We start from the raw sequence: 144,179 nt of genomic DNA, 5'->3' as shown, positions 1-144,179 counted from the left end.
GCAATGGATGGAAACTAATCAAGGAGAGAACCTTGATTAGTTTAGAACAAAGGAACAAAGGAAAAATTTCCTGATAGTTAGAACAATTAATCAGTTAAACAATTAATCAGTGAAACAACCAGAAGTTGTGGGTGTTCCAACACTGGATTTATTCATTCATTCATTCATTCATTCATTCATTCATTCATTCATTCATTCATTCATTCATTCATTCATTCATTCATTCATTGGATTTATATGCCACCCCTCTCCAAGGACTTGGGGTGATTTTAAAACCATTTGTCTGAAATGGTCTCCTACTTCATTATGGGTTGGACTAGAATAACTCCAAGGTCCTTTCCAATTCTGTTATTTTGATTTTATTTAGCTGTTAGCATATTTTGGCATTTGTTTGCTTTTATCTACTCTTGTCTTCCTCTTTCCGATTTTCCTGGTCATCGACTGAACAAATATTATTGATGGACTTAAACAAGCAAACATCGTTCCATGCAGTAATATGCATCCGTATAATTCGATCTACTTTTATAGTCATCCGTCAGACCTCACCTCAATTTTACAGCACGCCATTATAGATGTGATGCAAAATTTTGCCACCTGATAAATGACTTTTGGGTTTCTGTCTGTTAGCTGATAATTTAGGGGGGGGGGGGAATCCATCTGAATGCCCAGGGAAAATTTTAATTAAACGAAGCAGCAGCAGTTGAAACAGTCTGCAGTCTAACAGAACTGCAAAGCCAGCACCTGTTTCTAGCCTGATAAACATCAAATAATTAGGCCACTCAACATGCCCAAAAACTTCTGATGGTGCCTTATTAATTGTTTGCTCTTTGTCAGTAAAAAAACTGATGGGAACGGGGCACCAAGCCTTCTCTATGGTACCCTACAGAATTTGCTCCCAAGTGACCTAATGCTGGCTTGGGCTTTGATAACTTCTGAAAACTATTTCTAACTCTTAATTTTATTAACGATTTCTAACTTTCTTAATGGATTTCTGGAAGGGATTTCTAATCCATTCCAAGTCTTAATTTTACGTTGCATTTTCAGCTCAGGCAGTAACTGTCAAAGAAGTTATAAGCAGCGTGGGCAGGTCTGAGCATATAATAATAATAATAATAATAATAATAATAATAATAATAATAATAATAATAATAATAATAATAATTATTATTATTATTATTATTATTATTATTATTATTAATTAGATTTGTATGCCGCCCCTCTCCGAAGACTCGGGGCGGCTCACAACAATAATAAAAAACAATGTTATAATGGAACAAATCTAATATTAAGAAAAAAAATACATATAAAACCCCATCGTTTAAAACCAAACAACACATGCATACCAAACATAAAATATAAAAGCCTGGGGAAGGTCTCTCAGTTCCTCCATACCTGGCGATATAGGTGGGTCTTGAGTAATTTACGAAAGACAAGGAGGGTGGGGGCAGTTCTAATCTCCAGGGGGCCACCACAGAGAAGGCTCTTCCCCTGGGCCCCGCCAAACAACGTTTAGTCAACGGGACCTGGAGAAGGCCAACTCTGTGGGACCTTATCGGTCGCTGGGATTTGTGCAGTAGCAGGCGGTTCCGGAGATACTCTGGTCCACTGCCGTGTGGGGCTTTAAAGGTCATAACCAAAACTTTGAATTGTCATAGATTTTATTATATTTATTTATTATATGAATCAGGGATGAAATGTTCCAGGTTCGCTCGTGCCTGTCAGTCATCAGAGAACAGGTCGCCAAGGGGGTGCGAAGCTCCACCCACTTGCCGAGATGCCAGGATTTGCGCATGCACAGATGGTAAAAGAATGTTCCAACACTGGAAGTTTTTAAGAAGATGTTGGATAACTATTTGTCTGGAGTGGTTTAGGGGGTTTCCTGCATAAGTAGGGGGGTTGGACTAGAAGACCTCCAAGGTCCCTATTCTATTCTTTTCTTTTCTATTTTATTCTATTCAGTAAAGGGCTGCAAAAATTTTACTATCATACTGTGGGTGTGGCTTATTTTGTCGATGTGGCTTGCCAGCCATGTGACCAGGTGGGAATGGCTTGATGATCATGTGACTGGGCCGGGTGGCTTAAAGGTGGCCAACCTGATGTCACTCCATATCAAAGGTTTGGGTTAGGATGCCTGGCTTCTCCTCGCCTCAAAGAGATACAGTTTCCCTAGCTATTTATTATTACTGAACATCCAAAATATGCTATTTAATTCTATGTATATATGTCATAAATGTACATACATATTACACACAGGCACACAAAAATATACATTATCTACTATATAAACTGTATGTGTACGTACACACACCCACGCACGCACAGCTCTTCTAAAATTATACACATTCAACCTCATTTACTGCGATAGGAAAAACATATCCAGAGCCCAGAAGGGAATTTTTTTTTTTCTACTGGTTCTGCGTGCCTGACCATACCCAGAGGAGCCCATCACTGATCCTATTCTCTTCTGTTCTGTTCATTCTCTTCTGTTCTCTTCTATTCTATTCTGTTCTGTTCTATTCTGTTCATCCTCTTCTGTTCTGTCCTATTCTATACTGTTCTGTTCATTCTCTTCTGTTCTCTTCTGTTCTGTTCATTCTGTTCTGTTCTCTTCTGTTCTGTTCATTCTGTTCTGTTCTATTCTATTCTGTTTATTATCTTCTGTTCTGTTCTATTCTGTTCTGTTCATTCCCTTCTGTTCTATTCTCTTCTGTTCTGTTCATTCTCTTCTGTTCTCTTCTCTTCTGTTCTATTCTGTTCATCCTCTTCTGTTCTGTCCTATTCTATACTGTTCTGTTCATTCTCTTCTGTTCTCTTCTGTTCTGTTCATTCTCTTCTGTTCTGTTCTCTTCTATACTGTTCTGTTCATTCTCTTCTGTTCTCTTCTGTTCTGTTCTATTATGTTTATTATCTTCTGTTCTGTTCTATTCTGTTCTGTTCTGTTCATTCCCCTCTGTTCTATTCTGTTCTGTTCATTCTGTTCTTTTCTGTTCCGTTCCGTTCCGTTCCATTCCGTTCCGTTCCGTTCCATTCTGTTCATTCTCTTCTGTTCTGTTCTGTTCATTCTCTTCCGTTTTGTTCTATTCTGTTCTGTTCTGTTCATTCCCTTCTGTTCTATTCTGTTCTGTTCATCTCTTCTCTCTTTGTCTCTTCTGTTCTTCTCTATTCTGTTCTGTTCATTCTCTTCTGTTCTCTTCTGTTCTGTTCATTCTCTTCTGTTCTATTCTGTTCTGTTCCCCTTCCCTTCCATTCTATTATAATGTGAGCTTCTGTTTCCCTGCAAATGACAAAACAGAAGATCACAAAGGAAAAAGATCTTACCTTGTGCCGTGCTGTCAGTGTTAGGATGCACCCCGTTCTACCAGCCAGCTGGTCTTTGGGTCTCTGCTGCGCATGCGCACATTTCTGCACATGTGCACATTCGCATATGTCCCACACATGCTGTTTGGGGCACTCAGTGTCTAAAAGGTTTGCCATCACCGGTCTAAGCAAAGTTTTCCAGGCTCGGTGTTTTAAACCACCCCCAGGATAAATAATCCTAATCTCTGCATTTTGCAACACCTGTAATTACTTTGCTTGAGGGACCAATTTTTTTTTCCTGTCCACCTGTGACTTTCCTCCCATCACCAAAGGCATGGAAAAACGGCTCGTTTGTTGACGTTCCCAAGGAATAAGCCCTATGTGGCATTGGGCCAAATTACCTGCGGGACTGCCTCCTACCGCATGAGTCCCAGCGACTGATGAAGTCCAACAGAGTTGGCCTTCTCCAGGTCCTGTCAACTAGACAATGTCGCTTGGCGGGGCCTAGGGTAAGAGCCTTCTCTGTGGCAGCCCCAGCCCTCTGGAATCAGCTCCAACTGGAGATTCACACTACCCCCACCCTCCTCGCCTTCCGTAAGAATCTTAAGACTCATTTATGGAGTTGGGGCAATTAGACCTTAGAAACATAGAAACATAGAAGATTGACGGCAGAAAAAGACTCATGGTCCATCTAGTCTGCCCTTATACTATTCCCTGCATTTTATCTTAGGATGGATCTATGTTTATCCCAGGCATGTTTCAATTCAGTTCCTGTGGATTTACCAACCACGTCTGCTGGAAGTTTGTTCCAAGCATCTACTCCTCTTTCAGTCAAATAATATTTTCTCACGTGGCTTCTGACCTTTCCCCCAACTAACCTCAGATTGTGCCCCCTTGTTCTTGGGTTCACTTTCCTATTAAAAACACTTCCCTCCTGAACCTTATTGAACCCTTAGTCCCCTGGCCGACGAGTGTCATGTATGGTTGTCTGAGTGGGTATGATTGATTTTTAATACATTTGGGGATTTTACATTAGTTTATTTAGTTTTAAATTAATTGGATTTAGGCTGTTGTACTCTATTGTTTCTTTTTTATATGTTGTAAGCCATCCTGAGTCCCCGGAGAGGGGTGGCATATAAATCCAATCAATCAATCAATCAATCAATCAATCAATTAATCAATAACGTCAAGGGAAGGAAAATAAGTACTGTCTGCCAATGATATTCTCTAACTCAGTGTTTCCCAACCTTGGCAACTTGAACATATCTGGACTTCAACTCCCAGAATTCCCCAGCCAGCATTCGCTGACTGGGGAATTCTGGGAGTTGAAGTCCAAATATTTTCAAGTTGCCACTGCTCTAACTTACCCTCCCCAAAATGCATCGGGGAAGTCCAGTGGGTCAGCGATGGCCGAGAGCTTGTTATATTTACTACTGGGGTGATTTTGCCAAAAAATGTACCAGAAAGGATTGGCCAAGTCATCGTTCATAATAACAGAATAACAGAGTTGGAAGGGACCTTGGAGGTCTTCTAGTCCAACCCCCTGCTTAGGCAGGAAACCCTACAGCTAGTGATCGGCTGCTGCCCCCACAGGGTGGGGTGGGGGACGCAGTGGGAGTAGTAGGTTTATGCACTATTTGTTGAATACTTAATAGTTTTTTATTGTCCTTCCTTCTCTAGTACCTTAGCACGAGCCTTAATTACTTACTTTTGAAATAGAAAATAATTCTATAGTATGTTTTTACCCATAAATGCTTCAATCATTTTAATCATGATCTAGAACTGAACTTTTAGAGCAATGAAAGAAAATTGAGCTACTTGCCTAATCTGTTATCATACTGAACGTTGTGGGTTCAGTACAAAACTTGAAAATGTTACTGTGATCTTCAACAAATGATGCTATCTATCATTTGTCCTTTTTGTGGCTATTCAAATAATGTGACTTAATCTACTGAAAAAGAGTCCAAGCACCTATTTGAAAAGTTATCTTGGTCGGTAAGCCACTCCCACCCAGTCACATGACCTTTAAGCCATTCCCTGGTCACATGATTATCAAGCCACTCCCACCGGGTCACATGGCCAGCAAGCCACACCCTCAAAATAAGCCACGTCCACAGTGTGGCAGTAACTTTTTGGCAGCCCATCACTTCCTGCACCACTTCAGACAAGTGGTTATAAACCCTCAGCCTTCAGCTCTTTCTTGACTAGGAGAAAGCAACGGAAATGTCATGTTTTATGTCTGTCAATGCGAGTAGCGGGAGAGAAAAGGAGGCGCTTGACCAAAAGGAGCCGCAGAATGGCTCTCCGCCATCCATCTCTCCGAAGGAAAAACAAACAGCGTAGCTAGATCAGGCTGAGGACGAGATTAGAAAGAGCCAAAATGTAGGTCACACGCAAATTTTGCAACACAGTCGGAATTCTTTTGGGGCAGCTTCAAAGCCGAGGCTCCCAAGTCCTGGAAGGGCCGTTCCCAGGGATTGTTCTGGGCTTCTCTTTTATTTCCAAGCTTGATGTCATCTTTTATCAACGGCGAATAGGAAAGGACGATTTATCTGTCGTTTTTCATGCATCTTCATCCTGGGAACGAATTATGTTGGGGAAAGTGCCTGATTCCCCCCCCTCGCAACCAAGGCTGCTCTTGTTCCTCTTCTTTCTCTTTCTCTTCCTCCTCCTCCTCCTCCTCCTCCTCCTCCTCCTCCTCCTCTTCTTCTTCTTCTTCTTCTTCATCTCTTTCCTCTTGTTGTTCTTGTTCTTCTTCCTCCTCCTCTTCTCTTTCTCCCTCCCCTTCTTCTTCCTTCTCTTCTTCTCCTTCTTTCTCCTCCTCCTCTTCACCTTCTCCCTCTCCTTCCTCTTCCACTCTTCTCCTCTTCCTCCCCCCTTCTTCTCCCTCTCCTTCCTCCCCCTCCTCTTTTTCCTCCTTTCCTCCACCTCCCCCACTCCTCCCCCTTTTGCATTTTAAAAATATTTTCCAAGCCAGTTGCATTGCACAAGGGTGGAAAGACGGAAAGTGTCTCCTCTGATGGAGACAGCGGAGAGAGAAGGTCCCACTTGTGCACTTAAATGTTCGAACACTCCGTGAAAATAGCTGGCAGCTTCCATCCTTCATTCTTTTCATTAAAAGAGTTGGAGAATACGCTGGGGAGCAAGGAGAGAAAGAGAGAGGCGGGGAGGGAGGGGAGAAAAGTGGGCCATTGTACTGCAAACACAATCCCTCCTCGGCCATTGAAGCAACTTTCCGGTTGCATTCCAACGTGACATTTTGCTTCCTGATCCAAGAATGACAAGCGGGAAAGACCAGGCGGTAGGGAAAGGTGCCAGATGCGAAACAAAGCAAAATAGGATGCCAAACACCAACTCAGAGAGAAAATTCTTTCTTTCTTTCTTTCTTTCTTTCTTTCTTTCTTTCTTTCTTTCTTTCTTTCTTTCTTTCTTCCTTCCTTCCTTCCTTCTTTCTTTCTCTTTCTCTTTCTTTTTCTTTCTTTCTTTCTTTCTTTCACTTTCTCTCTTTATTTTTTCTTTCCTTCCTTCCTTCCTTCCTTCCTTCCTTCCTTCCTTCCTTTTTTCATAGACCGCCCTTCTCCTATTAAGAAGAAAAGCCGTTCTTGGCTCACGTTCTTGGCAATCTCATACTACTTACCAGAGCTTACAAAACTTTTGACAGACCCATCCTCGAATACAGCTCATCCGTTTGGAACCCATATCGCATCTCAGTCATTAACACCCTTGAAAATGTCCAAAGATACTTCACCAGAAGAGCCCTTCACAGAATACCCTATGAGACTAGACTTTCAATCCTGGGCCTAGAAAGCATAGAACTAAGATGCCTTAAACAAGATCTAAGTATTTCCCACAAGATCATATGCTGCAACGTCCTGCCTGTTGGCGACTACTTCAGCTTCAACCACAACAACACAATAGCACACAACAGATTTAAACTTAATATTAACCGCTCCAAAATTGACTGTAAAAAATATGACTTCAGTAACCGAGTTGTTGAAGCATGGAACTCATTACCGGACTCCATAGTGTCATCCCCAAACCCCCAACACTTTACCCTTAGATTATCTATGGTTGACCTATCCAGATTCCTAAGAGGTCAGTAAGGAGCGAGTACAAGTGCACTAGAGTGCCTTCCGTCCCCTGTCCTATTGCTCTCCTATATCTCCTATACCTTTCTTCTATTCCTATATCTCTTCTTCTATTCTTTCATTGATATGTTCTATTACTTTATCTTCTTTTCTATTCTTTCTCAGATATATTTTACTATGAGTATCTCCTCTATAACCTTCATCATGTATTTTACTATGTGTATATAGATATATATACACCCACTAAAACCCTCATTGTGTATTGGACAAAATAAATGAATGAATGAATGAATGAATGAATGAATAAATGAATAAAAAAAATAAAATAAATTTGAACCCCCAAATTCTGTCACTAAGCAAGACATATCTTTGATTTTGCCCCATTTTACCACCTTTCTTGCCACATTTGTTAAGTCAATCATTGCAGTTGTTAAGTGAGTGATATGGTTGTTAAATGAATCTGGCTTCCCCATTATTAACTTGGTTTGTCATAAGTTTACAGCATAGTTAAGAGCTGAGGTGGCGCAGTGGTTAAGAGGGCAGTACTGCAGGCTTCTTATTTTGCTGACTGGCAGCTGCCTTCAATTTGGCAGCTTGAATCTCACCAGGCTCAAAATTGACTCATTCTTCCAGGTTGTTGGGGGGCAAGAGAATGACTCTGTAAAACTGTGAAAAATCTGTAAAAAATACAGTTTATATAGTAGATAATGTAGATTTTTGTGTGCCTGTGTGTAATATGTATATACACATATGGCATATATACATAGAATTAAATAGTATATTTTGGATGTTCAGTAATAGTAAATACATAAGGAAATTGTATTTCTTTGAGGCGAGGAGAGGCCAGGCACCCTAACCCTAACCCAAACCCTTGATGAGGAGAAGGAGAAGCCGGTGGAATAGGAAATGGAGATGGAAAGGGAGAAGGAGATGGAGAAGGAAAAGGAGGAAGAGGAGGAGGAAGAGGAGGAGAAGAAGAAAAAGAAGAAGAAGAAGAGGAGGAGGAGGAGGAAGAGGAGGAGGAAGAGGAGGAGGACAGAGAAGGAGATGATGATGATTACATTATTTTCACATAATAAATGTTTGCTGTGTTGATGAACAGTCTGAAACTTCATGAAATGGATTGATAAGTAGAAAATAATTCAGGGTACCTAGTTAATGAGCTAGTTAATTTCTTTGTCTGAAAAGTTTTGCCCACAGCAACCACAGTATCTTTCCTTAGCTCAGATTTGGTTCTGGAATTTTCAGTTTTTCAGAGAGTTCTGCTGATGAGGAAGGAAGGAAGGCAAGAATCACAGCTCTCGTTACATATTTTTATTCCAAAATTCCTTTGAGCTGGAAAGGCTAAAAAACAGAATGATGAATGAATAAACAGATTACTACATGCTCCTTAAAGGAGAAATGACTTAAAATCTAAGAATCCCTTAACTAGAGGTCCCTTTACTAATTTAAATCGTCAGTATCTGCCATACATGTAATAGTAAACAAACACAGGGCATCAGAAGAAATTGGATTTAATTCAATGGCCTTTTTAAACTATAAAGATTCTTATACAATTTCAATTTGTTTTCAGAATCAGACTAAATGCAACTATTTTCACTCTGATTCATATGTTCTTTACTACCATGTTTTATATACCTAGCTGTTCTCAAAAAAATCTCAAATTTCCTGCCCCAAAAGTGGCATTTAATCTGACTTCATTATAATACACTGGAAGTAGAGAGAGAGAAAAAAATCTGCAACCGTTTTTCCATTACAACTGACAAAATCCTAAATACGGTAGGTATGCTTGTGTTTGGAAACAGTAATTCTCTCTATAAACAGAAATGAAAGAGCCAGCATTCATTTTAATACTACTCATGTACATATTTATTGAAAAAAAATGTTTCCACAATTAATTTTAACAGCTTTATGCTGGATGGCTTCTTTTACACTATAGCATTATGTACAGTTGATGAAAAGGTCATCGTGATGGAGGAAGGCAGAGAGAGAAAATAGAAAACAAGTAGAAAGTTCTACTTAATTTGCACAGCTATGTGAGAAATTTCCTAGCTGTTAAAATTCTGAAAATGTTGTAACAATAAATTGAAGTAGAGACCTTCAAACTTCTAGGTTCTATCATATCTCAAGACCTAAAATGGTCACTTCACATCAAAAACATCATCAAAAAAGCACAACAAAGAATGTTCTTTCTGCGCCAGCTCAGGAAGCTCAAACTGCCCAAGGAGCTGCTGATACAGTTCTACAGAGGAATCACTGAGTCTGTCATCTGTACCTCTATAACTGTCTGGTTTGGTGCTGCAACCCAACAGGACCGACACAGACTTCAGAGGACAATCAGAACTGCAGAAAAGGCAATTGCTGCCAACCTGCCTTCCATTGAGGACTTGTATACTGCACGAGTCAAAAAGAGGGCGGGGAAAATATTTACTGATCCCTCACATCCTGGACACAAACTGTTTCAACTCCTACCCTCAAAACGTCGCTACAGAGCACTGCACACCAAGACAACTAGACACAAGAACAGTTTTTTTCCGAATGCCATCACTCTACTAAACAAATAATTCACTCAACACTGTCAGACTTTCTACTAAATCTGCAATTCTATTCTACTAGTTTTTCTCATCATTCCTATCACCCATTTCCTCCCGTGTTGACTGTATGGCTGTAACTTGTTGCGTATATCCTAAGATTTTTATTAATATTGCTTCTTCATTGCTTATTTGACCCCTATGACAATCATTAAGTATCGTACCACCTGATTCTTGACGAATGTATATTTTATTTTATGTACGCTGAGGGCATATGCACCAAGACAAATTCCTTGTGTGTCCAATCACACTTGGCCAATAAAATTCTATTCTATTCTATTCTATTCTAAAAGTGGAAAAGTCAGGTCAAAAGTAATGACACATTACCTACCATTTATTAACTATATTTTACATTATGATAGAGAGCCAGCGAGAGATGTTCAGAATCCATTCTATCAATTAAAAATAATAATAGAAACACTCCTTAAGTCCTGGGAAGTGAGATTGTATTCAGAAAAGGCTGATTCCTCCCTAATTCACTGGCATGTAACAGGGAGGGAAGGAAAAGTGCAAGATTTTGCTATGTAGCCTATCTCGATAAAGTATAGTTCTAATCATCTGTTGAGTCAATTTCCTGATCTAATCTACCTTAAAGCTGACAATCGTTTGCCTATTTAGTTTGTTTGCATCTCACATTTATTATTTTTATGAATATGGCATCTAATTCTTCTTCCTCCACCTGCTTCCCCCAAAACATCCATTATTATTATTATTATTATTATTATTATTATTATTATTATTATTATTATTATTATGTCAGTACAACACAGCAAACGAGATCACTATGCTGGATTTCGTATTTCATCACCAGTCGGGCGCTTTCCAAGCACCTAGCACTGCGTGATGTAGCGGCAAATTATGTTTGCCGATCCCAGTAAAGCAGCCTTTTGCAATTGACAGATGGAGATTGTATCAATTCCAATGGTTTTCAAATGTCCACTGAGATCCTTTGGCACTGCGCCCAGCGTGCCAAGTACCACAGGGACCACTTTCAGGGGCTTATGCCAGAGTCGTTGCAGCTCGATTTTTAGATCTTCCTATTTCACTAATTTCTCTAGCTGCTTCTCCTGAATTCTGCTGTCTCCTGGGATTGCGATGTCGATGATCCATACTTTCTCTTTCTCCATGATCACAATGTCTGGTGTGTTATGCTTCAGAATTCGGTCAGTCTGAAGTCCCACAATAGTTTTGCTTGCTCATTTTCGACCACTTTTTCGGGCTTATGATGCCACCAGTTCTTTGCCACTGATAAATGGTAGTTCCGGCACAAGTTCCAGTGGATTATTATTACTATTATTATTATTATTATTATTATTATTATTAATTATTATTATTTATTAGATTTGTATACCGCCCCTCTCCGCAGACTCGGGGTGGCTCACAGCAGTGATAAAACAGTATACAATGGCAAATCTAATATTAAGTCTAAAATAACAATTTTACATTAAAAACCAAAAAAAAACCTTATATAAAAGCATACACACAAACATACCATACATAAAACTGCATAGGCAAGGGGAGATGTCTCCGTTCCCCCATGCCTGATGGCAGAGGTGGGTTTTAAGAAGTTTACGAAAGGCAAGGAGGGTGGGGGCAGTCCTAATCTCCGGGGGGGAGCTGGTCCCAGAGGGTCAGGGCCGTCACAGAGAAGGCTCTTCCCCTGGGTCCCGCCATCCATCCATCTACCCACCCACCCACCCATCCATCCATCTACCCACGCACCCATCCTCCCACTCATCCACCCATCCACCCATCCACCCAATAATCCATTGATCCAATAATTAGATATCTTTATCAGTTAAGACTTAGAAACAGGGATGGTGTGAAACCAATAGAGGACCCTTTAGATATGTTTCAAAAAAGTGTATTAGACAATGTTTCTTTATCCTGCCTTGAAAAAGTGTATAAAAGCTTCTTGAATCTTTTGTTCTGGGTCCTGGCATTTTTACGGCTGGGACCCCTTTTATTGAAATGCTTCAATATCTGTTACATCATAACAGCTACTATTATGGTGTAGCAAACAGATTTTTGTATATATTGCTTAGCAATATTTTCACACAGCCGCAATCCAAACATACAACTTGATAAAAAAAAGAAACAAAATCAACTAAAATAGCAATAATTTTAAAATATCAAGAAACATTACAGGCACTGTTAAGCTAAAGTAAATCAAAGGTTAAAGGCCCACTGGAGCACCTCAAGTGGGCCTTTGAACGGGTCCAAAGATGGGCTACAAGAATGGTGGAAGGTCTTAAGCATAAAACTTATCAGGAAAGACTCCATGAACTCAATCTGTAGAGTCTGGAGGACAGAAGGGAAAGGGGGGACATGATTGAAACATTTAAATATGTTAAAGGGTTAAATAAGGTTCAAGAGGGAAGTGTTTTTAATAGGAAAGTGAACACAAGAACAAGGGGGCACAATCTGAGGTTAGTTTGGGGAAAGATCATAAGCAACATGAGAAAATATTATTGTATTGAAAGATTAGTAGATCCTTGAAACAAACTTCCAGCAGACATGGTTGGTAAATCCACAGTAACTGAATTTAAACATGCCTGGGATAAACATATATCCATCCTAAGATAAAATACAGGAAATAGTATAAGGGAAGACTAGATGGACCATGAGGTCTTTTTCTGCCGTCAATCTTCTATGTTTCTATGTTTCTACCCCTGCTTTGGATTCTGCTGGTAGAATTGTCTATTCCTTAATTTTTTTAATCAGGCCTGTCCTTTTGCACAGAGGAGAGGTAAAAAGAATGCAAAGGTATCGTTTGGCTGGTTCAATCTGGTGTTTGCAAATTGGCTGTTAGATTCTTTGGCTTCCTCCCTGGAGGTCATGGAGGTCTAGATTGAATACATACGATTGCCTGCAACAGATCTGAGCAGCTCCCCCTGGGCACTTGGCACTCACTGCTTGAATTCTCACTATCTGCATCAAATATACCTCTGACCCCTGTTAACACAGATACGTTGTTGTAGTCAGGGGGAAGGTTAGCCCAGTTTCTCACCGGGCGAGATTCAAGAGGAGAGTCAAGGTAAACGGAAGAAGGAACTAATGTTGACACATTGACCCATAAAATTCTTGCTAGACATGCAAAGCTTCTTTCCTTTTTTGTGATTTTGGATTTTGAGGACCTGTATTCTGCACGAGCCAGAAAGAGGACTGTGAAAATATCTACAGACCCCTCACATCCTAGACACGAAAGCTATTCCAACTTCTTCCCTTAAGACGATGCAATAGGGCTGTGATGGGCGAACCTATGGCATGCGTGCAATGAAGGGCTGGGAAAAGTGGGTGGAACTTATTTTGTGGGTGGGGCTTGCTGGCCATGTGACCAGGTGGGGGGTGGCTTGATGATCATGTGACTGGGGGCGGTGCTTAAAGGTCATGTGATTGGCTTAAAGGTGGCCAACTTGACATCACTCATGTCAAGGGTTAGGGTGCCTGGCCTCGCCTCAAAGAGATACAATTTCTCTATCTATTTACTATTACTGAATGTACAAAATATAAAATTTAATTCTATGTATCTATGCCATGTGTACATACATATTACACACAAAAATATACATTATCTACTATATAAACTATATGCGTATGTACACACACACACACACACACACACACACATAGCTCTTCTAAAATTATACACATTCAATCTCCTGTTTGCCTTCCTGACCAGGTAGGTTTGCAACTGACTCGCTGGCCCAGGGATTCACCACTGACAATTCAAGAAGGAATTATGAAATCAAGAAAGACCCCCACCAAACTTTGAATCTTGGTCCCCTTAAACTTCAAGCACAGCACAATTCTACCCAGAACAAACCCTGCTATTGAGCTTTCCAGAAGACCCAAACAACACAAGAGCACACAACAGATTCAAGCTTAATATTAACCGCTCCAAACTTGACTGTAAAAAATATGACTTTAGTAATCAGGTTGTTGAAGCGTGGAACTCATTACCGGACTCCGTAGTATCATTATTATTATTATTATTATTATTATTATTATTATTATTATTATTTATTAGATTTGTATGCCGCCCCTCTCCGTAGACTCGGGGCGGCTCACAACAATAACAAGAACAATGTTAAAAACAAATCTAATAATTTAAAAAACACTAAAAACCCCATTATTAAAAGCAAACACACACACAAACATTCCATGTATAAACTGTATAGGCCCGGGGGAAATGTGTCAATTCCCCCATGCCTGACGGCAGAGATGGGTCTTAAGAACTTTACGAAAGGCAAGGAGGGTGGGGGCAGTTCTAATCTCCGGGGGGAGCTGGTTCCAGAGGGTCGGGGCCGCCACAGAGAAGGCTCTTCTCCTGGGTCCCGCTAAACGACATTGTTTAGTCGACGGGACCCGGAGAAGACCAACTCTGTGGGACCTAACCGGTCGCTGGGATTTGTGCGGCAGAAGGCGGTCCCGGAGGTATTCCCTAACCCCCAACATTTTACCCTTAGATTATCCACAGTTGACCTCTCCAGATTCCTAAGAGGTCAGTAAGGGGCGTACATAAGTGCACTAGAGTGCCTTCCGTCCCCTGTCCTATAGTCTCTCCTATATCTCATACTTCTTCTCTACTATATCCTCTATAATCTTCATTGTGTATTATTGTGCATTGGACAAAATAAATAAATAAAATAAAATAAAATCTGCTGAAAGGAAGCATCTCCTTCTCGCCAAGTTTATTAGTCTGCTCTCATTCCCCCCCCAAAAAAAATCTGGTTCCCTACTCATCAATTCCAAGACTCCCCCACAAGTCGAAGGCATCTGCAGCTCCTCATGAAGTAGCAATGCACAATTAAATATCATCAGCATGCTGATGAAACCTAGTCTCAAACTGTCGGATGACCTCTCAACGGTAGTTTCATATGCATTTGGAATTACATGTGGGAGAGAAATTGGAGAGCACAGGGGCTCAATCATTCCTTCCCCCGTAGCCATTAACTGGAACTGCATACTCAAGGAGGAATGGAACCCCTGCAAAACAGCATCCCCGATTCCCAACTCTATTATAGAAGGTGAACCTCCAAGTAGCTCACGCGTGAGAAGCATAATGGGGAAACCTCAGATACCGTGGACCTTTCCTGCTGCTAAGGTGAGATGCTATCTACCCACCTCTGAGTCTGCAGAAAACTATGTCAGCATGAATCTGCCTGCCCCCCCTTTTCTCCTCCCAAGCATTACTTCCACCAACCTCTATTTTCACTCACTGCCACGAGTTGCTCCTTGGTGGTGGGCATAGTTCCCTCTAAGCTGAGCAGTGAGCAATCACTCACTTAAAAATCATCACCAACTCAGAGTTTTCCAAACCTGCCCAGAAGCCGAGAGGGAAATTTTATTATTATTTCTGTGCCGCCCAGTCCCAAAGGAACTGCCGCTCAGACACTATACTTTTCCGCCCACCCCCCCAAAAAATTAGAGAGAACACTGGTGGTGGGTTTCAAATCCAATAGACTTTGCATATATGGAGACTGTCCGAGGATGGTTCCTGTTGTAGCCCACACCACATCTCAGACATCAACACTCTCGAAAACGTCCAAAGATACTTCACCAGAAGAGCCCTTCACTCCTCCACTCGAAACAGAATATCCTACGAAAATAGACTAACTATCCTGAGTCTTGAAAGCCTAGAACTACGGCGCCTAAAACACGATTTAAGTATTGCCCACAAGATCATATGCTGTAACGTCCTTCCGGTCAACGACTACTTCAGCTTCAACCACAACAACACAAGAGCACACAACAGATTCAAACTTAATATTAACCGCTCCAAACTTGACTGTAAAAAATATGACTTTAACAATCGAGTTGTCGAAGCGTGGAACTCATTACCGGACTCGATAGTGTCAACTCCCAACCCCCAACATTTCTCCCTTAGACTATCCACGATTGACCTCTCCAGGTTCCTAAGAGGCCAGTAAGGGGCGTATATAAGTGCACTGATGTGCCTATCGTCCCCTGTCCAATTGTCTTTCCTTATCTCATATATCATATATATTCTCTCCTTATCTATCTATCTATACATATATATATATATATATATATATATATATATATATATTATATATATATATATATAATATATATTCTCTCTGTATCTCTTATATCATATATATTATCTTCTTTTTTACTTTCTATCTTTATATACTGTATATTACTTAATATCTGTTCTCTTCCATATGTATTGTATATTGAACAAAGAATAAAAAATAAAAAATAAAATAAATAAATAAATAAGTAGTTGGCTCTAGCCCAGCTCCTGCCCCAAGGAATGTGGAGGTGGATGCAGGGGAAACATCAACATGTCATAGGTCTGTTTTATTGCAGACAGAGTCAGGTAGTGCAGTTTCCTCGGACGAAGAAGAAGGTGAGGGCGACTTGGAAGAGGGGGGCTTGGCACACAGCCCAGGAAGCCAATCTCCATTATCTTCGGTCGATTTGGATGAGGAAGTGTTAGACCCATGCAGGCACAGAATTATGCATCAAAGAGACCAATTGAGGAAGTATTACAGGAGATAAGGGAGGCCACCTGTGTTTGGGTGAGGCTCCAGTAATTAGAGCTGCTGATATAAATAGCAGCGTGCTGGTTTGGCCGTTGTGGAAGATTATCTGATCGTTGTTTCTTCAGGACCTTGCCTTGCTGTTTCCAGACTTTGTTTGTTGATTTTTCACGACTTTGAAACCAAAGCAGAGCACAGTGTGTGTGTCTCACTTTGTGGAAGAAGGAAGGCTGTGACGTTTCTTCACAGCTGCTAGCTAAGTACTTAAGGACTGGTTAAGGGGATTGTACAGCCTACAAGGTTGTTTTGGGACGAGTGCTCTTTGCAATACAAAAAGGGTGCTTTGTTTCTTTTGAATTTTGTGATAAAGAACTTTGTTTTTGAATTTTCAAGTGTGTGTGTGTGTCTGAAATTTGTACCCTTGAATTTTCGGGAGATTCATACCATAGAGCCCGGCAGAACAGTTCCCAAGCAAGGGGAAAGATGTACATTGCTCAACAGTAGTAACTGCGAGAGGGATCTTGGAGGCTAGTGGATAACCATTTAAATATGAGCCAGCCTTGTGCAGCAGCTGTCAAAAAAGCCAACACAGTTCTAGGCTGCATTAATAGAGGGATAGAATCAAGATCACACAAAGTGTTAATACCACTTTATAATGACTTGGTAAGGCCACACTGTGAATACTGCATTCACTTTTGGTCACCATGATGCAAAAATAATATTGAGACTCTAGAAAGAATGCAGAGAAGAGCATCAAAGATGATTAGGAAACCAGAGACTAAAACATATGAAGAATGGTTGCAGGAACTGGGCATGGCTAGTTTAATGAAAAGAAGGACCAGGGGGGACATGATAATAGTGTTCCAATATCTTAGGGTTGCCACAAAGAAGAAGGAGCCAACCTATTCTCCAAAGCACCTGAGGGTAGAACAAGAAGCAATGGGTGGAAACTAAACAAGGAGAGAAGTAACTTAGAACTAAGGAGAAATTTCCTGACAGTCAGAACAGTTAATCAGTGGAACAGCTTGCCTCCAGAAGTTGTGAATGTCCCAATACTGGAAGTTTTTAAGAAGATATTGGATAACCATCTGTTTGAAGTAGTGTAGGATTTCCTGCCTAAGTCCCTCAAATGTTGCAACCCTGCTATCATATCACTCCTAGTCCTTCTTTTCATTAAACTTGGTATGCTCAATTTCTGCAATCAGAAATTAGCTGACAGGAGCATGTAAGGTGTAAGTACAAGCTCCAGGTGTAAGAAAGCATTGTAGCAATGGTGTGATCTCTGCTTTGCATATAGGAAGCCTCAGGCTTGGTTCTGCAACATTTTCTAGATTGCAAAAGACACCACCTGCCTGGAGCTGTTAAGAGAGATACAGTCAACATGCATGTTGACCAAGATGCCATAAATAATTGAATAAATGTCCTAAACATCAGAGTAAAGCATTCAGTGGTATACAACAAGTATATATGTGTATATGTTTACGTTTATACAGTACATCTACCTGTTCAGCAGAGGGCTGCCTGCCGCCAGTGCTACCGGTGACATCCCTGCAGCAGGCGTGGGCACTCGTCTGGTGCGCGTTCAAGCAGGCATGGGTGACCTTGAGATTCGGCTTCCTGCACATGTGCTGAAACTAAATCCTGCGCATGTGAGATTTTGGAAATTTTCGCCCATTTTTTTTTGCTTCTGCAAAAATTGCCAAAATCTTGCGCAGGTGAGCATCCTCGCAGGAGATTTGGCTTCCTGTGCATGCACAAAAGCCAAATCTCACATGGGGGCATGCGTGCACATGCCAGTCATGCGCAACTGTGCATGCATCCTTGATTTTACTACCACTCTATAGAGTGGCCCCCTCTGGCAGCAACCCACCACTTTAAACCTGTTAGCCTAGAGGTTAATTCTCTGCCTTACAAGGCAAAGGTTGCAGGTTCAAGTCCCAGTGAGGGTATGGCTAGCTGATGAGGTCAAAATAAGGCCGAAATAGATCTATCCTAGTCTTCCTTAATTTTCAAATTCAGCAAAAACATGTGACATATATATAGTGTGTGTGTGCCTATGTATGTAAATATGTATATGTGTGTATGTATGTATACATATATGTGTGTATGTATATGTATGTTACCATTTGTGGGCAGATTTTAAGTGCCTAATATACCTTAGCTAATTTATGTGACAACTGTGTTTATTCCTTTCCCTAATAGTATCAAACTGAATATAGACTTCATAGGTTATGGATTGTAATTTTAGTAGTACAGTATTCACAATGCATAATTGATAGACTGGGTTTTATTATGGATTTTATCTGTTTTTTATCATTTTATCTTACAATTTTTGATTGTGTATTCACTAAGTGTTTTTATTTGTTTTGGTCTATGACTGTAATAATAAATTTGAAGCTTGAAGATTTTCAAAATACTGTCCTGGTGTCTGAGTATCCAGAGGTCTTCATCAAGAAGATGGTTTACAAGCCAGAAAAAATGGAAAATGTGGTGAAGGAAGTGTTAGGTAGTGGCGGTAGGAGGATGTACTTGATGTTTAACGCCATTCACCAAGTAGTCTTTGATGGATAACTGGAATCTACAGAGATACACACTGGGTGCTTTCATGAATCAGAGTTGGGGTAGGCTGCACTAAATTCTTTCCTTCAGCATGAACAAAAAGCAATAATTATCGGTTGCCCATTTTGGGGAATATAAAAACCAACTCTGTCAATGTGGCTTCTTTGCTTAGCAAAAATATATTTGGTCAGTGAAAAACAGCGGATAGACTACAAGTCAGCAGTACCAAGCTGGATGGTCCATAAGAACTGGACATAACCTTCTAGATTGAAGTAGTCTTTAATTTACAATTATTCATTTAGTGACTGTTCACAGTTATAACCATAGTGAAAAAGTGACCGTTTTTTCACATACAACCATTGTAGCATCTCTGCGGTCACATGATCAAAATTCAGATGCTTGGCAACTGACATGTACTTATGACAGCTGTAATGCTCCAGGATTATATACTGTATTTTTGGAGTATAAGATGCACTTTAGTTTTGGGGGAGGAAAACAAGGGCGGAGGGATTTTTGCCTCTGCCTCCAGCAATTTACCTCCCAGCAAACAGCACAGATTATATAGAATAAATAGAATTATTTATTGGCCAAGTGTGATTGCACACACAAGGAATTTGTCTTTGGTGCATAGGCTTAATGCGCTGTTTATATACACTGTTTGCTCTGTATTGCTGTGCATGTGTGCTGACCCATAGAAATAGCAAATAATTGGAGAAATGTACATTATGGCAGTATATAAATGCCAGAAAGCTTTCTTAAATGTGGTCACCCTATGTCCTCCCAATTATTTAAATAAATCTTCTCCAAACATGACTGTCAGGGTTTAACTTAACCTTATCGTAATACTAAACAAGACACTGTTACATTTCAGATTATACTTGTACAGATGCTGTTAAAATTGATGTGGCTTTTTTGAAGCATACATTATTCTCTTCTGTTTAAAAGAAGATGCAAAAACACGGGGCCTCTTCAGATCAAGCATTTATTTTAAAAAGCTTCTTCATTTTGTTAAGCTGTCTAGAGCAATAATAAAGCGGTCTTTAAAAATAAGTCTAATAATTTGAACATTCTACAGACATTTATAGTTAGCGACTTACCTCCTTGTATCCAGTTTCAGCAACTAATTAGCACAAGAAAATAAAATTCTGCCCCTGCCTCTCCCTCCCAGCAATTTGCCTCCTTGCAGCTTTAGTTTCACTTTCATTTAGCATGTGGACCTATCTGCAGATTCAACCAGCTGGTGGTCCGGAGGCTGATAATCAGTTGCTTGTGCTAATCAGGCTCTTGGCTGTTTGCTGCAAGGAGGTAAATTTCTGGGAGGCAGAGGGTGGGGATGGCTGGCAGGGGCTATATTTGGTGTATAAGTTGCACTCAAGTTTCCACCCTCTTTTGGGGGGGCTAAAAAGGTGCATCTTATACTCTGAAAAATACGGTAATCCCCTTTTGTAACATCCTAAAAAAAACCAAGGAATCAACGGGGAAGCCAGATTCACTTAACAGTTGAATCACTAATTTAAGAACTGCAGTGATTCACTTGACAACTGTGGCAAAAAAAATCTTAAAAGGGGCAAATGCCATTTAACAGCTATCTTGCTGAGCAATTTTGGGCTCAATTGTGGTTTAAGTCGAGGACTTGCACCGGTACTGAAAGATGGGCAGGTTTTTCAAAGCTACAACAGTAATTGCGAATAGACTTTGGCTCCACATATCTTGAGACTTGGGAGTTTAAGCAGTTGCTGGGGGGAAAATTGTGATACCTGTAGCATCCATCTCCAGTGCTCTTTACCCGTGCTGTGTGTTTCAATGTGTTTTTTAGAGTGTTATTAATGTTCCCCAGCAGTTCCCTTCACCCGGCTTCACAACTGCCCCAAATACAACCAGCCACAAACAAGCCAATCTTAGTCCACAAAGCAATAGCCAATAGTCCATAAGACAATAGAAAGTTGCTCCAAGAAGTAAGTCCACCAAACAAGCTCAACGCCACCAGGCAAAACTGAAAGTATATCCATGAGGGCTCACTAGGTAAGAGAAGTTCAGAATCTCAAGGCACAAAGTCAAGCAGGAAGCACGAGGATCAAACACATGGCCATAAACCAAACATGTTTTTTTAAAAATTATTATTATTATTATTATTATTATTATTATTATTATTATTATTATTATTTATTAGATTTGTATGCCACCCCTCTCCGTAAACTCGGGGCGGCTCACAACAATAACAAGAACAATGTAAAAAACAAATCTAATAATTTAAAAAACACTAAAAAACCCCATTATTAAAAGCAAACACACACACAAACATTCCATGTATAAACTGTATAGGCCCGGGGGAGATGTGTCAGTTCCCCCATGCCTGACGGCAGAGATGGGTCTTAAGAACTTTACGAAAGGCAAGGAGGGTGGGGGCAACTCTGATATCTGGGGGGAGTTGGTTCCAAAGGGTCGGGGCCGCCACAGAGAAGGCTCTTCCCCTGGGTCCCGCCAAACGACATTGTTTAGTTGACGGGACCCAGAGAAGGCCAACTCTGTGGGACCTAACTGGTCGCTGGGATTCGTGCGGCAGAAGGCGGTCCCGGAGATATTCTGTTCCCAGCAATGCCTCCCTCTGCCTGCTGTGATAAATAACTTTCCAAAGCATCCCATCAAGATGAGCGGGGCCTTCTCCTGAGTAATCTGGCAGATCTCTTTTGCTCTTGTCTTTTCTCTGCCCTGCATGCTCTCGGATCCACTGTGGAAGGCAGCTCCTCCTCCTCCTCTTCACTGACCTGCAATCTGTCTCCAGGTCTAAGTCCCCTTTTGGTCAGCAGTTCAGAGTCATTAATTAAACCAGTTCCTGATGTGCCAGGAATGAGCTCATCCTCCCTTACTCCGAGGAAGAGTCAGGGGAGTCATCCAAGGAAGACATCACATTGACAAAGAAACAGAAAACCTATAATGGATGTAAAAGCTGAAGATTCCAGAGCAGGAAACAGTGAAAAAGAAATTAACGTTCAATTGGCGGTTTCATGTCTCTGGGTAGTTCTTCAACCATGCTTGCTATTCTGCAAAGTTGGGTGGCTAGAGGGCTGTTGTATTCATGGAAGAATGCGATCGATTCATTGGGCTTCATTAGAAGGCGGGTTGTAGATTTCTGTGCACTTTGGAGGATTCAAGGAACACGCTCAGTTCACAGAATAACACATTTAATCTATTGAGCTGGAGCATTGCTTGGCACTGTGTGAAAACGTGCTAGAGCACTGCAGCTTCTCTGTAGCTCCAAAGCTGGTGTTGTAAGAAATATCCTCCTGGGTTTGGTTCCAAGTGGAGAAAAAGACACTGGAAGCATGGGGCTGCCTGGAAAGATGGTTTATTGGAGGACAGCAGGACCACATGGTCTGAGGTCCGAGGTGTTCTGTCTGACTCAATGACCAGTCAGCAATTAGATTCCAATTAATACTCAGATACAAAGATGGGAAGTATAATAGTCTATTGTTCAAGCAAACTTCTTGAAAATCACAAATTAAAGCAAGGAATGTCAATTGACTGCCAAAATTCAAAGCGAGCGGCAAAACTGATAAGGAATGTTCCAAAACAGAGTTGTAACTTAAAGCCTGTAGCTTGGTTGTGTTGTGATTCAGTCTGAGGATGCTCAGGGACCAGCTGCGTCTCTGCTGGATCCAGGCCCGGAGGAGGAGGACAGTGAACAGGAGTGGGAGGACCAGGCAGACGGGGGAGAGGAAAGTCAGGAAGAGGATGAGGGGGAGCAGCCTGAGAGCCCCGGGGGGGGGGGTGCTCTCCCCAGCCAGTAGCCTGGCCTCATTGCATGAGGAAGCACAGGCTATAATTGACATGAGACAGCGACGTGCAGCTCAGAGACGGGACCAATTAGAAAGGTATTGGCATCACTGAATTGGCAACAGCTGGGTTTGGGTGTGGTTCTCCTCAGCAGGGTTTAAAAGGCAGGCAAGCCTTTTCAGCCATGTGGAGCGTTAACAACTGGAAGTTCTGTGACCCTGCTTTGCTTCTCGGCGTCTCTGATGTTGGCTTGTGGCCTAGAAGACTGGAAGACTTGGGGGAGGCGTATGTTTGTTATCTCCAGCATTGTTTTTGACAGCAAGAATCCTGTTTTACTTCATGGCCTTCGTGAAACATCTTTGAAGTTTCAGCGTGTTCCTGTTTGTAAGGACATTTTCTGTTACCTGTGTTTGCTTTGAATTCTATAAACTGCCTTTGATTTTTACCAGTGTGTCTGGCTTCTCTTTTTGGGTTGGTGTTTGCCTCTGGAGGGACCCAGACAGAACAGGTTGAAGCAGAAATACTCACAGATTTCTCAAAACTATATTTTTTCAAGACTGCAGCAATATTTGAGAGGGGGAAAAAACTCTGAACTGGCTACCTCTTGTAGGTATAAACGTTGATTTCCTGCAAAAGGAACCTCCCAGTCCCCTCCCCTTTTAAACACTCTGTTATTACACACTGCTCACAGCAGTATTCAAGGCCACTCTCTATGTCTGTGTACCTGCTCTTGTCTCCCATGCATTCTTCTCACCTGTGCATCTAAAATGGGGTCCACAATCTCCCCCTCTTCATCAGACCCAGACAGGGCCCTAGCTGGGCATTCTATATTCTCTGAAGGACCCTCAATCTCCATCCCTTCCTCACCCTCACTATCCGACTCCCCTGATAGCGACATGGGCCTATGATGCTCAGACAGACCCAGTTCCTCCTCTTAAAGGAGCTGGCTGTGATCCAACCACAACACCAGGGAAAGGGGGCATCCATGCCTCGAGGATATTGAAGGAGAGAAAAGGAAGTTGCTGAGAGTCCCTGAGTTTTTCATACTCTCTGTTGGGCCCTACCTCAATGTTTCCTGTTCCTCTATAAAAATGCACTTTGATTGGTGGTCAGACTTCCAGGAGGCAGGAGTCTTAGCTAACTCTGTTGTCTGTGTCCCAGGCTTGGCTGATGTAATCTTCCCAGGTGCCATTGCTGAGTTTGTTTGCTAGATGGTGTTGTGATTAGCTCTGGCCCAGCTCCTGCCCCAAGGAATGTGCAGGTGGATGTGGGGGACACATCCAAATGCCGCAGGCCTGTTTTGCTCCCAATGGAATCTGCCGATGAAGCCTCCTCTGACCAAGGAAGCGTGAGTGACAGGGAAGAGGGGAGTTTGGCAGACAGCCCAGGAGGAGATCAATCATCTGTATCATCCCTGGATTCTGAATAAGAATTAATGGCACATCCACGCATACGTAGAGTGATGCATAGGAGACAACAACTGAAGGATTATTACAAGAGAAAATGAGGCCACCAGTGGTTGGGTGGGGCTGCTGTAATTAGTGCTACAGATAAAAGTACAGCCTGGTGTTTTAGCCTCATGGCAGTTTATCTGATTCATTGTTTTGTCAAGATCGTGGTTTTTGTGCTGTTCAAGATTGTGTGTGGACTCTCTGAACTTTAGAATTGGACTCAATTTCCCAGTTATTGGGTGAGCAATTGGACTGCATTTAACCTGTGCCTTATGTGTACCAGAAAATCCCTTTGACATTTAAAAAGGGAGCTGTTTCTGTTTTTCTGTTAAACGTTTGGGTTTTCCTTTTATCGTGTGGTGTGTGTCTTCCTGGACTAATTACCCTGTAATTACGGGCTGTTGAAACATGCAGGCAGAACAGATGGGTCTGCCTGAAGGGATAGATCTTTGTTATGTAGAACAGACTGGTCCAGGCTATTAACAAAGGTAGCTGGGATGAGTGAGCTGGGCCCATTCTTTGATGGCACATTGACAAAGGTGGGATTACTAAAAATGAGTCTTTTTTCTGCCTAAATCCATGTTTCTCCATTTCTCAGCCAGGGATATTCCATATAATATTCTGCCTTTTAAATATTTCCTAGGATATTTCATTTTTTCTAGGAGAGGGTTGGATGCTAACTTCCTACACTGGAAAACGTTATTTTCCATTGAAATTCCCTGAACTGAATTAATTCGCTACTTGGGAGATTCTAAGTAAAGCTCGCAAAAACTGATCAATCACAGCAAACCAAAACACCTCGGATAAGCTTAATTCCTTGGCAAGCCTGCTATATCCAGGCCTTAAACATATCTACAGGGACCTGTCTTTGTGCAACACATTTTAGCCTTCAACCATGATTTATAAATCACAATGGCTGGATTAATAACACACTAGGTCAAAAAACTAAAACCTGCACAAAGTGTGCACCAAACCAGTAAGAAATCTCTACTGGGAAATACTGCTGAATGTGTTACTTTCTCTGGAGGAGGTGCTTGCATGCAATTCCAATTAACACAGAATACAGAATTATTGGGCTACAAGGGATCATAGAGGTCTTCATTTAGAAAGTACCTCCAGAAAAGGGATATTGGGCATAGCCATTTCTACTTGTAGCCTGTTAGCATCTTTTTGATCCAGTAAAGAATCCTAACCAGAGACCTGGCAAAGACTGGATCATGTGGTATCTCACCGTCTCTGAGATTCTCATTAAATTTCCCACCCATCCATCTACGGGAAGAAACAGACTCCGTTTGTTGTTGCCTTGCTTCCTGGAACTTGTCCTTCTATGCTGAGAGACAAAGTGCATGCAAACATCCTACTCAAGGCCCAAGCTGCTCAACCTAGCAAGAACTGGTAGGAACCAGCCAGAAGTGTTGACAGAAGTCCTCACTAAATCAAAATGGCTAAGGAAGGCCTGTTTGCTCTCCTCCTGTTCAAAGGAAGCTGGGAAACACGAGAAAGGTGAAACAGGCAGATGAAATGACTGAAAACGTTCAATCCGAAGTGCAAAACAAAGGGCAACCAAAAATATAAAAGAAAAGAGTTTAAATTTCTTAGCTTGGCTAGTCTGGATGTTTCATCTGTGATTTGTTCAACAAAACGCAAGCAGGCAGGCAGGCAAGCAAGCGATGTCTGCTTAAATAGTAAGCAGTGAAGTTGTATTTCAGTGATGGTGAACCCTTTTTTCCTCGGGTGCCGAAAGAGTGTGGGCATGCACTAACATACATGCGCGAGTGCCCACACCCATAATTCAATGCCTGGGGAGGTCAAAAGCTGCTTCTCCCAGGCTGGAAACGGCCTGTTTTCCAATTTCAATAGGCTTGTGTTTTATTTATTTATTTGATTTTTATGCCGTCCTTCTCCTTAGACACAGGGCGGCTTACAATATGTTAGCAATAGCACTTTCTAACAGAGCCAGCCTATTGCCCCCACAATCCAGGTCCTCATTTTACCCACCTCGGAAGGATGGAAGGTTGAGTCAACCTTGAGCAGGTGATGAGATTTGAACCTCTGACCTACAGATCTACAGTCAGCTTCAGTGGCCTGCAGTACAGCACTCTACCTGCTGTGCCACCCCAGCTCTTCTTTTGCCCTCCCCAGGCTCCAAAGATTTATATGGAACTGGGGAGGGTAAAAACACCCTTCCCCATCCCCCCAGATGTTTTCTGGAAGCCAAAACTGCCCTCCTAGAGCCTCTAGGTGATCCAAAAATCAGCTGGCTGGCACAGACATGCATGTTGGAGCTGAGCTAGGGCAACAGCTTGCATGCCAGCATATATGGCTCTGCATGCCACCTGTGGCACCCATGCCATAGGTTCACCATCACCCTGTATATACCATATTTTTCAGAGTATAAGACACACCTTAAAACTAAGGAGGGAGGGAGGAAAACAAGGGGAAAAAATCTGCCTCTGCCTCCCAGCAATTTGAGAAACAGCAAACAGTACAGATGATATACAGTTTGCTGTGTATTTCTGTGCGTGTGTGCCTGACCCATAAAAATAGGAAAGAAGTGAAGAAATGTACATTATGGCAGTATATTAATGCCAGAAAGTTTTTCTTAAATGCAATCACACTAACTCCTCCCAATTATTTAAATAGATCTACCCCAAACCTGACTAAGTCAGGTTTAACTCAGCTGCCTTATTGTAATACTAAAACAGGACACTGTTACATTTCAGATTATATTTGTACAGATGCTATTAAAATTGATGTGGCTTTTTGGAAGTATACATTATTCTCTGCTATTTAAAAGAAGATAAAATAGCTTTTAAAAGAAGATACAAATGCTCAGAATCACATTCCAATACTCCAACCACTACCTCAACCACATGCACAACCACAACAACCTCTATCTCAACCACATATACAATCTCAAACATCTATTTAATTTATTTATTTGTCAATCAAGTATGGGACAGTAGTTTATATAAACACTACATAGAAATTATTGATTAAAAAAAGACAATAGGACAGGGACGGTAGGCACAGTGATGCGCTTAAGCATGCCCCTTACAGACCTCTTAGAAAAGGGGAGAGGTCAACTTTAGACAATCTAAGGTTAAGATTTTGGGGTTGGAGGAAGAAACAACAGTCAGGTAGTGCATTCCAGGCGTCGATCACTCTATTGCTGAAGTCATATTTTCTGCAGTCTAGTTACCAACCATCCAAGCAATTTATCCTTATTCATCAAAGGAATCCTTGAAAGTGAACAAAATCATAATAATGCTATTCTATTTGGGCCTATTTTATTAAAGGTCCAAATCCAATTTCCCCTTTCCCTTTGGCTTTGACCAGCATCAACTTTGCAGTAGAAAAATGAACAATAGCACCATCAACACAACCACAGTACTGTGTCTGTCTGTCTATCATCCCAGCATGGCAAAGTAATGCAGGCTAACTCACTGATCATTCCAGGAGTTTGGTTTTGAGTGGCTCAAGGTTGACTAGATTGTTGGGGCAAAAGGCCGATTCTGTAAACAGCTTAGAGAGGGCTTTTTAGAGGTATCTAAGTGCTATCTCTATCTTATCAATATCTACTTTATCACTTTCTCTGTCATCTATCTATATTAATATCTTCTCTCTCAATACCTCCTTAATATCTACCTCATCTCTATCATCTATCCATCAATCCATCCAATCATCATCTCTTTCTATCTGTATAAGTATCCCTTCTCTCTCTCAATATCCCTTCTCTCAATACCTCGATATGTACTTCATATCATCTATCTGTCCTATGCAATCTATCATCTACTCATCAATATCTTATCAATATCCCATCTCTTTCTCTGTCATCAATATCTATCTTCCTTAATATCAATAAGAATATCAATCTCATCAATTTGCCCAGGTTCGCCTGGTGCACCAGTTGCGGCCCTATCTGGACCGGGACTCACTGCTCAGTCACTCATTATTATTATTTATTATTATTATTTATTGGATTTGTATGCCGCCCCTCTCCGTAGACTTGGGGCGGCTAACAACAGTAATAAAAAACATCATGCAAATCCAATGCTAAAAACAACTAAAATACCCTTATTATAAAACTAAACATCCATATAACAAACATACCATGCATAAATTATAAAGGCTTAGGGGGAAAGGATGTCTCAATTCCCCCATGCCTGACGACAGAGGTGGGTTTTAAGGAGCTTACGAAAGGCAAGGAGGGTGGGGGCAATTCTAATCTCTGGGGGGAGTTGATTCCAGAGGGTCGGGGCCGCCACAGAGAAGGCTTTTCCCCTGGGCCCTGCCATGCGACATTGTTTTGTTGACGGGACCTGGAGAAGGCCCACTCTGTGGGACCTAACCGGTCACTGGGATTCGTGCGGCAAAAGGCGGTCTCATAGATACCCTGGTCCGGTGCCATGAAGGGCTTTATAGGTAATGACCAACACTTTGAATTGTGCCCTCATCACCTTGAGGCTCGACTACTGTAATGCTCTCTACATGGGGCTACCTCTGAAAAGTGTTCGGAAACTTCAGATCGTGCAGAATGCAGCTGCGAGAGCAATCATGGGCTTTCCCAAGTATGCCCATGTTTCACCAACACTCCGCAGTCTGCATTGGTTGCCGATCAGTTTCTGGTCACAATTCAAAGTGTTGGTTATGACCTATAAAGATCTTCATGGCATCGGACCAGAATATCTCCGGGACCGCCTTCTGCCGCCCGAATCCCAGCGACCGGTTAGGTCCCATAGAGTTGGCCTTCTCCAGGTCCCGTCGACTAAACAATGTCATTTGGCGGGATCCAGGGGAAGAGTCTTCTCTGTGGCGGCCCCGGCCCTCTGGAACCAACTCCCCCCAGAGATCAGAATTGCCCACACCTTCCTTGCCTTTCGTAAACTTCTCAAAACCCACCTCTGCCGTCAGGCATGGGGGAATTGAAATATCTTTCCCAGGCCTATATAATTTATGTATGGTGTGTTGTGTGCATGTTTTTTAAATTATGGTTTTTTAATTTCATATTATTAGATTTGTATTGTACATTGTTTCTATCACTGCTGTGAGCCACCCCGAGTCTACGGAGAGGGACGGCATACAAATTTAATAAATAATAATAATAATGATAATAATAATATCTAAATATCTTTTTACCTTATCTATTACCTATTACAATAGTCATATATCCCTCTTACAGGATCAAGCACCTTAAGAATATAGAAGTTATTACCACTGGGCCACAATCACAAATCACCAAATCTCTCCTAGAGTCATTTTCCACTCTTGCTGCTAGCTCAGTATTTGGCTGAAATCTCACGCTGGAACAACATCAAAATCAAAAGGAGACCTTTCACCTTCATCTTGCCTGAAGGACAAAGACAGCTCTGAATCATCCAAACCCCCTTAAGCGGCTTATACCTTTCATTTGAACTTCAGGAGCGGTATTAAGCTCTAATGACTTTAATGGCACATCTGAAAAGTCCTGGCTGCTGGCATTAATCATTGCTCAAACCTGGGAAGAAATCCAGCGGGTTCTGGAGAACCGGTAGCGGAAATTTTGAGTAGTTTGGAGAACTGGGAACTACCAGCCCTGGAGTGGGGTGGGAAAGGAAATTTTGCAGTATCTTTCCTTTGGAGTGGGAAAGGAAATTTTGCAGTATCCTTCCCCTGGAGCGGGGTGGGAATGGGGATTTTGCAGTATCCTTCCCCCTGGAGTGAGGAGCGAATGGGGATTTTGCAGTATCCTTCCTCCAGGAGTGGGGAGGGAATGGAGGATTTTGCAGTATCCTTCCCCCAGGAGTGAGGAGGGAATGGGGATTTTGCAGTATCCTTCCCCCTAGAATGGGGAGGGCATGGAGATTTTGCAGTATCCTTCCCCTGGAGTGGGGTGGGAATGGGGATTTTGCAGTATCCTTCCCCCTGGAGTGGGGTGGGAATGGAGATTTTGCATTACCCTTCCCCCTGGAGTGGGAATGGGGATTTTGCAGTATCCTTCCCCCTGGAGTGGGGTGGGAATGGAGATTTTGCAGTATCTTTCCCCCAGGAGTGAGGAGCGAATGGGGATTTTGCAGTATCTTTCCCCCAAGAGTGAGGAGCGAATGGGGATTTTGCAGTATCCTTCCTCCAGGAGTGGGAAGGGAATGGAGGATTTTGCAATATCCTTACCCCTGGAGTGGGGAGGGAATGGAGATTTTGCAGTATCCTTCCCCCAGGAGTGAGGAGGGAACGGGGATTTTGCAGTATCCTTCCCCTAGGAGTGGGGAGGGAATGGAGGTTTTGCAATATCCTTCCCACGCCCACCAAGCCCCACCCACCAGGCCACACTACGCTCACCAAGCCACGCCCACAAAACCGATAGCAAAAAAATTGGATTTCACCACTGCGTAACACTTTCATTGGTGTCATAAAGACACCAGAATTTTAAGAGTTTGTCATCATCTGGATTTCAAGAGTTTCTACGCTTTTAAGCACTATATCAATAAGAATTAGTGTAGCAAAAACGGCATTTGCCTCGTTTGATGCCCTGTGGTATTTTTGATTAGCTATATACCAAGCCATTTCCAGGAATTTTTTTTTCTTTTTAACCAATTTGGAGGATAAACTTCAGTTTTAATTTGTTGGACGTGACAGCGGAAAAAGTTTAGCAAATTCCCAAATTAAAGGCTCACCTTCTGCAAAGAAAAAGAGGCTTGTTTCCTAAATTGCACAGCTCTTCTCTAGCCACACATCTACCAGATGATGTGGGCATCAAAAACCACGCTAAGTAGTCCAAGACTTCTGGGTCTGGTTGAAAAAAAATCAATTTACCATTTTTGATTTTTATTTTTTTGCAATGAGCCACCAGAATGTTTCCCAGACTATTTATTCCAGCTAAAGCATATATCCCAGGGCAATATACCAATACCAGTCTGTGACCAGTTAGGAACTGGGCCTCATAGATGGAGTTGAGCATTGGGCAACCAAAGCTTCATCTGTATTTGCAGCCCTTCCCAACTCTAGCGTCACCAACTCAGCTCCAGCTCTGTTCACCAGGCATTAGATTCTCATAGGACAAGAACAGATTATGAATATGGCCAGAAATTGATATAGGGTGAAAGTACAGGTAGTTCTCCACTTACGACCACAAATGAACCCAAAATTATGTTACTAAGTGAGAAATTTATTAAGTGAGTTTTACAAACCCATCTTACAACTTTTCTCGCCACAGTCGTTAAGCAAATCACTGCAGTTAAATTAGTAACATGGTTGTTAAGCGAATCTGGCAAATCCCCGTTGACGTTGTAAAGTTGCCAAAGGGGATCATATGACCCCAGGGACACCGCAGCTGTCATAAATGTGGGTCAGTTGTCAAGCATACGAATGTAAATCACGTGACTGTAGGGATGCTGTAATGGTCCCAAAGTGTGAAAAATGATCATAAATCCCATTTTTTCAGTTGCTGTTGTATCTTCAAATGGTCACAAAACAACCTGTTATAAGTCAAGGACCACCTGTAGTTTGTAGTGACATGGACAGAGCCAAGGTTAAAAATTCCTACAGCCGTTTTTGCTCCTGACACCCTACAAGTGCACATATGATTTAGCATTAAGTACTGTTGTAATTAAGGGCAGCCATAAATCTTCCCATTTGCTTCATCGTTTCTAACAGAAAGAATTTAGATGGACTTGATTTCACCTTTACAGGAAGAGAATTTATTGACCTTGTTGGGCATTTTTTGTGTTTGTTTGTTTGTTTTTAGCGGCCTATCAGGCAGAAAAGGAAAGAACAAAGATTAATAATTCAACGCGCACAAACATAAAACACAACAGGTGATGGATCGGTTTGGTTTTATTCTGGGAAGATCGCAATTACAGAGAGCTGCGATGGCAGCCAAACTAAACATTGGGGCTACTTTATCTTCAAAACGAGGAATGCAGAGATGGATGGAATTGGCAGGAGGGGGGAATGAAACCTTATAGACACTTAGGGCAGGGGTCAGCAACCCGTGGCTCCGGAGCCGCATGTGGCTCTTTCATCCCTCTGTTGAGGCTCTCTGTTGCAGGTTGGTAAAAGGAAAAGACGCCATGCTAGGAGGAGACTCTATGGTGGGGAAACCGGACTACCGATCGGCAGGGGAAAAAGGACGCCATGCTAGGAGGAGATTCTATGGTGGGAGAACCAAGCTTCCAGTTGGCAGGGGAAAAAGGACGCCATGCTGGGAGACTCTATGGTGGGAGAACTGGATTTCCGGTCGGCTGGGGAAAAAGGCCGCCACGCTAGGAGGAGACTCTATGGTGGGGGAACTGGACTTCCGGTCAGCAGGGGAAAAAGGACACCAGGCTAGGAGGACGCTCTATGGTCCAAAGACAGGCTACAAGAATGGGGGAAGGTCTTAAGCATAAAACGTATCAGGAAAGACTTAATGAACTCAATCTGTATAGTCTGGAGGACAGAAGGAAAAGGGGAGACATGATCGAAACATTTAAATAGGTTAAAGGGTTAAATAAGGTTCAGGAGGGAAGTATTTTTAATAGGAAAGTGAACACAAGAACAAGGGGACACAATCTGAAGTTAGTTGGGGGAAAGATCAAAAGCAACGTTAAAAAATATTATTTTACTGAAAGAGTAGTAGATGCTTGGAACAAACTTCCAGCAGACGTGGTTGGTAAATCCACAGTAACTGAATTTAAACATGCCTGGAATAAACATATATCCATTGTAAGATAAAATGCAGGAAATAGTATAAGGGCAGACTAGATGGACCACGAGGTCTTTTTCTGCCGTCAGTCTTCTATGTTTCTATATGCCCAGAACCTGCCCACTTCCTAGGGGAGCAGAAAGATATAAAACAGTCGAGCCAGCCAAGGTTTCACACTATTATGCTTTTCCTGTCTTCAGAGATGTTGATGGCCCCTCTGAAGAAATCTATTGAATTCTTTAGACCACTCCTTGGGAGTAGCTAACACAAGAACTTGACTTGTAACCGATGGTTGAATTTTGAATGGTACCCATTTCAAAGTACAGGCAGATACTTGTATTTTTACTGTACTTTACAAAATTCAGGTGAGAGGGTTCATGCTTCCCTTTAGGTACTGTGTTTAGGTACTGCTTTAATGTGGCACCCATATGCCCTATCTCAGCTAGACTTTGTAGTACCAACCAATTGTTTAAAATATGCGCCTTTTAACCCGAATTTCATGGAATTGAAATTCTTTAAGACAGCTTGAAAGGATGAGTCTTCGGAGAGAGGCGGCATACAAATCCAAATAATAAATGAAATAATAATAATAATAAATAATAATAATAATAATAAATGAAATCATAAAAAGAGGGGGATATTTCTTTCTGGCATCAAAAACACGTATGTTCTTTCATTAACCCTTGTCAGGCAGCTGATACTGTTCTTTTTAAAAAAGGAACTTTTCAAATTACAAGCTATTAAAAAATGAAGAATTTAATAGGTCAAACTTGCAAGCAGGACAGCCACTGATGTGAACAACAAATGTTTTGAAAAATATTTGTAAACCCTTTAGGAGTTGAGCTCCTTCCACCCCTGCCTCCCCCCCCCCCCCCAAGTGTTAAATGGCAGATTTCTGAGTTGTTTAGGTACAAAGATCCCAAGAATGTTTGCAAATTATTGAGTATAACTTAGAATGCCACCCATAAAAATGTAGGAAAAACAAGATTGTTTTCAACCCTTTTGGCGGCTTCTCTGATCTTAGAACATCGGATGGGGAAACAAAAATAAAAGTTATTGAAACAGGGCTCCAAAGAGCACGCAATGTGCAATTTCTACAACACAGTGCTCTCCTGCCATGTTGGACTACAATTCCCACCATGCACTGTCCCCAAAGGCAATGGATATGATGGGAAGGTGATGGAGTTGAATGTGCATGGAGATCCTAGGTTTACAATAAAATATTAATAATACTGTACTCGTAAAATTGTTTATATTTTAAAGTAAAGAGGTGAGGCCAAAGAGAACTTGTAACTTATTCTAAGCCCTACCGGCATTTAAAAAACCTCATTAAGTTCTGCAATATCAAAGGTGAAAAAAATGTTTTATAAAGAGTCACCGACAAAGGTGGAATCTATTTTCTGTGGCTGCCAATGCTGCTTTCTTCGGGATTTCAACCACCTATGAAAAATAACTGAAAACAACATCCAACTGGGTCAAATTAGGTTCAAAAGCAAAGTTTTTTTCTCGAAAGTACATCTTTAAGTCACTATCAAAACATCAGATTTGGAGGGGTGGTGGTGGTGGAGAGAAAGAAAATGCATTAGGTCTTTAATGGAAAGTGGGGGAAAAAACCTTGCTAACATGAATAAATGGTTACCTGAAATGGCTGCTTCTCAAGAGAGCAGTTAACAGGAAACCAAGCAGGGAAATAATTGAAAAAGTTACAAGGACTGCAAAAGTATCATTAAAAAACCCACACTAACTGATATTGCCCAGGCAGCCCACGCGAAGTATTAAAAGACAACTTGAGTCATATGTACAAGTTTTCAAAGGGTCCATCGGGGTCTTCCCACCCATGTTGGCTTGCTTGATCTTCTGCCTGAGGGAGGAATGGGAAGGTGTTAAGACATTTTCTAAAGCCGGGACAATCACAAATGAGTTTCTGCCTTTTATCCAGATTTGATAGGAGCGAGGGCTTGAAGTGGTTCGTCGTGTTCCCAGCTGGGACATGCCCTCCGCTGCTTTGGCACATACACTCACATATTCCAGTCCGATTGGGTAGCCACAGTCTAATGCTGCTTTGAAGCTGGCACCACTCCTGAATGGCTTGAAGTATTTATCAGCTCAAGAGATCAAAGGTCTGCAGACACTGGGTGGAGCAGCAATATGCCACAAAACTGACCCTTGTTCTCCTGGAAGACAAAGAGTTACACGAGTTAAAAAAGGAGAACAAGAGGCAGTGGTTGTCTTCTCAAATTAAAATGCTGGCTTTAAGATACAAGATACAACTTTTACGGGTGGCTAAAAAACACACACAAAGGAATTGGGAGCGAGGATTGAGCCCAGTAAACTAAGTCAGTTAATTATTAGTGCAGATTTGAGACTAGCAAGAAAACATCTGGAAGATTTCCCTAACTTTTTAAAGGAAGAACATACATATATCCATCCATCCATCCATCCATCCATCCATCCATCCATCCATCCATCCATCCATCCATCGGTAGGTAGGTAGGTAGATTAGACAGTCAGACAGATTAGACAGACATATACATACATACTATACATACATATGTACACACACACCTTCCGAAACAGCTGGGGTGCTTCTCGGCATTCTCATGAATGCCGAGCCCGGAGATTCGGCAAAAGTTCAGGTTCGGGAGAACGCCTAGAAGCGCCACCGCCCAGCTGTCACCCTCTGAAACAGCCGGGGAGCTTCTTGGCGTTCTCCAGAATGCCGAACCTGGAGGTTCGCCAAAGTTCGGGTTTGGGTTCAGGTTCGGAGGACGCCGAGAAGCGCCGCCGCCCGGCTGTCACCTTCCCAGAAGAGCCGTGGAGCTTTTGGCCGGTCGGGAGGCTCAAACGGAGGTGGGGAATCCCAATAGGGAATTCCAGGGGCGGAACTTTGACGTCACGGAGACGTCCTTCCTAGCTGGCCAAAATGGGGACTCCAGGAAGGACGTCTCCGTGATGTCAAAGCTCCGCCCCTGGAATTCCCTATTGGCATTCCCCACCTCCGTTTGAGCCTCCCGACCGGCCGAAAGCTCCACGGCTCTTTTGGGAAGGTGACAGTTCTCCTGAACCCCAACCCCAACCCAAACTTTTGCTGACCTTCCGGGTTCGGCGTTCGGGAGAACGCCAAGAAGCCCCCGGCTGTTTTAGAAGGTGACAGCCGGATGGCAGTGCTTCTTGGTGCTTCCCCCGAACCCGAACCTTTGCCTAACTTCCGGGTTCGGCGTTCAGGAGAACGCCAAGAAGCGCCCCGGCTGTTTCAGAAAGTGACAGCTGGGCGGCGGCGCTTCTCAGCGATCTCCTGAACCTGAACTTTTGCCGAGAGGCGCCAGGGCGGCAGCGCCCAGCAGAGCACCCGTTTTTGCGATTTTTCTGGGGGGCGGGCCATGCACGCATTAATCGGTTTTCCATTGTTTCCTATGGGAAACATTGTTTCGTGTTACGAACTTTTCACCTTACGAACCTCCTCCCGTAACCAATTCTGTTCGTAAAACAAGGTATCACTGTACTGTATATTCATCTCTCTCCCTCTCCCTCTCCCTCTCCCAACCCTTTTACAATGCTCCCTCAAATCTTCCATATTTGCTACTAAATAATCTATGCTCTATGTTGTGACTTTCTCCATGTGGTGACGGAAACGGGAACATGAATTTTTAGGCAGAAAATGTTTGCTTAACCAGGGGGGGCGGGGAAAGAGAAAGTTTTGAACCATTTTAACAAGTAATCTAAAATATATATCCACATCAGTAAAAGCAACATCATTGGTAGCTTACAAAAAAAAATGTAAAACCGGAATTACTGAATTAAAAATAACCAGCAATTAATGTCCTATTTACATAGTCATTTATTGGCATATGGAAAGGCCAACAATCACAGTGCACAAAACCGAATCTTAAGAATATAACCACTCTGAAAAGAAAGTTAACACAATTATTTGCATACCAAATAATTTTAAATGCTTGGGCAAATATTGCTTGCACTGGCGCCAAAAGGCAAACATCTAAAGAGGCATTCCTTTTACCTTAATTCCTCCCATCCTTTGACTCATAAACTCGAGTTCTGCTTTTATGGAAAGCTCACGTGTCTGAAATTATTGGAGAATACTGGGTGCTTTTTGATTCAAAGCATTACCTCTCCTAGGAGCATAACCAGGATACATTTTATCATCCAATCCTATGTGCGGAAGTAGGATTCCACATTGTTAGCTAAAATAATATGCAATAATTAGGTGTGTTCCCCATAGTTTATTCAGGATCTGGGGGAAGAAGTTAAATGCAGCCTTTGGTGATTTGTGCAGGGATTTACAAGGCAAATGACCAAGCACACAAGAGGAGAATAGGTATGCATTTGTATATGTGTTTAGGTCAACTAACATTGGAAAAGGCCTTGGAGTTAACCTATGCTGATCTAGATACTGATTACTGGTGGAGTCTTTTTGTTCTACTTTGGGCTGGTTCATACTCTGTAGGTCAATGGTGGGGAACCTAAGGCATGTGTTCCACAGATGGTACACGAAGCTATATTTGAGGGAACGCAAGGCGTTGCCCTATGTTGGCTCCAGTGTGCATTTAGGTACTGGCCAGCTGATTTTCAACCTTCTTTTCAGCCATTTTCTCTCTCCCCAGGCTTCAGGAAAGCCTCCTAAAGCCTGGGGATGATGAAAAACGGCCCAACTGGCCTACCGGGAGTTCATTTCTGAAGTTCCAGTTGACCTGTTGGGCTGTTTTTTGCTTTCCCCAGGTTTCAGGAGGCTTTCCTGAACCCTGAGGATGGCGAAAAACAGCCGAATTGGCCTACCGGAAGTACTAAGGCTTCACTGAGGCCTGGGTACATGCACGGCAGTGGAGGGAGTCAGTGTGGGGAAGGTTGTACACATGTGCAGGGGAGGGCAGGCATTGCGTTACGGGTGTGGGCACGCACACGTGCGCTATCACACACCTGAACACCGTTTTGGCACTCGACTCCAAAAAAGGTTTGCCATCTCTGCTATAGATCCTTTGGAACTACTACTTGTTTCAAGAGTCATGTTTTCCTGAGGAGATAGCTAATGCAGGTCCTTACACCAAGTCTGATCACCAGACAAACAACAGGGACTGCAGCTTTCAGTTTCTCAAAATTTCAACCTTCTTTAAGAAGGCAGTCCGGGTATTTTTTTGTCACTTGGGGATTTGAGGGAGGAGAAAAGCGAATGCAATGTACTCAAAGGGAATTCTGGGAGTAGAAGACCACAAGCCTTCAAGTTGCCAAGTTTGGAGACCCCTGCTCTAGAAATCTGGACAGTTGCATGCTTTGCTTTCTGATTCTCTCCCTATTCTGTAGGAAGAAAGAATCTTTCTCATAGCTCGTTTTCTGCTACTTCAGCTTCCCCGGTAAAGAAAAAATAAACCTTGTTCAATTGAATATTCAGTGTGAAATGCTGCAATTCGGAATATAAGCGGCTTCTTATGGAAAAGCCACCTCCTTATTAAAGAAAATGCTTATGACCTAAGAGAGGATAGGGAAGGGGGCAGGGAAAGAAAATCTTAAATTTGAAGTGTATTAATAGACAAACACATAAAGATAAAAGAAACAGATTAAAGCATGAGTAATGCTTTCATTATAATATTTTCCAATAATGAAATTACTGTACTGTATTACTGGAAAATATTGTACATTACAGATAGGGAACCAATGGGCTCTGGTTGGTTTCTGATTCACAGTGTTACCTCTCCTAGGAGCATAATCAGGATACGTTTTATCATCCAATCCTATGTGCGGAAGTAGAATTCCACATTCTTAGCTAAAGTAATACGCCCATGCCCCACCTAAGCATCTCTAAAATCCTGATATTAATACTTAAACATCAGTATTAATTATTATAATAAAAGCATTATTCATACTGATGTTTCAGTATTAATAATGTTTGTCTTGTTCTCAGGAAGTTGCGGGGCTTACAAATTAAACTAACTAAATAAAATAAATAAATAAATAAAGGGGGGGAAAGTAGGTCTAGAAAGAAAAAGGGAAGGGAAGAAGAAAGAGAAGGAACTAATAAAGCAAAAAGATAAATATAGAATATATGTATAAAGATTCTGTAAAAGAATGCAATGAGAAATGAAATGATAACTATGTGAAAAATCTCGGTACGGGAATAAAAAGAAAAAACTTTTTCAAAAAAGAAAGAAAGAAAAGAAAAGCCACCTCCTAATCGAGTCTTAGTAACACACCGATAACATACGCACGTCTCCATTTGCAGGGAAGATTGTCATCAGACTCACAAAAGCCCAAGCATTTCCCTTTGCAGATGCCTTCTCTCCCAGCCGAAGCCCACGCGTACGGTCTGAAACCACTGTGTAATTTTCTCTGTAATTACCCCTGATGTAATCCAGCCATCGGTGTCTCTCTCAAGGGAAAAAGCTTTGGGTAGACAATAGTGAACATGGGCTGACTGCAACGGTGGCAATGTCCCAGAGGGCAGTGCAGCAAATCCAGGAGGCTTCTGGGTAATGAGATCGGAGTCATGAACTTCAAATCTAGAGAGGGTTGGAAAAAGGGGGGGGGGGAAAGGATGGCGTCAGAAGCGATTCCAAAAACCCTGGAGTGTCCTGTGATCAACTTTTCTGACTTTCTGACTAGCAACTGGGAAGCCAAATCCACTTGACAACTTGTCCCTAATAATAATAATGATGATAATAATGATAATAACAAATCATCATTATCATCATCATCCATGTTTGTGTCCATGCTTTTTAAATAATGGGGCTTTTAGACTTTTAATATTAGATTTGTTACTGTATATTGTTTTATCACTGCTGTGAGCCGCCCTGAGTCTGCGGAGAGGGGCGGCATACAAACATAATAATAATAATAATAATAATAATAATAATAATAATAATAATAATAATAATAATAATAGACATTGTGATCGTGGAGAAAAAGAAAGCATGGATCATCGACATCGCAATCCCAGGAGACAGCAGAATTGAGGAGAAGCAGCTAGAGAAATTAGTGAAATACGAAGATCTAAAAATCGAGCTGCAACGACTCTGGCATAAGCCAGTGAAAGTGGTCCCAGTGGGACTTGGCACGCTGGGCGCAGTACCAAAGGATCTCAGTGGACATTTGAAAACCATCGGAATTGACAAAATCTCCATCTGTCAATTGCAAAAGGCGGCTTTACTGGGATCGGCAAACATAATTCGCCACTACATCATGCAGTCCTAGGTGCTTGGGAAGCGCCCGACTGGTGATGAAATACGAAATCCAGCATAGTGATCTCGTTTGCTGTGTTGTACTGACATAATAATAATAATAATAATAATAATAATAATAATAATAATAATAATAACAACAATAACAACAACAACAACAACTATTATTATTATTATTATTATTATTATTATTGGTAATTATTGGAAAGAAAAAAGTGTAAAAGGAGAGAAGAAAGGAGGGAAGGAGAAAGAGAGGAGAGAAAGAGAGGAAGGGTTACTGTGGAATAAGAAGGGGATATGGAGTCGTAAAACAGCAACATTGACTATATGTGTTAATTTTAGAACAAATTATTATGAATGTAAAAAGATAAGGTAAATTATTATTAATGAGATGATATATTTGTGTATTTGTATGAGAAATAAAATAAAAATAAAAATATTTTAAAAAACCCAACAATGGCGACAAGAAAAGTTGCAAAATGGTGCGGAACTCATTTAAGAACTGTCTCGCTTAGCAATGTGAGCTTTGAATACAATTGTCGTCCTATCTTAAGGACGACCCGTATTGCAGACACTCGATCGTCATCAGGCTACCTTTCAGAGATTGGCAGTAAGTGTTATGCAGGGTCCTCATGGCCGCCTCCTGCAAAGGAAGCACGCGGTCCAATTCCGTCCCTATTAACTTCACCTCCGCTGGGAGGAACACCGTCAGCTGTCCCGATGAAAAGGAAAGAAGCTGCACCTCTGTTTTCTGAGTGGGAGAACCACAGCTGGAGAGACATTTGAAGAAAAGAGGGAGAAATTAGACATAGGGAGCAATGTGAAGTTGGTGTGATCGGTGACCTAAAGCAGTGTTTCCCAACCTTGGCAACTTGAAGATACAATCATGCCTCATCTTACGAACCTAATTGGTTCCAGGGGGAGGTTCGTAAGACGAAACATTGTTTCCCATAGGAAATAATGTAAAGTCAATTAATCCGTGCAACCAAAAAAAAACCCCGCAAAAAAAACCGCTGCCGCCCGGCTGTGACCTTTTAAAACAGCCGCGCGGCTTCCCAGCCGTCTCCTGAAGCTGAACGCCAAACCCAAACTTCCGCGTTTTGCATTCAGAGGCTGCTGGAAAGCCGCGCGGCTGTTTTAAAAGGTGACAGCCGGGCTGGGGGGCTTCCCAGCCGAACGCCAAACCCGAACTTCCGCGTTCGGCGTTCGGAGGCTGCTGGGAAGCCCCCCAGCCCGGCTGTCACCTTTTAAAACAGCCGCGCGGCTTCCCAGCAGCCTCTGAACGCCAAACCCGGAAGTTCGGGTTTGGCGTTCGTAACACGAAAAAACTTCGTAAGAAGAGGCAAATTTTTTCTGAACCCCGGGTTCGTATCTTGAGTTGTTCGTAAAACGAGGGGTTCGTATCTTGAGGTACCACTGTATTTGGACTTCAACTCCCAGAATTCCCCAGCCAGCATTCGCTGGCTGGGGAATTCTGGGAGTTGAAGTCCAAATATCTTCAAGTTGCCACGGTTGGGAAACACTGACCTAAAGCAACATTATGGCATTAATGTCACTGGACTGTGGTGGTGCAGTGGTACTGAAGGCTACTTCTGCTGACTGCTGGCTGCCTGCAATTTGGCAGCTCGAATCTCACCAGACTCAAGGTTGACAGCCTTCCGTCTTAAGTGAAGCCAGATTCATTTAATAAACCCGGGTTACTAATTTCACAACTACAGTGCTCGGCTTAACAAAGGTGAACGAAAAGTCGTAAAATGGGGGCAAAACTTACTTAACAAATTTATCATTTAGCAACATCAATTTTGGGCTCAATTATGGTCGTAAGTGAAGGACCGCCTATATTTGAAGTCAAAATCAAGCCAGTTCCTAAATATGGTTTAATTCAAAATATGCAAAGCTGGCAACCATCTGAAAATGTCTCACATATTTACAGGAGGCGCCCAACATAGTGATTCAGGAATGAAAATTAACGTGCTGACGAGAAACTTGCAAAGTGTGACGTCTCCAACTCGACTTCATCAATTTCAATCAGGCCGGCAGATGTCGAGCAATTACACTTGCAAAAGGCAAGAAGCTTGCTCCAAGGACTGATAGAAGTAAATATGGCAACTGTACACAAGGGCGTTGATCCCAAAGTATTTTAATCCACACAAAGGGGTGATATCTCAACAGAAAACTATCAATAAAGGGGACTATTTCTAGCTCGGGGTAGACATGAATGGTCCTTGGTGCTCCCTGAGCTTGGCTGTTTCCTTGCTAACATTTCATTACCCTACCAGGCAGTGAAGGGCTGCAATTTTTTTTTACTATCACACTGTGGGCGTGGCTTATTTTGTGAGTTTGGCTTGCCAGCCATATGAACAGATGGGAGTGGTTTGGTGATCATGTGACCAGGGGTGGCTTAAGGGTTATGAGACTGGCTTAAAGGTGGCCAACTTGACGTCACTCACGTCAAGGGTTTGGGTTAGGGGGCTTGGCCTCTCCTCACCTTACAGAGACACAATTTCCCTACCTATTTACTATCACTGAACAACCAAAATATACTATTTAATTCTATGTATGTATGCCATATGTGTACATACATATTACACATAGGCACACAAAAATATACATTATCTAGTCTATAAACTGTATGTGTATGTACACCCACCCACGCACGCACAGCTCTTCTAAAATTATACACATTCAACCTCATTTACTGCAATAGGAAAAACATACCCAGAGCCCAGAAGAGAAAAAATAAATTCAATTTTTTTCTACGGGTTCTGCGTACCTGACCGCACCCGTAGTAGCCCATCCCAGCTACCAGATAACACCATCAGTGCTAGAAAGGAGTAGGGTTTGTGAAATGGAGGAGGGGAGGAGAACAACTATGGAGTCCCTTGGTGCTCTCTGAGTTTGGTTGTTTCCGTGCAAACGTTTCATTACCCATCTAGGTAACATCATCAGCGATAGAAGGGAATGGAATGTGCAGAGAGGAGCGGGAGGGTGATTATGGAATCCTTGGTGCTCTCTGAGCTTGGTTGTTTTCTTGCAGATGTTTCATTACTCAAACTACAACTGACTAGCAAATCAGCAGCTAGTTTGGGTTGTCCTCAAGAAGACAACCAAGCTCAGAGAACATCAAGAGAAAATCAGGAAAAAAAACCTAAGTAAAGATAGATTTCAGGAATCTGGTTACATTTAAAGAATTTAAACGACAGACATGAATATATATATATAAATAAATGCTGGTTCTGTAATTTGGTTTTTACACTTGGATCTAGCAACCAACATTTCGTTCATCCAAGGCATATGTTTATTTACTTACGTACTTGGCATTTTAAGTTGCAGATTTCCATGTGCTCCAGGTGGCTAAGAGATATTGCATCACTTTGATCAGCATCTAATGCCAGCACCGTACCTGCAGGCTGCCACGTCTCTCAAAGCCCTTGAGAGGCAACCTGTGTTCTTTGGAAATCCAGACAGATGGGGGAAGGCGGGTTATCTTGTTATAAGCTGTTCTCCACGGGAGTCTTTATTCCCGTGGTCTCCATGGGTGGCATTCACTTAAGGAGGGGACCCTTATGCAATCCAACTGCTTTTATCAAAAAGACTTACAAAACGACACTGAATTTGACACGGTATTTTTTTCCCCTTAGGCCCTTAGGATAACTGCAGCTTGTAAGTAGTAACACAGCACTCGTTTAGCTTATGTTTCTCAATCTTCAAGGTCTGTGTTGAATTGAGAAGCAAGGAAAGGAGAGGAGAGGAGAGGAGAAATGATAGCAGTGTTCCAATATCTCAGAGGTTGCCACAAAGAAGAGGGAGTCAGGCAATTCTCCAAAGCACCTGAGAGTAGACAAGAAGCAGTGGGTGGAAACTAATGAAGGAGCAAAGCAACTTAGAAGTAAGGAGAAATTTCCTGACAGTTAGAACAATTAACCAGTGGAACAACCTGCCACGAGAAGTTGTGAATGCTCCAACACCGGATGTTTTTAAGAAGATGTTGGATAACCATCTGTGTGAAGTGGTGTAGAGTTTCCTGCCCAAGCAGGAGGTTAGACTAGAAGACCTCCAAGGTCCCTTCCAACTCTGTTGTTGTTATTGACGTCAGATAACACAGTGATATAGGCCGTAATTGCGCCTGTTGCCACTACCAGTTTGCCTGAACTGGCTGAATACCATCACCGGTGATCTGCCAAAAACAAAGAGCTGTCCCTTGTTTTGATGTTGCTGTTTCCGCTGGAATGCAATCTTTTTCCATTCAACAATTCCAAGAACATGGAATCTCTCTCAGCTGGCAGAAGCCAGGACCCATTTATCTTTGACGGATCCACTCCTAGTGTGTTTGTCCGAACAGGGCTGAGGATTTAACTTCTGCGGCTGGTGTTTATGAATATTCAACTCCTGGAGATAAAAAAAAATCTCCCTTTGTCCAATGTGAGCAGGCCTCGCGGATCTATTTACAGAATCACCTGACAGAAGGCAATTCAGACCTAAGGGGATTAGACCAACAGTTGCCGTGTCATCTCATGTGCACGCTTTCAAGTTTTGCCAGCAGTGCCTAAAGCATGCAGAAGGATGCTTTGCAAATTATGAATCAATCCAAGTTAAACAGAGGCATGTTATTCTGTTTGCTGAAGGAATACAAAAATTGCCATCTTAATACGGAAAAGCAAGCAAGTGGTATCCAATACACTTTTCAGCGGCAGGAAGAAAACTTTAATCACCCTCCAGATGTGCTAAACTATATTTCCCACTGCAGAATGCTACCAGGAGTGTTGGGAAGTGTATTCTAAAGGACCTGGAAGGTGTGAAGAGCTTAGTGCTGAGCTTGGTTGTTTGCCGTCAGAGTCATCTTAAATGCGCAAATGAAAATAGCAACAGCACTTCGGTTTATATACCTCTTTGTAGCGCTTTACAGCCCTCTCTGAATGGTTTTACAGAGTCAGCATCTTGCCCCCAAAACTCTGGGTCCTTATTTTATCCACGTCCAGGTCCCGGCCAGTAGTCAATGTTGCTTGGCAGGGCCAAGAGGTAGAGCCTTTTCTGTAGAGGCCCCGGCCCTCTGGAATCAGCTTTCCCTGGAGATTCACACTGTCCCCACCCTCCTCGCCTTCCATAAGAGTCTTAAGATTCATTTATGTCACCAGGCCTGGGGCGATTAGACCTTAGCCCCCTGGCCGACGAATGTTATACAGTGGTACCTTTACTTACGAACTTAATTCGTTCCATGACCAGGTTCTTAAGTAGAAAAGTTTGTAAGAAGAAGCAATTTTCCCATAGTAAATAATGTAAATGTAATAGCAAATAATGTGTGCGATTGGGGAAACCACAGGGAGCGTGGAGGTCCTGTTTCCTCCTAGGAGATTCCTAGAGAGGAGCCACGGAGGCTTCTCCCCGCCTTTTCTGGCCCAGTTTCCTTCCAGGAGATTCCTAGAGAGGACCCACGGAGGCTTCTCCCTGTATTTTCTGGTTACAGTTTCAGGTTTGTAAGTGGAAAATGGTTCTTGAGAAGAAGCAAAAAAATCTTGAACACCCTAGAAAACATCTAGAAAAGTTCATAAGTAGAGGCGTTCTTAAGTAGAGGTACCACTGTATTACCATGTGGAAAAAATTCAAGTTTATCTCAACACTTCTATTTTATTCATACCAAGTCTCAAGTTCAACATTTCCCTGTCTCAGAAGATCAAGAAACAGCCCAGGAGGCAGGGCTAAGCTCTACAAAAGCATTTAATAGTGAGAAAATTAATGGAGGGGATTTAATACAACTGAATGGAACAGAAGCTATAGGTGAATTCCTTTAAAGCACAGGACCGTCATTCAACAGATTAAATAATCCAATATAACATTTATGAAAAAGATTTACGAGAAAAAAGGATCCACTGTAGGCGTAATTTAAATTTGAGTACCTACCCATTGCAACCAATGACTTTGTTATACAGGTAGGAAGGGAGACCTTTAAGATGAGCATTGTTATCCACATAAACATACTGCAGCTCCCTGGAACGACCTAAATCTGGATTTAAGAAACATTAAAAAGAAAATAAGCAATTACTTTCCTGACAGACATGTTTAAACAAACACATACATACATACATACATACATACATACATACCGTGTTTCCCTGAAAGTAAGACAGTGTCTTACTTTCTTTTTACCCCCAAAAGCCCCACTACGTCTTACTTTCGGGGTATGTCTTACATTGGAAAAAAATTGAAAGGGTCGCGTTCCTGAAGGCATCTCCCCAGAGTCCAGAAGGGCAGCCGCGGGACAGGAGCCTCGTGAGCCCTTTTCCAAGTTCAACCTCAGGGCTCCAAGTGGCGTGCACGCGTGGAGCCGCAGACGCGTGTCGGGGAAGCGTGTGTCTGGAGGGGAGGAGCCGCTCTGCGCAGTTGGGCAGCCCCACCTGCCTGCCGGAAAGGAGGCGGGCGAAGGAGGGCGCAGCTCCGGCCGCTCGCCTCGGAGCCGGTCGGCCTCGCTGGCCGCTTGCAGCCGAGCCTCGGCAGGACTCGGTTGCTGGGACGAGCCCCTTCGCTGCAAGCCGCCGCCCGCTCGGCTCGCTTCGGACCAGCGCCGTCCTTCACTTTGCCAAGCCGGGGAAGAGGCGGTGGCGCCGCGGCGAGGCGAAGGGCGCGCGGGGAGCTTGGAAGCGACGTCATCAGGCTCCCCCCCCGGCAATACCCCCGTGTTTCCCCGAAAGTAAGACATATGTCTTACTTTCGGGGTACGGTTGAAACCCCCGATACGTCTTACAATCGGGGGTGTCTTACTATCGGGGAAACAGGGTACATACATACACATACACACACACACACACACACACACCTTCCTGGCGTGCCAGTGAACATGCCTACCATCTGAGCATGCTAGACAAAACCCTTTTATTAAATAAATGGAAACCGGGTAATAACCAGACAGGTTCTGCAGTGAAAATTATCCCCTAATTTCCACGTTTCTGTCTGGGAATATATGCAAATAGATTCTTTCACAAGAAACAACAGAGGTCTCGTGAAATGGCTGGAAAAAGAACAATGCAGAGTTCCAATTTTCTTATGTGATTTTTTTTTTTGTTTCAAGAAGGCTGCCAAGACTAAGCAAGGCTGTTTCAATCCAAGAAAAACAACGACATGGCTAAGAATAAAAGAACCCTCCTCTGCATTTCTCTTTGTGTGTGTGTGTGTTTGTGCGTGCAGGAACCTGTGAATGAAATGAAACAATTTGATTTACGGCGTTGTTGTTTTTCTTAGCTCCGGGAGACACAGTTTGCTTCACTGAGAGCAGCCAAAAAGTCCAGACAGTCCTCGACTTACAACCCCATTTCCATGGCTAGGGTGTGAGAATAGTTAATCAATGGCATAGCTTGCCTCCTGGAGTTTGTGGGTGCTCCATCACTATGGGTTTTCAAGAAGACATTGGACAACCATTTGTCTGTGTTATTAAAATGCCTTGAGCAGAGGGTTGACCTCAGGTCCCTTCCAGCCTATGATTCTACGATCATGCGAGAAACATTAAAAAATAAAAATCCCCCTAAACATCAGAACTGCAGGGAAAAATTTTTACTACCAACCTGCCTTCCATTGAGGACCTGTATACTGCATGAGTCAAAGAGGGCTGTGAAAATATTTACTGACCCCTCAGATCCTGGACATAAACTGTTTCAACTCCCACCCTCAAAACGTCGCTACAGAGCACTGGACACCAAGACAACTAGACACAAGGACAGTTTTCCCCCCGAATGCCCTCACTCTGCTAAACAAATAATTCCCTCAACACTGTCAAACTATTTACTAAGTCTGCACTACTATTACTACTAGTTTTTTCCCATCATTCCTATCACCCATCTCCTCCCACTTATGACTATATGACTGTAACTTGTTGCTTGCATCCTTAAGATTTTTATTAGAAGATTGAAGATTTTATTAGAAGATAAGCAATCAGGAAACAATATTATTAATATTGTTTCCTGATTGCTTATTTGACCCCTATGATAATCATTAAATGTTGTACCTTATGATTCTTGACAAATGCATCTTTTCTTTTATATACACTGAGAGCGTATGCACCAAGACAAATTCCTTGTCCAAGAAGGATCACACTTGGCCAAGAAAGAATTCTATTCTATTCTATTCTATTCTATTCTATTCTACTCCACATGTTCCTTTCAGACTTCATGCAAACTGTAGAAAAGGAAGGTAGCATCTGAAGTCACAAAAGGAAGTTTGCATGAAGCTCTTTCTTATTTTATTTTTAAAGCAGTACGCTTTGTTTGAAAATTCTTTCCCCATTTTTCTCCTCCTAGCGTGGGAGAACAAAGACTTTTTCACTTGAACAAGCTCCACGAGTCCTAAACAAACCCCAACTCAACTATACTTTTTAAGAAATTGTCCTCAAGGCACCGGCATCTGCATTCCACATGGCAGAACATGGAACAAAAGGTCTTATATGTCTGCCCTGGTATTTTTTTTAACCCTACTGTGAAAGTATAAAACCTAGTGTGTGTTTTGAGATCATAAAGGAAGCAATAGTTAACAAATAAAGAGATTTGTTTTATGTCTGTGTGATTTTTTTTCTTTTTTAAAAAGGAGGAGAATTAATACACTCATCCTCAAAGCATATGGGCTGGCATAGCATTATCCTAAACTAGGGTGGGCGACTCAAAAAGCTGCAGGTGGTCCTTGGCACATTTGCAGCCGCGTAGTTTTCCAAGAACACACTGCTTAAAATTTGGCAGCAAAGAGGCCAGATTCTTGGTGCTGTGATTTTGGTTTTGGTTTTGCTTTGCTTTTCCTCCAAAATGAGGGTGAAAGAGAGGCATGCTGTAAGGGGGAAAAAAACAACAACCTTGAATTTCCACCCTAAAGTGACCTTTAGGATTGACGGGAATTATGCTGCCAAATTCTGTTATTCCCTGAATTTCAGCACAATTTCTTGAGCTGTCTTGTGTGTGTGTGTGTGTGTGTGTGTGTTATAGAGGTGGGTTTTAACAGGTTCTGACCAGTTCTGGAAAACTGGTAGCGGAAATTTTGAGTAGTCCAGAGAACCAATAAATGCCACCTCTGACTGGCCCCATCTATTCTCTGCCTCCCGAATCCCAGCTGATTGGGAGGGAATGAAGATTTATTTATTTATTTATTTATTTATTTATTCATTCATTCATTCATTCATTCATTCATTCATTCATTCATTCATTCATTCATTCATTGGATTTGTATGCCGCCCCTCTCCGGAGACTCGGAGTGGCTAACAGCAACAATAAAACAGTGTACAATAGTAATCTAATACTAAAAACGATTAAAAACCCATTAATATAAAAACCAGACATACATACATACATACATACATACCATGCATAGAATTGTAAAGGCCTAGGGGGAAAGAGGATCTCAGTTCCCCCATGCCTGACGGCAGAGGTGGGTTTTAAGTAGCTTGCGAAAGGCAAGGAGGGTGGGGGCAATTCTAATCTCTGGGGGGAGTTGGTTCCAGAGGGCCGGGGCCGCCACAGAGAAGGCTCTTCCCCTGGGTCCCGCCAAGCGACATTGTTTAGTTGACGGGACCCGGAGAAGATCCACTCTGTGGGACCTAACTGGTCACTGGGATTCGTGCAGCAGAAGACGGTCCCTGAGATAATCTGGTCCGGTGCCATGAAGGGCTTTATAGGTCATAACCCACACTTTGAATTGTGATCGGAAACTGATCAGCAACCAATGCAGACTGCGGAGTGTTTTTGCAGTATCCTTCCCCTGGAGTGGGGAAGGAATGAGGATTTTGCAGTATCCTTCCCCTGCCATGCCCACCAAGCCGGGACTACAGAACCGCTAGTAAAAAAAATTGAAATCCACCACTAGTGTGTTAAGAGGTGAGAATAGGGACACTTTCTTCATGTATATATTTTCCTCTTCCATAGCACATTTAACTTCTGGGAAATAGGCCACCCAAACTCAGCTCTATTTAACCGAATAAGAGATGGAAGGGACTTTGGAGGTTTTCTAGTCCAACCCCCTGCTCGAGCAGGAGACCCTATACCAGTGACGGTAAACCTTTTTTTCCTCGGGTGCCAAAAGAGTGTGGGCGTGAGCTGTCGCGCATGCGCGAGTGCCCACATTCATAATTCAATGCCTGGGGAGGGCGAAAACAGCTTCTCTCACCTACCAGATGCTCTCTAGAGGCTGGAAATGGCCTGTTTCCCAACTTCTGGTGGTCCCCGTAGGCTCGTGTTTTGCCCTCCACAGGCTCCAAAGGCTTCCCTGGAGCCAGGAGAGGGTAAAAACACCCTCCCCCGTCCCTTTGCAGGCTCTCTGGAAGCCAAAAATGCCCTTTCAGAGCCTCTGTGTGAGCCAAAAATCAGCTGGCTGGCACACACATGCATCTTGGAGCTGAGCTAGGGCAACAGTTCGTGTGCCAGTAGATATGGCTCCACGTGCCACCTGTGGCATTTGTACCATAGGTTCGCCATCACTGCCCTATACCATTTCAGAAAAACCGTTGTCCAATCTCTTCTTTAAAACTTCCAGTGTTGGAGCATTCACAACTTTTGGAGGCAAGCCATTCCAGTGGTTGATTCACTGTTAGGAATTTTCTCCTGAGTTCTAGGTTGGAATTAGGTTGGAATTTCATCCTGTGATTTCAGGTCCTTCAAGTATCATAAAACCACCTGGTTGTTGAGAAAAACTGTTTAGTCCCTACTTTTTAGAAAGTCCCCATCCCTGCTGTTCCTTAAAGGATAAAATAGATTTTTTATCAAATTTGGACTGGATTCATGCAATTTGCTAAACTCTGGTTTGTTAAACCATACTGTATTGAAGGAACTTTGGAAGTGTTCTAGTCTAATGCCTTCTTCAAACAGGAGACCCTACACATTTCAGACTGTCCAGACTCTTCTTAAAAACCTCCAGTTAACTTAAAAACAACTTCTGATGGCAAGCTGTTGTTAACAATCAAATTTAAACTGGATTCATGCCAACATGCTAAACCCTGGTTTGTTAAACTATGCTGTATTGAATAAAGTACTGGCTGGATTCTCACAGCTTGCTATGCCACAAACACCAGTTTATCAACAATACTGGTTGGATTTATTTGCATAAGGTGAGAAGCTAAAAACTGGCATTGTTCATCATTAGTGGAAGGATGTAGTAGCCATCCTGAAAGGCTGAAAACCAAGTCTCAAAAGTGGAATTCTGAGTGAAGTTGACAAACTCTGAACTTGGGTTAAGCTAACAGTCCATCTAAAAAATCAGCTAATAGTGCCTATTTTTGCGCTGCTGGGATTCTCCTCAGGCTCCCCTCCATGGGAAACCCCACCTCTGGACTTCCATGTTTTTGCAATGCTGCAGGGAAATCCCAGCGGGGGAATCCAAGCAGCGCAAAAACAGGCACTTCGCTGGCAACGGAAGTCCAGAGGTGGGGTTTCTCAGCGAGGGGAGCCTCAGCAAAATTGCAGCATCGCAAAAACACGGAAGTCCGGAGGTGGGGTTTCCCAGCGAGGGGAGCCTCAGGGGAATACCAGCAGCGCAAAAACGGGCGCTTCGTTGGCAATGGAAGTTCAGAGGTGGGGTTTCCCAACGAGGGGAGCCTTCGGCTGGCAACGGAAGTCCAGAGACGGGGCATCCCAGCGGCGGCGGCTTGGGTTCGTAAGGTGAAAATAGTTTGGAACAAGAGGCAAAAAAATCTTAAACTCTGGGTTCGTATCTCGAAAGGTTCATATGACGAGGGGTTGGTCAGATGAGGTATCACTGTATAAAAATGATGTCAATGGCCCCCTTTTGTAGCTATCTGCCTGCCCAGATATTTTAGAATTTAATTCTCCAATCGCCAAAGTGGCACTCACCAAGAGGCAAGAATGCAAGTTGGTTTCCCGCCATGGACAACTCATTGAGGCTGGGAAGCTGGCAAAGATGGCGAGGGACGTACCAGAGATGATTTTGGTCAGCAGTGAGGTACTGAAGAGAGAGGCACATGTGCAGTTTTTCAGGCAAGGTTATCAAATGATTGGTTGAGATGTCCAGCGTCTGCAGCTCTTTAAGGTCTCCAAGCTCTGCAAACACAACGGCAGAAGCAACCAAAAGACATTAACATTTCATACTTTACAAGAAACAACTCCAGGAAAATGCAGAATGACAAGAGTTGGAAGGAACGTTGGAGGTCTTCTAGTCCAACCCCGTTCAAAGAGAAGATCCTATGACAGTGATAATGAACCTTTTTGGTTTGTGTGCCAAAAGGGTGCGCGTGCATGTGGTAGTGTGCCCGCACATGCCCACATCCATTCTCTACCCTCCCACGCATGCACACTGCCTAGGCTGCCCCTGTGCATGCACACAAGGCCCCCCCCTGCGCATGGGCACAGGCCTCACTGAAGTCTGGGACGGTGAAAAAAAACGGCCAAATAGGCAAACTAGAAGTTTGGGAAACGGACTTTACCGTAGTGCTGTTTTTCACACTCTGGAGCCTTCAGGGAAGCTTCCTGAAGCCCTTGAGTGCAAAAAACAGCACAACTTTTCCAAACTTCTGGATTGCCCATTGGGTGGTTTTTTGTACTCTGGAGCTTCAGGAAGGGGGGGGGGCAGCTTTCCCCAAGGCCGAAAATCAGCTGGCTGGCATGCATATGCGCACTGAAGCTGACATAGGGCAATGCCTTGCATCCCTCCGGTATAGCCACAGGCGGCATGCATGCATATATGTTTGCCATCACGGCCCTATAACATTCCAGACAAATGGATGTCCAGTCTTTTCTCCAGTGATGAAGCACCCACAACTTCTGAAGGCCACTTCTGTTTCAATGGTTCTATTGGGAAATTTCTCCTTAATTGTAGGTTGGTGGTCACCTTGATTAGTTTTCATCCATTGCTTCTTGCCAGGTGCTTTGGAGAATGGGTTGACCCCTCTTCCTTGTGGCAGCCTCCCCAATATTGTAATTCAAATTCAATTCAAAATCCAATTCAAGTTTTAAAAAGAGCATTTACTGTAGGAATTGCAGCAGCAGCAGCCTTTGAATGTATCACCAAGCACCACAGGAGGATTTGCTGTTGCTGAGGCACAAGTTGTTATTGAACTATGTCAGTGATGGCGAACCTATGGCACGCAGAGCCATATCTGCTGGCACGCAAGCCATTATTATTATTATTATTATTATTATTATTATTATTATTAATTAGATTTGTATGCCGCCCCTCTCCGGAGACTCGGAGTGGCTCACAACAACAAAACAGCACAAATCCAATACTTAATGCAGTTTAAAACCCTTAATATAAAAAGCATTGCCCTAGCAGAGCTCCAGCATGCATTTGTGTGCCGGCCAGCTGATTTTTGGCTCACATAGAGGTTCTGAGAGGGCGGTTTTGGCTTCCAGAGAGCCTCCGGAGGGTGGGGAGTTTTTACCCTTCCCCAATTCCAGGGAAGCCTTTGGAGTCTAGGGAGGGTGAAACATGAGCCTACTGGGCCCACCAGAAGTTGGGAAACAGGCTGTTTCCAGCCTCCAGAGGACATCCGGGGGACAGGGGAAGCTGTTTTCTCCCTCCCCAGGCATTCAGTTATGGGTGTGGGAACTCACACATGTGCGATAGCATGCACACAAGCTCTTTTGGCACCTCAGGAAAAAAAGGTTCGCCATCACTGAACTATGTTATTATTAGCATGGAACTTCTGAATTATTTGACGTGACCTGCATAAATCAGGAATCTGGTAAGACTTTTTGAAGATATCAATTTTTATTAAAAAGGCTAAACTTTTGTAAGCATGAAAAGCTTTGCATTTTAATTAAATTTTATACTACCAGGTTCCTCCTGATTGTTGGATATTGTAGTTTAACATGGCTCTGCTTCTACAGTGTTTCCCCAAAAATAAGACCCTGTCTTATATTTTCTTGAACCCTGAAATAAGCACTTGGCCTTATTGCCATGCACTCAAAAGCCTGATTGGGGCTTATTATTAGGGGATGTCTTATTTGGGGGGAAACAGGGTACAAGGTTCACAAATGCTGGTAAGATTTTTTATTCATGGATAGTCTATATGAAGCTATTTGGATTCTGAGCCAAGGTGGCATAGTGGTTAGAGTGCAGTATTGTAGGCTACTTCGGTTGACTGAATTAAGCAAGGGAATAGAGACATCTCTGAGTAGACATGTGCCCCAAGCCCACCAACTCAGATCTAAGAACAGCTTTATGGCAAGAGCAAACATTCTTGATGGTACATAAGAACAAAATTGAACTAGAAGATGGAGGAAGGAGACCATTGAGCAAGGAATAACATTAAAGGAGGAGATGGCTGAAGGATCTGACTTCCCTTATTCTATTTAGAAGACCAAGAATAGGTTAAGCTGTGGTGGCATAGTGGTTAGAGTGCAGTACTGCAGGCTACTTCTGCTGCCTGCCAACTGACTGCAATTTAGCAGTTCTAATCTCTTTTTTTAAATTCAATTTTTAATTGTTTTTTATAATAACAATAAAACATTCACACAACACGTAATGATGTGCTCAATGCTCAAAGTGCCCACCACCAAACATCATTCATAACCCTCCACCAAGATAGGGGCATATTTTCTATATACCATTTTAACTCAAGAGCAATATATCTATTTTCATATTATAAAGTACTGTAATTCTAAATTATTCTTTGTACTTTGGTCTCGAATTCTACTAACCGCATATCCTCTTACCATGTCCCATCATTCCATCAATTCCTGCAGAATAGTTTCACTGGCCGAATTCATCCTCTTATCCATAACCTCAAACTGAATACGATTTACCATCTAATGATACCAATTTTGTATTGTCCATTTTGTCGCATCCTTCCAGCCTAGGACTATTACCGCCTGAGTGCTTTCTATCACTGCTTCTGTTATTTCTGTAAATTCTCCCATCTCATTCCTTTTGACTAATATCGCCATATAATAATAATAATAATAATAATAATAATAATAATAATAATAATAATAATAATTTATTAGATTTGTATGCCACCCCTCTCCGAATATTCGGGGTGGCTCACAACAATAATAAACAGTATACAGTAAACAAATCTAATATTTAAAAGAGATATCTAAAAAACCCATTATATAAAACCACACAACACAAGCGTAACATACATAAAACTATATAAGCCTGGGGGAAATGTTTCAATTCCCCCATGCCTGGTGGTATATTTCCTTTGTAATTGCTCATCGTATATTTAACATCCTATTAATATCCTCTTGCACTTCTTTCCAAAATTTCTGCACTACTGAACATTCCCAAATCATATGCATAAACACCCCCTTGTCTTAACATCCGTGGCAGTTCGAATCTCAACAGGCTCAAGGGTGACAGCCTTCCATCCTTCTGAGGTGGGTAAAATGAGGACCCAGATTGTTAGGGACAAGAAGCTGACTCTGTAAACCATTTAGAGAGGGCTGTAAAGCAGTATATAAATCCAAGTACTATTGCTATAGCTATCCTTCTGTAGCACAAATGTGGTGCAGCACATCTAACAGAGATTGTTTTCCGACTCCTTTGCAGTAACAACCAGAAGATGCTGTACTCTCAGCCATGCCAACTGATTTTATGATCACTGTCCCTAGCAAAATAAGCAAGCAATTCTCTTAATTTGAAGCCCCATTAGACACAATGGGGGAAAAAAGATAGGCATAGGGAAAAGCCACAGATCCCTAAATGGGAAACACTCGAAAAGCAATATGAAAAAAAAGAAGTTTTCTGCAAGGATTGCCATAAAGATCATAGCCATCACATCTTAATTGAAATTGGATAGTCCGCATTGGCTGTGTTATGGTGAAAGTGAAACTCCAGGACACAAAAGTTCTAAACTGAAATCTCCAGGGAGGGGGGTGGAAATGAGGGACCATTTTAACCAGATGCAATAATATTTCAAGACACAGAAACGATAAAAACACTGGCATTTGTGTTATGATCATTTGAAGATAGGAACAGATCTGGGCCTCTTCTGCAGGTGCTGGAGGAGGAATGGGGAAGGGAGCGGATAGGAAAAATGACAGTTCATTAGCAGGCTGGCACGCCATACTGGATAATTGAAAAGAACCAGGTGGATACAGTTGGAAAGGTTTACATAATAGAAAAGCAGGAGACAGGGGGGAAAAAGGTTTATGTGTAAAGTTTTTAAACAAATTTAAACGAGTGGGGTGGAGAAGATAGCAATAGCACTTAGACTTATATACCACTTTACAGTGCTTCACAGCCCTCTCTTAAGTAGGTTACAGAGTCGGCATATTGCCCCCAACAATCTGGATCTTCATTTTACCCACCTTGGAAGGATGGAAAGCTGAGTCAACTTTGAGCCGATGGTGAGATTTGAATGGCTAAACTACAGCTAGCAGTTAGCTGAAGTAGCCTGCAGTGCTGCACTCTAACAGCTGTGCCACCTCGGCTCATAGTGTCACAGAGATAGTGTCACAACTCATCAATTTCAGTGAAGGCAGCTTCCTGTTTCTGCTTTTTCTATACTTTTTGGACTTAACAAGAGGGGCAAGAGAGGGCTGTAAAACACTATGAAGTGGTATGTAAGACTTAAGTGCCCTTCCTTCCTTCCTTCCTTCCCTCCCAGTGGTTAGAATGCAGTATTGCGGGCTAATTCTGCTGACTGCCAGCAGTTCTATTCTGGATTCTGACCTGCTCAACGTTGACTCAGAACTTCCCTTCTTCTGAGGTGGGTAAAATGATGACCTAGATTGTTGGGGGCAAGATGCTGATTCTTGCAAACTGCTTAGAGGGGGCTGTAAAGCACTGTGAAGTGGTATATAAGTCTAAGTGCTATTGCTATTTTTAGTGCCGTTATAACTTTGAATGGTCACCAAATGAATGATTATAAGTCACTACCTGCATATATTTTCCACCCAAATTGAAACAAAGTTATACAAAATGGGAAACGTGTTTGTTGAGGAACTTAAAGATATACATGTGTGGGAGTTGGGCTATTTTAGTTTCCGTTGAATTCAGAAGAAGCCAAAAATCTCAGGCAAATGGATGAAACTCTCTTTGCATAACATGACATTCAGAATGATGGGATGCTAGAAGAAAAGGCTTTTAATCACTAAAACTATCAAGTTTGGCAACTAGACTAGAAAATATGAGTTTAGGAAAAAATAAACCAGAGAAAACCCATGGAGTGAGCTAAGAAAAAACATGTCTAAAATAGAATAGAAAAATAGGATAGAATAGAAAAGAATAGAATTCTTTATTGGCCAAGTGTGGTTGGACACACAAGGAATTTGTCTTTGATGCAGATGCTCTCAGTGTACATAAAATAAAATACAGGTTCATCAAGAATCATGAGGTACAACCCTTAATGATTATCATAGGGTACACACAATCAATTTTAATATAAACCATAAGGATACAAGCAACAAGTTACAGTTGTTCAGTTCATAAGTGGGAGGAGATAGATTTATTTATTTATTCATTCATTCATTCATCCATTCATTCATTCAATTTTTATGCCGCCCGTCTCTTAGACTCAGGGCGGCTTACAACATGTTAGCAATAGCACTTTTTAAACAGAGCTAGGCTATTGCCCCCACAGTCCGGGTCCTCATTTTACCCACCTTGGAAGGATGGAAGGCTGAGTCAACCCTGAGTCGGTGATGAGATTTGAACAGCTGACCTACAGATCTACAAGTTAGCTTCAGTGGCCTGCAGTACAGCACTCTACCTGCTGCGCCATCCCGGCTCATCATCACCTCAGATGGGTGATAGGAACAATGAGAACACTAATAGTAATAGTAATGCAGCCTTAGTGAATAGTCTATGAAACCTCTCTATCATTCAGGTCAGGGTTGTCCAAAAGGTGCCTTTTTTCAAAGGGCAGCTGAACTTTCTTGCATTTTTTTCCCTTTGAAAACATTTCGCTTCTCATCCGTTTCTTTAGCTCCGACTGAACTGAACTAAAGAAGCTTCTAGGATTTGAGAAGTAAAAAAATTTCAAAGGTGAAAAAAAAAAACCCCTAGAGAAAAAGTCTAGTTGCCTTTTGGAAAAAACACCTTTGAGATCGAAAAAAAGGAGGAAGGAGGCAACAAATTATCTTCTGATTTGAAAGAAGAAAAACAAGACTAATCTTTCCTACCCCACCTCCTAATCAAAAAAACCCAAACAAATTTTTAGAGGAGAAAGTGGGGGGGGGGGAGCATCTCTCCTCTTAGTTGATAAAAAGAAAAATTAAGAAACAGTTGGGTGAATAAAGTCAGATCGGATCTTTATTACGAACATAGATCAGCCTTCTGAGTCATCCCCAAAGCCTTGTCCAGCAGCATAAGACCATGAAGAGCACAGCCTACATAACACCCAAACCTCAGACTGGACAAGCTAAGAGGCCCAGCTATTTTCAGACACAACACTTCGGTGGCAAGGCTATTTTTAGTGTCAGGGACCGCCCAGTTCAAATCCTTCAAAGCTGCCAGTTGGCAAACTGGCAACGATCCAGAAGCAGTGCAGGCCAAGATATACACACATATTTTTCTCCAACTCTTAGGGAGAGGCTGAGATATTCCTCATCTTTGTTGTCTAGCCAGAAGAATCCTCCTTCAAATTATCTCCACTTCTTCTTATCCTTGGAATGCCAAACACTGGACGTACATATATCGAAGGCAGACAGTCAATCCCTCCTCAGATTATTACGCGATTACGTTATTACAAGGGCTGAACGGCTCTTAAACTTACCTGTCCTCTAGGACAACTGGAATTGGGTTACTTCTTATTCTAATACCTGCATGGCAATTGGACGGAATTGGTAGCACAGTTAGAATCCTTGCCCGGTAATCTTTTTGGTGCTATCAAAAAGACTACCAAAAACGTTCCCGAAATCTATCTCCCAAATGTTGTAAATGCAAAAAAAGGAAAACGGAACATTTTACCACCAATGGTGGACCTGTCCAGAAGTTAAAAAATATTGGAACATAATAATAATAATATTAATAATATTAATAATAATAATAATAATAATAATAATAATAATAATAATTTATTAGATTTGTATGCCACCCCTTTCCGAAGACTCGGGGCAGCTCACAACAATAATAAAAGACAAGGTAACAGTGAAACAAATCTAATATTAAAAGAAAAAGATATATAAAACCCCAACAATTAAAACCATGCAACACATACCTACCAAACATAAAATATAAAAGCCTGTTGGAGGTGTCTCAGTTCCCCCATGCCTGGCGATATAGGTGGGTCTTGAGTAATTTGGGAAAGACAAGGAGGGTGGGGGCTGTTCTAATCTCTGGGGGGAGTTGATTCCAGAGGGCCAGGGCCACCACAGAGAAGGCTCTTCCCCTGGGGCCCGCCAAACGACATTGTTTGGTCGACGGGACCCAGAGAAGGCCAACTCTGTGGGACCTTATCAGCCGCTGGGATTCGTGTGGTAGAAGGCGGTTCCGGAGGTATTTTGGTCCACTGCCATGTAGGGCTTTAAAGGTCATTACCAACACTTTGAATTGTGACTGGAAACTGATCGGTAGCCAGTGCAGGCCACAGAGTGTTGTAGAAATGTGGGCAAATCTGGGAAGCCCCACAATAGCTCTCACGGCCGCATTCTGCACGATCTTAAGTTTCCGAACACTTTTTAAAGGTAGCCCCGTGTAGAGAGCGTTGCAGTAAATCGAACATGGTAGGGGAATGGCTGAAAGAAATTACAAAAGAAGAAATTGAGAAAAAAACAGAATTATTTTTATTGGGTATTTTTAAAAAAAGAAGTCCAGTATTTGATTATCCATATTTTGCCAGTGGCAAGGATCATATATGCTCAGCATTGGAAAAGTGAAAAAATACCGGAAGAGGGGATGGCAATTAAAAAGGTGATGAATTGTGCAGAGATGGATATGCTGTCAAGAAAACTAGATGGCAAGGAGGATTAGGGCTACTATAAAATATGGGAGAACATTTATAATTGGTCAAAAGAAAGAAAGGATAAAAGAAAAAAAACTATATAGAAAGGCAGTTCAAAAGATTAGAATCCAAGTTTGAAGAAAAGTAGGCAAATATGTAAATATGCAAAACAATACGTTAACAAAAACAAGATAAAAATGCATATATCTCCAATCGAAATTCTGAATGAGAAGGGGATGTAAATATCCCAAAGATATGTTTTATTTATGTTTGGGGTTTTTTTTCCCCACTGTTTTTGTTTTTTCTTTTTTGATTTGTTTTTCACTTTGCTAGTATCCATTATGATATACAAATTTATTTAATTTATTTAAAGTTTAATGTTGTTGTTGTTTTGTGTTTTGTTTTTAAAATTCAATTAAAATATTTTTTTTTTAAAAAGAATCTTCATCCGGTAGTCCTTGACATTTAGTGACTGTCTGAAGTTAAAAAGGCACTGGAAAAAAGGGGACTTGCGACCATTTTTCACGCTTAATGACAATTGCAGCATCTTCAGGGTCTTGTGATCAAAATTCAGAAAGCTGGCAACTCACCTCATATTTACGACAATTGGAAAGGGATGTTTAAATCTCAAGACTTCCTGCGAGATTAAACTAGCGTTATGCAGTGTCAATACACTGTTATAACAGTGAAGAGAACATATAAAAAACTCACTATCAACCAGACTGACCTTAAGGGGGAGATGTGATAGTCATGGGTGAACTCTGGGATCTCCTCTCAAACTAGGGGTCATTACCATGAAGCATAATATTTTGTGTATGTGTGTGCGCGTGGTGTGTATTGTGTAACTAATGATATTTTTGGAGACCATAAGGGGGTCATTGGGTCAAGTAGTTTATGAACTCCTGTTCCGGAAGATGTCAGATTTGAGGAAATGATATTTGTAGCTGTTCTGAGCAGCAGAAACATAGTATAATCCATCTTGTGGTTAGGAGACTCAAGTCAGATCTTAAGAGGGTTAGACTGATGAAAAATGGCAAGTCAAAAAATAAAATGTGATGTGCATCCTTAGGAAGCTTACAGCAATAAAAAAAGGACCAAATGTTTTCGTTCTGCTTCTAAGATGCTCCCATCATTTGTCTCAGAATGCCTTTTATTGAATGAGGATACCGGATCACTGGAAGCCAACGTGCTTAATAACAAAATAAGCTTTGCCGAGGTCGAGATCAAAGAAAAAAGTTACCAGGGATTAGTGTTGGAGCTTATGTAGAAGGCTCTTCAAAGTGAATATTCTTTCTGTTACAAACACTAACTTTCACTATTGCCTTAGGAAATTATGATTAATCAGGGGGAAGAGATTACGATAACAAAACATGACAATGTCTTTGCTCTTCTGATAATTAGGTTGTCATAATGTGTGTTATTGGTACTACTGGTGATCTGCACTGGTATGCCAAACAGTGCTCTATTAGTCTTACCTTGTTCTTAAAAGGACCATCCCCCTCTTCAGCCACCTGGATTCTCTATATTCATCAATATAACTGGTAATAATTCAGAAGAATCAATTCACAAGAATTAATCCATTTAACTAAGTGGAAAATTCTGGCTAGGTCTTACAAGCCGGGCCATGGCATAATTTGTTTATTGTTATCGAATTTATTTGCCACCCATCTTGCCATGGGATTATTCTCGGCAGCTTAACTCTAGATTAATATGCTTTATATTGTGAAGATTTAATGTATGCTACATTTTTTTCAAGTCAAGTTTCCTCAAGGCACTCTTTATGTGTACAGTGTTCCCTCGATTTTTGCAGGGGATGCGTTCCGAGACCGCCCGCGAAAGTTGAATTTCCGCGAAGTAAAGATGCGGAAGTAAATACACTATTTTTGGCTATGAACAGAATTCCAAGTCTTCCCTTAACACTTTAAACTCCTAAATTTACAATTTCCCATTCCCTTAGCAACCATTTAGATTATAACTCACCATGTTTATTTATTAAAGTTTATTTTAAAAAATGTTTTTTAAAGGCAGATGAAAGTTTGGCAATGACATATGACATCATCGGGCGGGAAAACCCGTGGTATAGGGGGGGGAAACCGTAAATTATTTTTTAATTAATATTTTTGAAAAACCGTGGCATAGACGTTCCACGAAGTTCGAAGCCGCGAAAATCGAGGGAACACTGTATTGCCAGGAGTTGTCAAATCCCACACTTGTAGCATCCATGAAGAAAAATAAATAAATGTCAGGTTTGCTTGTATCTTTTGATACGATAGGGAAGAATTCACACCATTTACTTGTGGGATTAGATTGAGCTGAAAGGCAGAACTATTTTCTTCACTATGGTTGACAACAGTGACGAGGAAGAGAGAAAAGGTTCTCTTGTTATGCAGCATAGCAGAGTGAGTTTGAAAATAGCAAATTTTAAAAAACCTTGTTATTGTGGGTTGCTCCATGAAGTTTCTGAAAGGCACCACTGAATGAATGCTGTACAGAAAAGAAAGTCAGTGGGGTTTTTTGGGAATGATGTCCATCCATCATATTCAAAGAGGACCTTGACATGTAATAGGTTGCAGGCTGTCCACAATGTGTCCGCAAGTGGCTGGTAAGACCTATTCAGGCACAAAATGTTCTGCCACATGTCGGACAGACATGCGTGGGCACCACTGTTACAGCATTTTGGAGCTCTGGCTTTGCAGAGTGCTAGCTTCTCTTGTGCTATGGTTGTTCTTCTGTCCTCAGATGTCTGGCAGCCTTGGTGGTTGGTGTTTTTTTTTTTGAATAATAGGCAAATTGATAACATTACTTAATGGACTGGGTAAAAGCCCCGAGTCTACAGAGAGGGGCAGCATACAAACCTAATAAATAAATAAATAAAATGACCCAACCCATGCAGCTATTGATGTTAGGTGACATAAAATGCTCATCTAACATAAAAAACGTCATCAAAAAAGCACAACAAAGAATGTTCTTTCTGCACCAACTGAGGAAGCTCAAACTGCCCAAGGAGCTGCTGATACAGTTCTACAGGGGAAACACTGAGTCTGTCATCTGCACCACTATAACTGTCTGGTTTGGTTCTGCAACCCAATAAGACCGACCCAGACTTCAGAGGATAATCAGAACTGCAGAAAAACAATTGCTGCCAACCTGACTTCCATTGAGGACCTGTATACTGCACGAGTCAAAAAGAGGGCGGGTAAAATATTTACTGACCCCTCGCATCCTGGACACAAATTGTTTCAACTCCTACCCTCAAAACGTCGCTACAGAGCACTGCACACCAAGACAACTAGACACAAGAACAGTTTTTCCCCGAACGCCACCACTCTACTAAACAAATAATTCCCTCAACACTGTCAGACTTTCTACTAAATCTGCACTTCTATTCTACTAGTTTTTCTCATCATTCCTTTCACCCATTTCCTCCCATGTTGACTGTATGACTGTAACTTGTTGCTTATATCCTAAGATTTTTATTAATATTGCTTCTTCATTGCTTATTTGACCCCTATGACAATCACTAAGTGTTGTACCACATGATTCTTGACAAATGTATATTTTATTTTATGTACGCTGAGAGCATATGCACCAAGACAAATTCCTTGTGTGTCCAATCACACTTGGCCAATAAAAATTCTATTCTATTCTATTCTATCTACACCTCTATAACTGTCTGGTTTGGTTCTGCAACCCAATAAGACCGACCCAGACTTCAGAGGATAATCAGAACTGCAGAAAAACCAATTACTGCCAACCTACTTTCCATTGAGGACCTGTCTACTGCATGAATCAAAAAGAAAACATTTACAGACATCTCAAATCCTGGACATAAACTGCTTCAACTCCTACCTCAAAATGATGCTATAGAGCACTGCACACCAGACATAAGAAAAGTTTTTTTCCCAAACGCCACCACTCTGCTAAACGAATAATTCCTAATACTGTATAACTTTACAGCCCAGCATCTTTCAGTACAACAGAATATGTTATGGATGGGTTGGAACTGAGGTGGCTCCCCTGTTGTTAGCATATGCTGCCCTCCCTTAACCATTGCAATTTGAATTTTTTAAAATTAATAACTGATTTTATATGTTAATTGTTTTATAATATTATTGTGCACTGTTTTGTGTTGTGTGTACTTGTTTATATTATAAAAATCAATAAAATTTATTTTAAAAAAATTATTGTGCACCAGATCATTTTTTTTTTGTGGCTCCTCCAACAAGTTAATCCAATCCAGGCTTATCTTCAGATTTTATGCAAAGCCATCTCTGAAATCTGTGGTTCGCACCCCACGCCCGACCTCAACAAACCACACTGTTTGTCTCGGGTTCCTTATTCCCCACATCAAAAAGTATCCAAAGCAATAATGTCTACGTTTGAACACGACAGTAATTAAGTTTGTAAACAATTATGTTTGCTGGTAAATTACATTTTACAGCTAATCTAGCCATAAAAGCCAACAGCCCATTGATAAAGCTAATGCTTGAAAGGAAAATTGAAAAGGCGCACACAGCTTTACACGTCAGCAAGAGATTAAAAAACTTTATGGCTTCACTTGATTAGCACTTCCCAAGGGATGTTGAGGATGCGACCGACCGATGCAACTTTTCCGGAATTCAAATATTTTTTTGTAAAAGTAAGATCCCATTGGTATGATAAGAGTTCCCAATCTTATTCTACTCAGCATTTTCATCATGTTCATTTCTCCTCTATTATTCTTTCTGACCTCTGGATGAATCCCTCTCCGAAACGGGTTCAACCATTTCATAGATAGAACATACTCTAAACCAGTGTTTCCCAACCTTGGCAACTGGAAGATATCTGGACTTCAACTCCCAGAATTCCCCAGCCAGCATTTGCTGGCTGGGGAATTCTGGGAGTTGAAGTCCAAATATCTTCAAGTTGCCAAGGTTGGGAAACACTACTCTAAACCCAAGATGGTGAACCTGGCACGTGTTCAATAGTCATATGTGAAGGGACACAAGGCGTTGCCCTGTGTCAGCTCCTGAATTTTGGCCTTCTGGAGGGTGGAAGGAGGCTGTTTTCACTATCTCCGGGCTTCAGGAAAGCCTCTAAGTCTGTAGATGGTGAAAAACGGACCCAACAGGCCTACTGGAAGTTCAAAGGAGGGTTTCCTAAAGCCTGGGGAGGGCAAAAAAACCCCGCTCAATGGGCCTACTGGAAGTTTGGAAACGAACCTCCGGTAGGCCTGTAGAGCTGTTTTTCACCCTTCCCAGGCTTCAGGAGGCTTCCCAAAGCCTGGGAAGGGTGAAAAATGTCCCAATGGCCCTACTGGAGGTTCATTTTCAAACTCCAAAACTGTTTTTCGCTATCCAGAGGCTCCAGAGGCTTTCCTGAAGTCCGGGGAGGGTGAAAAACAGTCAAACGGGCCGTGGGCTTCACTGAGGTCTGTGTGCATATGTGAGGGGGAGGCAGTATAGGGAGGGTCGCGTGGCATGCGCAAAGGAAGACATCACATTATGGGTGTTCCTAAGGTTAGGAAACACTGGCTTAGAGCAGTTCCTAAATGACAAGTAGAGAGGAAAACTTTGCTTAATCTGATTTAGTACAAAATCACCATTGCAAAAAAGGCATCGCTATGAACAGCCAAGCCATCAAGCTTTCATGTCTAGGTATAATTAACTGTCATCAACATATCGGTTTTGAGAGACAGCATCAATGGCTTATTTTTGAGCTGCAATATGGAGGTTCTTTTTATCTGAACTCGGTCATGCAATATTTTTAAAAAATCATCAAAGAAACCATGAGAACTTAATATTCTTCCAGGTGAACTGCAACTTTTGTGATGCTCCTTTCGTTGCTAGCCTCTGGCTCACTATCCTACATCAAATGTCCCTATTGTAGAACAGATTGGCAGTTACCAAAAGAGGTAAATTTAGCTAATTGATTGATAGAATCACAAGGAATTTGTCTTTGCTGCATGTGCTCTCAGTGAACGTAAAAAGAAAAGATACATTCATCAAGAATCATAAGGTACAACACTTAATAATAATCATAGGGTACAAATAAGCAATCAAATCATACTAGGAAACAATCAATATCAATATAACTTGTTGCAAAAAAGTTACAGTCATGCAGTCATAAGTGGGAAGAGATGGGGGATAGGAACGAGGAGAAGACTAATAGCAATGCAGCCTTAGTGAATAGTTTGACAGTGTTGAGGGAATTATTATTAATTACTAGTTAATGAGATTATTTAATTGAGCTACTTAATCCTTAATTTTAAATGCAACACATGCCAATTCAAATAAAGTTTTAAAGTGCAGGAGGTAGAATGCTATGTCAAACAAGAAACATTATACTCAAAACCAATCTTCAGAATACAGTGTTCCCTCGATTTTTGCAGTTTCAAACTTCGCGAAAAGTCTATACCACGGTTTTTCAAAAATATTAATTAAAAAAATACTTGACGGGTTTTTTCCCTATACCGCGGTTTTTCCCACCCGATGACATCATATGTCATCGCCAAACTTTTGTCCGCTTTTAATAAATATTTTTTTAAATAAACTTTAATAAACAAACATGGTGAGTAATAATCTAAATGGTTGCTAAGGGAATGGGAAATTGTACTTTAGGGAAGGTTTGTGATACTGTTCATAGCCAAAAATAATGTATTTACTTCTGCATCTCTACTTCGCGGAAATTCAACTTTCGCGGGCGGTCTCGGAATGCATCCCCCGTGAAAATCGAGGGAACACTGTAATTTCAACCACTCATTATTTTTGAAAGCTGCCTGAAATCTGTCAGAAAAACCAATGGATCCTTTTGTAATAAACTTGCATTGGTGCTGAAAAGATTAGCCGCCACTGCCCTATGCCATTGCAGAGAAATGGTTATCCAATCTCACTCCTTTTTCCAACTGTGTTAGTATGCAAAGAGTGAATATGCAGCCAGTAAGAGGTGGTTGTTTGAAAGCAGCCGCTCACATTAAAAACAACCTGCTTTATTTTCATGTTAACAACCACAGGGAAGTGGTGAAAGGTAAGCTACTCATGTAACTGAAGGTTTTCCTCGCACCGCTGCGAATTCATTCACTTTCAAGCCTGGTTCTCCTGGAAATGTGCCTGGCATCCCAAACGTGTCCTATTGCGCATGTTTGTATGTTTGGTTACTAAATTAGGAAAGCGGAATGCAGGGGTGAAAGACAGCAGGTTCTGACAGGTTCTGGACAACCAGTAGTGGAAATTTTGAGTAGTTCGGAAAACCGGCAAATACCATCTCTGGTTGGCCCCAGAGTGGGGTGGGAATGGGAATTTTGCAATATCCTTCCCCCAGAAGTGGGGAGGGAATTATTATTACAGACACAGATTTCAAAGGATAATCAGAACCGCAGAAAAAACAACTGCTGCCAACCCACTGTTCTGTCGGGCTCTCTGGCAGACTCCTCCCAAAAATTCACAGGTACAAATTTCAGACACACATACGTTTGAAAATTCAAAACAATGTTCTTTATAATGAAAATTCACTTAAACCAAGCCCTCTTTTGGTACAGCAAAGAGCACTCGTCTCCAAACAAACTGGTAATTTGTATAAGTCCCTTATCAGTTTTGTGATACTTAGCTTGCAGCTGTGAGGCAATTCACAGTGAAACACACTTTGCCCTGGTTTAGTTTCAAAGCGGGGGAAAAATCAGCACACAAAAGGTCAAAGTCAGTAAAGCAGTCATGAAACACAAGGATCAGATAATCCTCCACAATGGCCAAACCCACAGGCTGCTATTTATAGCAGCCTCACTAATTACCACAGCCCCACCCAACCACAGGTGGCCTCATTTTCTTTGATAATAATCTCTCAGTTGTTGTTGTTGCCTATGCATCGCTCTCCGCATGCGTGGCTGTATCATTAACTCTTGTTCTGAATCCAAGGAGGCGCTAGATAATTGATCTCCTTCTGGGTTGTCTGCCCCACTCTCCTCCTCCCTGTCACTCATGTCTTCTTGATCAGAGGAGCCTTCATCATCAGATTCCACCGGGGGCAAAACAGGCCTGCAGCATGTGGATGTCTCCCCCACATCCACAGTCCTTGGGGCAGGAGCTGGGCCAGAGCGAACCACAACACCCACCTTCCATTGAGGACCATTCATTCATATCACCCATTTCCTCCCACTTATGACTGTATGACTGTAACTTGTTGCTTGCACCCTTAAGATTTTTATTAATATTGTTTCCTGATGGCTTATTTGACCCCTATGACAATCATTAAGTGTTGTACCTCATGACAAATGTATATTTTCTTTTATATACACTGAGAGCATATGCACCAAAGACAAATTCCTTGTATGGCCAATCACACTTGGCCAATAAAGAATTCTATTCTATGTTATTACTATTAAAAAATTCTATCATAATTTCAATATTAACAGCTTTTTGTCATGCGGTCTAGCAAACATCTTTTGAAACCGGAAATAATTCTGCATTTATATAATCTGTGACAACTCCACAAAGGATTCCCAATGAGGCTGCTTACTATCCGTTTCTGCATGCGAAGCAAATCTTGAGATTCTGGCCGGTATAAATTTTAGCTGCAAATTGGTTGCTAACACAAATCCACGTGGATTTATTTTTCATACAAATGAAATGGAGAAATGATAAAGTTGCTTGCTGGGATAGATCGGTGAACCTTTAACACATCTGAATATGCACTATTGGGAAAAAACCAAGTCTGCCCTACAAAGATTAGAACTTTTATTCGGGGATCGTTGCTAAACTCAAAGTTCCAAAATGATCAGAAAAAAAAGCAACTTTAATATTTAATGCGAAAAATATTAAGATATTTTTCTTTCATTGCCCATTAATATTTAATTGGGCCATGAAAGAAAAATATTTTCATGTCCCGCTGAATGATCAAGATACTAAAATGAGACCGAACCAAGTTAGTCTGTAAAATGTTATTAATTTTCCTCACTAACCTCTGTAAAGCACTTCATGTAAATATATTGCAATTTGTTTAAACAAATTATCAATATATATATATATTGTTAGAGACTGCTTTCACAGTAAAAAAAAAAGAAGGAAGCCTAATACATTAGGAGAAATCTGATGTTTAAGCATGGGATGGTAAAAATGATCCTATAGAACCAGGGATGGGTTTCTCCCAGTTCAGACCAGATTTCCCAAACTGTTAGCGACCTACTGGTGACATGACGATGGCATCATGAATCTGGTTCAGTCGGTGCTGGTCTGTGGGCGCCACCATTGGTGAATTTTTCCATTTTGGATGACTTCTCCTCTTTCACTCCCTGAAAAACAGCCCTCCTGCCCGCCCCGATTAATACTGACCTTTATTTCTTCGGCCGAAGCACAGCTGATCAGCTCCTCAGCTGTGTTTCAGGGGGAATCCTGCTACTGAGCAGGCGCGGAAGTGAAATTGCACAAGGGGATGCATGGCAGTAATGGGCTGCTGACCCCATGGGGGAGGAGGGACGCTGTGAGGGTAGTAAGTTTATGCACTATGTATTAAATGCTTAATAGTTTTTTTATTGTCCTTCCTTCTCTAGTACCTTAGTATGATCCTTAATTACTTTTAAAATAGGAAATAATTAAATAGTATGTTTTACTCATAAACGTTTAAATCATTTTAATCATTACCTAGAACTGAACTTTTATAACAATTTAAAAAAATTGAGCTAATTGCCTAATCTGTACAAAACCTTAGAATGTTCCTGTGCTCAACAAATAATGCTGTCTATCATTTGTCCTTTTTGCGGCTATTCAAATAATATGACAATCAAATGAAAAAGAGTCTAAGCACCTATATGAAAACTTATCTTGCTCGGTAAACCACTCCCACCCAGTCGCATGACCTTTAAGCCACCCCAGATCACATGATTGTCAAGCCACTCCCACCTACCCCGGTCATGTGACCATCAAGCCACACCCACAAAAATAAGCTACACCCACAGTACGGCAGTAAAAATTTTGGCAGCCCATCACTGATGCACGCGTGCATGAGTGGAGTGACTACGGTGCATACAAAATATCGTGATGCAAGCTGATAGTGAATTTAAGTGGAACCCACCCCTGTATAGAACATATTAAGGATGCCAGCTATGACTTAGGACATGTTAGAACAGATTGCCCTTCGCTGATTTTTGTCTGACCAAATTAAACTTGGAATGTGAAAAACAACTGATTACGGTTCCTTCATCTAACAAATTCAGAATATCCAAAAGGTATTTATTTATTTATTAGATTTGTATGCCGCCCCTCTCCGTAGACTCGGGGCGGCTAACAACATTAATAAACAGCATGTAACAAATCTAATGTTTAAAATAATTTAAAAACCCTTATTAAAACCATACATACACACAAACATACCATGCATAAATTGTATAGGCCTAGGGGGAAAAAGGGTAGCTCAGTTCCCCCAAGCCTGATGACAGAGGTGGGTTTTAAGGAGCTTACGAAAGGCAAGGAGGGTGGGGGCAATTCTGATCCAGAGGGCCAGGGCCGCCACAGAGAAGGTTTTTCCCCTGGGTCCCACCAGACGACATTGTTTAGTTGACGGGACCCGAAGAAGACTGACTCTGTGGGACCTAACTGGTTGCTGGGATTCATGCGGCCGAAGGTGGACTCAGATGTATTCTGGTCTGATGCCATGAAGGGCTTTATAGGTCATAACCAACACTTTGAATTGTGACCGGAAACTGATCGGCAACCAATGCAGACTGCAGAGTGTTGGTGTAACATGGGCTTACCTGGGGAAGCCCATGATTGTTCTCGCAGCTGCATTCTGCATGATCTGAAGTTTCCATGTAACATGGAAAACCAACTATTAACATCAACACTGTTCTTTGCAGGTTCAGACACTGGGGCCATGACCGGGTATTTTTCGCTAACTTTAGACTGCAATATAAGATGATATTTTGAGAGAAATTTACCGTGGTAGTCATTGCCAAAGCTGTTTAATTCATTTACCATTAATGTTGGCAAAACATGAAGCTTTTCAATTATTAAATCTATAATTAATGCCGATTGCTTGCTGAGTAAACTTAGCTGGCTTTAAATATGACACAGTGCTACAACTTGTACATTTTATAAATCACAAATGTCTAATACACAAAAAATCAAAAACAAAAATCCAGAACCTCCAAATCTTGTCAGATGTTTTAAAAAATGATCTATTAAATATATGTTCATTAAGTTCAAAATACCAAAAGTTAGTTCCAGGCATTTTTATTTTATTTATTTATTTTTTCTCGTAGAAAAATAAAATTTTTGATGGGGCTCCAACTTCTGTAACAAACATCAACAGAAGGCTATAAGATAATCAGCTGCCACTTTTACACATTTTAAAATTCCACTGATTAGAATCCGAGCTTTGACAGAATGATAATACCAGCAATACTACGCTGGCTGTCATTACATTTATCTGAGAGAACATTCATGTTGTAGGCATGCCAAAATGTGGTGGGAGTTCAAAATTAATACACGATTGCTCTCCTAATGAAACAGCTTCTCTTCGAAGAGCTCTTTAATTATCTCTCTTTATTTAATTGCATGATTTATCTGCTGCTTCAGATGATAACATAAAGATCAAGGTTTCCCTGTCCAGTCATGTCAGATTCTAGGGCGCAGTGCAAATCTCAATTTCTTGGCCAAGGGAGGCAATGCTATCTGAAGATGTTTCCGGGGTCATGTGACCAGCATGTCTGTATGCCAAAGGCACATGGAACACTGTTACCTTCCTATCAAAGTGGTACCTATTTGTCTACTTGCATTTGCATATCTTTCGGACGGCTAGATGTGCAAAAGCTGGGACAGGAATGGGAGCTTGCCTAGTTGCATGGCACTTGACTCTCAAACCCAGGCTGTCCACTTTCTGAGAAGCTCAGCATCTTCAACCGCTGAGCCATTGCGCCCGATAATATACCCAATAACACATAATACCCAACTATATTCATAATTACCATATTTTTCAGAGTATAAGACACACCTTAGTTTTGGGGGGAAATCTGCCTACCAGGCATTCATCTGGCTAGCATCCTTAGTCGGATCAGCTTCAGCACATTAGGTTAGGGCTTATAAAAAATTTATTCGGAGCGAGTAGCAATGAAAAAAGCCTGCAAAGACTTAGGGGCTGGAAAAAACTTTTTTCGGAGAGAGTAGCAATGAAAAAGCCTCCAAGCTGGTAAAACTGGGAAGATCGTTAGTGCCTCATTAGGACTGGAAAAACATTCTTTGGAGCAATTAGCAATGGGAAAAAAGCCTGCAATCTACATTCAGAATATAAAATGCACTCAAATTTTCAGCCTCTTAGGGAGGAAAAGGGTGCATCTTATGCTCTGAAAAATACAGTACATGGATGTGGTTATTATCTTCAGTTAAGCCAAAAATCCTTAAAACTTAAAGTGGAGGGTGCTCATCCAGAAGGGAACTTGTTCCATCGGAGAGGAGATATCTCAGCAAAATGTTTGGGAGGTGCTATCCCACTATCTCTTTCTGCGGGACATGTGGTAAGCAGAGACTTATTTGTGAAAGGCAATCTCTTACATATGCTGGCCCTGAGCCTTTGAAGGCATCTTAAACTGCTCTTAGAAATCCTCTGGCAAACAGTCCAGCTCCTGCAGCAATTGTGTACTATGGTAATACCATGTCTGGGAATACCTGGGAAGGTATTTAAAACAGGTGCAATTTAAATTCTAAAAATATACTCCCCCACCACCATAAAATCACAGTCTTGCTCAAGGCAATGGTGACAAAACTGCAGTGATAAGCTGCATCCAGCTCTTTACTAGATTGGAATATGCACTTATTTACTCACAATTACAAGACATTTCCTTAAAAGGGATTTATAAGTTAAGATTTGCAAGCGTGACATCTGATAGGGAACTGCTGGCAAAGCAATACCAGAAAGGGCTCTACGGAAGACACAGGGAAGCAGGTCTAGAGGCCAATTTCCCAAAAGAGATGAATTATTACAAGCAGGAGAGGATGAATACATACATAAGCAACATTTTGGGGAAAGGAAAAGGTAGGGGACCTTAGGCAAGCTGATTTTAAATCAGCAGTTCGACATCAACACATATTTTAATGGTTAAAACCAGAGATCTTTTTTAAGAGTCAGAAATACCACGTACCTAAGGACAGTTTACTTTCTCCCGCGCTGTGGGGCTGCGCCATGTGGGCGTACGCATGCACAATGCAAAAAATCCGCCCCCACCCTCCAAAAGAGGCAAAAATGAAATGGCAACACAGTGCTAGAAAATCAGCTTTTGTGCATGCACAGAAGGAAAAAAAAAACCCAGAAGAAAAATAAACTAAAATAATAATTAAAAACGATGGTGGCACCCATGGACCGGCACTGATCAATACGGTTCCATGACGTCATTGTGACATCAGCAGTGGTTTGCTACTGGTTCGGGCAAACTGGTCTGAACCCACCTCTGATTAAAGATTTCAACATATAAGAAGAAAAGGTTTAATGTTCCATATTTTATCTAAATGGAGGATAAAATAAGCAAGCATCTTTTATACCGAAGAGGCCATTTCCTAAGTACAGCATAACAGAGAAAAAGTAATGTTGCAATATAACATTTTTGAATGGTCCCACTTTGGAATCTGTAAAAACAATGCGCTACCTTCTTTTTAAAAAGAGTTTTTGCTTGAAAAACATCTTAATATATACTGCAGGAATCCAGCATGAATTGTAAGAAACTTAATGATATCCAGGTACCTTCTTTGAAATTAAAATATTTTGAAAACATTTTGGACAATTTTCAGTCAGAAGAAATTTCCAACTTTATGAAATGCCCACCATTTGACATTTTCAATTGCAGTTACTGTCCATTTGACTTTCTACATTTGGAAAACTGTTAGTAGAAGTAATATATTAGGATTCAACATTCACCATAAAATTCTTGCTATGTTACAAAAAAACCCTTTGTGCTTAAGAATGCACTGTATTCTAAAATAAAAATGACTAAGAATGATTCCAAGTAATCATTACTATATGCTGCTTTTATTTTATTCTCACCTAAACAACGTTAATGAGTGGTGATTAAATTATACCATCCCAAATTAATACCTTAAAATGTAGTACTCGTGGCACAATATATCAGATTATCTGATACATGGGAAAGGAGGTAGAAGGCAATAAAGGTTTCAGTAATTCTTCTGTTAAAACAATCTGCCTGCAGCAAACTTAATGCATTTTAATACTGTAAGCATTTAATTTTAAGTCAGCAATAATGAATGCAATTAGTGGAAGGAGTACGCCAAGAAGAGTTGACTAATATTATTTAACATAATTCAAATATTATATAACAGGTAAGAACTGTATTCAGGAGCCATAAAGCTTCGTGTGCCTTACCTGCTGGCAAATATTTTAGCTGATTATTAGCTAATCGAAGGTGGCGTAGAGATCGCAAACGTCCAATCTCTGGGCAAACAATTTCAAGGGCATTGTCACTCAAGTCCAGAAACTGCAGTTTAACCAAAGAACCAATTGCTTTAAGAAAAAAAAAGATAATATATTTAACTTAAAATCAGACATCTGTTAATAATAGCTTATTCCTAAAACACAAGACATCTTGCTGTACAGATTAACATGTTTATTTTTCACACAGTCTTTCATGCAAAAGTCTATTTCAGCTGTTACAGTACATGAAAAGAATATCGAGGGAACAAAATTATATTCTCTCTAGAATATGGTATCACTGGACATTAGGAAGTTATGTGAGCCCAGGTATAGTGGTGGCTGATATTCTCAGTTGCCATAATACATTATTTCTACCTTTAGCATCTAGATTTAGATTTATATACTGCTTCAGTGTTTACAGCCCTCTCTACGGCATTTACAGAGAGTCAGCCTATTGCCCCCAACAATCTGGGTCCTCATTTCACTGACCTTGGAAGGATGGAAGGCTGAGTCAAACATGAGCCTACTGAGATTCGATCTGCCAGACTGCTGGCAGCTGGCGACCAGCAGAAGTAGCTTGCAGTAATGCACTCTAACCACTGCACCGCCGAGGCTCTTATGAAATTATATTAAAGCTACCTTGCAACTTTAAGATGTGTGGGAGGGCTGGTTGGGGAATTCTGGGAGATGAAGTTCACAGATCTTAATGTTGCTAAGGCTGAGAAACACTGCTATAGTATGTTGTCTGTCCTTGTCTTTAGTAATGTTTTTTATTGGTAGTATGGTTTTAAAGATAGAAACATAGAAACATAAAAGATTGACGGGAGAAAAAGACCTCATGGTCCATCTAGTCTGCCCTTATACTATTTCCTGTATTTTATCTTAGGATGGATATGTTTATACGAGGCATGTTTAAATTCAGTTACTTTGGATTTACCAACCACATCTGCTGGAAGTTTGCTCCAAGCATCTACTACTCAGCATCAGATTTGTAAGATGGGCAAACATATAAATTGATTATGCAAATGTCTATGGAGATTCTCAGTCATCCAGATCCTGGCTGTCCCAAAGGTACTTTTTCAAGAGGCAACTAGACTTTTTGGTTTTTATTTGAAGAGGTTTCACTGCTCATCCAAGCTTTTCCAGCTCTGACTGGAACCAACCATCCAGTCAGAGCTGAAGAAGCTTCCTGAATTAGAAGCAAAATGTCCTCAAAGAAAAACCAGAAAGTTCGGTTGCTTCTTGAAAAACCACCTTTGGGATGATTAAACAATTGAAAAAAAAATTACTATAGTCATTTGGGTTTTCATAAATGCATAGAGGTTGAATTAATGTCTAGAGTGTAAGAAGTCTTCAGCCATAATTCTTAGCAGCTTTCTGCAATTAAATTTATTTATTTATTGGATTTGTATGTTGCCCCTCTCCAAGGACTCGGGACAGCTCACAACATACATAAAAAAAACCCATAGCAATACATCTAATACAATCAATATAATTAAAAAAACCTTAAAAATACTAAAACACTTTAAAACATTCATTATCATTCACTTGATCAAACACAACAAAAACACTCACTGGTCAGGGGGAAGATCTAATGACCCCAGGCCTGGCGGCAAAGATGAGTCTTTAAACTTTTTCGGAAGGCAAGGAGGGTGGGGGCAGTGCGAATCTCTGGGGGTGCTGATTCCGAAGGCCGGGCCCTCCACAGAGAAGGCTCTTCCCCTAGGTCCCGCCAGCCGGCATTGTCTGGCTGATGGAACCCTGGTGAGACCAACTCTGTGGGAACTGAGTAGACGCTGGGATTCGTGTGGCAAAAGGTGGTCTCGGAGGTAATCTGGGTAAATCTATTTGCATGAATGGTCCTGCACTCTGTATAATCCTACACACCGGAAGCAGCAAAAGAAGAAGTAAAGAAGAACTCAAAGAACATTTTGGCTGGGATGCAGTAGTTTTGATTTTCTAGCATAGCTTCTGCATAACTACTGCACCCCAGCCAAAATGTTTCCTTGATATTACTGGCATATTTCCTTCTCTAAATGGCGAATAATTTTTTTTAATCTCCCAGGGTTTATATTTATAAAAGGCGATTTCAAGGCATACAACTGTTGAATGAATAAATTAAAAAGAAATGCTTTATAAATGATGAATAAGATTAAACATCATGGGTTGAGTTGAAGCTGAATAGTACTTAATGGCATTTTGGCTGCCCAAGTTACTTAGCTATAAGCAAAGTCAAAGGAACAAAGAATATATCTGAAAATCCAGACATTATTAGGGCACTCACCTTCAGGTACAATAACAATATTATTTGAATGCAGATATCTGAGGAAGAAAGAGAATATATTGTTATTTTCAGGAGTGGGCAAATAAAGCTTTATTCATTTAAGGAATTTAAATAGCTGTTTATCTCACATAATCATCCTACGTGGCACGCTATAACCAAAAATCTTTCTTTCTTTCTTTCTTTCTTTCTTTCTTTCTTTCTTTCTTTCTTTCATTCATTCATTGCATTTATATGTCACCCTTCTCCAAAGACTCGAGGCGGCTTACAACATACAATAAAAACAATAAAATACAATAGCAAATCCAATTAATTAAACTAGACAACTACTCATACTCCGGGGCATCTTATATTCTGAAAAATATGGTATTTCTCTTAGGCTTATTTGTTTTGATTTATTTCAACTGTATCCAGGTATTCAAGTTGAACACCACTTTAAAATGAGATTGTACAACAGTGGAAGCGTGCATGTTACTTGCTACTTTTATTCCCTCATTGTCAATAAAGGAAGTAGGTTACAATTAGTCAGTCATGTCAAATAGCTATTGCACCTCAAAATGAGATAATCTTAAGTACACACAACTGTGGCTTACTCTCTGACTGAAACCAGGCCAAGGTCAACAGATTTCCTATCTGAGCTAAGACCTCTTTCTTGTGACTAATTCAGAATTAGACAGGTTGAAATTGCGATAGAGCACTTCCTGCAGAGAAAATAACTACTGGAATTCTCTTTCAGAAATCATGGAGAAAGTATTACTGTGGTCTGCATTTGAAAAGTAACATTAACCCTCACCCCAGCCAGGAAATCAGAAACATATTTTTTTGGGAGTCAAAATTCTTCTAATTTTTATATGCTGATTTCAATCTTCACAGTTTCAGTTTCAATAGCAATATGAAAACAATTGCAAGTGGAAATTTTAATTAAACAAAAATTGAGAAACCGATACAATTTTTATTTTAAATGCTTACTGATAGTTAAAAAAAACATTTTTACTTTGTTTACTGACAAGCCCAAGCACATTTAGACTAAGAATTACTTTAAGTACCACCAAAGGCCAGGGCGTGTTCAATTCCATCATGCAATCTGGTTTTTAAAAACTCATCTTTTTTAAAATTTATTTTTATTTAGTGTATTTCAAGAATTTATATCATATTCAAAATCTTTAGAGTGCTCCAGAATTGCTAATACTCATACATAACAATTACATTATTATTCTTCCCTTAATTATATACATTGTCATTAAATTTTAGTATATCTCTTAAGTTACCTGTACATTTAATCTTTACTTCTATCCACTATCCATTTGTACCGTGCATCCCAGACCAAATAATATTCCATTTCCCCTCTATCTTTTAATCGCAATGTTAGCCTGTCCATCTCAGCATAACCTAACAACTCTTTGATCACCGTTCCCTCAGAGGGCATGCTATACCGTTTCCAGTTTTGTGCATACGTGATTCTGGCCGCAGTTGTTATATACAATATAATATATTGAATTTCCTTAGTGTAATTTCCCTTTATTATCCCTAATAAAAATAATTCTGGTTTTAATTCAATTCGTTGACTTGTGATTTCTTCTAACAATTTTCTTATTTTAATCCAATACTTCCTGGCTTCTGGACACAACCACACTTTATGGAAGAATGTAAAAAGTTTAAAAAGTTTAATTTAAAAAGTCTTATTGCTTCTAGGCCCCCCCCCCCCCATTAGCATAAAAATTACTCTGGTGTCTGGAACGATTTGTGAGGTGCTTTGGATCCTAACCTATATTTATGATCAAGAAGCCACCTTCTTTCACGCAACATTAGCTAGAATTGTTTAAGGACCATCCGACATAAACAATTTTATTAAGGCTCCACTAATTTGACATTTGGATTTTCTTATGGCATTCGTTTCAATGCCCGGAGAAATGAAGATACACAGGCACCATTATGGTTGCATTGTTTGAGCTAGAAATGATCTATTAATTATGCATGCAAAGTTGACAAGATTGTTATGCAGCATTAAAAAAAGTAGGAAGAACTGTCACTCAAATATGGACAGCTTTATTAGTGTTTCCATGTTGGAGAGGGTTTCAATGTCATGGTTTTTAAGGCTTGGATAAAATATAACTGGGAGAAACAATCTCCTAAAGAAAATTGAAGTGGCGGGTTGAACATTTTTGAGTCCACCGCATCACGTAGTCATAGCCAGAATAATTTTTTTATCTTATTAGCAGCTTCCGTAACTTTTGCTCCACTGCACCTCAACTTACGTTTTACAATCTGATAAATCATTAACAAGATTAAAATATACCCAAATTGAAATCCCAACCTTCTAACGACAGAGTAAATTAGACAGGGGGAAAAGGGGATTAAAGAACATAATATAATTTGGACGAGAAAACATTAGTTTGCGCTCAACAAGCTTGCTGACTTTTCAGAGCTTCTGGAAATAACCTCTTTCAAATATTAAGAAGATTCTTGTGGCTTAATCAGATTATGTTTGAAACTGCATGGTGCCAAAAACATGCAACTCTCATGAAAGCTGTACTTTAAGTTCATTAAAAGAGAATTCCCACTAGATAAGATGAGGCGAGATTATTCCTTAAAGAAGCTGCAGACTGCAATGACCTTCAAAAATTAATAACTGCACTGCTGACACTCAAATTTTAAATAAAGGACAGCTTGCTGTGGGTTGCTATGATAATGATGGTAGTGGTAGTGGTGATTTAAGTAGATTTGGACCATATTTCTTAGTTATATAGGATCAGCCTGTATAGAACAGAGTCTCTATATAATATACATAAATAATTTAGCTCACATCTTTTGACCATGGAGAGGCTATAAAATGTGACCTGGTTACAGAGGTGCTTCTCTAAGCAACTAATGCTTACTGTTGTCATGACACTGTAGCTGAAAACGATTCCAGGGTTGTGACAGCTGTGAAATCTACCTACCTTCCCTAACAGTTTGGAAGCGTCGCACATGCCTTTTCACCCTCTGCGCATGCACAGAAGGCTTTGCACATGCATGCACAGAGGGTTAAAAAAAAAAAGAAAACAGCAACATCTGGGTGAAGCATCATGCTGCCACCGTTACTGGTTCTCCAAACCAATGGTGGCCACTGCTACACTTGAACTGGGCCGAACCAGTAGCATTTCACCTCTGGGTTGTGAGAACAATGCAAACCTTTTCAAAATGGCTGTTTGGAAAATGAAGCATCCTTCTCTTAACAACTGAAGTAGCTCAATTTCCCAGGGAGTTTTGGCACTATTGCTAATGAGGGCTTTTTCTTGTCCATGTATGTGTGTCCAGACAACATTCCCACAGGACTGCTGGTGAATTATATTAGCACGGATGAAAGCAAATAGGTGTGTCCCTGGATAATGTTACAGGATCCAATCTGGGTCAGTCAGGCTAGAGAGAAATTCCCCGGGGATGAGCTCCAACACAAGTCTGAAAGCTTGGAGGATCCTGCAAATATATTAACTGTCAGGTTTTTAAAAATGGAATTATATTGCTCCGTACAAGATACAAGGTTCTTGCACTCCTAACCAAAGCATACGATGTCACATTCTTGATCAAATGAACAGAAGATGAAATAGTTATTAAAGGTATTAGAATGTACGCTCTAAGAGGGACAGGAAACTCCATTACAAGGTAAAATGACACTCTAAATCCTTACAGAAGAATGAGATTGTTACAAACTGTATTATTGTTAGGAAGTATATTCACAAGTTTCCAGAGTAAATAATCAGGCTGCTGTGGATAAAATGTAGCCACTCAGCAAGAACAGAGTATGATGATGTTTTCTCTCAATTTTTCACAGAATAATATTGCTAGGTTCGCAGGCATTACCCTACAGCAGTGATGGCGAACCTTTTGTTCCTTGGGTGCCAAAAGTGCATGCATGCGCTATCGCCTGCGCGTGCCCACACCCATAATTCAATGCCCCCTCCGCCCCACCCCCCATTCATGCACACATGACCACCTGTGCTCCCCCACTCTGTTTCCCAACTTTTAGTAAGGTCGGTAGGGCCATTTTCACCCATGAAACCTGGGGAGGGCAAAAACGCCTTCCCCAACGCCCCTGGAGGCTCTCTAGAGGCTGAAAACACCCTCCCAGAGCCTCGGTGTGAGCTGAAAATCAACTGGCTGGCACACACATGCATGCTGGAGCTGAGCTAGGGCAATGGCTCACCTGCTGGCAGATATGGCTCCGCTTGCCACCTGTGGCATGCATGCCATAGGTTCACCATCATGGCCCTGAACTATAAGAACAACCTTAGATCACCTCTAATTTTGATCAGGAAAAAAGATCTCATAAGATATTGTTTCTACCCACTTAATATATTTTCCTTTAAAAAAAAGCCACTTTTATATATCTCAGCATAATCACTAACAAAAATAATATACTTACAATTCCACAAGATTTGGAAGTTTCTGGGCAAGATTTTCTGGCTAAAATAAAAACAAAAATATAGACAAAGTTATAGTTTCATCTTTATAAACACAACCTCAATTTGTTTCTTCTTTCAAGCTAGAACCAGGACGAAGCTTTGGTACTAGAATCTGAAAGCAGCTACACACCGAACTATTATACCTGTTCCTCTACCTGATCTGGCAATTATTATATTTAGCCTTGTCTAACCAGTAACTACAGACTTGTGACAGAGTGTGTCAAGTCAATAAGGAGTGTTAATATCAGACATTAAATAACCTAATGTAAAACTGGGAATTGTAGAACAGTGGAATTGGTTCATATTAATAAAATATCCAAAATCCTAACACAGCCAAATTCAATAACTAGTGATAACTTTTTCAAGCTACCCTTAACACTATGAAACAACAGAATTAAATTATATTTATAATGTCAATCATGGTATTTTAATTACTTTATCAAAAACGCAAGCTCAGGATGAATTTGTTTTGAAATAAACTTTTTACAGTTTAGGCTGCTGTATCTTTATTGGTGTATATAAAATAATTTGACTTTGCCACAATAAACAATGTAACCACCGATCTTAATGTATATGCAATATAAATTGGAAGTCTCCTAAACTTGAAAGATTGCTAAAATAATGTTTAAACCAACAGCCATTCTTACAGCAGCCACACCACACCACAATACTCTAAATAATATATTCAGAAACTGATTACCTAGTCCAGTGGTTCTCAGCCTTTTATTCTCCACGTCCCCCCTAAATACCTTTTGTGGCCATGAACCATGGCCACAGACCCCCACCCCCAAGACTTAACTCAAGATTTAAACCATAACATTTTTTTCAAGCCTTTGCAGACTCTGTGAGATAACCCCAGGGATCCATGGACCATAGGTTAATAACCACTAATTTTGAAGAATTTATGAGGTAAAGATTCAAGAGTATATTTTATAGTAGCCGTCACCAACTGATGGTCCGTGGACCACTGGTGATCCGCAAGAAAATTTTGGTGGTTGGCAGAAAATTTATTTGCATTTTTTATATTGCACTAAGTCAGGGGTCCTCCAACTATGGCCCCTGGGCTGGATATGCAGCAATGAACACTTGTATTGCTGCAGAGAATCTCCCCATTCGGGGTCTTTTTGTGCAGGTCAGATGGGGGCAGAAAGTCTGACTTGGGGTCTGCTTCAGCCTCCTGGTGTGGGGCTTTGGCCGAAGGCTAGAGGGAAATGATGCTGGTGGCGAAGAGCCAGAGGGCCTTGTTCTAGTGGGACTATATCATGGTCTGGAACTGGCTGACCATCTCAACCTGTTGAGCCTCCAGACGCCAGTATCTGGCCTTGCACTCCTGCAGGTCTTTCCTTTGCTTGAAAAGCCGATAGTCCTCAGTGAGGTGCTCCTGCTGAGCCTCCTTATCAGTCAGATCCAATTTGAACTGTGCCAGCTGTTTTATCAACTCTTTCTCGTGGTGGCTGCTTAGCTCCAACAACTGCTTCCTGTTGGGGCCCCAAGGAGCCCCAGGCGGGGAGGCGAGAAATGGCTGAGAGGGGAGGGGCAAGTAGAGGCCGGTGAGGTGCCCTCAATGTCTCTGACATCAAGTTGGCCATGCCCACCCAGTCACATGACCACTTAGCCAAGCTCACAAGCCCGAACATTAGGCAGATCATATTAATGGTCCATGGGATTTAAAATTATGAATTAATGGTCCCTGAAGTCCAAAAGGTTGGAGAGCCCTGGTTTAAAGCATATGTTAGAATTTTTTATTCACTGCTGTAGTGTTTACAGGAGATGGGGAGGTGCTCCTCTAAAAATGGGTTGCTGAAAGAAGCTTATAAAATATAAAAAGTGTGAAATCTAGTCAGTTACATAGTCATGTGTAACTGTACAAAGTAAAAAAACAAAACAACAACAACAAATAAACCATAGCCAACAACTACAGATGGCCAAATAACTTGCAAGGGTAGGATACTACTGGCAAATTATTTCAATTCGTAATGCAAGCAATCCCCTTAGAATTGTCTCTTTCAGCTAAGCACATATGCAGAAGAGTTCATAGCATCAGCTCTTTTTTTCTAGTTAAGAAATTCAGGAATTCTGAGTTTGGCTTCCACCTACTGGGCAATTCATGCTCAACACCCTGAAGCTAATTCAGCTAGAATTCCAACTGAATTCTAACCAACGACCAAGTTTTCACTGATTTGGTAAAGCAGGTAGTATAGCTACTGTTTTTCTTTATTAAAAAAGGCTGACATTTCTCTCCTTTTTTTCCATTCTCAAATTAAAATGCCATCCTCAAAAATCTTTTGATAAAAACCACCTACATCCCGTAAGACCTGCTTGACAGATCCAATCTTGCAGAGCTGGGGATCTCCTGGACTATGGAAGCTCACCATACTCTAGAACAGCGATGGTGAACCTTTCTTGGTCTGTGTGCCAAAAGGGAGGATGTGGTGTGCTAGCATGCATGCATGTGCCCACCCACCCCATGTATGCCCACCCCCTGCTGCCACTGCGCATGCGCACAGCCCTTTCTGAAGCCTGGTAGGCAGTGAAGGGCTACCAAAATTTTTACTGTGGCCGTGGCTTATGCAGGATGCCCTGCATTTTCTTTTAACATCTTTCAGTGCAAATTGGGTGCTTTGGGGTGGAGCTCCATTTTTGCTACCCCACTGCGTTTCCCTCTATCCGGGCAGTAGCCCACCCCTGCTGGTAGGCCATGGTGGATTCATACGGTGTGGTGCGGAGAGCCGTACCGGTATGAACCCAGAGACTTTTGTTGGCGATTTTTCTTTTCTGACGTCTCCGTGTCAGAAGAAGCCCTCCTGCCTTCCTCTTGTCTTAATGCTGACCTTTAATTTTCATCCGAAGCACAGCTGAGGACTTCTACCACACAGAGACGCCAGGAAAAAAATTGCCAAAAATCAGTGGGTTCATCCAGTATGGCTCTACCCTCCCATCACTGCTGTTAGGTAAATAAAAAGCCCAAACGGACAAACTGGAAGACGTTTTTTCGAACTTCCGGTTTCTTCATTAGGGGATTATTTTTTGCCTCCAGAGTTTCAGGGAACAGCCTTTCCAAACAGTGCGTGCATGTCGCTGGAGCTGAAACATAGGAAAGTCTTGTGTGCCCTCTCATATGCCATAGGTTCGCCATCACAACTCTAGAACAAGGCTCGCCTCAAAATCTGGATGGACCTCACTCTGCAGTGACTGTATTTGGAAGAGCTGTGAAGTTCTGCTCTTAACCTTTGGCGAGGTAGAGACCCATTGCTTCATTGTACTTATATTCTTTTATTTTTTCTCTCTCTCATGCTGTAGCAGGGGGTGTCTGACCTGCAGACTGCATGCAGTCCCGGACAGTGAGTAATATGGCTGTCCAAAATTGTAATGCTATTTTTATATATTTTTTTTATTAATTTATAATATAACATACATAGAGAATAGAAAAGCAAATATTAGGGAAATTAGGAAGAAATTAGAAATTTCCTGAAGCCTGGAGAAGGCAAGGCCAAAAAGTAGCTGGCCAGCATGAACATAGGGGATAGTGGGGGAAAGGAAGGGGGGAAAAAAAGGCATTGACTTCTGACTCCTTTGGTGCAGTAAAATGAGGCATTAAGATCTATCCTCAACTTTTTACTTTTTCATAATACAGTGTTCCCTCGATTTTCGCGGGTTCAAACTTCGCGAATAGCCTATACCACGGTTTTTCAAAACATATTAATTAAAAAATACGTTTTTTTCTATACCATGGTTTTTCCCACCCGATGATGTAATACGTCATCGCCAAACTAATAATTTTTGCAAATAAATAACAACAAAAAACTATTGTTAATAAATAATTATGTTTATAAATATCAGGATCACTAAGTGTCTTATTCAATGGTGAGTACCAGTAATAATGGTGAATAAATGGTTGCTAAGGGAATGGGAAATGGTAATTTAGGGGTTTAAAGTGTTACGGGATGGCTTGTGATACTGTTCATAGCCAAAAATGATGTATTTACTTCCGCATCTCTACTTCGTGGAAATTCAACTTTTGCGGGAGGTCTCGGAACGCATCCCCAGCGAAAATTGAGGGAACACTGTAATAGAAACTAGCCATTTCTGTAACAACAAATCTATCTAATCTGTAAAACCCAAGGTCAAAGTTTCATCTTTTCCCACCACCAGCACAAAATCCAGAAGTGGCTTCCAAGTCAAAGTAAATGTGTTTGTGTTGGGGTTTTTTAATCAGAGCAATCAATTTAGACATCTCTGCTAATTCCAACATTTTTGCAACCATTCATCCATTGCATGGGTTGAGGTGACCTTCCATTTCTGCATGTAGAATAGTCTTGCTGCCATCAGCATATATAACATCAGAGTTTTGAATTTCCCCCCCATGTTTTGGGTTCCAAAACTCAAAAGAAAAATCTCTTTTTTTCTATATTCACTTTAAGAATTTTCTGTATTAGCTTATGAATCCTACTACATTATAAATACCTTGTTTTCCCTAAAATAAGACATCCCCTGAAAATAAGCCCAATCGGGCTTTTGAGTGCATGGCAATAAGGCCAAGTGCTTATTTCAGGATTCAAAAATATATAAGACAGGGTCTTATCTTTGGGGAAACAAGGTATATTGTATACACTGCTCAAAAAAAATAAAGGGAACACTTAAAAAACAGAATATAACTTCAAGTAAATCAAACTTCTGTAATCAAACTGTCCACTTAGGAAGCAACACTAATTGACAGTCAATTTCACATGCTGTTGTGCAAATGGAATAGTTATGCAAATGAAATATTTAATGAGAATATTTCATTCATTCAGATCTAGGATGTGTTATTTGAGTGTTCCCTTTATTTTTGTGAGCATTATATTTTATATGCGGCTTAATACAATTTCTCCTTTTACCCATGCCTTACAGTATTTGTTTCCTGACTTGCCTACCTTAAAGGGTTAACATAGACTATCCCAAAGGTGCTTTTTCAAGAGGCAACTGAGTTTCTGATTTTTCTTTGAAGACATTTTTCTCCTCAACCAAGAAGCTTCTCCCACTTCTTGGATGAGAATTGAAATGTCTTCAGAGAAAAAACAGAAAGTCCAGTTGCCTCTTGAAAAAGCACTTTTGGGACAACCATGACCTGGATGACTGAGAATCTCCATAGACATTTAGTTAACATAGGTCCTTCTTTTGCCCAACACAAGGAATAACTGATACTTCAAAACACAAATACTATTCAACACAATAACAAATATTTTACTCATTAAACAATGAAGCGACATACCAAAGTAGTTAAGGAATTTCTTTTCATATACAATCTTTCCAAGTACTGAAGACCTTCATCCTTCAGCAGTTCTAAAGGGAAATGATGAAGATTTCGATAGTTCAGGAATAAATTCTTGTGCCTTTCTAGCTTTGCTTCTGATATCGTTTTACAAAGTTCTGATGCCATGATGAATATTGGTCCAGCCACCTAATTAGATCTCTATTCATGGCAAAAATTGATCATTTCTGAAAGAAAAAAAAGAAAAAGATTATCAATAATTGTCTTAATGATTTCCAAAAGCAGTTTTTCAAGAGCATCACTATTTTTTAAAAATCTATGCAACTTTGTCACAAAACGAAAGCAAAACACAGCAGGCTCTTTAACAATAGAAAACAAACAGCAAAGCAGCTTACAACAAAATTTCAGGCAATAAAATTAACATGGTAGCAACATTTATGGCAACTGACTTGACAGATACTAATACTGTACTAAAATTTATGCAAAAGAGCAGGAAAATATTTGTCAAATTAAGTATCTTTAACTTATACATTACATCCCAACAATAGCATAACTGCTATGTGTATGAAAATAATGCTCACATAGAAGTGAGAGGCTTTAAAGATAGGAAGGCTGCTTGAAAACTTGCTTTATTGTGATCTACAAATTAAGCAGAAACAAACTTAGCTTTCCCCTGTACAAATAAGTTGGACATATATCCAAAAAAGAATGGGAACGTTTATTTTATTTAAAGCAAAAATTAGGTAAATCTAAGTAGCACCAACAGCAGTTATTTAAACGAGTGAAAAGGGAACACATCAAATGCTACCCTCTCCTAGCATCTCACAATTGGCCAGGGATACAGGCAGTATTAAGGATACCATAAACACTAGGACCTATTTTATCATTACAAGCAGCAACTGTTCATCAACTCACTTTAAACTCCCTTTTTACGACCCTGAAGCGCCTTAGTTTGGGGCAGTCGAGACGACTGGATGAAAGAGACAGTTTACTTTCAGCTATAAAAAAGACCCAACTTCCAGACTAGTTTATGTTCTCAGCTTTCCTTTCCATCTATTAAAAACCAAAAGCAGAATTCAAAATAAGAATGATTGTGTAAGCCCCAAAGTGTCTGATCACAGTTTAAAACAAAAACACTTTCCCCCCCCAGACAAAAACAACCCCCTCAAAAGCTTGCATGATGTAACCCCAGTTGCTTAGCAGCACTCATGACCCCTCCCCATTTTTGAGACACCACCAGTTGCCTATTCACCTTTGCCCCAAACCGGTGACTGATGAGCCCACATGTTAAACAGTGCCTCACTGCAACATGCTTTACCCCACATGCTACAACTGAGGACGCATAAATGATAACCCTGACATTTTGCGGCATTACTGGATGTTGTGTCACTGCCATCATCATGCTCACAAAAGATTGGCAAGAAGAATAGAATAGAGCTGGAAGGGACATTGGAGGTCTTCCAGACCAGACAAAAACAGCTCAGTCTGGCATGGGATCACAGCATCAGCAGCCAACACCTTCAGCTAAGACTGCCACATCAGGTTTGTAGAGATTCTCAGTCATTCGGGTCATGGTTGTCCCAAAGATGCTTTTTCAAGGAGGCAACTAGGATTTTTTTGTTTTTTCTTTGAAGATGTTTCACTTCTCATCCAAGACGCTTCTTCAGCTCTGACTGGATGGTTGGGAATGGAAGGATTTCACCCTTTGAATGGTGTCAGAATATGAACGGATTTCCAGAAAATTTGCAAATCTTTCCATTCCCCATAGTCCAGTCTCAACCTTGGATGAGAAGCGAAACATCTTAAAAAAAAACACCAACCAAAAAACAGAGAGTCCAGTTGTCTCTTGAAAAAGCACCTTTGGGACAACTGTGACCTGGATGGCTGAGATTCTCTACAGACCTTTTAGCTTTACAATTTGGTTTTCTAGATGCCCCCCAAAAAACTATGCGTGTACTCAGCAGTTTAGCTTAACTGGCTGCAAACTATACATCCTCTGAGAATGGTGTGGGAGTATTAACGGATTTCCAGAAGAAATTGCAGACTACATGAACCAAGGGCATCTCTCAGGTGACCCTAAGATAAATCTCCAAGTCCTTAAAGGACCCTCTAAGAGGACGCAAATAACCCAGCTGTCTGCAAGGGAATATGAACCCTTCCATTCCCCACCATCCAGTCAGAGCTGAAGAAGCTTCTTTGATGAGAAGAAAAACGTCTTCAAACAAAAAAACCCCCAGAAAATCCAGTTGCCTCCGGAAAAAGCCCCTTTGGGACTCCCACATCAAGACTGCAAAAAAAGCCCCTTAAATTGTTCTTTCGTTTAAAGACGATTCGAGCTTGACTTGAGGTCGATGTTTCTCCATTCTGAGCAAGTGGAAGGCGTGTGGACTTCAACTCCTAGCATTCCTCAGCCTGAATAGGGAATGGGTGCAACTGAATGGCTTGCTGAGGAATTCTGGGAGTTAAAAGTCCGCACACACCTGTCGCTGGTTCAGATGGCGAGACAGGACTTAGGCGCTCCAACAGCAGCGGCCTATTGCAACGGGGGGCGCCACAGCTCCAAATTCATCGGGGGCTCCCCCATCCCCGCTATCCCCATCGAAGGGGGGCAGCCAGGAAGCTGCTCATCACCTCTCCCAGCTCGGTTTCTATGACAACCGGGCCTAAGGGTGGAAGGAGAGACCGAAGTACGGCAGCTTCTCCTCCCGTGGGAGAAGACGCCTCGGAGCCAGCGCGCTCACCGGCAGTTCCCGGGCGAAGAAGAAGGAGGAGGAGGAATCTCCTCCCACACCGGCTCGCCCAAAAGAAAACACCTCCGCGGGTCGTCCGAACATCAACTTCCGGTTCAGTGTGTGCGGATGTGACGTCCTGATAAACGCGACTTGGGCCCGCGGGAAGAGGGCGGACTTTCTCGCGAGTCTTTCGCTTTCTCTCCGTCTGCTGCGGGCTTTGTTTGCTCAGGCAGAGTGGAGGGGGTTGTGGGGGCGGCCTGGATAGGAGACCAAGAGGAAATCTCCGTGGGAGGATTAGATGGTGGTGAGGGGTAGCCTCTTTCAAGGAAACAAAATTACAAAGGGAGGGAAGGAGAAGGAAGAAAAGATGGAAAGGAAGGGAGAGGAGAAAGAAAGAAAAAGAGGAAAGAAAGACTGGATGTGGTTGTGAAGTCACTAGAAGTGCCAGATTGGCTCCATGTGTATTTTTTTCTCTAACCAAGCCTTGCTGAGCTTTGAATCCCAAGTCAAGGGGAAGGGGTGACGGAGGGATATTGGGGGTTGGACTAGATGATCTTCCAACTTTGTTATTCTATTCCATTCCAATTCTATTCTATTTTCTATTGTATTCCATTCCATACTCTGTCTGTTCCTATTCTATTCTCTTTTTTTAAACATATTTTACTGATTTTAAAAAATATTTACATTTTAATATTTTCAGGTGGATCGATATCCATATATACATTCATATTACTATATTATATAATTATACATTGTATACACAATCATTTTTTATATTCTTTCTTTTCCATTCATCACTTGTTGTTTTTCATTTCGTTTTTGTGTCCATTTATACCATTTAGCCAAGTTGAGTAGTAGTCTGAGTCCTTTTATTCGTTTAGTTCCATCATTAATCGGTCCATTTCTGCACAGTCATATTTTTTAAATTACCGGTATCTCTTTTTCAACAGGTAGGTCTTTCCATCTTTGTGCATAGGCAATTCTTGCAGCTGTTACTATATGTAATATTAAATATTTAATATTTTGAAGATATGGTTTTCTAATAATACCTAACAAAAAGAATTCCGTCTTAAATTCAGTTACAATGCCCGTTATTCCCTGTGGCCATTTTTGGAGTTTCCTCCAATACTTTTTCGCTTCGGGACACAACCACCATAAATTTTTGGTGTTTGCTATGTTGTGGGTCGCCCCGAGTCCTCAGAGAGGGGTGAGATACAAATCCAATGAATGAATGAATGAATGAAAAGAAGGTGCCCTGCTCTCTTTTGCATTTTCAACATGCCTGATTACAATTTTGGTATATCTTTGCCAATCTTTTCGGGGCCAATTAGAATATTAGTCTTGTCTAGTCTAGTTTAGTCTCTAAATTCTGGGTTTTCTAGATGCCAAAAGAAAACTATGCTTGCATTCAGCAGTTTAGCTTAACTGGCTGTAAACTACATCCTCAGAGAGAGTGAGACAGAATCTCTACATTTATATAAGTTTTTTGTATATGTTTTTGTTCGATTTACAACAGTTCATTTAGTCAATGCTCACTGTTACAACAGCACTGAACAACTGTCTCGCTTAGCAACAGAAATTTTGGACTCAGTTGTATTTGTAACTTGAGTATTAGTACAATAATAATGTAATAATAATAATGAGGTACTTTAACATGTAACAAAGTGCAGGAAAAAACCATAATCATATCTGTTTATCAGACCCAGATTGTTGTCTTGATAAATTCTCTTAATACAGTACAAGAGCTTAGAAATGAGATTAGAAACAAACAAACTATCAGTTCTGATCAGTGATGGGCTGTTCTCAGTTCAGCCTAGTTCTGCGAACCAGTAGTAGTGGCGGCAGGAAGCTCTGCCTAGCCACCTGGGATGCTTCTGTACATGCGCAGAAGCATTGTGCATGCACATGAGCATGTTTGCGAAACAGTAACAAAGTTTTTTAGAACCCCGCTACTGATTCTGATGTTGTTCTCCTTGGTTCCAGGATTTATATTGGTATTTTGCGTATTTGTGGACAATAGCCAGAAGATGGCGATCTTGTACATTTAATGGTATTTGGTACTTGGTGCTCACTTTTAAAACATAGGCTAGCCAACCCAATTAATTTTGAACAATTGCACATATAGTAACATGACTCTTAATTATTGCTGCTTTAAATATTAACACAGTATTAGAGGCTGCTATATATTTTCATCACTCTCTTCCATAGTGTGTTTTTTATTTGTGGTGAGAAATGAGGAAGTCAATGGATTGTTCGTGGGTCAATTATCATTTGAAGCTCCAGGCTAGTTGGTTTGAATTTTGTTCGGCAAAAACATCTTGATCTTTGTACCTGCCTATATATGACCCTAGTTACATCTGTTAACCATTAGATCCAATTAAATAGGAAATTTTTTTTTACTCTTAGCAAGTACTCAGACCAGATTGCTTTTGAATAAAAATGTACAACGCAAAAAAGATGTAAGCCGAAAGAAAATGTGTCTACAGGACTTGTACAGATTGAAAACAGTTTTGTGATTCTTCAATCAAAATACAGAGAAATACTCATTTTTGTTTTGTTTTTTTACAAAATCTATAAGAATTAACCTTTCCACACAGATTCACCTTGTGCTTATGACATATAAAAGTATTAAAGGGATTGAAACCAAGAAAGCTATGGGTTAAATGCATTTTGCTATTTTCTCCATGTGTAGTCAACCTAGATACAGGGGGTGGTATATCTTATGGTATGGACAAACACATTGTAGTTTCTTACAGAACATAAAATACAGAATCAGGTCTGGAGGTCTTCTAGTCCAGTGTTGTGTTTCCCAACCTTGGCAACTTGAAGATATTTGGACTTCAACTCCCAGAATTCCCTAGCCAACGAATGCTGGGTGGGGAATTCTGGGAGTTGAAGTCCAAATATCTTCAAGTTGCCAAGGTTGGAAAACACTGTTCTAGTCAACCCTCTGCTCAAGGCAGGAAACTTTATACCGGCCCAGTCAAATTAACTGTCCAATTACTTTTTGAAAATCTCCAGTGATGGAGCACCCATAATTCCTGCAGGCAAGCCATTCCACGCTATTCTCATTATCAGGAAATTTCTCCTTAGTTCTACCCTGGATCTCTTCTTGATGACTTTACAATCATAAAACTGTTCTCCTGCCCTCAAGTCCTTTGGGGAAATATTTATTTTTATTGATTGATTGATTGATTTTGTCCAATACACAATGAGGGTTTTAGTGGGTATACACATAGTAAAATACATGATGAAGGTTATAGAGGATATACTCATAGTAAAATATATCTAAGAAATAATAGAAAAGAAGATATAGGAATAGAACATATCAATGAAAGAATAGAAGAAGAGATATAGGAATAGAAGAAAGGTATAGGAGATATAGGAGAGCAGTAGGACAAGGGACGGAAGGCATTCTAGTGCACTTGTACTCGCCCCTTACTGACCTTTTAGGAATCTGGATAGGTCAACCATAGATAATCTAAGGGTAAAGTGTTGGGGGTTTGGGGATGACACTATGAAGTCAGGTAATGAGTTCCACGCTTCGACAACTCGGTTACTGAAGTCATATTTTTTACAGTCAAGTTTGGAGCGGTTAATATTAAGTTTAAATCTGTTGTGTGCTCTTGTGTTGTGGTTGAAGCTGAAGTAGTCGCCGACAAGCAGGACGTTGCAGCATATGGTCTTGTGGGCAATACTTAGATCTTGTTTAAGGCGTCTTAGTTCTAAGCCCAGGATTGAAAGTCTAGTCTCATAGGGTATTCTGTTTCGAGTGGAGGAGTAAAGAGTTCTTCTGGTGAAGTATCTTTGGACATTTTCAAGGGTGTTAATGTCTGAGATGTGATATGGGTTTCAAATAGATGAGCTGTATTCGAGGATGGGTCTGGCGAAAGTTTTGTAAGCTCTGGTAAGTGTGAGATTGCCAGAGCAAAAGCTATGTAGGATTTGGTTTACAACTCTTGAAGCCTTCTTGGCTATGTTGTTGCAGTGGGGTTTGGCACTTAAATCTTTTGTTATTATTATACCGAGGTCTTTAACCGACTGGGGATTATCTGTGATAATTTGATTAGGTTCACCCCTTCTCTGTGACAGCTCGTAATGCAGTGATGGCGAACCTGTTTTCCCTCGGGTGTCAAAAGAGCATGCATGAGCGCTATTGTGCATTCACAAGTGTCCACACCCATAATTCAATGCCTGGGCAGGCTGAAAACAGTTTCCCCTGCCTCCTGGGTGCCCTCTGGAGGCTGGAAGTGGCTTGTTTCCCAACTTTTGGTGGGCCCAGTAGGCTCGTGTTTCGCCCTCACCAGGCTCCAAAAGTTTCCCTGGAGGCAGAGGAGGGTAAAAAACGCCCGTCCCCATTACCCCAGAGTCTCTTTGGCAGCCAAAAACGCCCTCCCAGAGCCTCTGTGTAAGCCAAAAATCAGCTGGCTGGCACACATATGGACGTTGGAGCTGAGATAGGGCAATGGCTTGTGTGCCAGCAAATATGGCTCAACGTGCTACCTGTAACACCCATGCCCTAGGTTTGCCATCACTGTCCTAAACTAAAGTATTGGAAGATTGCTCTCATGTAAGCCCTATTCCTTCTCTTAATTAAACTAGATATTCTCTGTTCTTGCAACCATTTATTGTACAATTAAACCTCCAGACATCTGTGTGGCTCTTCTAGGGTCTCGGCATATAAAAAGTCTATTTATTTCCAAAGGGGCCACCAGGAACAGCATATACCCATGATGGCAAAACTGCCAGCGTCCTAGGTATCAACAAGTATCTTCTTAAAATATATGATGTTCCCAGTTGACTGAATTTCATGTTTAATGAAAAAAGTATATAAGTATATAACAGCAACATTAGCAGCAACAACAACAGCAACAACAAAACAAACAACAAACAGTTTGTCTTTACTTCAAAGCTTCTTCTTCTTCGGTGTTTTTTTTCACCGATTTCATTTTTTCCCCCAGTCTGATTTGAACAGGTGCACCATGAATGGCAAAATGAGACAGCTAGAAAAAAAGGGGGAAAAGAAAGATCACGATTTTTAGACCTGGAGGCAAGAAGTGGAAACCATTTTTCTTCTTTCTTTTTATTCATCTCCCAACAAGGAGTTTCTTTGTTTTTGGTTTAGAATATTTTTTTTAAAAAACAACCCTTAAACTGATATTTTATTCTTCATTTTATTTTTATATCTTTGGGTGTACGTATTTGCTTATTTTCACGTTGAGTCATAGACTTGAGATCACGGGCCACATAAATCAAAGTCCTGCTTAAAAACTTGTATGAGTTCAGTAAGTGTGTTATTTGCAGGATATTAGCATTCTCAAATATTTATTTTAAAGGACATTTATTTTAAAGCCATCGAATGCTTCCTCCGTTAGGTAGCCTCAAGATCTCTGACTTCTGAAGATTCAAGAAAACTCACGACAATTTGCAAATCAGTTTTTGAACCAGATTCTCTTCTGAAGCACCTTCCACTATGGGAGGATGACGGCGTCGCCTGAGAATTTTTCTACACCATCCCACCAACGCTGGTTTTTCCAACAGCCGCTTTGGGCTCCTCTCCCTCCCCAGTGCCCTTCCTGACCTGCCAATTGCAAAGAATTTCAGCTCAGCTGCAGGAAAATGACTCCGTTTAGACTTGTCTGTGGTTGACCTTTGCTGGGAGAGCCATACTAATTTGTCACACCTTTAGATCAGATAGCAGATCCTATGGCAGGGGTCCCCAAACCTTTTACACAGGGGGCCAGTTCACTGTCCCTCGGACTGTTGGAGGGCCGGACTATAAAAAAAACTATGAACAGATACCTATGCACATTGCACATACCTTATTTCTTTGTCTCTCTCTCTCTTGCTCTCTCTTTTGCTTCCTTTCTGTCTCTTGCTCTCTCTGTCTCTTTCTCACTCTCTTTTAATGCCCAATAAATATCTGCTAGACCAGTCAACGTGGCCTAGCAAATATCCCCTCTCTTCTCTTCCTCTTTGCCCCCTCTCCCTCCCCTCCTCCTTTTATCACCCTTTCCTCTCCTCTTCTCCTCCCCCTTTCCCTCCTATCTCTCCTATCTTTATCTACTCAAAAGTAAAAGGAAGAGGGGAAAAAAAAGAGGCTAGTATTTTGTCCCAACCAAAGCAATGGCTCATTAAAAGTAAATAATATTAGGTCACTTGGATTGGCTCCATAAGGAGCAACTTTGCATTTTTGTTATATAACTTTATCTTAATAGTAATTTTATCAGCCAGAGGACTGATAAGATTAAAACTGCAGCTACCATTAAGAACCCTGCTTAGAAAATAGGCTTGGGATGAAAGTCTTTTGTATCTAATAGCTATTGTTCCCATAGTAGTATTTCTGCAAGACGCCTGTCTATTGAGAATTAAAGCTGTTTATCTGTTTTTTTCCTGTTAAAAGACTTTTTCCCACTATTTCTTTTTCCTCATTATCTTCATCTCTCATGTCAAGCAAGCTGGGTCCCTGTTCGGAGTTCTCAGCTGAGACCAACCGATTCGTTTTCCTGTCTTCTCTGAAGAGCTGTGGCCATAATGAAGTTGGCTTGACACAAAAGAGCTTTAGGGCTGTTCCACATCTGCTACCCTTCTCCTTAATTCCATACTATATGGAGAGATAATTAGGGCAGCATTATTATTTTTTAATGGCTTTAGGATTGGATATAACCATCAATAGTTCTCCTCCTTCCTCCAGTTGGACAAGTTTTTAAATTATAGATTCAGGCTTATTTAGTATCCTATGACTATCACTGAGTGTTGTATCTTATGATTCATGACAAATGTGTTTTTATGATGATTGTGATCATGATTTATATCTTCTATGAAAACTGAGAGTTTTGCCCCAAAGAAAGATATATTTATATCTTTTATGAAAACTGAGAGTTTTGCCCCAAAGATTGTGTCCAATCACAATTGGCCAATAAAGAATTCTGTTCTGTTCCTTTCTATTCGTCTAGTCTAGAGTACAGTAGAATTATATTGCCCAGGTGTGATTGGACACAGAGGAAATTTGTCTAGTTGCATTCCTTGTGTGTCCAATTATACTTGGCCAATAAAATTCTATTCTATTCTATTCTTCTACTCTAGAATACAATAGAATTTTATTGCCCAAGTGTGATTGGATACACAAGGAATTTGTCTTGTTGCTTTCCTTATGTGTCCAATTACACTTGGGCAATAATATTCTGTTTATTTTTATTTATTTATTTAGTCCAATACATAATACACATTGAAGAGAATAGATATGTAGTAATATAACTAAAGAAACAAATAGAAGAAAAGATATAAAAGTATAGGTGAACAAATTTGAAAGGAAGAAAAGATAAATGAGATAAGGATAAGTTTCTGTTTCTATTTCTATTATTTCTAGTTCAATTTCTATTTCTATTTCATTCTAGAATAGACAAATAGAATATTCTAGTCCAGTCTAGGCCAGTCCACTCCACTCCAGTCAAGTCGAGTCTTTTAATATTTGAGGGGCTGATTAATTGTCCTCACTGCTGGGAAGTTTCTCCTTAATTCCAAGTTGCTTCTCGCTTTCTTTAGTTTCCATCTGTTGTTTTTCATCCTGCCTTCAGGGACTTTGGAGAATAAGTGGACCTTCTCTTCTTTGTGCTCTTTGACTAATATTCGCTTATCACCTTTCTGTGCCTTCCCAACCCATAACTTTCTTCCTGGTCCACCACTAGGCTGGCCAAAGAAGAGAGAACACAGCCTTCTTGTCTCTAACTGGAGAGACCCAGAGAAACACCAGGAACGCTGCCATTTGTCGGATAAAGAGCCAGCCTGGAATCGCCTGTGTTGACAGGGCTGCCAGCTCAAAGAAAACACATTTTCAACATGGCTAGTAGCCAAAAACACTAGCTGTGCCAAGGGCTAAACACAGAGTGTCTGCCTCCTATCAAAATAATCCTGCCACCAACCCAAGGCTTACCATCTTTCAGTTTTCCAAGAACACAGTGTGCACATTTCTTGTCAAAGAAGAGAGAGAGATTCAAGAGAAGCAACGGCACAACTAATTTTTCCTTCCTTACTTGGGAAACTGACTTGCACTGTTGATCCACCAAGCTCATTAAACGAGACTTCTCCAAATGTGTCACTCCCTCTGTTTATTTTATCTATCTATTTATTTATTTGTCACACATGTACAAGAAAGTAGGTATGGTTATTTATTTATTTATTCATTTGTCCAATACACAATACATACAGAAGAGAATAGACATGAAGTAATATATATAAAGATAATATGTAAAAATAGAGGAGAAGATATATGAAAGGAAGAAAATATATATGATATATGAGATAAAGGAAAGACAATTGGACGGGACGAAAGGCACACTAGTGCACTTATGCACGCCCCTTACTGACCTCTTAGGAACCTGGAGAGGTCAATCGTGGATAGTCTAAGGGAGAAATGTTGGAGGTTAGGGGTTGTCACTATTGAGTCTGGTAATGAGTTCCATGCTTCAACAACCCGATTACTAACATCATATTTTTTACAGTCAAGTTTGGAGCGGTTAATATTAAGTTTGAATCTGTTGCGTGCTCTTGTGTTGTTGCGGTTGAAGCTGAAGTAGTCATTGACCGGTAGGACGTTGCAGCATATGATCTTGTGGGCAATACTTAAATCGTGTTTTAGGCGCCGTAGTTCTAAGCTTTCTAGACCCAGGATTGTTAGTCTATTTTTGTAGGATATTCTGTTTCGAGTGGAGGAGTGAAGGGCTCTTCTGGTGAAATATCTTTGGAGGTTTTCAAGGGTGTTGATGTCCGAGATGTGGTATGGGTTCCAGACAGATGAGCTGTATTCAAGGATGGGTCTGGCAAAAGTTTTGTAGGCTCTTGTGAGTAGTGTGAGATTGCCAGAGCAGAAGCTACATATGATCAGGTTAACAACTCTAGAAGCCTTTTTGGCGATATTGTTGCAGTGGGCTTTAGCACTTAGGTCATTTGATATTAGTATTCCAAGGTCTTTTACTGAGTGTGGGTTGGCTGTGAGAATTTGTTTATTCAGTTTATATATGAGGTTTGGATTCTTTTTGCCGATGTGGAGGGTAGAGCATTTGTTGGTTGATATTTGAAGTTGCCAGGGTATAAACATAAACATTTTCCCCACCCGAAAGAAAGTTCATGCCCCAGTACCACCAGTGAAATCTTTTTTTAAAACTACCTGTGGGCATGGCTTGGTGGGCATAGTGTGGCTGGGTAGGCGTGGCAGGGGAAGGATACTGCAAAACCTCCATTCCCACCCCACTCTGAGGTCAGCCAGAAGTGATATTTGTCAATTCTCCAACTACTCAAAATTTTCCCTACTGGTTCTCCAGAACCTGTCAGAACCTGCTGGATTTCACCCCTGCCCAGCACCCACATGTCCATCACATGGTCCGATCAAAGCATCGTCCCAACTAGAGATGCTTCCCACTCACACCCTTCAGGCAGTGTTCCCTCTAATTTTTTTGAGGGGTGGGTGGAAAAGTATAGTGTCTGAGCGGCAGTCCCTTCGAAACTGGGCGGCACAGAAATAATAAATAAACAAACAAACAAACAAATTAAAAACCCACCCTGTTTTGCCTCAGAGAATTTCAAAATAAAATACTGTACTGTGTGTCTATAACAGTGAGCTCATAATAGGGCAACGCTATCAATATCAAAATGCCACTTAAATAGTTGAGCTAGTTTCAAACTAGATTTTGATTTTCTTTCTCTCTTCCTTACTCCCATTCTTTTTCTTTCTCTTTTCCTTCCTCTCTTTTTTCTATCTGTTTCTCTCTCTTCCTCTCTTCCTCTCTCTCTCCTTCCCTCTCACTCTTTCCCTCTCGGCTTCTGGGCAGGTTTGGAAAACTCTGAGTTGATGATGATTTTTAAGTGAGCGATTGCTCACTGCTCAGCTTAGAGGGAACTATGCCTTCAGGTGACTCTTCATTCATTCATTCATTCATTCATTCATTCATTCATTCATTCATTCATTTTTTATGCCGCCTTTCTCCTTAGACTCAGGGCGGCTTACAACATGTTAGCAATAGCACTTTTTAACAAAGCCAGCCTATTGCCCCCACAATCCGGGTCCTCATTTTATCCACCTCGGAAGGATGGAAGGTTGAGCCAACCTTGAGCCGGTGATGAGATTTGAACCGCTGACCTACAGATCTACAGTCAGCTTCAGTGGACTGCAGTACAGCACTCTACCTGCTGCGCCACCCCGGCTCTTGAGTCTGATGAAGTTTGTTTCCTGGGTGGTGCCAACAATATAAACTGGAACCTTCTGGAAAAGGCAACTGCAGTTTCAACGGGCTGCTTCAACGGATGCTCTCTTTCAAATCGCAGGAAGTAATCATTCCACCCTATTTTGCACTGACCAGATCCCACTTGAGTATCAAATTCAATTCATGGAATTGTGCATCAACAAAACTGGAACTGATTCAAGGCAAGACAACAGGGACGAGCAGAGGAGAAGAAGCTAAACCTTACAAGGAGAGACAGACGGAAGAAGACAGCTAAGCAGAGAAAGGATAATGCTTTCTCAATATGTGAAAGCTCTGTTCTCTATCATTCCAGAGTTCAGGAAATAGAATAATAATCATAATTTGCAGGAAGGTAGATTCCAGCTGAAAAACAAAACCTTAGTGATGATAAGAGAAGTTCAGTGGTTCTTTGCTGAATGGGTTCTGGGAAGCTGGAGATAGTCAGTTGGATTCCTCTGTTGAGTTTGACTTAATTTACTTGAAAGTATATCAGACATTAATATAATCAAGTGTGTCTAGAAGTATTTCACGGAAAGAGTACTCCAATGGAACCCCGTATGCCACCAGGCTTGAAATTTTGAATTTGGACAATGGGAACTACGCTGCTACAGCATCGTAAGCTATTGAGGACCCACCTATGTCGTCAGGCATGGGAAAATTAAAATGCCCCTGGGCTTATATTGTTTATGTATGGTATGATTGTGTTGCATGGTTTTAATAATGGGTTTTTAGATGTCTTTTTCACATTGTTGTTTTTGTTGTGAGCCGCTCCGAGTCTCCGGAGAGGGGCGGCATACAAATCTAATTAATAATAATAATAATAATAATAATAATAATAATAATAATACATGTCAATGACTGCATCAGCTTCAACCACAATAATACACGAGCAAACAATCGATACAAATTCAAAGTAAACCAGTCCATACTCGATTGCAGAAAATATGACTTTAGCATTGTTGCAACCTCAAACCCACACAGCTTCAGCCACAAACTGTTCATTGTGGACCTCACCCCATTCCTAAGAAGTCCATAAAGGGAGCCTGCATAAATGCACCAGAATGCCCACTGTCCCTGTCCACCTGTCCCTATTTATTTATTTATTTATTTATTTATTTAGTTAGTTAGTTAGTTAGTTAGTTAGTTAGCTAGCTAGTTAGTGGATTTGTATGCCGCCCCTCTCTGCAGACTCGGGGCAGCTAACAACAGTGACAAAAAACAGCATGTAACAATCCAATACTAAACAACTAAAAAAACCCTTATTATAAAACCAAACATACATACAAACATACCATGCATAAATTGTAAGGGGGAAAGAGTATCACAATTCCTCATGCCTGACGGCAGAGGTGGGTTTTAAGAAGCTTACGAAAGGCAAGGAGGGTGGGGGCAATTCTAATCTCTGGGGGGAATTGGTTCCAAAGGGCAGGGGCCGCCACAGAGAAGGCTCTTCCCCTGGGTCCCGCCATTTCATTGTCCATTCATGTCCATGTTTATATTCATACCTGCTATCTTGTACATGTTTGACAAATTTAAAAAATAAATGAATACATCAAATCTGACTTCTATCTCAAGGCCTCTAAAGGGTGCAGCGTGGAAGTTCACTACTTGTTAAATTTTCACAAAGCAGTGGATATTTTTAGATATCTTGGTCACTTAATCACTAGAGATTTTTAAGAAGAAACTAGACAGTCATTTATCTGAAATTGTATAGAATCGGCCGCTTTAACGGGCTGGACTAGAAGACCTCCAAGGTCCCTTCCAGCTCCATTCTGATTCTAAAGATTTCCTTGTTCCAAAACACAATCTTTTTTTAAAAAAATAATTTTTTATTGGAGTATATACATATTTAAAAACACACATAAACAGCTTGTTGTATTCTTAATTTGTGAGTACAATTATAGATTGTCTGTTATAGGACAATACAACATATAGATCCGTCCCACCCTCTACACCTGCTGCCACTTTGCAGCTTATCTTATTGTAAATTTACGGGTAATCGTATCAGCGAAGTTATATACATATATATATATATATATAAATTATACAAATATACATATCTATATTTATATAGAAATAACAATAATAGCTCAGTTAAGAAGAATTTGACAACAAATAAATAAAGTGGTATTTATCTATCTTTAAGTTGTTGTTGTGTTTTCTTTCCATTTTTTTATATCAGCCTTACGTACATCTATTTTTATTTTCCCCCAATCATTTACCCAACTGTAAAAGTTTTTCCATGTGTCTATATCTTGTGATTTTTTATCGTTTTTCAATTTTTGTGTTAGTGTATCGTATTCAGCACAGTCCAGCATTTTTTTTAATCATATCTCTCTCTGTTGGTGGATCTTCTTTCTTCCAGTTTTGTGCTATAATGATCCTGCTTGCTGTTATTAAGTGTTGTATTAGATGGTATTCTTCTTTTTTGACTCTCAAATCTATTATACCTAGTAAAAAAAATCTCTGGTTTAAGTTGTAGTTTGATTTTAGTAGTTTCATATATCCAATTTCTAATTTTAATCCATATTGTTCTGATTTTTGGGCAGGTCCACCACATGTGGAAGAATGTACTCTGGTTTCTCTTCAGATCGTATAAATCTTTCGCCTTTTACCAAAACACAATCTTATGGTCTTTTGGGGCTGCATCATTAGAGTTTGAAGTATTGCACAAAACTGGAGAGCTTAGCTTTGTTTAGTCTTGATCAGTGTGGTGTAGTAGGGCTTCCTAGTTGAGCAGAGGGTTTGACTAGAAGACCTCCAAGGTCCCAACTCTATTATCCCGTTAGCATCCAAACAAAGTTAGCATCTCATATAGCAGAGAGGTTGAAGGGCACCAATGGAGTTGCTCACAGGAAACTCACAGCCACCATTTGCTCATTCCTGGTGTGTTCTGGGTGAGAAAAAATTTCCCGCCACCTGCACTTAGAAATTTTCTTGTTCAACCTAAGCTACCCAGGAGAAAGTTTGCTGTGGAACTCTGTTGCTGATATTCCAGCTTCACGTGTTGACAAGTTTGGGTGCAGAGCTGCCGCCCAAAATAGTGGCTCTTTCATCAAGTAGTTGGAAAGCCTCAAACCCATAAACCGTCAAAGGCATCATGTCAGGCTGATCTGCTTTAAGCAGAAGTTGGCACGTAAAGTAGACAAACAGGACCTGCATTTTTTCGAATGCCTTTTTTTATACAGAAGCCAAGACGACGGCTGTTTTGTTTTTATTTATTTACTCTCTGCATCTGCTTTTAATGCTGGAAAGTGAAAGATGATTTTTATAATGAGAAGAGGAAGGCCCCGAGAGACCGCTCGCACTTTGCTTCAACCACAGGCATTGCCTCTGGAAGGACAATTCCACCCAGTGAGCACTTGGCCTACGAGAATCAGATAAGACTGAAGGAACAAAAGGATCCAATAAATATTCCTCTTGATGAAAGTAGATCAAAAAGTTGTCCAAGTGGCTAGCAGCTCGGATTCGAGCTAGCTAAAGTTGTAGCAGATCCAGGGGTGGGTTCTAACTTACCTTGTGTTGTGGTTAGCTCTGGCCCAGCTCCTGCCCCAAGGACTGTGGATGTGGGGGAGATATCCACATGCTGCAGGCCTGTTTTGCCCCCGGTGGAATCTGCTGATGAAGGCTCCTCTGACCAAGAAGACATGAGTGACAGGGAGGAGGAGAGTGTGGCAGACAGCTCAGAAGGAGATCAATTATCTAGCTCCTCCTTGGATTCAGAACAAGAGTTAATGATACAGCCACGCATGCGGAGAGCGATGCATAGGCAACAACAACTGAGATATTATTATCAAAAAAATGAGGCCACCTGTGGTTGGGTGGGGCTGTGGTAATTAATGAGGCTGCTATAAATAGCAGCTTGTAGGTTTGGCCATTGTGGAGGATTATCTGATCGTTGTGTTTCGTGACTGCTTTACTGACTTTGACCTTTTGTGTGCTGATTTTTCCCTGCTTTGAAACTAAACCAGAGCAAAGTGTGTTTCACTTTGTGAAAGAAGAAGGACTGTGAATTGCCTCACAGCTGCAAGCTAAGTATCACAGAACTGATAAGGGACTTGTACAAATTACCAGTTTGGTTGGAGACGAGTGCTCTTGGCTATACCAAAAGAGGGCTTGGTTTAAGTGAATTTTCATTATAAAGAACATTGTTTTGCATTTTCAAACATGTGTGTGTCTGAAATTGTATCTGTGCATTTTTGGGAGGATTCTACCAGAGAGCTCGACAGAACACCTTGCTGCCGTATTTCTTCCTCCCACGCCGTGTGGCCGTGCTGCTTGGTTGTGCCACGTGGCTGCACACTCACGATGGCAAAAAAATCCAAAAAATTCCTCCCCTCCAAAAAAAGCCAAAAACAAGATGGTGACTGTTGTGGTTAGCTCTGGCCCAGCTCCTGCCCCAAGGATTGAGGAGGTGGATACCGGGGAAAGATCAACATGTCATAGGCCTGTTTTGCTGCCGATAGAGTCAGATGGTGAATTGTCCTCTGCAGAAGGAAGTGACGGTGAGATGGAAGAGGGGGGCTTGGAAGACAGCCCAGGAAGATGTCAATCATCCTTATCTACCTTAGATTCAGATGAGGAAATAATGATAGACCCACACATGTGTAGAGCTATGCATAGGAGTAAACAGCTTCAAAAGTTTCCTGTCACAATTCAAAGTGTTGGAATCTATAAAGCCCTTCATGGCATCGGACCAGAATATCTCCGAGACCGCCTTCTGCCACACAAATCCCAGCGACCAGTTAGGTCCCACAGAGTTGGCCTTCTCCAGGTCCCGTCGACAAAACAATATCGTTTGGCAGGACCCAGGGGAAGAACCTTCTCTGTGGCGGCCCCGACCCTCTGGAACCAACTTCCCCCAGAGATCAGAATTGCCCCCATCCTCCTCGCCTTTTGTAAGCTCCTTAAAACCCACCTCTGTCGTCAGGCATGGGGGAATTGAGATATTCCTTTCCCCCCAGGCCTATACAATTTATGCATGGTATGTTTGTGTGTATGTTTGGTTTTTAATAAGGGTTTTTAGTTATTTTAATATTAGATTTGTCATATGCTGTTTTATTATTGTTGTTAGCCGCCCCGAGTCTACGGAGAGGGGCGGCATACAAATCAAATCAAATCAAATCAAATCAAATCAAATCAAATCAAATCAATAAATGGAAGAAAGAAAGAAGAAAGAAAGGAAGAAAGAAAGAAAGAAAGAAAGAAAGAAAGGTGGTGGCCCCAAGTGACCGGAAATGAATCAAATTTTTACCGATACGACGCACTGTATTGTACTGGTAGGAACCCATTACTGCACGGGATCACCTTTTGCAACTTTTGGACAACAAAGTCAGCGAGGAAGCCAAATTCACTCAACAACCATCCATACCATCACTGCACCTTCGCAGCTGAAATATGCAACCTTGGATAAGCCAGGCTGCACTCCAAGCATGCAAGAAAGAACCTGTCTGGCCCAGCAAGATATTTCAGCAGGTCATTATGCCCCAAGAATTTGGGAAACCACTCCCAGGAGGGGGGAACTGCAAAGGTATGTGGGGATTTTTTCCCCCATCCATCCATCCTTCCCTTCTTGCCTCCCCCTCCCCTCTCTCCCCCTTTTTGCTGAAGCTTTGTTATTAATATTGTCAATGGGCGGCAGATGGTTCCCATTAAAGCTAGGAAAAAGAGGTTTATCTTAGGAATTACACACAAAATTGATGCGTGGGCTGGGGGAATTAGCTCTTTGCACCTGGCCGAAGTTGGGAATTTGAATGGCGCATTAATCATACCCGCGAGGAACGACATTTCCCCTCTTTCTCCATTTTAAAGAGGCCCTGCTGGAGACATTATGACCAGGTGAACACCGAGTAAGGTTGAAGTCTCCCTAACAGGATCTTACGTGTGTGTCAGGACAAAGCCATTGTCCTGAGTTGGAGGCTTTGGCCTGCCATAAGTAGAATAGTACTGTGGGAATTGGGGAGGGGTGGTTGCATGAGAAGGAAAAAATACTACCCACAATAAATTCCTTCCAGAGATTCAAGGTCATCTTTTGTTCAGCACAAGCCGGAAGTACAGGGGAGGTTCGTGGACATTGAGAGAACCGGAGTGGTCCACGTAATTAATTTGTGGGTGTGGGGACGAGGGATGAACCAGAACTGTAGGAAAAGTTAGTATCGGTTTGACTGCAGTTCGTACCCACATGGCTCTGTTAATAAATTAGAATTTGGAAGAAGGCCAAGGTTTAGACTCTGATTTATTTCTCTGGTGTTAATTGGGTCCCTGACAGTATGTATGACTGAGTGCCTTTGAATCAGTGGTGGTTGCTGGAGTGGACCCTGCAGCTTTCCTGGAAAGATTTCAGAAGTGGCTTTGCCATTGCCTAAATGTCTGTGGAGATTCTCAGTCATCCAAGTCGTAGTAGATTCAAGGGTGGTTTTTCAAAAGGCAACAATGTTTTTTTCCTGACGAGGAGGAGAAGGGTGATGGAGATAGTGAGAAGAAGGACAAGGAGAAAGAGGAGGAGGAGGAAGAGAAAGATTGAGATATTGAGAAGAAGAAGGACAAGAAGAAAGAGGAGGAGGAGGAAGAGAAAGATTGAGATATTGAGAAGAAGAAGGCAAGAAGAAAGAGGAGGAGGAGGAAGAGAAAGATTGACATAGTGAGAAGAAGGACAAGAAGAAAGAGGAGGAGGAGGAAGAGAAAGATTGAGATATTGAGAAGAAGAAGGACAAGAAGAAAGAGGAGGAGGAGGAAGAGAAAGATTGAGATATTGAGAAGAAGAAGGACAAGAAGAAAGAGGAGGAGGAGGAAGAGAAAGATTGAGATATTGAGAAGAAGAAGGCAAGAAGAAAGAGGAGGAGGAGGAAGAGAAAGATTGAGATAGTGAGAAGAAGAAGGACAAGAAGAAAGAGGAGGAGGAGGAAGAGAAAGATTGAGATAGTGAGAAGAAGAAGGACAAGAAGAAAGAGGAGGAGGAGGAAGAGAAAGATTGAGATATTGCGAAGAAGAAGGACAAGAAGAAAGAGGAGGAGGAGGAAGAGAAAGATTGAGATATTGAGAAGAAGAAGGACAAGAAGAAAGAGGAGGAGGAGGAAGAGAAAGATTGAGATATTGAGAAGAAGAAGGACAAGAAGAAAGAGGAGGAGGAGGAAGAGAAAGATTGAGATATTGAGAAGAAGAAGGACAAGAAGAAAGAGGAGGAGGAGGAAGAGAAAGATTGAGATATTGAGAAGAAGAAGGCAAGAAGAAAGAGGAGGAGGAGCAAGAGAAAGATTGAGATAGTGAGAAGAAGAAGGACAAGAAGAAAGAGGAGGAGGAGGAAGAGAAAGATTGAGATAGTGAGAAGAAGAAGGACAAGAAGAAAGAGGAGGAGGAGGAAGAGAAAGATTGAGATATTGCGAAGAAGAAGGACAAGAAGAAAGAGGAGGAGGAGGAAGAGAAAGATTGAGATATTGAGAAGAAGAAGGCAAGAAGAAAGAGGAGGAGGAGGAGGAGGAGGAAGAGAAAGATTGAGATAGTGAGAAGAAGAAGGACAAGAAGAAAGAGGAGGAGGAGGAAGAGAAAGATTGAGATAGTGAGAAGAAGAAGGACAAGAAGAAAGAGGAGGAGGAGGAAGAGAAAGATTGAGATAGTGAGAAGAAGAAGGACAAGAAGAAAGAGGAGGAGGAAGAGAAAGATTGAGATAGTGAGAAGGACAAGAAGAAAGGAGGAGGAAGAGAAAGATTGAGATAGTGAGAAGAAGAAGGACAAGAAGAAAGAGGAGGAGGAGGAAGAGAAAGATTGAGATAGTGAGAAGAAGAAGGACAAGAAGAAAGAGGAGGAGGAGGAAGAGAAAGATTGAGATAGTGAGAAGAAGAAGGCAAGAAGAAAGAGGAGGAGGAGGAAGAGAAAGATTGAGATAGTGAGAAGAAGAAGGACAAGAAGAAAGAGGAGGAGGAGGAAGAGAAAGATTGAGATATTGCGAAGAAGAAGGACAAGAAGAAAGAGGAGGAGGAGGAAGAGAAAGATTGAGATATTGAGAAGAAGAAGGCAAGAAGAAAGAGGAGGAGGAGGAAGAGGAAGAGAAAGATTGAGATAGTGAGAAGAAGAAGGACAAGAAGAAAGAGGAGGAGGAGGAAGAGAAAGATTGAGATAGTGAGAAGAAGAAGGACAAGAAGAAAGAGGAGGAGGAGGAAGAGAAAGATTGAGATAGTGAGAAGAAGAAGGACAAGAAGAAAGAGGAGGAGGAGGAAGAGAAAGATTGAGATAGTGAGAAGAAGAAGGACAAGAAGAAAGAGGAGGAGGAGGAAGAGAAAGATTGAGATAGTGAGAAGAAGAAGGACAAGAAGAAAGAGGAGGAGGAGGAAGAGAAAGATTGAGATAGTGAGAAGAAGAAGGACAAGAAGAAAGAGGAGGAGGAGGAAGAGAAAGATTGAGATAGTGAGAAGAAGGACAAGAAGAAAGAGGAGGAGGAGGAAGAGAAAGATTGAGATAGTGAGAAGAAGAAGGACAAGAAGAAAGAGGAAGAGGAGGAAGAGAAAGATTGAGATAGTGAGAAGAAGAAGGACAAGAAGAAAGAGGAGAAGGAGGAAGAGAAAGATTGAGATAGTGAGAAGAAGAAGGACAAGAAGAAAGAGGAGGAGGAAGAGAAAGATTGAGATAGTGAGAAGGACAAGAAGAAAGGAGGAGGAGGAGAAAGATTGAGATAGTGAGAAGAAGAAGGACAAGAAGAAAGAGGAGGAGGAGGAAGAGAAAGATTGAGATAGTGAGAAGAAGAAGGACAAGAAAGAGGAGGAGGAGGAGGAAGAGAAAGATTGAGATAGTGAGAAGAAGAAGGACAAGAAGAAAGAGGAGGAGGAGCAAGAGAAAGATTGAGATAGTGAGAAGAAGAAGGACAAGAAGAAAGAGGAGGAGGAGGAAGAGAAAGATTGATATAGTGAGAAGAAGAATGACAAGAAGAAAGAGGAGGAGGAGGAAGAGAAAGTTTGAGATAGTGAGAAGAAGAAGGACAGGAAGAAAGAGGAGGAGGAGGAAGAGAAAGATTGAGATAGTGAGAAGAAGAATGACAAGCAGAAAGAGGAGGAGGAGGAAGAGAAAGATTGAGATAGTGAGGAGAAGAAGAAGAAGGACAAGAAGAAAGAGGAGGAGGAGGAAGAGAAAGATTGAGATAGTGAGAAGAAGGACAAGAAGAAAGAAGAGGAGAAGGAGGAAGAGAAAGATTGAGATAGTGAGAAGAAGGACAAGAGGAGAAGGAGAAGGAGGGTGGTGGAGATAGTGAGAAGAAGAAGGACAAGAAGAAAGAGAAGGAGGAAGAAAATTTAGATAATGAGGAGAAGGAGGAGTAGGAAGAGGAGAAGGAGATAGTTTCGCTTCTCTGAGCAAAGTTCAGAAGCTTTTTGGCTGAGAGCTTCTTCTTCCTCAAGAAAAATGTAACCCAACTCTGTTTTGAAAAAACATCTTTGAGATTTGCCATTGCCTGCTTTCTAGGGCTGAAAGAAAGTGAATGGCCCAAGATCACCCAGCAAACTTATGTCCCAAGATGGGACTGGAACTCGTGATCTCATAGTCTTTCATCTTCTAGCCTGATGTCTTAACCATTACACCAAACTGGTTCTAACAAGGTCCATATACAATTAATATAGACCAGTGTCTCCAAAGAATCACAGCACATAGTGGACTTTAAATATTTAGACATGATTGATGACACCAAATCTATTTATGCCAGCTTTATACCATTCGACTTGTCACAGACTCCAACCACTCCAAAATTTGGAAAACAAAACTTTGCTGAGGTGCTAAGATCTCTCCACTGGCGATTCCACACATTGTATACACTATAACCACCTTACAGTGCTCAGCATAGAGACTGATTATAAACAGTTTAAATCTGCGAAATGTACGCAAATATAGATTTACCTAACAGAGGTCAATTGCACAATGAAATGAGGGGATTGTTAGACTTATTTTGTAAACATGCCTTCTAAAATGCGCACTTTCTAGATATATTGGTTGGGTTCCACCATAAAGTCATCATTTAAATGTGGCTGTATGTGTACATTGCTTTTTAAAAACATATTGGGCCTCACCAGTTAGTTTAGCTTACATTTGTTCACTTAGCGCACTCAAACACACACAAAAGGTTGTCTTAAGATAAGCTTACAACACTTTCGCCAGACCCATCCTCGAATACAGCTCAACTGTTTGGAACCTATATTGCATCTCAGACATTAACACCCTTGAAAATGTTCAAAGATACTTCACCAGAAAGCCCTTCACTCCTCCACTCGAAATAGAATACCCTACGAGACTAGACTTTCAATCCTGGCCTAGAAAGCTTAGAACTACGACGCCTTAAACATGATCTAAGTATTGCCCACAAGATCATATGTTGCAATGTCCTGCCTGTCAAAGACTACTTCAGCTTCAACCACAACAACACAAAAGCACACAACAGATTCAAGCTTAACATTAACCGCTCCAAACCTGACTGTAAAAAATATGACTTTAGTAATCGGGTGTTTGAAGCATGGAACACATTACCGGACTCTGTAGTATCATCCCCTAACCCCCTACATTTACCCTTAGACTATCCACGGTTGACCTCTCCAGATTCCTAAGAGGTCAGTAAGGGGCGTACATAAGCGCACTAGAGTGCCTTCCATCCCCTGTCCTATAGTCTCTCCTATATCTCGTATTTCTTCTCTACTATATCCTCTATAACAGAGGTCCCCAACCGCCGGTCCGCGGACCGGGACCGGGCCGTTGGGGTTTTCCAGCCGGTCCGCGGCGCCGCTGCCCTCCCGGCAGAGGACATTATGCAGGACAGGGTGGGGCGTCGGGCAGGGGCGGGGAGAATCAGGAGGCTCCTTTGGCGGCTGGGGGCTGCCTGGCTTTGTGATTTCGGCTGGGGGGGACTTAGGAAGGTCCTACTTCTCCCCCCCCAGCCAAAAACTCAAAGCCTATCTGCTGGATACGGGCGATGAGTGGGACAGAGCGGCGCGGAAGCCGGTGGCTGTGCAGCTGCTGCAAGAGGCTTCAGCGCCGCTCTGTCCCACTCATCGCCCGTATCCAGCAGATAGGCTTTGAGTTTTTGGCTGGGGGGGGAGAAGTAGGACCTTCCTAACTCCCCCCCCCAGCCAAAATCACAAAGCCAGGCAGCCCCCAGCCGCGAGGTGCCCCCCTCCCCTTCCTTTCACACGCAGCTTCGGGCCCCCTGAGCGTGTGCAGAGCGCCCCCAGCACTGCCCCAGCCGAGAGACCCCTGCCCTCCTTTTTCCCGACCGGACGGAGCCCGCCGGGGGGGGGGTCCCACGCGGGGCGCCCCCTCCCCTCCCATGGAGCCCTGCCCTGTTTTGGTGCCCGCTGGCCGGGCAACGGCCTCCCTCCCTCCCTGCCTCGTGTTTGCAGAGCTTCGCCGGGCAAAGTTCGGACGCCTTCTGGCGCACGCACACATCCACACCTCCACCCCCCCGGGAGGAATTCGCCCCCTGCCCAGAATTGGCCAGCCCAGCAACGCTGCCCTGCTCCCTTCGGAGGTGCGGAGAGGGCGGGGAGAGGAATTTAACCCCGAAAGTGGCCGGGGTTGCGCAGAAATTCCCCAACCTTCGCTGGTTTCGGGCCAGGGAAGAGGGGGCCGTGTTTACCTGGCTGATTCGGGATGAGAGACCACCAGGAGCTCCGCAAGGCTGCGTGACTTGGATTGGGAAGTCCGAAAAAGACCCCCGGGATGGGTGAGTGGAGGGAGAGGGAGAAGAGAGAGGGAGAGAGGGGTGGAGAAAGAGAGAGAAAGAGATAGGGAGAGAGGGGGGAGAGAGATAGTCAAGAGAGGGAGAGAGAGAAAGAGAGAGGGAGAGAGGGGAGAGAGAGAGAGAAAGAGAGGGAGAGGGAGAAAGAGAGAGGGAGAGAGGGGGGAGAGAGAGAGAAAGAGAGGGAGAGGGAGAAAGAGAGAGGAGAGAAGGGGGAGAAAGAGAGAGAAAGAGATAGCAAGAGAGGGAGAGAGAGAAAGAGAGAGAGGGGGGGAGAGAGAGAGAAAGAGAGGGAGAGGGGAGAAAGAAAGAGGGATGAGAGGGGGGAGAAAGAGAGAGAAAGAGATAGCAAGAGAGGGAGAGAGAGAAAGAGAGAGGGAGAGAGGGGGAGAGAAAGAGATAGCAAGAGAGGGAGAGAGAGAAAGAGAGAGGGAGAGGGGGGAGAGATAGCAAGAGAGGGAGAGAGGGAAAGAGGGGGGAGAGAGGGGGGAGAGAAAGAGAGAGGGAGAGAGAGAGAGGAGAGAAAGGAAGAGGAGAGATAGAAAGGAAGAGAGAGAAAGAAAGAGGGATAGAAAGAGAGTGAGAGATGCTCAGTGAGCCTTTCTTTGAAGTTGCCTTTCTTTCTTTCTTTCTTTCTTTCTTTCTTTCTCTTCTTTTGCTCTCTTGCTCTCTTGCTCTTTCATTCTTTTTTCTCTCTCTTGCTTTCTTTCTTTCTCTTGCTTTCTCTCCTTCCTTCCCTCCTTCCATTTCTTTCATTCCCCCTCTCTATTTTTATTTCTCTTTCATTCTCTTTCTTTCTTGCTTTCTTTCTTGCTCTTTTCTTTCTCTCTTTTACCTTTCCTTCCTCTATTTCTTCTTTTCTTTCTCCTTCCTACCTTCTTCCCTCCCTCCCTTCCTTCAGTCTTTCCTCTCTTACTCTCCCCTTTCATAAGTTTCCTTGCTTCCTTCCTCTGTTCCTGTCCCTTCCCCCTTTCTTTCTTTCTTTCTTTCTTTCTTTCTTTCCTTCCTTCCTTTCCTCCCTCCATTTCTTGCTTTCCTTTTCCTTCCTCCCTTCTTTCCTCCCTCATTCCCTTCTTTCACTCCTTCCTCTCTTACTCTCCCCTTTCACCCCTCCCCAAAGAAGGTAAATTTCATACATAATTGGTATGTCGCAAAATAAAGTAGTTTTAAAATGCGGGGAGGGGGCCCCCAGACACTTAGGCTGTATGGGGCCCCAAAATTCCTGATGGCGGCCCTGGCTCCACCCCTCCATAAACCCCACCCCCATATGACCAAAGCCCCCCCCCCCCCACCGGGCCATGGAAAACTGGTCTAGCTTAAAGCCGGTCCCTGGTGCAAAAAAGGTTGGGGACCTCTGCTCTATAACCTTCATTGTGTATTATTGTGTATTGGATAAAATAAAATAAAATAAAATAAAATAAAATAAAATAAAATAAAATAAAATAAAATAAAATAAAATAAAATAAAATAAAATAAAATAAAATAAAATAAAATAAAATAAAATAAAATAAAATAAAATAAAATAAAATAAAATAAAATAAAATAAAATAAAATAAAATAAAATAAAATAAAATAAAATAATAATAAAATAGTGTAAGCGGACCCTAGATACCAGAAAGCAAATGAAATGGAGTTCTTATTTCTACTTCTTGTTCTGCAGGATGTTCCCCATTACTTTTAAGACTATAATTTCTACTTCAGCATGGAGGGCACACTTCCAATCATACCATAGGTCTGTCATTTTCATTCTCTAAGAAAGCTGATGGGGATGACAGGAGAAAACAAACCAACAAACCAGGATGTTTGAAACTGGAGCTTCCCTTCCAATTTGTCCTTTTGATGTTTGAAACTGAACCTTCTCTTCCAATTTGTCCTTTTGTTTCCCACGATTAAAGGACTCAAACAAGGGGCATGCATAAGCACACCAGCGTGCATTCCGTCCCCTGTCCTAACGTTTCTTTTATTTTTTTCTACTAGTACCATGCATATTATTATTATGTCAGTACAACACAGCAAACGAGATCACTATGCTGGATTTCGTATTTCATCACCAGTCGGGCGCTACCCAAGCACCTAGGACTGCGTGATGTAGCAGCGAATTATTATTATTATTATTATTATTATTATTATTATTATTATAACAGTCTCAAAATGGGTGAGCAGTGTGGTCGGGCGGTAGGAAAAGCAAGTAGGATACTTGGCTGCATAGCTAGAGGTATAACAAGCAGAAAGAGGGAGATCGTGATCCCGCTATATAGAGCGCTGGTGAGACCACATTTGGAATACTGTGTTCAGTTCTGGAGACCTCACCTACAAAAAGATATTGACAAAATTGAACGGGTCCAAAGACGGGCTACAAGAATGGTAGAAGGTCTTAAGCATAATACGTATCAGGAAAGACTTCATGAACTCCTAAGCATAATACGTATCAGGAAAGACTTCATGAACTCCATCTGTATAGTCTGGAGGACAGAAGGAAAAGGGGGGACATGATTGAAACATTTAAATATGTCAAAGGGTTAAATAAGGTTCAGGAGGGAAGTGTTTTTAATAGGAAAGTGAACACAAGAACAACGGGACACAATCTGAAGTTAGTTGGGGGAAAGATCAAAAGCAACATGAGAAAATATTATTTTACTGAAAGAGTAGTAGATCCTTGGAACAAACTTCCAGCAGACGTGGTTGGTAAATCCACAGTAACTGAATTTAAACATGCCTGGGATAAACATATATCCATTGTAAGATAAAATACAGGAAATAATATAAGGGCAGACTAGATGGACCATGAGGTCTTTTTCTGCTGTCAGTCTTCTATGTTTCTATGTTTCTAAGATATAGGAATAAAACATATCAATGAAATAATAGAAGAAGAGATATAGGAATAGAAGAAAGGTATAGGAGATATAGGAGAGCAATGGGACAGGGGACGGAAGGCACTCTAGTGCACTTGTACTTGCCCCTTACTGACCTCTTAGGAATCTGGATAGGTCAACCGTGGATAATCCAAAGGTAAAGTGTTAGGGGTTTGTGGATGACACTATGAAGTCCGGTAATGAGTTCCACGCTTCGACAACTCGGTTACTGAAGTCGTATTTTTTACAGTCAAGTTTAGAGCGGTTAATATTAAGTTTAAATCTGTTATATGCTCTTGTGTTGTTGTGGTTGAAGCTGAAGTAGTCGCCGACAGGCAGGACGTTGCAGCATATGATCTTGTGGGCAATACTTAGATCATGTTTAAGGCGTCTTAGTTCTAAGCTTTTTAGGCCTAGGATTGAAAGTCTAGTCTCATAGGGTATTCTGTTTCGAGTGGAGGAGTGAAGGGCTCTTCATTAAAATTAATAAAAACCCTCATTTTATCATAACTGCTCTTAACAATAGAAAATATCCAAATTTACGTCCCTTTAAAAGTCCAGGAAGGAAAGGGAAAAAAAAAACAATAAAGAAAGAATAAAAGAGAAAAGGAAAGAAAAACAAAGAGTGGAATGTTTTGTATGCTCTGGTTAGTAGTGTGAGATTCCTGGAGCAGAAGCTACGTAGGATTAGGTTAACAACTCTTGAAGCCTTTTTGGCGATGTTGTTGCAGTGGGCTTTGGCACTTAGGTCACTCGATATGAGTACTGTTTTCCAAGGTTCATTTCTAATAAAATGGGACTTTGAGGAATGCCTAGCCTCCGAGTCTTCTTTCATTGGAGGTGTTACTTGGAAACGTGAGATTAGGATTGTGTCGGAATCAACTCAACTCAACCCTTATTCTACATCCTGTTGGAGAAGATCCCAACCAGCAACACCGTCTTCCTACCCACCATGAGAACCTTTTAGCCAAATACATTTGGCGCTTCCCTGCTTTTTGCTTCAAAAATGGGAATGCAGAACATTTTTATGGAGTGGGAGTCTTCTCCCCTCCCTAAAGGGGCCCAGCTGTCTTTCCTGTCTTTGAAAGAAGCTTCTAACCGAGGACAGATGTTTGCTACTAGCAGGAACTTGCCCAGAGAAATGACAGGGCAAGCAACTAAGAGTAAAACGGAACAAAGATGTTTAAAAAGAGCCACTAAGTCAGCAAAACCCAGACGTTTCCTGCGCTGCAGAATGGCACAAGCGAAGAGAGAGAATAAGAAATGCAAAGTCACAACCCCCACCCACCCCAACTCTGGTCTTCCAATCCCTTAGGAAGGTTACGGCCCCGTGCAAACCCGGAGGAACACGATCAGCCCAGCTGCAGGAGAAATGAAGCAATTTGTTAGGGAGATGACAATTTTAATGAGAAACACTTGCTTGGGGAGAACAAAAGGCCTTGTTTGGTTGGAAGGATGCCCTTGCTTTCCTCCCCCCGCAACCCCACCCCCCTCTGAAGTGCATGGAAAAAAAGAAAAGCCAAGCAGCTGAGTTTCCTGAGGCTCCAGATGTTGTCCAGACAGAGATGGGACAAATGGAACGCCATCCGGGCAGATTAAAGAGAGAGTTTTAAAAAGGGGGGGAACAAAGCATTGGGGAATTGACTGACTGTATTGCTGCAGGGAAGAATGCAGAAACTTGTCCAACTGGGTCAATATTTGGAAAGGAACCGATAAATAAATGTTAAAATGTTTTGGTGAATTATGGGGGGGGAGGGGGAATGGGACAGAATATGAATTTGAAACCCACGATTAACATTAATAATGGAAAGATAGATAGATAGATAGATAGATAGATAGATAGCTAGATAGATGATAGATAGATAGATAGATAGATAGATAGATGATAGATAGAGATGATAGATAGATAGATAGATAGATAGATAGATAGAGATGATAGATAGATAGATAGATAGATGATAGATAGATAGATAGATGATAGATAGATAGATAGATAGATGATAGATAGATAGATAGATAGATAGATAGATAGATAGATGATAGATAGATAGATAGATAGATAGATGATAGATAGATAGATAGATAGATAGATGATAGATAGAGATGATAGATAGATAGATAGATAGATAGATAGAGATGATAGATAGATAGATAGATAGATAGATAGATGATAGATAGATAGATAGATAGATAGATAGATGATAGATAGATAGATAGATAGATGATAGATAGATAGATGATAGATAGATAGATAGATAGATGATAGATAGAGATGATAGATAGATAGATAGATAGATAGATAGAGATGATAGATAGATAGAAAGATAGATAGATGATAGATGATAGATAGATAGATAGATGATAGATAGAGATAATAGATAGATAGATAGATGATAGATAGAGATGATAGATAGATAGATGATAGATAGATAGATAGATAGATAGATAGATAGATAGATAGATAGATGATAGATAGATAGATAGATAGATAGATGATAGATAGATAGATAGAGATGATAGATAGATAGATAGATAGATAGATAGATGATAGATAGATAGAGATGATAGATAGATAGATAGATGATAGATAGATAGAGATGATAGATAGATAGATACGATAGATAGATAGATAGATAGAGATGATAGATAGATAGATTATAGATAGATAGATAGATAGATAGATAGATAGATAGATAGATAGATAATTGCAGAGATGATAGATAGACAGACAGACAGACAGACAGGTAGATAGATAGATAGATAGATTTCACATCACTCTATGTATAGTTTTCCTCTTCCTCCTCCCTCCTGCCCACTTTTTTTTTTGCTTTTTCGTGTCATTTTCACTTGTGATGCTTTAACAAAGTCAGGCAAACTTCTTTGTGACTTACAGCAATGTGTTCAAACAAGCCGTGTTACAAAGCAATGCCATTCAAACATTAGTTGAATTTTAGAATCATTCATTCCATGTTGACAGTGCACAGAAAGGATAAATTCTTAGCAGAGTAATATTTCTGTATTAACATCAAGTAAACTAAGGGTCTTGAATCCTTTTAGACAAACAATGTACACTCCCACTTGATTTTTTTTAAAGTAAAGTCCACATGTTTTCATCCTGTACACGGCTACATTTTTATCCATATACAGTAATCCCTCGTTTTTCGTGGGGGATGCGTTCCAAGACCACCCGTGAAAAACAAATTTCCGTGAAGTAGGGGAAATACATTTTTTAATGTATTTAACTAGTATTTGGACTTTTAAAACCCACCCTTTGCATTAAACAGGCATTCTATAATGTTTCTCTTCGGGAACTACATCTGATATCCTACCAGTTTCTTTAATAGAGTACAGTAGTACTGTAGAAGAATTTTATGAATTTTTAATGGATTTAAATTTTTTAATGGATTTAAGTCCCCTTTGAAAACCCATGAAATAGCCAATCCGTGAAAGATGAACCGTGAAGTAGTGAGGGATTACTGGATCTGCAAAATATCAGACATAGCTAGCCTTGTATTTTTAGAGTTCATTCTATATTAAGTGCATCTGTTTGTTTGTCTATCTGTCTTACCTAGATCAGTGTTTCCCAACCTTGGCGCCTTGAAGATATTTGGACCAACTCCCAGAATTCCCCAGCCAGCAAATGCTGGCTGGGGAATTCTAGGAGTTGAAGTCCAGATATCTTCAAGAGGCCAAGGTTGGGAAACACTGACCTAGATGGTAATTTTCCCTGCAAAATATCCACTTATGCAACCTAACAGAAATATAGATTTTAAAAAACCCCACAAAATGAAATATGATGGATCATTGTATCAGTTTAATAAAAGAGGTTTCCATATAAGCTTTGGGGATCAAAAGACATGGGTTTTCTGCAACATTATTCAGATCAAAACACTATCCATTTTTTGATTAGGGGGGAATGGAGGCTAAAATATATACAAGACAGTTGCAGGGACTGGGTGGGTATGTCTAGTTTAATGAAAAGAAGGACCAAGGGTGACATGATAGCAGTGTTCCAATATCTCAGGAGCTGCCAAAAGGAAGAAGGAATCAACTCAGAGGTGGGATTCAGCAGGTTCTGAGCAGTTCTGGAGAACCCATAGTAGAAATTTTGAGTAGTTCAGCGAACAGGTAAATATCACCTCTGACTGGCTTTGCCCCCATCTATTCTCCACCTCCTGAGTCCCAGTTGATTGAGAGGAAATGGGGAGGGTGTTTTTGGCTGCCAGAAAGCCTCTGGGGCAGTGGAGGGCTCCTACGGATACGGTCAGGTACACAATAGCAGTAGCAAAATTTTGATTCTTTTTCTTTTTTTCCCTTCTGGGCACTGGGTATGTTTTTCCTATCACAGTAAATGAGGTTGAATGTGTATAATTTTAGAAGAGCTGTGTGTGTGTGTGTGTGTACATATACTTTATATCAGGGGTCTTGAAACTTGGCAACTTTAAGAATTGTGGACTTCAGTTTCCAGAATTTTGGGAATTGAAGTCCACAAGTCTTAAAGTTGCCAAGTTTGAGGACCCCTGCTTTATATAGTAGATAATCAGGGATGAGCTACTGCCCGGACGGGGGGGAAACGCAGCCGGGTAGCGAAAATGGAGCTCCACCCCAGAATACCCAATTTGCACTGAAAGATGTTGAAAGATAATGCATAAGCCACGCCCACAGTGTGGTAGTAAAAGGTTTGGTAGCCCATTACTGCTCTGGGTGTGCATGGGGAGAGCGCTTTTACCCTCCCCTGGCTCTAGGGAAGCCTTTGGAGCCCGGGGAGGGCAAAACACAAGCCTAGTGGGCCCACCAGAAGTTGGGAAACAGGCCATTTCCGGCCTCCAGAGGGCCTCCAGGAGGCGGGGGAAGCTGTTTTCACCCTCCCCAGGCATTGAATTATGGGTATGCGCAATAGCACACACCCATGCTCTTTCGGCACCCGAGGGGAAAAAGGTTCGCCATCACTGGTATAGGGTTTTTGCCTAAGCAGGGGGTTGGACTAGAATAGTGTTTCCCAACGTTGGCAACTTGAAGATATGTGGACTTCAACTCCCAGAATTCCCTAGCCAGCATTCACTGGCTGGGGAATTCTGGGAGTTGAAGTCCACATATCTTCAAGTTGCCAACGTTGGGAAACACTGGACTAGAAGACTACTAAGGTCCCTTTCAACTCTATTCTGTTATTATTTTTTTATGAAAATCAATAAGAAAAAGGGAAGAAAGTCTGTGAGGGCACCACGGCTCCAATTTCAGCCAAAGGCAAATTCTTACTGGTTAATTTGATTACTGCAGCTAGAGAAGTGGCCAAAAACCACATCAGATTGTCTCGCGGATGCCTGTGGCAGATTTAGCGCAAATGTACTCCTGACTTTTAAGCAACGGTCGTGCCTCAAAATAAACCAGCAATAAATCTGTTCTGCCTCATCAGCTCCCATGCAGATGGATGACGCTCATCAGTAAGTCTAATGGCTTATTTTTCTGTGCGTGCCTTTCACAAAAAATAATTGTAACACATGTCTCGAGGAGCTGCAAGAAGTCAATGAGATCTTACATTGTGGTCATAAACAATAGATGGGAACCTTCAAATAAACACAAGCCTTGACTTAGGTTGACTGCATGTGCTGAGCCTGGCTTGAGAATCGTTGGGATTTATTGAAGTTGTGTCATGAAGGTGGGTTTCTTAATGAGGGAGAAAATGGCAGGGATGAAATTAATTAAACATTAAACAGAGATGTTTGGCACTGTTGGTATTCAGAGGCGTTATTAGGAAGCGTTCTTTGTTCAAATAACTGGACTGAATCTTAAAGCTGTAGCAATAGGATTTGGGATCCTATTTGGGTTTTAATTATCTCCGGGACCGCCTTCTGCCACACGAATCCCAGCGACCGATTAGGTCCCACAGAGATGGCCTTCTCTGGGTCCCGTCGACTAAACAATGCCATCTGGCAGGACCCAGGGGAAGAGCCTTCTCTGTGGCGGCCCCGGCCCTCTGGAACCAACTCTGCCTGGAGATCAGGACTGCCCCCATCCTCCTTGCCTTCCGAAAGGGCTTAAAAGCTCATCTTTGCCGCCAGGCTTGGGACTCTTAGATCTTCCCCTGACCACTGAATGCCTTAAGTATGATTGCTGAATGTTAATTTTTTAGGTTAATCTTCTCTTTCTAATTGTTTTTAATATTTTAGTACTAATTGGATTATATTACTGTTCTTTTTTTTATATATGCTGTGAGCCGCCACGAGTCCTCGGAGAGGGGCGGCATACAAATCCAATAAAATAAAATAAAATAAATAATGGTGAACCTATGGCACGTGGAGCCATATCTGCTGGCACATGAGCATTGAATTATGGGTGTGGGCACTCACGCATGTGGAATAGCACATGCCCACCCTTTCTCAACACCTGAGGAAAAAAAGGTTTCCCATCACTGGACTAAGCAATATAGGTTGGCGGGGCTGCGGCGAAGGGCCTTCTCCGTGGCTGCCCCAGTCTATGGAACCAGCTCCCCCTCGGTGTTCCTACTGCTCACACCCTACTTGTCATCCGAAAGGCTGCGAAGACCTGGCTTTGCCAGCAGGCCTGGGGGCTGTGAATACTACCATCTGTCACGGCCGAACTGTGTTGATAAATTAGGTATGTATGTTTGATTGATTGGATTGTTGTGGGTTTATAATAGGATTTTACTGTTTTATTATTGTAATATGTTCAGTACTAATTTTAATATTGTTGTGTTATATTGTGTTTTGTTGAAAGCCGCCCTGGGATTGGGCAGCATAGAAGTCAAATGAATAAATAATAAGTAAATATTAATTCAGACAAATTTCTACTTAACAACCTCTAGTGATGGCCCCCTCACAACTTCTGAAGGCAAGCTCTTCTACTGGTTAATTATTCTGTTAAACCCTGCTGTTCTGTTCGGGTCGTATGCGACCCGAAGCCAAGTTTGAGTCCCTGTAAAAAATTTTCCCTGCATATCTGAAACTTGAAATTTCATGCTGGTTCATCATTTCAGGGGTTCTCTCTATGAGAATTTTTTGGGGGGGGGTGGGGGGCTTAGTTTTTGCTGGGCAAAAAAAGTTACAAATCTTATGTTCCTGGGTCACCCTGACCCGGACCGAAAACTCTTCATTTGCAGTGCTTATGTTTGGTCTTTTTGAAAGCTTTTTTCACTTGGAAAGTAGTCTGAACATTTCTGCACACAATGATATGAAAATTGAAATGAAAAAAGTAAATCTTATTGGTTTATTTTGCGGATATAATGCACGCCCCCCCCGTTTTTGTGAAAAAATTTTCAATTTATGGATAGTTTTGCTTGCAAAATGCATTCTATTTTACTGAAGTTGGTGTGGGATTGGTAGCTTGAACATTTCTGAATATAAGAAAAATATAAAGGAACTGAACAAAATGATTCTTACTGGTTTTTTAACATCAGAAATAAGGCCTCCCCTCCCCCCTCAGCTGCTTGCAACCATTTTCACTTTTTATTTTTTTATGCTCCAAATCCGAAATATTCTTTAAAATCTTAGGCATTCATTTACTCAATTTAACAATGCTGACCATCAAAAAAATATTTGTGGGGGTGGGGGAAAATTTTTTTTTCTGGGCAAAAAAAAAGTCACACTTAGTCTGTTCGGGTCATATAGACTCGGACCAAAATGATTTTTTTTAGGCACTTGAATTTGGTCTTTTTGAAAACCTTTTCAACTGGAAAACTAGTTTGAACATTTATGAACATAATGATATGAAAATTGAACTGGAAAAATTGAGACTTATATTTTTATTTTGATCAAAAAGCCCCTCCCCCCATCCTTTTTTTAATTTTGTGTCAATTTCTATTTTTTAAGGCTACAAATCCCTAAGGAATTTTCCCCAAAAAGGTTTGATATACTAAATTGAACATTTCTGAATATAAGAAAAATATAAATGAACTGAACAAAATGGTTCTTATTGGTTTATTTTTGCCACAAAAGGGCCACCCCCCCTCGGCCTTGCTGTGTGCCATTATTGTCACTGTTTATACATATTTGTCTAGAAATATTTGGAATATCCTTTTGAAAATCAACCACATTGTAGCCAGAGAACTAATTTTATGAAACAAATCCATTTTACTAAAAAAAAGTATGTAAGTTTGAAATTAACAGCATAATTTTTATATAAATTGAAATAATTGAGGCATACTTTATGTGCAAAATAAACCAATATGCATCAATTTTTCCAGTTCAATTTTCATATCATTATGTTCAGAAATGTTCAAGCTACCAATCCCACACCAACTTTAGTAAAATAGAATGTATTTTGCTAGCAAAACTATCCATAAAGTGAAGACTATTTAAAAAAAACGGGGGGGCGTGCATTTCATCAACAAAATAAACCAATATGCATCAATTTTTCCAGTTCAATTTTCATATCATTATGTTCAGAAATGTTCAAGCTACCAATCCCATACCAACTTTAGTAAAATAGAATGCATTTTGCAAGCAAAACTATCCATAAATTGAAAAAAATTTCACAAAAACAGGGGGGGCGTGCATTATATCCGCAAAATAAACCAATAAGATTTACTTTTTTCATTTCAATTTTCATATCATTGTGTGCAGAAATGTTCAGACTACTTTCCAAGTGAAAAAAGCTTTCAAAAAGACCAAACATAAGCACTGCAAATGAAGAGTTTTCGGTCCGGGTCAGGGTGACCCGGGAACATAAGATTTGTTACTTTTCTTAAACAGAACAGGAGGGTTAAGAAATTTCTCCTTAGTTCTAGGCAGTGTTCCCTCTAATTTTTTGGGGGGTGGGCGGAAAAGTATAGTGTCTGAGCGGCAGTCCCTTCGGGACTGGGCGGCACTCTTTCCCTCTCACTCTTTCCCTCTTGGCTTCTGGGCAGGTTTGAAAAACTCTGAGTTGATGATGATTTTTAAGTGAGCCATTGCTCACTGCTCAGCTTAGAGGGAACTATGGTTCTAGGTTGCTTCTCCCCTCGATTAGTCTACACCCATTGCTTCTTGTCATGCATTCTGGTGCTTTGAAAAATAACTTTTCCTATTTGGAAAATAGGTTAGGAGTTGACTATCTCAGTCTCTTGAAATTATATATTGGGGTTGCTCTATTTGTTTCCCATAGATTCCCGTAGATCATCAGCGAAGAAGGAGAAGTGTGTTAGGGCAACAGCCATGGATCCGTTGTGGTTACCAAATATCTTTGGTTTGCTTAATTTCAACAATGCAAGGGTTGTTGCATAGTTTAAATTGAAGTACTGATAGCAACAGGTGTTGTCACCAGTTATATTTAGCCTTCTATGCGTAAGTGAAATGCTTTCCTTTTGCTTTTCAAATAAATGAAATAATGTTCTTTTTGAGAAACATGGCACAATCTATATACATCTTTCAGCTTATCCATCCCTCTTGGAAGTTAGAACGAAGCGCATATTACAGTGGAGTAGACGATGTAAAGCATAGTCAAAGTTACTTTGAAAAAGTCAAAGCTAACTTCTTCAACACATTCTTTAGCTCAGTCTTTGTAAACAGCAACAGCTCATGCCCCAAATTCCCTAGTTGTACCATAAATATTCACAACTATTTAACACAAATAGACTTCACTGAAGACAATGTTGAAAAAGCGTTATGCAGCCTTCTCTATCAATCAGGCCTGATGGACTATATGCATACTTCCTAAAACAGCTCTCCACAGCCATAGCTGAATCACTAAGCATAATCTTTGAAAAATCCTACAGGCCAGTTCCTTACCAAACTTATGGACACTAGCCACAGTCATCCCCATCTTCAAAAAGGGAGATCCCAGTCAAGTAGAAAACTACAGACCAATTTCTCTATGTTGCGGCACATGCAAAGTCATGGAATCAATCATAAACTGATCCATTACCCCCCACCTAGGAACTAACAACTTACATTCAAACAAGCAATTTGGTTTCAGGAAAAAAAAAATCCTGCAATCTACAACTACTACACTGCAAAATCATATGGCTCTCAAAACTTGACCAGGGCAAAATCAACAAATGCAATATACATAGACTTCTGTAAAGCCTTCAACTCAGTGGTTCATGTTAGGACTCTGTCCATAACTGTTGGGTTATGGTACTAAAACCCTGGTAAATAAGGATTACTCTGCTCATACATTAACAGTTCATGATAAACAACTTTATTACTAGGACCTACTCTATTTATTCTCTACATCAATGACCTCTGCGATCATATTACAAGCAACTGTATTCTTTTCCCCCACGATGTAAAACTTTTCAACAACATGGACAACACATCTACTCTCCAAAACGACCTCGACCTTGTCTCAAATTGGTCTAACACCTGGCAACTTCAAATATCAACCAGCAAATGTTCTACCCTCCACATCGGCAAAAAGAATCTGAACCTCATATATAAACTGAATAAACAAAATCTCACAGCCAACCACCACTCAGTAAAAGACCTTGGAATACTAATATTAAATTATCTAAGTGCCAAAGCCCACTGCAACAATATCGCCAAAAAGGCTTCTAGAGTTGTTAACCTGATCCTACATAGCTTCTGCTCTGGCAATCTCACACTATGCACCAGAGCCTACAAAACTTTTGCCAGACCCATCCTTGAATACAGTTCATCTGTCTGGAACCCATACCACATCTTGGACATCAACACCCTTGAAAATGTCCAAAGATACTTCACCAGAAGAGCCATTCACTCCTCCACTCGAAACAGAATACCCTACGAAAGTAGACTATCAATCCTTGGTCTTGAAAGCTTAGAACTACGACGCCTAAAACACGATCTAAGTATTGCCCACAAGAGAATATGCTGCAACGTTCTACCTGTCAGTGACTACTGCAGCTTCAACCACAACAACACAAGAGCACGCAACAGATTCAAACTTCATATTAACCGCTCCAAACTTGACTGTAAAAAATATGACATCAGAAACCGAGTTGTCAAAGCATGGAACTCATTACCTGACTCAGTAGTGTCAACCCCTAACCCCCAACATTTTTCCCATAGACTATCCACAATTGACCTCTCCAGGTTCCTTAGAGGTCAGTAAGGGGTGTGCATAAGTGCACCAGTGTGCCTTCCGTCCCCTGTCCAATTGTCTCTCCTTATCTCATTTATCTTTTCTTCCTTTCAAATTTGTTCACCTATACTTTTATATCTTTTCTTCAATTTGTTTCTTTAGTTATATTACTACATATCTATTCTCTTCAATGTGCATTATGTATTGGACTAACTAACTAAGTAACTAAGTAACTAAGTAACTAAGTAACTAAGTAACTAAGTAACTAAGTAACTAACTAAGTAACTAACTAACTAACTAACTAACTAACTAACTAAATAAATAAATAAATAAATAAATAAATAAATAAAAACTTCTGAAATGGAAATACTACAGCATCTCTGGACCCCTACATGACTGGATAACTGTGTTCCTATCAAACAGATAACAATAGGGAATGCCCTGTCCAATCCCATTCATGTTAACAGTGATGTACCCCAAGGCAATGTACTAGGAAAAACACTTTTTATACTCTATATAAATGACCTTTGAGATTATGTTACAAGCAACTGCATTCTCTTCACTAATGATGTAAAACACATCTGTCAACACAGCTACCTTCCAAAAAGACCTTGACTTGGTGTCAGGATGGTCAAACATATGGCAACTCCAAATCTCTACCAACAAATGTTCTGTCCTACACATTGGCAAAAAGAATCAGAACACCAAATACAAGCTGAATAGACAAGACCTTGCAGACAACCCTCACTCCATTAAAGACCTTGGGATACTCATGTCAAATGACTTCACGGTCAAATCTCATAGCAACAAGATTCCCCAAAAGGCTTCAAGGGTTGTTAACCTAATCTTACATAGCTTCTTCTCTGTTAATATCATACTTTTAACCAGAGCATACAAAACATTTGCCAGACGAATCCATGAATAAAGCTCATCTGTCTGGAACCTGCAGTGCATATTGGACATAAATATATCAGAAACTGTCCAGAGATATTTTATGAGAAGAGCCCTCCACTCCCCCATTCGTAACAGAATACCTTACGCAACCAGACTTGAAATCCTGGGCTTAGAAAGCCTAGAACTATGTTACCTTCAGCAGGACCATAAAATTGTCTGCTACAATGTCTTTCCTGTCAATGACTACTTCAGATTCAACCACAACAATACATGAGCACACAACAGATACAAACTCAAAGTGAACCACTCCAAACTTGACTGTAGAAAATATGACTTTAGCAAGAGTGGTTAATGCCTGGAACTCACTACCTGACTCTGTGGTTTCATCACCAGCCTCCCAAAACTTTACCCTTACATTATCCACTGTTGACCTCTCCCAATTCCTAAGAGGTCAGTAAGGGGCGTGCATAAGTGGACCAGCGTGCCTACCATCCGTGTCCTAATGTTCCCATCTTATGTGTATAAACAATGTTATATCTAAAAAGGAAAATAGGCAGCAATTTTTAATCTATTTAATATACAGTAATACTTCATCTTACGAACTTAATTGGTTCTGGGAGGAGGTTCGTAAGGCAAAAAGTTTGTAAGACGAAACAATGTTTTCCATAGAAAACAATGTAAAACGGATTAATGCATGCAAGGAAAAAAAATTGCAAAAACGGCACTCCGCTGGACGTCGCCCATCTGTCACCTTTTGAAACAGCTGGGCGCTTCTTGGCGTTCTCCCAAATGCTGAACACAAAAAATTTGGCAAAAGTTTGGGTTCGGGTTCAGGAGGCCGCCGAGAAGCGCCGCTGCCTGGCTGTCACCTGCCGAAACAGCCTGGGGACTTCTTGGCGTTCTCCCAAATGCCGATCCTGAAAGTTCAGCAAAGGTTCAGGTTCAGCGTTTGGGTTCAGGAGGCCGCCGAGAAGCGCCACCGCCCGGCTGTCACCTTTGCAGAAGAGTCGCGGAGCTGTCGGGCGGTCGGGAGGCTCAAAAGGAGATGGGGAATCCCAATGGGGAATTCCATGGGTGGAGCTTTGATGTCACGGAGACGTCCTTCCTGGCCAGCTGAAATGTGGACTCCAGGAAGGACATTGGCGGCGCTTCTCAGCAGCCTCCCAAACCCGAACGCCGAACCCGAACTTTTGCCGAACTTCCGGGTTTGGCCCCCCGGTTGTTTCAAAAGGTGACAGCCGGGCGGCGGTGTTTCTCAGCGGCCTCCCAAACCCGAACTTTTGCCAAACTTCCAGGTTTGGCATTCGGGAGAGCGCCGAGAAGCCCCCTGGCTGTTTCAAAAGGTGACAGCCGAGTGGTGGTGCTTCTCAGCCAAACCCGAACACCGACCCCGAACTTTTGCCGAACTTCTGGGTTCGGCGTTTGCGGTGGCGGGTTCGTAAGGCAAAAGAGTTCATAAGAAGAGGCACAAAAATCCCAAACCCCGGGTTAGTATCTCAAAAAGTTCGTAAGACGAGGGGTTTGTATCACAAGGTACTACTGTATTACTATTTGGGTATCAAGTCAGGAAGGTGGGATGCAATTTTAGAGTTTTCCAAAATGTATGTCCAAACAACCTGACTGGTTTTGCATCAGGATGGATACCTGCAAGGTTGGATATCTGCAGCAGGTGGCAGCACCTAGCCAGGTTTGGCACATTCAGAAAGAAGTTAAGTAGGATCAATGTTGGTGAGAACCTGGATGGGGAACTACCAGGAAATCCTATAGAAAGTCATCCAAGAAGTAGGCAGCAGCAAACCACTTCCTAGATGTTGCCAAGAAAATATTGAAGACATCTCTAGGACTCAAGCCTGACTCAAAGGAGACTTCTAATAACCGTAATAAAATTGTCAAATTATTATTAAAATGATTAATTAGTGACCAAACAACAACACCAACGAAAGTCAGTGATATTTGTGGTGCATTTTTAAATATCCAGTTGATTGAGTTTCATGTTTAATAAATAAAAGAAATAATAACAATGACAATAATTTAGCAAAAATTACTTTTCCTTATATTAAGAACTAAACAGTGAAAAAGTGGGTAGCAATAGCACTTAAACTTATATACTGCTTCATAGTGCTTTACAGACCTCTGCAAATGGTTTACAGAATCAGCATATTATCCCCAACAATTTTGGGTCCTCATTTTACTGACCTCGGAAAGCTGAGTCAAACTTGAGCCTGGTGAGATTTGAACTGCCAAATTGCATGCAGCTGTCAGGCAGCATAGTTAGCCTGCAGTACTGCACTCTAACCACTGTGCCACCACAGATGACTACTTAAATCCTGGCCTTCCCATAACTATGGTAGGAACCCACTGATGAGGCATTTTCTTCTCCTTCGTATCTGTCAATCCTCTCCTGTAGGTTTGCAGATATTAGAGAACATAAGAATCTAAGAAGAGCCCTGCTGAATCAGGCCAAACCCCATCGAGTCCAGCATTCTGTGTCACACAGTGGCCCACCAATTGCCCATGGGGATCTTGAGTAGAAAGAGAAGGCAAGACTTCCTTTCTCTTGACCCCCAACAAATGGTACCCAAGGGAATCCTGCCTGCCTCAACCAACATAGAGGCAGCACATGGACATCCGTTTCAATAACCACTGATATACTTGGCATTCATGAATCTGTCTAATCCTGCCTTGAAGCTATCCAGGCTGACAGCTGTCATGACCTCTTCTGGAAGTGATTTCCATAAACCTCTGACTGAAGAAATATTTCCCTTTATTTGCCCTCGCTTTCTTACCCATGAGCTTTAGGGAGTGCCCCTCGTCCTAGTATTGTGGGATAGAGAAAATAATTTCTCTATCCACCTTTTCTATCTCATGCATGATTTTACACACTTCGATCAAGTCACCCTTCAAGGCTGAAGAGACCAAGACTTTGTAACCGGGTTTCATAAGGGAGGTGCTCCATAAGGGAGAAAAGAGCTGAGGGGATGGAGTTAAGCATACCATCAGCGTAGAATCATTACATTGTCACAAATGGTCCAAATCCAACCTCTCTTGAACTCCATTGTCCCTCATTGGGTACCAGTTTATTACTGAACTTTAGCTAACTAACTAGCAAATACCATCTCTGGCTGGCCCCAGAGTGGGGTGAGAATGGAGATTTTGCAGTATCCTTCCCATGCCACACTCACCAAGCCACAACCACAGAACCGGTAGTAAAAAAAATGGATTTCATCATGCTTGGAATTCTTGGTGGTGCAGTGGTTAGAGTGCAGTATGCAAGCTTCTTCTTCTGACTGCTGGCTGTAGTTCACCAGTTCAAATCTCACCAGGCTCAAGGTTGACTCAGCCTTCAGTCCTTCCGAGGTGGGTAAAATGAGGAGCCACATTGTTGGGGGCAAGAGGCTGACTCTGTAAACCACTTAGAGCTGGCTATAAAGCACTGTGAAGTGGTATATAAGTCTAAATGCTATTTCTATTGCTATACAAGTCTAGGTGCTATTGCAGATTAACTCTGCCCACTGCCAGGAGTTCGATTCTGAGCGGCTCAAGATTGACTCATCCTCCCATCCTTCTGAGGTGGGTAAAATAAGGACCCAGGTTGTGTTGTGGTTAGCTCTGGCCCAGCTCCTGCTCCAAGGACTGTGGATGTGGGGGAGACATCCACATGCTGCAGGCCTGTTTTGCCCCCGGTGGAATCTGATGATGAAGGCTCCTCTAACCAAGAAGACATGAGTGACAGGGAGGAGGAGAGTGTGGCAGACAGCTCAGAAGGAGATCAATTATCTAGCTCCTCCTTGGATTCAGAACAAGAGTTAATGATACAGCCACGCATGCGGAGAGCGATGCATAGGCAACAACAACTGAGAGATTATTATCAAAGAAAATGAGGCCACCTGTGGTTGGGTGGGGCTGTGGTAATTAGTGAGGCTGCTATAAATAGCAGCCTGTGGGTTTGGCCATTGTGGAGGATTATCTGATCATTGTGTTTTGTGACTTCTTTACTGACTTTGACCTTTTGTGTGCTGATTTTTCCCTGCTTTGAAACTAAACCAGGGCAAAGTGTGTTTCACTTTGTGAAAAAAGAAGGACTGTGAATTGCCTCACAGCTGCAAGCTAAGTATCACAGAACTGATAAGGGACTTGTACAAATTACCAGTTTGTTTGGAGACGAGTGCTCTTTGCTATACCAAAAGAGGGCTTGGTTTAAGTGAATTTTCATTATAAAGAACATTGTTTTGAATTTTCAAACGTGTGTGTGTCTGAAATTGTATCTGTGCATTTTTGGGAGGATTCTACCAGAGAGCTCAACAGAACAGGTTGTTGGAGGCAAGCGGCTGATTCTATAAACTGATCAGAGAGGGCTGTAAAGCACTGTGAAGCTGTATATAAGGTGGGTCCACAGAGGGAGGGTCTTCTCTGTGGCTGTTCCGACTCCCTGGAACCAGCTACCTCCTGAGATCCAGACCATCCCCATCCTGCTGGCCTTCCAGAAAGCAGTAAAGACTTGGCTTTTCCAGCAGGCCTGGGCCCGTTGATCTGATGAAGATAACCACCGAGATCCGCCCATATATGGCAGTGATGGCGAACCTATGGCATGGGTGCCACAGGTGGCACGCAAAGCCATATCTGCTGGCACTTGAGCCATTACCCTAGCTCAGCTCCAATGTGCATGTGTGTGCTGGCCAGCTGAATTTTTGACTCACCCAGAGACTCTGGGAGGGCATTTTTGGCTTCCAGAGAGCCTCCGTGGTGTGGGGGGGGACATTTTTACCCTCCTCCAGCTCCAGGGAAGTCTTTGGAGCCTGGGAAGGGCAAAACATGAGCCTACTGGGCCCACCAGAAGTTGGGAAACAGGCCATTTCTGGCCTCCAAAGGACCTTTGGGGGGTGAGCTGTTTTTGCCCTCCCCAGGCATTGAATTATGGGTGTGGGCACTCACACATGTGCGATAGCACATGCCCACACTCTTTCGGCACCTGAGGGAAAAAAGGTTCGCCATCACTGATGTTGTGGTTAGCTCCTGCCCCAAGCTATGTGGAGGTGGATGTGCCGCAGGCCTGTTTTGTTTCCAGTAGACCAAGGAAGCATGAGTGACAGGGAAGAGGGGAGTTTGGCAGACAGCCCAGGAGGAGATCAATCATCTGAATCATCCCTGGATTCTGAACAAAAATTAATGACACATCCACGCATGCATAGAGTGATGCATAGGAGACAACAACTGAAGGATTATTACAAGAGAAAATGAGGCCACCTGTGGTTGGGTGGGGCTGCTGTAATTAGTGCTACAGATAAAAGTGCGGCCTGGTGTGTTATCCTCATGGCAGTTTATCTGATTCATTGTTTCGTCAAGATCGTGGTTTTTGCTCTTCAGGATTGTGTGTGTGGACTCTCTGGACTTAAGAACTGGACTCAATTTCCCAGTTATTGGGTGAGCAATTGGCTGCATTTAACCTGTGCCTTGTGAGTACCAGAAAATCCCTTTGACATTTAAAAAGGGAGCTGTTTCTGTTTTTCTGTTTATAAAAACTTTTGGCTTTTCCTTTTATCGTGTGGTGTGCGTCTTCCTGGACTAATTACCCTGTAATTACGGGCGGTTGAGACACACCGGCAGAACAACTGATATATGGCATGGGAGAGTTAAGTTATCCTTTCCCCCTAGGCTATTACAAGTTATGCTTGTTTGTGTGTATGTTTGGTTTTTTATAATAAGGGTTTTTTAGTTGTTTTTATTAGTTGGATTGTTCATGTTGTTTTACCACTGTTGTTAGCCGCCCCGAGTCTGTGGAGAGGGGCGACATACAAATCCAATAAATAATAATAATAATAATAATAATAATAATAATAATATGGTATGCATGGTTTTCATTGTTTTATTTTTTAAATAACTCTGACATTATGAGGATCTTTCTATCCATCGATAACCAATTTCCTCTGGATACACAAACGTCTTTTGATTCTTGTCGATGGATAGATCAATTAGCCATTTTAAGATGCTGAGCTAAGGGAGGAAAACTTTTTTCTGCCTCTGTCTGCTTCCAAGGGAAGCCCTGTGGACATCTTCTTTCCCTTAAGCAAATCCTCTCCATGATGTGAGGCCCAGGGGGAAACCACGAGGTGGCTAGAGAAGCGCTGCAGATTTATGCCTCTCATGCCTCTCTCGCACATCTCCCCTCCACATCTGTGGCGTAAATTACCCTCCAATGATATTGGGATGTAACGCGGGCAGAAAATAAATCCAGCCCTTAATGAAAGGCATACGGACACCATCTGCGCCATGCATGGATTCTCAACGGGAGACATCGTGGCATCTGGTCCCGTTCGGAGCGGTGGGATTTTCCACGTTCTAATCATTCTTCCCATATTTTCATACCCCGATTCAAAACACTCCTCTACTCCGTCCGCTGGGCCATTCGGGGAATGTGTGCGCGCAGACATACAGCATACATCGGCTGATATCGGAGGATAGAATCAGCTAAAATCAGCAACGCTTTCCTGTAGTGGGAATCAGGCAAAGTGATGGAAGAATTTCAGGCAGAGCAAAAAGTTTATTTATTTCTTTATTTATTGGATTTGTTGCCCCTCTCGGAGGACTCGGGTCGGCTTACAACATATACAAAGAAACAATAAAATACAGTAAGCTAAATCCAATTAATTATATTAAAAATCAATCATACCCATTCAAACATAGAAACATAGCGGCCAGTTAGGTCCCACAGAGTGGGTCTTCTCCGGGTCCCGTCAACGAAACAATGCCACTTGGCGGGACCCAGGAGAAGAGCCTTCTCTGTGGCGGCCCCGGCCCTCTGGAACCAACTCCCCCCAGAGATTAGAATTGCCCCTACCCTTCTTGCCTTTCGTAAGCTACTCAAAACCCACCTCTGCCGCCAGGCATGGGGGAATTAAGACTTCTTCTCCCCCTAGGCTGATACAACTGTATGTATGGTATGTTTGTACGTATGTTGGTTTTATACATTAGGGGGTTTTAAGTTAGTTTTTAGTATTGGATTTTTACTGTATATTGTTTATGACTGTTGTTAGCCGCCCCGAGTTTTCGGAGAGGGGCGGCATATAAATCCAATAAATGAAATGAAATGAAATGAATAGAAACACAGAAGTCTGACGGCAGAAAAAGACCTCCTGGTCCATCTAGTCTGCCCTTATACTATTTTCTGTATTTTATCTTAGGATGGATATATGTTTATCCCAGGCATGTTTAAATTCAGTTACTGTGGATTTATCTACCACGTCTGCTGGAAGTTTGTTCCAAGGATCTACTACTCTTTCAGTAAAATAATATTTTCTCATGTTGCTTTTGATCTTTCCCCCAACAATGCCTCTACTTACGAACTTTTCTAGATAAGAATGGTGTTCTAGATAAGAGTCCTCAGAGAGGGGCGGCATACAAATCTAATAAATAATAGCAACAACAACAACCATAACCAATCATAACCATAACCATAACCATAACCATAACCATAACCATTCTTGACAAATGTATATTTTATTTTATGTACGCTGAGAGCATATGCACCAAGACAAATTCCTTGTGTGCCCAATCACACTTGGCCAATAAAAATTCTATTCTATTCTATTCTATAACCATAACCATAACCATAACCATAACCATAACCATAACCATAACCATAACCATAACCATAACCATAACCATAACCATAATAATTTTTTGCCTCTTCTCAAGAACCATTTCCCACTTAAGAACCCGAGCCTCTGAAACTGTAACCGGAAAAGGCAGGGAGAAGCCTCCGTGGGGCCTCTCTAGGAATCTCCTGGGAGGAAACAGGTCCGGAAAAGGCAGGGAGAAGCCTCCGTGGGGCCTCTCTAGGAATCTCCTGGGAGGAAACAGGTCCGGAAAAGGCAGGGAGAAGCCTCCGTGGGGCCTCTCTAGGAATCTCCTGGGAGGAAACAGGTCCGGAAAAGGCAGGGAGAAGCCTCCATGTGGCCTCTCTAGGAATCTCCTGGGAGGAAACAGGTCCGGAAAAGGCAGGGAGAAGCCTCCATGTGGCCTCTCTAGGAATCTCCTGGGAGGAAACAGGGCCTCCACCCTCCCTGTGGTTTCCCCAATCGCACGCATTATTTGCTTTTACATTGATTCCTATGGGAAAAAATGCTTCTTCCTACAAACGTTTCTACTTAAGAACCTGGTCACGGAACAAATTAAGTCCGTAAGTAAATGTACCACTGTATAACTTTCGTCGGCCAGGGAGCTAAGCTCTAATCGCCCCAGGCCTGGTGACATAAATGAATCTTAAAACTCTTATGGAAGGTGAGGAGTGTGAATCTCCTGGGAAGCTGATTCCAGAGGGCTGGGGCCTCTACAGAGAAGGCTCTTCCTCTAGGCCCTGCCAAGCAACATTGACGAGTTGACGGGACCTGGAGAAGGCCGGCTCTGTGGGACCTAACCAGGGGATTGGTTGATTGTTGCTGTTGTTTTAATTCATCACCCAAATTACAGAAGTTGAGTGAACAGTTCCTCTGGCTTTCTCTAGGGGAAAGAAAAATTATCTGTCCCAAAGGTGCCTTGTTCAAAAGGCAACTGGACTTTTTGGTTTTCCTTTGAAGATGTGTCTGGATGACTTAGAATCTCCATAGACAAAAATTTATCATCTCACTTGGTGTGAAGTTTCCGAAAGATGCTCTTATTAATTCATGAGCCAAAGCCCAAAAGAAATATAAAGATTTATTAGAAGCCCTCTTCTATCTTACAAAACATTTGTCAGACCAATCCTAGAATACAGCTCGCCTGTATGAAACCCACATTGCATATCTGACATCAACACAATTGAGAGAGTCCAGAAATATTTCACAAGAAGAGTCCTTCACTTCTCTTCTCACAACAAAATACCTTACTCCACCAGACTTGAAATTCTTGGTTTAGACAGCTTACAACTCCGTCATCTCCATTCCGACTTAATTATAGTTCATAAAATCATATACCAAAATGTCCTACCTGTTAACGACTACTTCACCTTCAAACGCAACAAAACACGAGCACGAAATCGATTTAAACTAAATGTCAACTGCTCCAAACTTTACTGCAAAAAATACAACTTCAGCAACAGAGTAATCAACGCCTGGAATGCACTACCTGATTCTGTGGTTTCTACTCCTAACCCCAAAACCTTTAACCTTAGACTATCTACAATTGACCTCTCCCCCTTTCTAAGAGGTCTGTAAGGGGCGTGCATAAGCGCACCACTGTGCCTACCGTCCCTGTCCTATTGTCTTCTTTTGTTACTTTTTATCATTACTTATCTAATGTTTTATTTGTACAAATTATCACCCTATAATTGTTTGACTAAATAGATAGATAGATAGATAGATAGATAGATAGATAGATAGATAGATAGATAAATCCCCAGCTATTTTAATTATTGCATGCAACAGACAACCTCTGCTGAATTAGATTCTGTTCCAACAGGTCTAGCTAGCCCTTATCCCCTCTTGTGTTGCCTTCAGTCTGAATGATGAAGAGGCTGGATATTTACAACCTGACAATTTACAAAGATCTCTGCTTTATCCTTGTCTCCTGGGCTGATTATCCAATTTCCTAGCTGGCATTAAGAAGCTGATGGTTAATTGTCCTTACTGTTAGGAACTTTCTCCTTTGCGGCATACCAAAATGCTGCCTCCCCCAATTCTTCTTTTCTTTAGATTAGCCAGACCCAAAACCTGCAGCTGTTCTTTACCTGGTTTCGTCTCCAGGCCTTTAGTTGCTCTTCTCTGAACTTTTCCCAAAGTCTCAACATCTTTTTTGTAGAACCGTGACCAAAATTGGTGGCAGTATTCCAGGTGTGGCCTTACTAGGTTTTTTTTTTTTTTTTTTTTTAAAGTGGTACTAATACTTTAAGTCAGTGTTTCCCAACCTTGGCAACTTGAAGAGATCTGGACTTCAACTCCCAGAATTCCCCAGCCAGCGAATGCTGGCTGGGGAATTCTGGGAATTGAAGTCCAGATCTCTTCAAGTTGCCAAGGTTAGGAAACACTGCTTTAAGTGATCTGATCTTGAATGGAAGCTATCAATCTCAAATTGACAAAGCAAAGTTACATAGAAACACAGAAGATTGACTGCAGAGAAGGACCTCATGGTCCATCTAGTCTGCCCTTATACTATTACCTGTATTTTATCTTAGGATGGATATATGTTTATCCCAGGCATGTTTAAATTCAGTTATTGTGGATTTATCAACCACCTCTGCTGGAAGTTTGTTCCAAGCATCTACTACTCTTTCAGTCAAATAATATATTCTCACATTGCTTCTGATCTTTCCCCCAACTAAAGCCCTTCATGGCATCGGACCAGAATATCTCCGGGACCGCCTTCTGCCGCACAAATCCCAGTGACCGATTAGGTCCCACAGAGTTGGCCTTCTCCGGGTCCCGTCAACTAAACAATGTCGGCTGGCGGGACCCAGGGGAACAGCCTTCTCTGTGGCGGCCCCGACCCTCTGAAACCAGCTCCCCCCAGAGATTAGGATCGCCCCCACCCTCCTTGCCTTTTGTAAACTCCTTAAAACCCACCTCTGCCATCAGGCATGGGGGAACTGAGACATCCCCCCCAGGCCTATATAGTTTATGTATGGTATGTTGTGTGTATGTCTTTTTAAATTATGGGTTTTTAGATATTTTTTAAATATTAGATTTGTACTGTACATTGTTTTTTTATTATTGTTGTGAGCCTCCCTGAGTCTACAGAGAGGGGCGGCATACAAATCTAATAAATAAATATATAAACAAACTAACCTCAGATTGTGCCCCCTTGTTCTTGTGTTCACTTTCCTATTAAAAGCACTTCCCTCCCGAACCTTATTTAATGCTTTAACATATTTAAATGTTTCGATCATGTCCCCCCTTTCCCTTCGGTCCTCCAGACTCTACAGATTGAGTTCATGAAGTCTTTCCTGATGAGTTTTATGCTTAAGACCTTCCACCATTTTTGTAACCCGTCTTTGAACCCGTTCAATTTTATCAATATCTTTTTGTAGATGAGGTCTCCAGAACTGAACACAGTATTGGTTGGTTTCCTGGGTTGATTTCTTCAGAAGAATGGTTAGGTAAATGGAATTCTTATCCTTGGTAGGATAATTCTTATCCTTGGTAGGGGTGTTCTGATGGGTTGCTGTGGAAGGTCAAGCCCCCCATTAGGGTAAGTGGATGATAAGGAATCTGTATCATACATATAAAAATCCTGTGTGGGTGGAAAAAGTGTCATTTGGAAGATATTTTTGCAATGCTATTTATTGCTATCAATTGCAATAAAAATTGCAATTTTTATTGCAAAAATATTTTTTTATTTTTAAATAAAAAATAAAGGCTTTACCCCCATCACACAGAAGACACAGAAAAACTAAAATAAGGCAGCTCAATTTCTTTCCAAGTGAATTATAGTGATTTCTGGTTCACCTGTGCTACCGCAACCACAAAAAGAAAGCTACACAAAGCATGCATACATCTTTGCTGGTTGCTCTTTCATTTCCTGCAGGGACATTTTAAGCTACACCCCCCCTTTGCATTGTTTAAATACACACAGATTGTGGAGAGCCAACGAAGCACAGCTTTGCATTGATTTTAGAGCCCACAAGGAGCTCCCATTAATCCATTTCTCATATTCCCTGAAATAGCTTTGTAAATCCAATAGCTATTTGAGAAGAGTCTTAACATAAGCAGTTGTCTGCTTCTATTTCGGTGTTCCTTGAAGCTGAGAAACCATGAATACTAAATTACAATCAAGGAGTGTGAATTAGATTTGCAAAGGAATAAAAAAGAGCTTCTCATTTAACAGACTTGACGAGTGATCATGACAATAATATTTATGATGACTTTTAAACTTCTAAAAAGGACATAAAGTTATCAAACAATGTTCTTTTAAGCATCTGGGGGGAAATGCCAAATAGATAGATAGATAGATAGATAGATAGATAGATAGATAGATAGATAGATAGATAGATAATACAGAGATGATAGAGATAGATAGATAGGTAGGTAGATTAGATAGGTAGGTAGGTAGGTAGGTAGATAGATAGATAGATAGATAGATAGATAGATAGATAGATAGATAGATAATACAGAGATGATAGAGATAGAGAGATAGATAGATAGATAGGTAGATTAGATAGGTAGGTAGGTAGGTAGGTAGATAGGTAGGTAGGTAGATAGATAGATAGATAGATAGATAGATAGATAGATAGATAGATAGATAGATAATACAGAGATGATAGAGATAGATAGATAGATAGATAGATAGATAGATAGATAGATAGATAGATAGATAGATAGATAGATAGATAGGATTTGTATTCTGCCCCTCTCTGCAGACTCTGGGCGGCTAACAACAGTGATAAAAAACAGCATGTAACAATCCAATACTAAACAACTAAAAAACCCCTTATTATAAAACCAAACATACATAAAAACATACCATAAGTAAATTGTAAGGCCTAGGAGAAAAGAATATCTCAGTTCCCCCATGCCTGACGACAGAGGTGGGTTTTAAGAAGCTTACGAAAGGCAAGGCGGGTGGGGGCAATTCTAATCTCTGAGGGGAGTTAGTTCCAAAGGGCCGGGGCCGCCACAGAGAAGGCTCTTCCCCTGGGTCCCGCCAAACAACATTGTTTAGTTGACGGGACCCGGAGAAGGCCCACTCTGTGGGATGATAGATGATAGATATTATAGGGATGATAAATAGATAATAGATTATAGATAGATAATAGGTGATGGACGGATGGATGGATGGATATGGCTCAATGACAGATAGCTTAAGATAGATAGGTAGAGAGTAGATACAGACAGACAGACAGTTGGGTGGATGACAGATAAAGATAGGTAGAGATATGATGGATAGATGGATGGATGGATAAATAGGTAGGTAGGTAGGTAGGTAGGTAGATAGATAGATAGATAGATAGATAGATAGATAGATAGATAGATAGATAGGCAGACAAACAGACAGACAGACAGACAGAGGGAAGGAGAGATAGAGAGAGAGGGATGAGAAAGAGACACACAGAGAAGGGCTACAATTAGAGATTGACAGCTGCCTTGGGACTCCAATGTGTCAGGTACTGTATACCTGATGTATAGTAACATGCTTGCAGGTGCACAGCCCTGGTAATTCTACCTTTCCTGACCATTTATGCATTCAATTCCCCCCCCCCTTAATTCAAGCAGCAACAAAAAACTAATCCGAACAAACTATCAGCTTCTGCGCTTGTATACCCCACAGACACTCAAGCTCTCTCACACATAAACACCCTATTATTATTTTTTTTGTCCTTCAAAAGCACGAATGGAAGCCTGGAGTGTGAAACAAAAATCTGACAACCTGTGTTTCTGTCACTCACGCCTCCACCCGCACAGACACAAATGGAAGTGAAATTTATGAGCGTGTAAAACTCTTGGCTCGGCAAATGTCAGCACCCAGGCTGTTTTGCTCCTAGCACCTTCCAGCTGCCTGGTCCCATCAGTGGAAGTCGGAGAAGCAGAAGACTGGAGCCGAGGATAGCTGAGGACCAACTTGCAGAGAGGAGAGGGGTCTTTCAGGGGCTTCAAACGGCAGATTAGGCTTGATGTGCACCAGGTTTACATAGCTGAGATTTACTGAAGCCAAAGGTAGCATCGCATTGCAGAACAGAAGAGAATAGAATTCTTTATTGGCCAAGTGAGATTGGAATTTCCACTTAGACACACAAGTAGTGATGGGCGAACCGAAACCACACAATTCGGGTCCGTACCGAATTTTGCGGTGTTCGGTATGCCGAACACGAACCTGAAATTTTTTGAAACTTCGGGCAAAGTTCGGGGTTGCGTTCGGCGTTCGGAGCTTTGATGTCACCGGCAGGTTGCTAAGGATGCCAAGGAGATCACTTCCTGGATTCCTCTCCGTAGACTCGGGGCGGCTCACAACAGCAATAGAACAATTCATAACAAATCTAATAATTTAAAAACATTTAAAAAACCCCATTGTTAATCAGACATACATACAAACATACCATACATAAATTGTATAGGCCCGGGGGAGATGAATAAATGAATGAATGAATGAATGAATGAATGAAGGAAGGAAGGAAGGAAGGAAGGAAGGAAGGAATAAGTAAGTAGATAGATAGATAGATAGATAGATAGATAGATAGATAGATAGATAGATAAAATAAATTCCCCAGCCAGCCATGAATTGGGAATTTTAGGAGTTGAAATCCACATATCTTAAAACCAAGGTATCCATCACCCTGCAGTAAAGCTCCTGCAAGTACAGTGGTACCTCTACTTAAGAATGCCTCTACTTAAGAACTTTTCTAGATAAGAACCGGGTGTTCAAAATTTCTTTTGCCTCTTCTTAAGAACCATTTTCTACTTAAGAACCTGAGTCCGGAAAAATTTCCCAGGAAATTTGAGAGAGGCATGAAGGCCCGGCCAGTTTCCTGCCATTCCCCCTTTCATCCCGGCCATCTCGGGCTTTTCTGGGCTGCCAGAGGAACCTTTCAGTGGTGCTTAAGGAGGTTTTGGCAGTCCAGAGCAAATGGAGCGTTTTCCTTTCTCTGGGAGCTTGGAGAGGGGATAAACCTCTGCCAGTGCCCAGTGAAGAGAAACACTCCCTTCGCTCTGGCAGCGACTGTCCTCCTCCTCCTCTTCTTCCTCCTCCTCCTCCTCCCCAAATTCCGAGCTTTTATTTCTTTCCTAATAGGTTTGCACACATTATTTTATTTTATATTGATTCCTATGGGAAAAATTGCTTCTACTTACAAACTTTTCTACTTAGGAACCTGGTCACAGAACGAATTAAGTTCTTAAGTAGAGGTACCACTGTATATTTCATTTGAGAAAATGCACGGGGCTATTTCCACCCCTCCCAAAGGTTTGGTTTCCTCCCCCTCCCTCCTGATTCCATTATCTCTAATTACAGACATAAAATCCAAGTCATAAGTGAGTTTATATATTCGGCTAAGAAGATGAGGTGTCTCATTATGCACACATGGGTAACCAAGATACTGGGAGGGGGGCAAAAATCCTCCATACAGCTAAGATGATTGATTAGTCTCGTTTGTATTGTAATTAAATTTAAAATGGGAACCTGAGTCATCCCACCAAAGAAATGACGAATACCCTCCCAATCCTTGGTTCTATCTAGCCCATGAATGAAACACATTTGCATGATGGGTTAATTAGCGGTATGAATGCCATCGCGTGTGTCGTTCCCCCCCCCCCAATTCCTCAGTCCCCATCGTCAGCAAATACAAAAGCTAATTGGACACTCTGCTGTCAGACTGTAGCCTGAGATATCTGGATATTCCTACAATAAAGGCAGCTTCCTCAATCTTCATTTCAAATTCCTGCCTGTTCACAAATTGAGATCCTTTCCTACGGGGAGACCCACCTGAAGATGCCAGTGAAGATTAAAGAAACCTTGAAAAAGAGGAAAGTGACTGCATACGTGTCAGGTGAAAAGCCACAACAATCTCAAGGCGTTAACAATCCTGTTGGGCAAAGGTTTGCATGTGTGCATAATACTTTCGCCTCTCCATATATCTTTTCTTTTTGTTGTTGTTAATTAAGTAAAAGACAGGAGTGAAATCCAGCAGGTTCTGACAGGTTTTGGAGAACCGGTAGCAGAAATTTTGAGTAGTTTGGAGAACTGGCAAATACCACCTCTGGCTAACTCCAGAGTGAAGAGGGAATGGGGATTTTGCAGTATCCTCCCCCTGGAGTGAGGAGGGAATGGAGAGTTTGCAGTATCTTTCTCCCAAGAGTGGGGAGGGAATGGGGATTTTGCAGTATCCTTCCCCTGGAATGGAGAGGGAATGGGGATTTTGCAGTATCCTTCCCCTGGAATGGAGATGGAATGGGGATTTTGCATATCCTTCCCCTGGAATGGAGAGGGAATAGGGATTTTGCAGTATCCTTCCCCTGGAATGGAGAGGGAATGGGGATTTTGCAGTATCCTTCCCCTGCTGTTGTCTGCTGTTGTTGTTGGTTGTTAGTTGGCTGGCTGGAGCAATTTGAGCATGAGTTAGACATTGAGTAGAGTAGTAGCAGTGATACGAGGAAACCTGGATTGGTTTTGTATCTACTTGTAAACTGGATTGGTTGAATATCCACTTGTAAGTAAGCTGACTGTAGCTAATGTAAAGTTCCTGTACTGTATATAGAAGACTGAAGATATTTTGAACTGAAGAGTAAACTATTGTTTTTTCTACAAACATGTCTTTATCATTTATCTGGTTCATTAACTTTGTTTGTTTTGTCAAGTGAAAATATGACAATATTAAGATACATGATACTAGTAAAAGTCAAAAATTTGAAAAAGAGTATTAGAAATAATAATATTCAAATACATGCAACTAGTAAAGATGAAGAACATTAAGGACAGGGGACGGAAGGCACGCTGGTGCACTTATGCACGCCACAATATATTCTGGTATCATATCTAGTCCTCCTGCATCATAGATCTTGGACAACATGGACCTAGCTAATTGTGCTTTCCTTCCCTATGTTAGTCTTCAAAATACAGTGATACCTTGCCTTACAAACTTAATTGGTTCCGGGACGAGGTTTGTAAGGTGAAAAGTTTGTAAGACGAAACAATGTTTCCCATAGGAATCAATGGAAAAGTGATTAATGCGTGCAAGTTCAAAATTCACCCCTTTTGCCAGCCAAAGTGCCCGTTTTTGCGCTGCTGAGATTCCCCTGAGGCTCCCCTCCATGGGAAACCCCACCTCCGGACTTCTGTGTTTTTGTGATGCTGCAGGGGAATCCCAGCATCGCAAAAATGAGCACTTTGCTGGCAATGGAAGTCCGGAGGTGGGGTTTCCCAGTGAAGGGAGCATCAGTGAAATCGCAGCATCGCAAAAACACCAAAGTCCTGAAACCCCACCTCCGGACCTCTGTGTTTTTGCGATGCTGCGATTTCACTGAGGCTCCCCTCGCTGGGAAACCCCATCTCCAGACCTCCGTTGCCAACGAAGCGCCCGTTTTTGTGCTGCTGGGATTTCCCTGCTGGGATTCCCCTGCAGCATCACAAAAACACAGAAGTCTGGAGGTGGGGTTTCCCATAGGGGGGAGCCTCAGGGCAATCCCAGCAGTGCAAAAACAGGTGCTTTGCTGGCAACAGAAGTCCGGAGGTGGGGCATCCCAGCGGTGGCAGTGGGTTTGTAAGGTGAAAATAGTTTGTAAGAAGAGGCAAAATAATCTTAAACCCCGGGTTTGTATCTCAAAAAGTTTGCATGACGAGGCTTTTGTAAGACGAGGTATCACTGTAATAGGGCAGCCCCCAGCCACAAGAGTGCCATCTTTTTCCCCTAAATGGTTCGAATCCTCACTCCAGCTTCCTGCTTGTTGTAAAAGCTAACAAGAGGCTGTAAACGGTTTCATGATTGTATCTGTGTTGCCTAACTTAAATTTAAGAGGAGCTCTGGTTGTAGCAATCAAAATAAAGTTTATTTGAGACTCGCTGGAGCATTTTTCTTTTTAAGGGCAAATGTTCCTTTCTGTCTCCTAGAAGCTAAAACAACGAGACGAGAATAACTTTTTCTTTTTAAGCAAAAGTCTGGAAAAAAGCAAGAGAAATGTATACGGTATGTTATGGCTCGATAGAACATCTGGCAAAGAATGGGGAGGGGGAGAATGGAAGAGGAGGAAGTATCCTGGCTGTAACATTTTCTTTTCCTTCTTAGGAGAAAGGAAATTTTTTTTAACTGAATATACTTTTCTGCCACCTCCTCCTCTCCTTCTCTGCCCATCCCTTCCTCCCCACCTCTGTATCGAACGTGCTGCAGGAAAGAAGCATATAGATTAGCCCTGGAAAAGGTCAAGAAATTCCCAAGGCATCTGCTATAAAACAGAAATTTAATAATGCAGAGAAGAGTTCTTCACGATTTCCAGCTTTTTGCTCAGAATGTGCTGCCAACCATTCTCCTTTCACAAATAAACAGAGGGATAGAAAGAATTAAGATCACGCAAAGTGTTAATACCACTTTATAATGACTTGGCAAGGCCACACTTGGAATACAGTGTTCCCTTGATTTTCGCAGGGAATGCGTTCCGAGACCGCCCGCGAAAGTCGAATTTCCGCGAAGTAGAGATGCGGAAGTAAATACACCATTTTTGGCTATGGACACAGTATCACAAGCCATCCCTTAACACTTTAAACCCCTAAATTACCATTTCTCATTCCCTTAACAACCATTTACTCACCATTATTACTGGTACTCACCATTGAATAAGACACTTAGTGATCCTGATATTTATAAACATAATTATTTATTAACAATAATTATTTTTTGTTATTTATTTGAAAAAAATATTAGTTTGGTGATGATGTATGACATCATTGGGCGGGAAAGACCGTGGTATAGAAAAAAAACTACAAATATATTTTGAAAAACCATCGTATAGGCTATTCGCAAAGTTTGAACCCGCGAAAATCGAGGGAACACTGTACTGAATTCAGTTTTGGTCGTCACAATGTAAAAAAGATGTT

At 41.4% G+C, this 144,179-nt stretch overlaps 1 protein-coding gene across 4 annotated transcripts; it reads right to left on the bottom strand.

The window, feature by feature from the left end:
* Positions 1-33,674: 33,674 nt before the first annotated feature.
* LRRC28 (leucine rich repeat containing 28) lies at positions 33,675-89,151 on the bottom strand. 4 transcript variants are annotated; one of them, XM_070761962.1, is made up of 11 exons: positions 89,023-89,151; positions 87,197-87,334; positions 86,282-86,508; positions 80,991-81,031; positions 76,592-76,629; positions 74,260-74,397; positions 51,929-52,135; positions 46,017-46,119; positions 40,713-40,888; positions 39,281-39,440; positions 33,675-35,108 (listed from the first exon to the last, which is right to left on the bottom strand). In XM_070761962.1, exons 3-11 carry the CDS (start codon positions 86,447-86,449, stop codon positions 35,036-35,038), a joined length of 1,104 nt encoding a protein of 367 aa, XP_070618063.1. In that variant the 5' UTR covers positions 86,450-86,508; positions 87,197-87,334; positions 89,023-89,151; the 3' UTR covers positions 33,675-35,035. The 4 variants fall into 4 exon arrangements, with proteins under 4 accessions (XP_070618063.1, XP_070618064.1, XP_070618062.1 ...); XM_070761963.1 differs by lacking the exon at positions 89,023-89,151 and adding an exon at positions 88,451-88,692; XM_070761961.1 differs by lacking the exon at positions 87,197-87,334 and having other exon boundaries at positions 89,023-89,137.
* Between the last annotated feature and the right edge of the window lie 55,028 nt (positions 89,152-144,179).

The sequence above is a fragment of the Erythrolamprus reginae genome, chromosome 10 (genome assembly GCF_031021105.1).
Source record: "Erythrolamprus reginae isolate rEryReg1 chromosome 10, rEryReg1.hap1, whole genome shotgun sequence".
NCBI lineage: Eukaryota > Metazoa > Chordata > Lepidosauria > Squamata > Dipsadidae > Erythrolamprus > Erythrolamprus reginae.
Note: the sequence above shows the minus strand (reverse complement) of the source record. Positions and strands in the feature narration are given on the sequence as shown.

Bases quoted from the DNA above. Each gene is read 5' to 3' on its own strand.
- LRRC28 (XM_070761962.1), bottom strand. From the start codon at position 86,449: ATGGCATCAGAACTTTGTAAAACGATATCAGAAGCAAAGCTAGAAAGG. The intron at 76,630-80,990 runs GTAAGTATATTA...TTTCTTCCTCAG, and splicing joins CTTCCAAATCTTGTGGAATT to ATATCTGCATTCAAATAATA. The intron at 52,136-74,259 runs GTAAGGCACACG...TTGTGTTTGCAG, and splicing joins GCTAAAATATTTGCCAGCAG to AGCTTGGAGACCTTAAAGAG.